A 144,179-nucleotide genomic window follows, 5' to 3' on the forward strand; every position below is an offset into this window, starting at 1 on the left:
CTGAAATAAGTGAGTTAGTCATTTTTAATTTGGCACTTACGTTTGTGCAAAGACATCAGCGCCATTATCAATTAAATCTTGGCCGAAATAGTTAACCCAAAACATATAACCTAAATGAGCACCGATGAACAGACCAAAGTAGAGCGATTGGTTCATGTCGTTTGATTCAATTGCTTTTAAGAACTAAAATAAAATAAAAGGCATTAATTTCGTTAATAAGAAAGTACCTAATTACTGGAGATTATATTAGGCATGTTTTACTTACTTCAAATAAATTAATGCTTAAAGAAGCTATGCCGAATACACACAAAAACAGGTAGGAAACAGAAAAAGTAGAACATAAACATTCGATAAACCTTGAATAAAAAAATCATAAACATTCACGCGCGAATTTTATGAATCTTTTGTTATGTGTATGTTTTATAAAAATTTAATATACAAGATGATCAGTAATGACCGCATAATTTCTCGTGAGCAAGTACAGAGGACTAAATTGAGTCGAAAAATTCTATACCATTTTGCAATTTTCGCAATAATTAACAAAATATTAATTTCTCAAAATCGCTGAATAGCACGGCTTATCGCCAAATACAAACGCGTGATGAAATAGGACCGCCGTTGTAGGTTGCTAGTCACGCGGAAAGTTGTTTATTATAAGCAGCCTTGATAACGCAACGAAAGAAAACATCTCGCGCTGAGCGGTTGTATTATGCCACACGCTTGCATTTGACGGTAAGCCAGACGGAGATACACACACTTATTCGATGATCTTTAGAAATTAATATTTCGTTAACTGTTGCAAAAATTGCAAAATGATACAGAACTTTTCGATTCAGTTTAGTTTGCTCTATCTACCCATGAACGGTGTTACATCTAATATCAAACACTCTATATATGTAATACATATATCCAATTTTTTTTCTTGCGGAACATTAATTTTAATTAATTTATTAATACATTTCAATTATAATTTAGCGTATACACAACACACACAATAATATATTTATTAAACAAACTTTATTTATATAAGTATATATTATTTGCAAGAATATATCTTAAATTAATTATTACTCACTCTAGAGATCGTCTATGAATCTTGATAGCTTTAGACAATTTAATACAAATGGTGCACTTTGATTTTTTAGATATATTCATCAATTGTAACCGATCGTCGAATGCGTTCAAGATACGATAGCTAAAGAAATATCATTCACATAATTAAAAACAATTCAGAAATTGATAATACAGAAGAACATACCTATAGCACAACTGGACGATTCTTTGGGTGATTCTTTGTACAAAAAAAATCAGACGAACGTGCAGAATAATTTTTTTTCGACGGAGGCCTTGTAATCTTTCTTAATAAAATAAATAAAATTTAATTATTTGTCATAATATTTTCTTTAATTCTGTCATTTGTCGTATGGACGTTAAATAAACATTAAATATTAGGTTTACAATGTCTTTCCACAAATCATATCTTCATTAAATGCATGCGTACTCAACGCGATTTTCAAATTTGATTTTCTTGAAAACAAAGCCTCGAACAAAAATGTTTAATTTACACTTTCGACTTATTTTTTGTACAAAGAATCATCCCCGTCCAGTTATACTATAAGTTTTTTTTTATTCTATATAACAACGGAATAGTATACAATAACGAATATTTTACCTAGTAAGTTTCAATAATCCGCAAGCGTGTTGTATGCATATCATATATAATGTTTCAACAGTCAATAATATGGTTAAATTTACAAGAGCGATTATTAAGAAGTTTAGAATAAAAAAAAGAAAATGTTTTTCCAAGTCGAAAAAAGGTTCGATTACGAGCGGCAATTGATGTTGCCGAGGCTTGTTCAATGGTGCCACAATATCAAGGACGTCCGGTATGAAAAATAATACAGTGAAAAATAAGACGCCAAAATATAGAAAGACTAAAACCAGTGAATAATAATATATATATCGATATAATATATATTAAAATAATGAATAAAGAAAAACACTGAATATTAATTGTTTGCTGTTAATAAATATTTAACATAATTTTTATCTAATTTTCATCAAATTTTACAAAAGTAAAATTATAAGCTATTGTGATAATATTGCGAAATATAATAATAGAAAGATATAATATATATTATTTAATTGTAATAAAATAAAAGTAACTAAAACGTGTGAATTTGCGTAATATGAATTTTGTTCTTACGTCCTGCGTAAATAGTATAGAATCTCCCTTTATTCGCATACTTTTGTATTATTTTTATTTCCTCTGCATCAGTTAAAGCATGCCAATCATTCAGAATTTTCTCGAAAAGATATTTTACCTGCCAATTAAGTACCATAATTGCTTGCAATAGTTAATTTTATTGTCAATGCATCATAATATAGTAATTCATTTAAATAAAAATTATATTATGATAACAAAGACATATTATAAATGCAACACTACTGACATCATTATAAATGCAATACTACTGACAATAATTTGTAAGTGCAAGATATTGCAAATGTCAATTAGAATCAATATAAATATTGCATCAATTAAGATTTAAGTATAGCTTATAAGTGGATAGCTTCTGTATTATTTCATTTGTATCATTGAGTAATATGTTTACGCTGTGTTATTATTTTCTTAATTAAACTTACTTGTTCCGATTTAAAATATAACATATTATATTTTACAGTGCAGATAAGAACAATAAAAGAAAAGGAAAATACTTTTGTAAGAAGATCTCTACTGTATTCAATTGTAATAAAGCTCATCAACTGAAAGCAATATTATTTAATACTTATTATATATGTATAATAATTATTTAATATTATCTTGAATCCTTTATACGTATAAACATACATATAAACATTCAATGTATTGTAATAAAATTTTAATTATATTCTTTAATATATTAGTATTATATAAACAATTTTTTAACAAAAGTTCTTAAAGAAAATCAGATACGTGTGACTTAAATAAATTTTAAAGAATAAAACAATACATATGGTTAAGAACAAAATGTATCTATTATATTATACGAAAGATTTACCTGCACTGTTATACCCTCTGCTAAACAAAACGATATAAAAATCATTTTAATCCTTCTGGTTCCTAACGTTTGATAAGGCCATAGACCAATAAACGACATGAGGAGACGATTAAGATTGAAATAACGACTTTCAAACAAATTCATTTTGATTGTACGTTGGAATTACACATAAGAATAGAATAAAAAATTTCTCTTATTTCTTATTTTCTTTAAATGCTATTGAATTTTTTCTTAGTTCGTTGACTTTTGATACACTGTTACTCAAGATGATGCTAGTAATAATCCAATGCTTTTTAAACTGAAAAATGTTCTGTACTTTATAAAAGAAAGTAAATAACGCATAGATCAATTTTGTTAATAGGTCTCTCAACTTTATGCGAAAACATGGTAAATAATAATATAACACTAAGGAAATTACATATAATATGGTTGGAATGAAGAAAATATATTCTCTGGAAGGAAAAAAATAGTTTTCAGCCTTCCTGTTCGCGCAAACGCAGTAACGAGTCATCTTCACAGCTATTGACTAGAGATATTATTCACGGTTGAACTGTCACCCAGTATACATAGTATCGGTTGTTATAGTTTTCGAGGAATTGATTCTTCGAATCGTGTGCCACTATAAGACGTTCATTTGACTCTAATAGGTAAATGATGATTAACATATTGATTAATAAAATATATAAAATAGAATATCACTTTAGCTTACTTTGCCAAGAAAAAAAATATATTGATTAATATATCATCGAATAAACGTGTTATATTACTTATCATCCAAATTGGGTAATCTGTAAGTTTAGAATCTAATATATATTGTGAGATAAATCATAATACGTTTACGTAATTTGTCAGGTACGCATAATCTATGGCTACATCGTGCGCTTAGTCTGCGACTTATACGATAAGTATCTTTGTTTAACCTACAGGATAAACAAGGGCATCTATTGTATAGGCCGCGGCCTAAATGCACGGTGTAAACGTAGCCTATAACAAATTATAGATTATGCGTATCTGACAAATTATTCTTGCTGTTCAAATGTATTTTCTTCGTAATATTTGCAGACATTGTACCATTCTAAAAAAATATATAAAAGTGTAAAACATCCCTTAAACATGAGTTAGCGCACGTATAAAAAAATACGTGTCTCTCTCTCTCTTAGATTTTCGTGTTTAACAACCTATTTCATGGAGAATCAAATCGGTTCCAGACAGTTGTGAAACTTCCCTTGTTAGTAACTGTATTCAGATTTTGCGCTTCTTTATTGTGCAGTAACTGCGAAAAAAGCGTTACATCGTGATTAGTATTCTAAATAGTTTTGCTGTTCAATTACTGGACAAAAGTCAGTACAACTGTCCAATAATCAATCTAAACTGCATTAAATTTCTACCAGGGGTACTACCAAAATGTTTAACAAACCCAAAAATGAGTAGGTTAAATTTTTCGAATCGAAATGAGATATTATATGTAACCTAAAATTACTCTTATTTTCGAAATAAAAGCTGCAACTGCACTTACGAAATAAGTATTAATTTTTTTTTTTAAATATAGGTATAATTCTTAATAATTTATGATAAAATAAATAAAGACCATAAAAAAACTCATATTTAGTTGTGAAACTTCCCTTGTAAGTAGTAAGAGAACAATAAATAGATTAAAGACTATAATATAAATTATATATACGAGTAATAATTGCTTCTTGCACAATGGAAGGAAATAACAATAGCGATAGAAATAATACAGGAGTAACCTATCAGAAACTGTATATACTAGAATGTACGGTTTCTGATAGGTTATTTTTGTGTTACCTCCATTGCTATCGCTATTCTCTCGCATTGTACAAGGGGTATAAGTGTGATCAGGTATAATGAAAAGCTTAGGCAATACCCAGCAAACACAATTACATCTCAAACTCGTAACTCATACATAATCTTAATATTTTGGATCGTAACAGCGATGTCAAAAGTTACGTGAATTTGCGGAGAATGTTCTCAAATTTGTCGTCCCATTTTATCTATAGTAGTTACATAATAAGTGATATGATTTAAATACGAAACGGCGATAAGGTTGACATATAACAATTATGTATTGAGGTGAAATGCACATATAACATTTACGCAATGCAAAATTTGTCACTGTGACATCACAAATGAATGAAATTGTTATTTATTTGTTACTTATTGACATCGACTCAATTTCTTTGATTTGATTGAAGAAGTTTTTTGGTTATTTCTTGTCATTAGAATTAAAAAATAATTTATGTAGTTTTGCAACTCTTTTTTATATGAAAGAAATATATTTTTTATATCTCTAACAAAAAATTTTCTTAAATAAAAACTATTTTTTTATGTAATAAAAAGATTACGGTTATATCTTAACGAAAAAATAATTTTATTATTTACTTTTGTTTTTCCAGTTCAATTTATTATTTACTGTTTCGCATACCTATATTCTTGTCTTATTAATTACAATTAATTATTGAAAAACGCATCGCGTCGCCGCCAAGATTCGATTAGAACCTACGATCTCTAGAACAGTAGCCTAATACACTTACGCTGAGCTAATCGCACGCTTGTGATCGAGTCATTGCCAACGTTACTTATACTTCCTATTGTAACCATTCTTATATTAATTTCATGCCTCTGCTGACAGTTTAATATTATTAATATTTGAAGAGATTACATGGAAACAAAATAATACACTGGTATTTATTCACTTAGAAAATGATAATGATTTCATGTGTGTGTGTGTTAAATACTTATTCTTTATATATTTTTGTATCTATAAAGAAAAAATCTACACAACAATCGTATATATTATTATCTAATTGCATAAAAATAATTAACTAATAGCATAATAGAAGCAAACTATATAAAACCTAACCTATCTTTTGGATAGACTTTATTTGCTAGCGATATTGATTATTTTGATTATTTGTTATATTGACAAATAATGAGAAATAATTTGTAATAGTACTTATTGATCGATCGTTTTCTTATCAATTTATCACATTTGTTGTTTCTTAATATGTTTATATAACAAAGTCACTTCTCTCAATGTGCAAAAACAAATATAATGAAATATGCTCAAACATTGAAAAAGTGACGTATAATTTATGAAATTATGTTACAGCGTAATGATGTCATTTTTTAGGAAAGTACAATCTCATAATTTTAGTGATATAACTGTTACAGAGTACAGTATACATTTTTGCAGATGTAACCAAAACATGTATTATTTACATCTTTTTCCATTATGGCTTAGTGATGTAAATGTATTTTGTATTTGTTATGTCTCATTCATAAAATGGTATATGGATGTAACTTAATTACGTTTAATTTACATAATTATGTGCTAAATATATAACAAAGACATGTAACAAAATTATCATGTTTATATCAGGATATCTCGTTTACGCCATAAAGCTGTCTTGTTGTTATAAAACAGAGACATCTGAATAATAACAAAAAAATTATAACAGTGACAAGTCATGTTTGCTGGGTAGAAACAAGGAATATATAATATAAGGCACATGGCGATATCAATTATTAAATTTCAATCAATCCGAAATCGCTGTACATAGTATACGGTTTCTAGAAGGTTGAAGTCTATTGTCTGTGTTGTTCTCTATTCTTATTATCAATGCTTTTCATTGTGTGTATACCCTAATAAATTTACTAAAATTTCATTCTTCACTACTCTTACATATATTTCATTTCTGTGTAACTGTTGCTCATTCGTTAATACTTCTAATCTTTGATATTTGATGCTTCTAACCTTTGAAATTTTTGTGATAGTACATGCTGTCAAATTCTGTGTAAATTCTTCAAGTTTTTTTTCTTCGCTCTATATTTTTGGACACGTTCATACATATTTATTTATGACTTTCACACATATTTAATTACACAATTTTATATATAACAGAAAAATAAGTATATTCAGTACGAGACGTATCACAATATATATGTTACACATGGACATGAGCACTGCATAACTATTAACTGGTCGAAAAACAATTACTTTTTTAGTATTGATACAAAATCTCTTGTAAAGAATTGACAGATATTGCCTAGTAAAATTGCTTTAATTAATTTTGCCCAGTTGCTAAGCAATATTTTTGTATTATAAAGAGAAATCAATAGTACTATAATAGATAGTAACTGATTGGGTGCTCAGTCAAACTGCACAAATTTTTACCAGGGGGACATTAAGCGTTTTATTAGAGATGTGCAAATAAAGATTTTTTATGCCACATAGATCAAATGAAATTTTATTTCTTAATTTGTTTGAATCCAAATCAAAGTAAATCAAATCAAATCATTGAAACATAACTTTTCATTAATAGCATAATTATTACACTGATTTTAAGAAATATATATTTTTTTTTAATTTTGGATAATATTATTAAATATGTCTATAAAATTTAACACTAAAATATCCGTTCATAACAATAGGTATAACATTTTATAAAACATTTTATGAAACAATTAATTTATAGTTAATATATTAAAATAACGATTTCTATATAAAAAATCCTATTCAAAGCTTCATTCTAACAACGGATATTTACAGGTATCTCAATTTGATGATTTTTTGGGACAATTGTACATCTGTTCGAAACATCATGAAGTGTTGCACACATAATGGAACGCGCATAAGGCGTAATGGAGCTCGACTCATTTTGCGATGTATGAGTCTCTTCGTTGTGCGCTATAGCTGGAGCATAGCGCTGTTAGACGAGGCGGTCTGGCATAATTGTGCAATACGTGTATCTCGCATATCTCAGCGTGCAGCCTTCCTTCCGTTCCGCCCTTCGAGAGCTATGCTGCATACCTACCAAGCGCAACTTACTCAATGTCGACGAATAACGGGGATTGTACGGCGATTTGTGCATAGTTGGCAGACGAAATGTTCATTCTTCCAAACGGCTAAATCGGCATCGATTGGCATTAACAAAAGCACACAAGATTTCTAAATCGATTTTTAAATCGACTTACGGCATGTCATGTCAAAGCGTAAGTACAAAAATTGCGCACAAAATAAAACGTTAGGTATTAAGCTAAATGTACCAGTTAGTGAATATGACTCACAATTATTAGACAAAATAGCAAACATTTTAAATATTAAGCTCTTTTAATGATACGTACGACTCTAAATAAATTCGTTGTTCATAAAAATTTAATAAGACAAATTAATTTAGAGTCGCACATATCGTTAAAAGTTTAATATTTAAAATTTTTGACGCATTATCCAATAATGGGATCATATCCATTAACTAGTACATTTACTTTATATGACAATGATAAAACATTGCTGGTGTATTTGTACTTCATTACGTATTTCATACATATGTATTCCTTAATATTCTTTCGAATATTATTATAAATGATATTAATCCTCTAGTGTGGTTAGTGTTGCACATTTGCAACGTTTGTTTTTTATAAACAAGTATAAGAAATGTAAAAAAAGTCAGAAGCTATACAATTTAATTAAATTTAATATTTGAGGAAGTATATGTAGCATTGAGCACAGAAATACAGTGCTTTTCATCAAAAGGCTATGTGTTAATACATTAACAAATTCGGATATTGATAAATTTGTTTTCAAAATATTTTTGAGTAAAATTAGTAAAATAAAAAACTTTTTTACAATAAGATGATGCTACCGCTAAAAAGTTAATAATATTTCAATAGAAAAATTATTAACACTGCAAGCGTTAATACTAACGGTGAAAAGATATCGTGATTTTTCGTTTTACGTTTTATGAAGTTAACACTCCAAATTTTTAAAAAGTTCACTTTTTTTAAAAGTGAGATTTTAACTTTACAGAAGTGTCGATAAACGGTATCTGGTTTTTACTGCGAACTTAGTCATCTTCAAATTATCATCAGAATACGAAATTCTTAATAAACAGGGATAAATAAAATCCTGTCACATTCATAGACTGTTTGATCATGGCGATGTAGCGATAAAACCGGTTAAACTGGAATAAATTTTAACGATTGTAACAAAAATAGCAAAAGTTAAAATCATAAATTTCTGAAAGAGCAAAAGGAATTGCTAACAAAATGAGCTTATTGAAATCAATATTGTGTATCAATAATTTAAATTATTATTTTGTTACGTAATATTTTAATGTGTGTATATTTTTTCAGATAGAGGTTTTAACAATATACTCGAGAAATTGTTATCATTTAACTTCAAGAATTCGAATTAAGCACCATAATGCAGTTTTGTTTATATTTTTAGACTAATAATATCAAGAAAATATAATAAAGTTTAAAGGAAAAATATAGAAAGATATCAAGTACAAGGTAAGCAATAAACTTTTATATCAAATTTTATATAAATAGATTGCTTATGAAATATTTGTCAAAGTAGACAAACACACATAACTGTAACACTATGTAACAGAAATAAGTACAAACTGTACCGCTTTTACAATTTTAATACTTTCTTTTACATTTTTTCCTCTTTAAGCTTGCTATACTATTATAACAAATCAGCTTAGAACCGGTCAAACAGGCTTCTAAAATAAATGGAATTTATTTAATTTATAAAAATATTTATAAAAATATGTTTAATACATTCATTATTATATTCAATTCTTTCTGAGTTTTAAGAGAAGAATTTTATACATGACTGTTGCTAACAAGCGACTTTTAGTTAAATACTTTTTTTTAAATACTTTAGTTAAATATTTTTTGTTCCTTGTGGAAACTGCGAAATAAAATTGCATAATTCTTTTTGGACAACTGCTCTGATTTCAACTTGATAAAATTAAAAAATATGCAACTTATAGCTGCAGATATACAAGTAAACAGATCTGCAGCTAAAAATATTTTCATATTATCGTGCTTATACTGAAAATAAATATGTGTTTATAAATGTTAACGCAAATGCAAATTATATAAATCTGTACTAATTTATTTAACATCAATACTATACTAAAAACTTAATGTATTGTATCAATAATATCATTCGCATATTTTTTGCTAATAAATTAATATAAAATTTCAATAATTGTTCACAAAGATTACATGTGAAAATTTTTTGCTATTATCCTTTGTTACATAATATTGCTTTTAGTAATCTTGTGATAGTGAATATAGCATTTTAAACTGATAGCAATATAAACATCACTTTGTCGTACATAAAATATGTATATTTCATTGTTCTTTTCTTTAATCTTGTATGGCTGTGCGTATATATTAACGTGAAATGGCGATGTCAGATACTGAACAGCCAGTACCTTGTATTCTCCTCTCCGTACCTGCATCTTCAACACATAATACGCGATGCGAGTCATCGTTTTATACTTGGAGCGGTTAGGCCCCTTCGGATGCAGCTTCCTTACCGAATTTATCGCTCGTCCGAATCACAGACAAGTCCATATAACCCGTTCATGATCTCGCTTCCCACCTAGCTCGTGCAAAACCCTTGCACTCGCCGCGCTGTTTTCATTCTTATATAAATCTCATTGCAGGCAATATATATTGCACGGTATTCCTTTGGTCATCTCACTCATATCGACCATTGAAATTTATCTCACTGACCAAACGCGAATAACTGAAATGAATCGTTGTCGTGCCGCCTTTTAATTTTATCCTTTACCGTTCTTATTAAACGTGTCGTGAAATATAGGATATTTAAGTCATTCTTATTCTTTTCAATTTCAGATACCGATCGTAACAACAATTTTGGGATAATTCTGTATACGTAATAACGGTAATATATTAATATTTAAAGGCTTTTCTTTAATTAATTAATTAATTAATATTTAAATGAAGTTTATGTATTTTCAATTGGCTATCCAACGTTTATAAATATAACTTAATAATTTTATTGTATTGTATGTAATATTTCTAAGATTTAAAAGAGTAAAAAATATTAAAAAATCCTAAAACTATAAATGGATAAAAATTTATAATGTAAATTGTCTTTCTATGTATGCATGTATGTATTATAAATAAACAAATGTAAGTAAATTATGAAAGAATGAGAGGCATAGAATTGTATCTAATGTACATTGATGTAACTTTGCATTTCTTGCAGCTAAAACGATATGAGAGACGAAAGAGTTTCAGAAACAGCTGCAAAACAATAGGCATAACTTCTAACATGGTTGACACGCCGGTTACCGCAAGCCAAAAGCAGCTAATACAGCAAGTTATCCACTTAGAAATCCGACGGAACATTGCGAGAGAAGAGTTTGAGGAGTCGGAAGGTGTAGGAGGCTGTTACCAACTTTGGATAAACCGGGCTAAGTTTCTTGGCTCGGTACTTACGAAACTGCCATGTGAAAACGTTTAAGTTTATTCTTCTCATACGCACCGACAGAGAAATACCGCATCGATTTACATAACGATTATAAGTTAATTAAGCGCTTAAATGTGTTATTTATCAGGACTGCCTTAAATAATATATCTTCAGAATCATTATCGATTTTTATATTCTGATGGCAGGAATGTTTAATAAAATAAATATATCTACAAATCCGATCTCTATTCAAAGTCCGAATCAAAGTCCGATTTCTATTAACTATTTCATTTATATTCGTCGTTGAATATGTAAATTATAATATTATACTATTAGTAAGTTTTATAATACTCAAAAGTTAAATTAAATTCAACAAAGGAGCATAAGAGCCAATTCGCAGAATGTACGTACAAGTGTGTATTAAACAATTTCTTCGTAAATATACATGTAGCATATATATAGTATACATGTAGCATACTACATGTATATTTACGAAGAAATTGTTTAATACACACTTGCACGTACATTCTGCGAATTGGCTTTTATGCTCTTTTATCGAATTTAATTTGACTTTGTTCAGATAGCCAATAATTTGTTTATAATACTCAAAAACTTAACAAAATTCAAAGATAGATTTCGTTCACAAACATTTAATTTACAAAATATTTAGGAAAGATAGTGTTAAATAATTCTTTAAGCTTTATCATTCGTTCCACAAAGAGAATATTAAATTTAATGTGGCAATGATATATTTTACGTAGGAACTTTAAACTGACAATTTGTGCTCTACAAAATGGTCCGTTGTAATATTTTATCGAGAAAATATTGGATCCAGTCAGGGATTTAAGATATTTCAGTGGTCCTGTTCTTTAAAGATAAGATTCTCGTTTTTCAAGGTCACGACGACATATCCACGCAGTGACAAAGTGAACATTTGCGATTTTCAAAAGATTATGTCAAATTTTTATAGAAGTTAATTTAACAAAGTTAAATATTTCTATGGTTTTCTGTCTGCTTTTTCGTTCTCCTTCTCTCTCTTCAATATTATCTGCGGTAAAACTGCATTAGGAATGACTTCACTGATTTGAATAATCTTGACATATATTGTTAAAGTTATTTCTCTGTTAATCAAATGATTTTATATCATTCGTTGTTTATTAAAAAGTTATTAACGAATAAAGTCGACAATATAAAGATGTGTTTAATTCTATTTTAAATTTAACCCATTACGAATTTTATGTAAATATCACATTATGTGCATAATTGAATATTTAAAGAAATAAGTGGCGGAGAAATAGAGCCCCCTAACACTCCCCCCCATACACTCTCACAAAAAAATGTAACTGAAACAAAATTTTGTAGAGTGGATCTCGCTTCGCCTGTTGGAAATCCATATAGAATCGTACAAGGATTTACAAGCTCCACTCCATATTGCCTTCTGCTTACAGTGCGAAACGAGATTGTAATTGTACGATTCTATTATACATAGGTTTCCAATTTCCCAAGCAAGGTCCATCGAATTTGATTTGAGTTAGATTTTTTTCGGGGTAAGAGTACAGTATATGTATATGACAGAGAATACCTCTATTATTCAACTGGAGCCTTTCCCCCACTCACGTATTTATTTAAATACGCAAATATGTGTTATTTTGTTATTTGCGCATAATGTGCTATTTATGCTACACGGAAAAAATTTTATATTTAAAATGATTATAATGTGATAGCAGCTGCGGACATCATGTAATTATAAGTTTAAATGCTATAGCCATTTTTTTAAAAACAATAATACATAATTTTTACACTTTTTCATAGTAAAAATGTATTATTACAAAATCAAAACTTGTTGAATAAAAGTTAGTATTGTAAAGATAAGTAAAAAGTATATACCTAGCAAATTTTTTTTGCGTACCATAGTAAAAATTAACTCTTTCCATGTTAGAAATATGGCTTAAGTACTGGTTTAACAAAAATTACTTCATTTATGTGATAAAATTAGTATTATCATAGTAAAAGTTATGTCGGAACATTGTTGTGAGGGTCCATCCGAAAATACAAGACATAGTAAAATATAATTTAAAATTGTATTAAAACTTAATATAAAATTTTCTCCGTGTATGTAAAAATTCAAACAGAGTTAAACATCTTTATCTTTAGAGAAAGTAATTAAGTTTCATTGTTAATAACTTTTTAATAAACAATAAGCGATGACTAAAACTTTATGATTGTTACTTAGAGAGAAGGATGATGATTTTGACAACATATGCGAATATCATTGAAATCGGTGAAGTCATCCTTAATGTTCAGTTTCACTTTACCTTTCTATCTATTCTTATATCACGATTAAAAAATTGTATAATTATGGATACTTTGAAAAAAAAACTCATTTTAATTTTGAAATCTATTTCGAGATGTAGAAACGGTAATTATATAATTAAATTTCCACCTGAGAATATCTATAAGATAATGTTATTCTATTTCTTTATTAGATTTTATCCGAATAGGTCGCGCGCCAAGAGAAAATTGAAGGGTGTCTTCGACATCTCGTCAGAATGGGACCTTCTCCGAGTAAACACATTTCCGGAATGTTGTATAACGCAAAAGTAAAGGAAAGATGGTACGGAGGAGGAACAGTGTATGCAGACGCGAGCCTATATCAAAAGTTCGCTTCCGTTGGGGTTCGCGAAAAAGGAGACGATGACATGGCTGCGTTAGGTAAGTTGACTCAGGACGAAATTGGTTTCGACGCGTGTCGGCGAATGTCGAACTTTCATCGTGATACCTTCACTTAGATAGACATCACTGTACTTTTGCAGTCATGAAAGGAAAAACTGCAGAAATTCTTCAAAGAAGTAGACGCAGAAAAAACATTTGTGCTTGCAAATTTAAAACAACTCGAAATTTTTGTTTTACTCTTATATTAGAATTATTTTTTACATCGTGTAAAATATTATAATGAGAATGATATAATATCATGTCTATTATTTGAATTTTTGCATTACTTTTGAAAAAAGAATTAAATTAATTTAACTTTATAACAGAAAACTATTTCTAATAAGAAGAATAAATTTAGCATGAAAAAGGTATATGTTTAGCATAGTTAAATTTTTTCGTGATAAATGTCAGCTAAATTCCACGAGACGGTTAAAATGAGCACTTGACAGATAATTTATTAAAAATATGTGTTATAAATTATTTAATATACTAAGTTCGCCATATTATGAGTCTTATAAAAATATATTTATTTCAATATTTAATCTATCGATATATTAAAATAAAGCAGAATATTATTCTTTTGACTTTTAATTAAAGAACACGTCAATCAGTCTTTTACATTTTTCGTTTTAATCATTTGTTTTTACTCATAGAAATGCTGGTTTATGAGATTTATTTAAATTGTGTAAAAAAATTGACTATTTCTAATTTGATTGCTAAAGATTTGACTATTTTTGTATGTTACTTTTAAAAAATATATAATATAATTTGCTAAGATTCGGTGATGATTTCAGCGTAAGTATATCGCTGAAACACATTATTGAGAAATATGCAAATATAAAAACATATAATTGAAAGTGGTACTCACGATGTCGAAGTCCAGATTCTCGGCAATCCAGTCGCGTCCTTGCTTAAATTCATCGTGGAGACCCATGATATAAAGAGTGTCAAGTCCATCGACGATAGTCGCGCCCATATTCGAAGCTCCGAAGATACTGGCACTGTGACCTCTCTTTGAGATTGGTCTTAATTCGTTTTTTCCCCATGCATACCGTACGTAATTATCCCAGCCATGCTTCATCATCTGCGTCAGAAAAATGAAAGAAATTAATACAAACTTTTCATTTAAAAAATAAAAATGTCTACTGTTTTACGATTACATAAAATAGTAGCAATTATACACACAATTGCTTAGGCGAGAATTGCCGAATGCGTATCATTTAAGATATTTTTTATTATTTTTTCTATTTGGTATTGATTTGTACGCAAATGAACATTCTGGAAATTGTAGTTTGATGTTTAGGCCTTTATTACATGTTTAACTTTTTACCAATAACAAATTAATTTGATATAAGTTTTTGTAAACTGCAAAAGATACAATTTCTCGCCTAAATCGTACTTTCTTTAAAAATATCGAATTTATGAATAAAAATAATTAATAAAAATAGGGGTATGCAGAAGTCTTTTCTTTTTAATTTTAATTTACATGTAATATAAGTATTGTTCTTCTATTTTTTGGCCAAGTCATTTAATTAACGACAATAGCGTTTGACATTAACAGGTTCGCCCGATTTAAGGGGCTCTTAATGGAGCACACCTTTTATATCTTATCAGATACACAAAAGGTCCCTCACGTAAAAATTACTGTCTTTAAAAATCATATTGTGAGATACAGTACCCTCATCAAGAATAGAAAATTACTTATGAAAATGTAAAAATTCAAAATAAAATTGTATAATTAATTGCTATACTAAAAATGTAGATATCTCGAATAAAAATCAATGTCTTAGAATTCTAAAATGTCCTTTCTATGACTAATAGTATGTGCAGCTAAAATATCGAGGTATCGAGCTTCTAGGATGTGCGATGTGAACTTTCCGTGAATAACAAATATATCCGTTCATTGACCGTTATTTCCGTTTCTCTTGATTTTTCGAGTTATTTGTCGAGCACCCGTGGTTATGGTCGCTTCATCACGTTTTTATGACGGCATAATTTAGGGGCAATATAATATCGAAAAGACCTGATCAGTGGCATTACCAGAAGGGTCTCCTCTCTGTCTGTCTGTCTCTTTCTTTCTCTCCCCCCTCTCTTTTTCTCTTTCTGGTTGCGGTTGTAACAAAAAAAGGGGAAATTAGAAAGGACGAAGAACCGCGAGATGAGAGTTAAAAAGAAACGCGTGTTATTTTACAATTACCTACATTCACTTTTAAATGTAAATCGGATTTACACTACAGATTATAAATTCGGCGACGCTTGCAATTTTCTTGTATCGCGAAAAGTTAAATATCTCGGTGAAAAAAATCGTAAAGGAGTTTTCAAAAATATATTTTAAAAAACAGATAGAGCTATAAATTGTCGTTTAATTTCTACGATATTTTATATCTAAATTATATATAATAAAATTGAAAATTCATATTTTTTCGATATTTTTGTTTTACTCTGTAGCGCTGTAGCATGTTGAAACATCATCAAACAAAAATTAATAAAAAAGTATTTTAAAGTAAGCTTTCTAAGCTTTAATAAAGTTTACTGAAAAAAGAAAGAAGAAAAGCAATTTTTATTATAATATTCACGATTTGCATTTTTTAATAATATTCTCGATTTGCATGTTTTTTTCCAAAATTTTTGAAACACCTTTTTAAATTTAATTTTTGGAATTGTGAGAAAATCGTAAATGTTGTTCCCGAATTCATAAACGGTAATGTACTTCCTGCGACTTTTCGCAATACATAATCACATTAAATGGAAATAATAATACACTTGCGATATTATTTTAGTAATATAATATGTGAAATTGATTGGTACAACGTCGAAATTCCCAGTCTATATTGAAAGGATGATATAAGCTCGTGATAACTGTGTGAGGGTGAAAACGTTGAGAAGTGGGCTGTCGCAGTAAAGATGCAAAATTCCGTGGAGCTTGAAAAGCAGTGATATCGCATTATTACGTCAGCTTAGAAAGCAGGTTGGCGATGCAGAAAATTGTAGAGGACGATCGTACAGTACGGGTTGACGGCGGCATCACGCGTCGCGTCGTTCAACGCCTTCCGCTATTATCCATGTAATCATGGATAATTTGTTCCGTAGAAACCGCGGCGAATGCACAGCACATGTCGGACCTGTAGCCGGTAATCTGGTTAACATCCATGTTAGGATTAAACCATTAGCCTCGGTGTCGGTCGACGGATCGAAAGGGAATGGTGAGGAGCGACACGGGAGAGGAGAAGATCCGCAAGGCGGACAAGGAGAAGGCAAAACCTCGTGTCGGACGTGTGGCCTCGTTCAATTATTCTCTCTTTGTTACGTCACTTCCGTGGTAACCGGGTTCTCTTCCTGACTCGTCCGGAAGACCACGTTTCTTTTTTCGCTTTCGTAATCCAAGAGTAATCCATTAAAACCATTTAATGTGTTTAAGTAGTAAGCACTGACACGGAAAAAGCAGTGCACCGGTCGCGCGAGATGTCTATTTTAATTAGCAATAAAATTATGCAAGATTTATTTTTACTTAGGTATATTTATGTCTGGGACTAAAACTACCGTTTAAGGCGTCAAACGTATTCGATAATTGAAGATAAAATAAATAAAAGCGGTTATCACGGAATTTGACATCTTTTTTTTTAGTTCGTAATTCTTGTTTCTTCGGACGTGGCGTTTTGATAAAATATGCGAGAATTTATTATGAAACTCGTATGTGGTTTAAATCAGCCTCTAATTAATTCAAGCTTATGGATAAATTCATTATTTTACACGCATTACTCACGCGTAGACAAACACGCGGCAGGTTGGGGCATCGCAGACGATATGAATTCTGCAGAGCACCCGCGGGAGCTCTCTCGCGTTTTGAGAGAGAGAAAATATCCTTTCAAATTGCCTGTGCTCCACGCATTTCCATTAATAAACAAAATGCACGCTGGAAGGGAGGAAAAGCAACAGCGCAGCTTCGGCGAAAAGGGAAAAGAGAGAAGGTGGAGGGAGGAGGATAGAGGAGGAACAGGAGGTGAGGGATTGTGGAGCGATGCTCCGTCAGACGATTGAGTATGCATGGTACACAAACAAAGCAAAAGCTTTGGATACTCTAGGGGCGATGCACACAAATGCGCATCGGTGCTGGGTCTGCGTGTGCGCGGGTGTATTGCCGATACCGGGCACGTATAAGTGTACTTAACCGTGGCGCTTTTATTTCCTCTCTTTATTTCCCGCGGTTTTCAATTTACGTTATTTATTGCCCTCCACGACCGTCCCAGTCGTCCAGCCGCGCGTCGGCGTCCCACCGTGATTTTGTGAAAGTACCCCAAACTCTCTGCCTCCGTCAACATACTCACACATCCGTTCACGCGCATATATGTATGTACATCAAACGCGCGTGCTTTCTAGAACTAACACCATTAAAAATAGCGTGCCCCCGTATACGATATCCTTTTTTATCTGTGATATGGTGAGCCTGTATGATGGTACGATGGAACGTCATGAAGCCTTTTAAAAAATGCTTCGCGCACGTCATAAAAATCTAACCACGCCAGTTGCGCATAAAGAAGCGAACGCATTTTACGCGTTGTACTTTTGAGGAAAAGTCAATCAAGGCAAGAAAGAACTTAATATATAACAGAGATAAAAGATAAATAAATTAATTAATCAATAAAAAAATATAAGGAAAATTAAATATATAAAAAAAGATTAAATAAAAAAGAAAAATTCTGTTCTGAAATCTTTCTCTCTCTGATAGATTTTCAATCATTTATCAACGGCATTTAATTATATAAAAACAGATTTTTCAAATGAAAAAAGTTTAATATCTGATGATTTTCCATTTATTGATCCATACAAAATTTACTATGCATACACTAATATTATGCATAGCGCAGTTCCAAAAACTGAATACAAGTGCATCAACCTTTTTATTTTTTATACCAGTCAATCTGAGTCAGTATTAATCACAGAACACTCAATTATGACGTTCAATCGTTGTCGGATCTCATTTAAATGTAATTAATAAAATTTAGGACGTATCTCCACCCTTTGATTCAAAGAAACCTTTCTCTGGGTGTCTGCGGTTAAATGTTGGTGAAAACGGAAGCTGTAAATTTATAAGGCACTCATTCTTTGTGGATCGTATGGGTTTTTTAAAAACTAATAAATCTATTTAATTCATCAGTGTCGGAAACGTTCTTGACATTCTAAATTTCTTGTTACTTTATTATATGTTTATCAGATATATTTAAAATTTGACGAATAAGTATATACATCTCTTGATGCGCAAAGAGGCTACTGTATAATTGAAACCAAGCGCATAGCAGAAAGAAAAATAAATGCATATTCATGCAACGTGCTACCATATACCTCGAGTTGGAAGTGTGAGAGCAAACGACACCATGAGAACCACTACGTAAAGGACGTTGTAGGAAATTCTACTCATCTCGAGCGTCTCTTGGCACATATACAACTCAGCTCAATGCAACGAGTTTAGGTACAAACGACCCGAGATACACATATATATGTCCGCTTCTAGAAGGATTGACATAGAAGGAAGTAGATACAAAAGTCGCGTGAGAGATAAAGAAAAAGAGAGAAAGATAGAGAAAGAAAAAGAGAAACGAAGACAAAACGAAATGAGATGACAGAAGAGACCCCGAAATCCTACATCCACGGTTGGCTTGTGACCTCTCTACGGGATTTAGAGTAGTTATAGCTTTGTTTATTATTGTTAGGCGAGTTGCGTATTGTATAGGAGCTCTCAAACCAACGCGAATTAATCTTTGCTAAGTGGAGCCAATGTGGAACTGGCATTCCCATTTCTCTTCCCTCGCGCCATTCTGCGAGATCCGCGGATGAAAGGTAGCTTCAGAAGAGCTTGTGCGCCTTCGCTCTCTCGCCTTCTGCTCCCTTTCGCCTCATCCTGCTTCGCGAACTCCATACTTCTATCATTATCCTATCCTGCCTCCCTTAACTAGCATCTTTCATTAAAGGAAGCCGCCACCATTGTGCCCAACTTGTACGACTCGATAGACAATGCGACTTTGTCGGACTGCCGCAGCTGCCGTTTACGCCGTTTGCTCTTGGATCCTCTCCTACGAAATTTCCAGATCTCTAAGTGCTAATTCGCGAGGAAGAGAATATATCCTACAAACGCTATCATAACAAAGCACCTGGAGCTCTGCAGTCAGCGAAAGAATTAGGCCAATAGTGCTACTATAGTTTTGTATTGAACAAATAACCACACAATATGACAAATTAAAAAATCTTATGATCTCTTTCATCATATGTTTTTGTAAATTTATCCATTCATAATAAGATCAAAAATATTCAAATTTTTTTGTACAAAAAGTAAGGAAAGAACAATTTATAAAATAAAGTTAAAAAATGTAGTGACACTATAATAATAGTAGCAAATCGAAATCGCATCTGGAGAAAATATTTCTTTTTTTCTTATAAGCTTAAAGTATACTATATATTTTTTTAAAACCTTGGTATTTTCAATATTCATTCTTTTAATATTCATTTATCCATTTTGTAATTATTATTATAAAAGAATTATTAAAAATCTTTCGATATATACAACATAGAAGTTATAATTTCTAAAAGTAATAAATAAAAGTAATAGATAAATGTGAATGAAGTAAAAGTTAAAGTTTAAAGATGTCTATGCTTGTCATATTTGTCTTTTTACAATATTCTCTAGACAATTGAATTTGTTTTTCTTTAAATATCTCGTAGTTGAGAACGGTGATTATTTCAAGTTTGAGAAGGAGAAAATTTAATATCTGATATGCGCGATTAAATGAAGTGGAGATACGCCTAAAACGTGCGGGCATGAAAAATGTGCGAGCGTTTTAATCAGCGTCGACTCTATGGTATGATAATGGGTGGTCACGCCTACTGCATTAGCTCGACTAAAAACAATTAGCCTGATGGCTACCCACGTTTCTCGGTACAGAATTATTCAAGAACAGCGACGTAGCGATTTCCCTCGTTTCGTCTGAAATCACCGGTCGTGACGCCGTCAACGAGGTTGCGCAATGAGTTTAGTGCCATCGCGTTTCTTGACTATAAAGACAGGGAAACACAAAGCAATGAACTCAAAACGTAAAACTATTGAATTAAATCAATGAGCATTGATGTATCGACACTTATTGATACATCAGTTAATTTTCTCGTTTTACTTCAGGCTTTTAGTTTTATACAACGAATAATTTTAGTACATCGAAAAAAGATGAAATGTAGTTTATCAAAATTTAAAGTTCAAATGAAATTTGTACGGAAAATATTTTTATAATAACGATTTAATTTGAAAATTCAAGAATTTTGAATAATAATATGTCGTATTATCATATTTCCAAGTGTTCTTTGTATTATATAATTAAATATAAATAAATGTTAATTAAAAATATTCTCGCTATAAACATCTTTAAAGTTAACAATTAAATTTATATATTATGAATGTTATGTCGTTATGTAAAATAATTTCACAATTATAAAAATCATTTCGCTTATAAATTATACATAATTATATAATTATTGTCTCCTATCAATATTTTAACGTTATTGATTTTTTATTTACGTTGTTTTGCGAAACAAAAAACAATTTTGATATGAAAACATAATTAAACACATATCATAAGATTAATTGCGAACGCTTAATTAAAATATTATGATTTGTTCGATGAGTTATATCAATTCACCAGTAAATCTCTTTGTGTCGAATGATTGCTTCCACACAATAATCCACGACTAACTTGCAATCAATTGTTATCAAAATATGACCTATTTTGTTATGTAGAAACATTTTTACGGCAGTTGCATAGCAAGACAAATTATTGATTAAATGATTGTATTATTTTTTTTACAATCAGTATTTAACTTCTATTAATAAAATTATTTAATTTCATAAAATGTGCTATATTGTTGGTACTACGTAATTAATTTTGTTCTAAAATCAATATTATAGTATTATTAATTAATTTTAGTTTTAATAATAGAACTACGTTACATTATCTTTTTTTCAAGCAAAAATGGTGTCGCCGATTAAAAATAGGTTATAGCAAGAGAAAATATTTAATTTTTACATTTATCCTCTGTAGTTTTATATTTTCCAAAATAGTAAAAAATCTTGACGAAATATTGGTGAAGTATTACTATTAAAAATATATCAAACGATAAAATACTAATATGTCAAATATTATATAACAGTTTTCTCGTTCATTTTCAGATAAAAAGATAGAATGTCAATTTTACGATGCTGAATACAATCGAATTAATTAACCTGCCTATCGAAGTATGATCGGATCTTCTCTTCGACGAGCACCTGCTCGTCATATGTTACTACGAAGGACAAGAATCGATTAAACTCTAAATTGAGAGGGCTGCATTGAATCAACTTAGTCATACTAGGTACGTCACGGAACATGACACATTCATGCACCGGTCAATCCAGTTTGACACTTTACTGGACAGTTATCGGTCATTCAGATTTTTCTTTTTTTTTTTAGCAACTGTCGGTTACTCGGGAGTTAATTGATTGAGTTCCATTTGTCCATTTCCGGAACAAACTCAGTATGTCGCGATTGATTAATCTCGCTAAGGATTGAAATCTTGCATAGCAAACTATATATGCTTTTTCACCTATTTGTATTTCTTCTATTTCATGAAATTTGTGAAGTTACTTTTCTTTCTTGTAAATATTGTAATTTTATAAAAATACAATGTCGTATAACTTTTAGAAGGCTTTCGAAATTCTATTCTTTAAATCAATTGAGTAAGAAGCGCTAACTAACGGTCACACAAAGTTAGGCGTTGAAATAATAAATTCTATATATGTAATTTATTTTAAATATATTTACTTCAGCATACACACACTGCGCGCATGCACGCACACAGACATATCAATACGCGCCAATTACTTTTGGATTTGCAACAAAATCAAACTAAAATGATATAATAATAATCTCATAAATAAAATTTAATCGTCGATTTAAAGAATTATTGCAAAAAATATTACCTCGGAAATATTATTTCAGTTTTATTGTATTGACATCCAAAAGTAATTGACGTGCAATTATATATATCCGAAATGAATGCATAATTAAACTAAATTATATGTAAAATTATTATTCCAATATCATAACTATAATGACCATAGTTGGTGTTTCTTCTTACTTATTGTTAGTTGATTTATTCAAAAGGTCGGTCTTGTTTCTAACTTATTAATGTCTATTCTTTAATCAAATTTGAAGTAAATATTTTATCCAAAAATAATATTAACACTTAATTACAATGCTGATTTGGTTTAACTTAACGAACTTATTTTGTTGAAATATGAAAATTTAGCTAGATACATCTGAAAATAATTTTGTTAGCTCATCAAAATAATTATATAGGAAGTTCAAGCATGATAAGCAATGCTGTGGAAAGATTTGACACTCTAGCAACTACCTTGTGCCTACATAATTATTTTGATAATTTAAAAAAACTCATTTTCAGATCTGCATCCACCTAAATTTTTAGATACATCAGTAAAACCATAGTTCTTTCCGCATATGACTGAATTTTAAAGTAATTTATTCGAATACTTCATCAATTGTGAGTCGAATTAGATCTTACATAAAATTACGTATTATTTAAAAAAATATCGTTTTATTCATCTTTACATCCTGAATGATTCTCCTTTATTTTTTCTATCTGTGACCTATTAACTAAACACGAATATTGATGTGGCAGAACGAACAAAGAGCTCATCGGTTTTCTTTTACGAATCTCTTTAATTTCCGCCATTTCTGTGATGCCGCTGCAGTGACAAACGATGTGGCAGCGGTAAAAACCGTGAATAAAATGAGTTTTCAAAAAATGTAGGTCTGAATATGCTTTTCAAATGCAGGAAACGGATATTTCATTTTAAATACGTTTATCAAAATAAAACGTAAAAGATTGAATCATTGTTAAACGTTATAACACATGAAAAAATATACGTGTATATCTACACGAACAAATAATCATGATAATAAAAGATAAATATATCTATATTTAATATATAAAACTAATAATAACATGAATATGAAACTTACCTCTTCGAATCTAATCCTTTCCACGTTCTCTTACTCTTTTTTAACTCTAGCATGCAAAACAAAAATCAGATGCGCTCTTACCTCTTTAACTTTTTCACGGCGCTGATTGGTCACATCATCCAAAGGTGGATTAGGCGGTCTAATAACGTAAATGCCAGGAATAGATACGGCTGGCATTTCGACCACCGAAGGCTCGAATTGTTTATGTCTGATATCTACACGTCGATCTTTGTCTTTATTTTTATCTTCAATTTCAGGCTCATCCTGCCCTGGAACCACATTATCTTGTATCCAGGCTGGATTCAACTGTTCGTTGCGTTCTTCCGGCGCGACGCCTCGATCGACGACATTCGCGAGATCGCGTCGTGTTATAAATGTTCCGGTTAGAAGAAGGATCAGGATCACGGACAGCAGTCCGCTGATCGCTAATCTTTGCATAAGCCTCATGTCGTCTAGACACTTGCCGCAGCTTGACCAGCCGCCTGGAGTCTCGGACTGGATTGCGCTCGTATTGGCAGAGCTATGAAGAGAATGTGAAAAATTCATTTTGTCAAATGTATTACTAATAATTAATCTTTATGACAGTGCTTACTAATATAACGGCAATCAGCGATTACATGAAAATCAGTACAACGCATAAGCTTTATTCATTCGTATGTATATACAATGAAATTTAATTATAATTTCTAAATTTTTGAATGTTCAATATTCAATACCTTTTTTTAGATTGAAATTCTTTTATTTAAAGAAAGATTTAAAATATAATTATTTGAAAAATGCAATTAATTTCTATAAATTGACTGATCTTTTACGTTAAAATTTCAACGCTTCATTGAGCAATTTAACGCCAATATCGATCACGAAGACCAATTTAAAAAGAATGTTGATGCCGTACATCAGAAATTACAAGTATGAATCACAGCCGCAGCATCTCATGATACTTACTTGCAAACCACCTGTTAAACGTAATTCGAGCACGGCAGCGAATAAATATGCAACTTTTATTCCAAGTCGTTACAATCAGTAGGCTTTTTTAGTATGTTTCTTGGAAATAACTAATTCGACGAAATTAAGCCGATTAGGTCTCACGATTATCAGCAACTACGAAGAAAAAAACATTGACTATGTTACGCTAATCAAAATCTCGAACAAAAATAAATTATTTTTCAAATAACCGAGCATCTGCAGTTGTTTGAAATCGCGCGAAATTATATATATTGCCGGCAAGTTCGTTGACTCGAATCGCAAGGCTGATCCACTCAAGTGAAGGTAATTTTTCGGGGAGAATGATTACATCAATGCACCGCGAAAAAATATTAAAAGCGATACGTACACCAAGTGCTGCGAGGGATGACGAGCAATATCGCCGATCGAGAAAGGAAGGCGACTGGAGGTACGAAGAGGTGAGAATCAAAGAAGGTGAGATAGTTTGAAGATTCCGAAGTCTCTGCCGAAATGTGATCACTGCATTTTTTATCGAGCCCGAGGGATCGCGAACGGTTTCTTCGGTCCTCCCTGCATCGAGGGCCTGCGTGCATTTTATCGCCCGGTCGCTGCAGGCGTTACACCTGCAGATCTCGATTTTCTTTCCTTTTTGCTACGCAACGTGCCTTTCAGCGCAGCTTAAAATCTTCCGACTCTGCCCGCTCGTTCGTTATCTATTTCCCGGTCAAGAACAATTTAAAATTGAGTTTTAAGAATTTTTAAATTTTAAGGCCGGTATTCACAGTCAGATCTTATATTCAAGATCGTCTTAAGTACAGTCTTAAGAAGTCACGAACCAATCAGAGGACCGTATTAGCGTCTTAAAACATTACTTAAGACAGTCTTGAAATAAGAACGGACTATGAATATCGCCTTAAGAACAATTCTCAATCATATAATCAACGATAAATATAATTGAAAATCATTCACGATTCTTCTCTGTATTTAAAGAGGATTTTTGCAAATCACTTCTAAAAGACAAAAATTCTTTTTTTTTATATAGAACATTCGTTATTTTTATGACACTTGACTATATTAGAATATATTTGTTAAATGTATTAAAATGTTATTGTTTGAAATTATTTTATTGTCTAATTATAATGTAATTGTAAAAGAGATTGTTTATTGCTTCGCAGAAATACATTTTCCTAGCAGAAAGGGCTATTTCACATTCTATAAGAATAAATTTCTAACGGTATTAATACGGTTGTCACGTAACATATTAATAAGGCTAGACGATTGTTTGTCGGACGTAATGTACTGTTAAAATCGAACGATACGATTGATCGCATCACTTCATTACTAAAACAGCAAATTAGGTAAAACGAATTCTACAAAATATTACGTTTTAAATTATTCAGAAGACCGTGAGTTTGTAGCCCGATAACTGTCGATATTGCAAAATATCGAGGCAGAAAGTTTGAGATATCGAAGTTCAGGTACAGCAGAGGTAGCGTTCTAACGTTGATTCAACTCGATCGTAAGCGATGGTCGAGATAGAAAAAGAGAGTGAGAGACGGAAAGAGAAGAAACGGTACAAAAAAAGAATGCAAAGGACAAAAGAGAGAAAAAGCCAAAGGAAAAGAGAGATAAAAAGAGAAAGGAACAAAAGAGAGAAAGAGATAGCGCGTGATCGCGAGAGAAGAAAAGAGGAGCGGAGGGAGAAGATAAATTGTCGAAGCTGCACTCGGTGGCCAATAAATTGTGCGGCATAGCCCCGAGGTTACCAAGATTGCTACGTGTCACATTCTTGCGAAAAATTGGACCGATGGAAGTATCTTAAAGCCAGGCAAATATGCGTCGCAAATGGACACGTACACGAACACATCAGACGATCAGACCACCCACCCAATTGTAAAACTATGGCAAAAAATAATGAATATTGCGTACATTCCTTGAGTCCTCGGTAAGTACAACGCGAATCTATTTCTATCTTCTTCCGTCTTACGTTTAAATACACGTTTAAAAAAATATAAGGTAGGTGCTTTTTCACTGATCGTTCAATAATTTCATAATTTCATTTTGAATTTAATAATGGCATACTTTTATATATATATATATATATATGTATAATTTAATGACAAGAAAATTAAGATATTTTATTTTTGTCATCGTATATTTAAAAAAATTTTAAATATTTATATCGAATCCTTTAACATTTTGATTGCTGTATCACTTATATCTGAATCACGCATAAAATTTATAAGGGTCCTGTTACGCATTTGTAGATGACGATTATATTTATCTGATTAAAAATTATTAAGTATTTGAGATATATTAAAGAAACAATATAAATTATATTAAATATAAAATAAACATAAAGTATAATACTAACACAAAATAATTAAGTGAATATTAAAACAATAGATTTACTAAAAACACTAGATTTACTAAGCTCAATGTCGAAATTAGCTGGCAGTCAAAATGTTAACTGTTCATTATGACTTCATGTTCATATAATTTGTGCTTGAAACGACGTAATCGTCATTCGAGACAGAAGCTTCTTCACTGAGATGCAGAACCGCTCAATTATTCCCGAAGGATAAGCGGTCGCCAATTGTAAAGGTTATATCTCTTGGTACATCGAGTTCAATGAAGCACACGGAGATACGCGACGACGAAGCGAAGGAGAATCGAGCACTACTAAGAAAGAAGTCGAAGAAGAAAAAAGAACAAGTAGGAAAATGAAATAAGAAACGCGAGAGTAAGAGCGAAACGTCGAAAGGTTAGCGGGTGGTTCAACCAATCTTCTACTTCGAGGTTTTAAGGGGGTAACAAATAGGGGTGGCAGATAGGAAGGACGATAGAGCCAAGGAGGCGGCGGGAGCACTCCAGGAGTTTACGACAGGACCGGTGCATGAACACGTCAAGGTGGGGCCTGGGGCACACTGGTGGTTACCGTCCCGAATGTCCAGCACGTGTGTGAATTCGTATGCACGTGTGCGGGTGATATACGTATATACGGAGAGGCGGCAGGGATCTTGGAACCAGCCCAAGTCGGAGCACACTGTACCTCGCTCTGAATACCCAGCATTAAAGCCAACTATAACGCTCTTTGGATCTCGATTATCGGCGATTTCACCTTTGAGGGTAAGATATACGACTCCGGTAAGGAATGCTGTTAAAGATCGTGCGATACTTAAACATTTTTACAATGTAAATTAATATATTTGACAGGTGTATTACCCACGCTAGATATATTTAGATTCGATCATTTATCACTGCTAAATAATACTGTTGCAATTATAAGATTATATTCAGGATTGGAAAACGTTACTTTTCGGTTACTTTTTATAGTAAACAATTTGATGACGATGTTGCGAATTTTTTACGACGGTAACGCTAACTAACTAAACGCTAAGGTACTAAGGTTAGAAAAGTCACTTTGAACAATAACTTGTCACTATTACACGTTACACTGAAAAAGTTATAAGTATAACGAGTAACGCGTAATGTTACGTTATTCGATCATTACTAAAAAGTAACGCGTTACAAATTAGGAGTTATTTTTGTCAGTAACGAATGACTTTTTCAATCCATTACAAGTAACGATTGACTTTTCTAACTCTGATGTTAGCATTACCATCATAAAAAATTCACAATGTTATTACCAAATCGTTATTATAACAAGGTAACGATCAACAAAGTAACGGCGTTACAAGTAACGCGTTACTTACCCCCCAACCCTGATTATATTATTATACAAAGTCAAATTATGATTTTATCGAAATTATTTAATATTTATAGGAAAGCTTAATAAAAGGAGAAGGAGAAAATGGAGGGAATGTTTAAAAAAGATGGAATTAAAAAAGATATGAAGATAGCTTCATATTTAAAAAAGAAATAATAACGCTTCCTTACCTCGAAATTGACACAACTTGAAAAATTAAGTTTCTCAGAAAAGAAGAAAAACTATTTTCCAACTTGATAGAAAATTATTGACTAATCAAATAATATCAGCAAAATGAATATATTCTTAACATGGCCAAATGTTATTTTTGTTTTCTAATAGTTCTTAAAAACCACTCTTTTTGAGTTATGACAATTTCGATAATTATTTTAAACTACCCTTTTTGAATTGTGAAAATTTTAACAACTTTTTAAGTTAAGTTAGTTCACTTTTGACAATTATTAAAAATTATAATTGATAACATGATACTATGTTTAACTTATTTATGATAATAACTCAGAAATTACGTTTTTTTGAGTTGTAAAAGTAGGGGAGCGATATCATTGTAATTTTCATTGTTTGTTTATCTTTTAGTGCAATGTTTATAATATACGTAATTCGTTCGATTAAAAAAAGAAAACACTTTTATACTGAAAGAGATGCGAGTATCATTTATATAAAGATAGTATTATTTCTTAAAATTAGAACAAATATAGAGATTTATATATTTATTGTTAGATTCTTTATTGTGTGTTTGTACATACTTAAGAATCACAGATCTAATTTCCTTTTAATTTATGATTCCAACGTTAGCTAATTTTAAGAAAATAATACAGTCAATTTGTGCTTTAATTGTAGTAAATAAGTCATAGACAGTTTTTTTAACTAATAAAAAACTGAAAAGAAACGAATTGTTATTAATCTACTTCGAGCATTCAGTTTCCAATTGCAAAAAATTATAGATTTTTATGTTACTTTTGTTATAATTTCTTCTTGCGAGCACACTGCTTGCGTAACGTATCCTAGCATTTGTTCTCGGCGTACTTCGTAATTTACTCAATGCGTTTGCATGTTTTATGGACGTTATATAAAACGTCGGAAATATACGGCGTCTCAAATATTTAAAGTTCGCTGGGGAATACGAGGCGAGACCTTCTCGCTCTCCTATCCTAGCTACGTTTGAAATTTCCACAGTCAATCTCTCTTTGCGCCTTCCTCGCCGCTTCGTATTCCATCCCGCTTCGTCCCTCCTCAGAAACCCGTCACGGCGTGCAAGTCTGCAGAAGCTTCGATGGAAGTTTGCTTTCGTAAGCGAACGTACCGCTTCCCTAACTAGTGCAAACGGAAACAGCTGAGAGAGAGAGAGGGGGGGACAAGGGGGGATGACGGGAGGAAGAGAGAAAGGAGGAAGAAGAGAGAGGGAGAGGGAAGGAAGAGAGTCCAGCCGGTGATTCTTGAGTAGGATCGGTAATGCATACTAGCAAATCGTACCTAAACTCCGAGGTTTGATTCCACCTCACTCCCCTGATGCAGCCTGAGACTTTGGCCCGGAGGTATGTCTACTTAGTTTGCCAACTCATTACCCAATTATCGTTATAAGATCAGAAACCAGTCCGACTTCGTAGTAAAGGCGAATCGGAGTGGAAATCTGAAGCAATGCTAATTGCGCCCTTCTGATTCGAGAAACCTCGTTAGATATGCGGCAAAGTGGATATTTAAAAATAAAGTTATAGGTAAAGCTTCCTCGCCATTCATTTTACGTTCGGATAATCGCATCGACCTCGTGTGAAAATTAAAGAGCGAACAAGATAGGATCGCAATTTCTCACTTCTATTTCTTACGACCATCCAAATGTGCAAGCTATTTGGCCACAGGTAAAATTAAGTTCTTATTTATGTAGTTTATTAAGTTTTTATGATGTTAACGATTATGCCTCAGATGAATGCGGAATTGTAATTAACGATCCTCGTCAACAACCATTCTGCTGGCGTTACATATTTATGCTTGTCAGTAAATAGGTATGCGCGCGTGTGTAGATTTGTGTGCACACCGAGAAAGCAGGATGACCGAAGACAATGCGGGCAACGTGTTAATCCCAGGATACTGTGTGTTTATCGTGGTTCATCCAAGCACCTCGAGGCTATAGTTTGGGTTCCTACAGTTTCTTCCTACTTCCGAGGTATCAAGGGCCAGCTTTGTCAGTGGTGATACCGAAGTCACCAACATCCATGGCCACTAACTTACGTCGCGTGATTAAGTCAAGGACTTCCCACTTCGTGCATCGAGTAGCGCCGCGAGACATGCATCTGCCGTTTCAAGCTACGAGGATTTATATCCGTACAACAGAGTCCGTATTATTTTACTCGTTTAAAAATAAATTCGACATATTTGGAATATCATGTTGCCGATAGCATGCACATACTTCATAACAATAACGTTATATTGATATCTCATTATCGGCACTCTAGCGATTTCGTTAAATGCCATTGTTCTGATTGGCGTTAATATCGTTAGTGACAGTTTGTGTGGTTATTACATTGCACAATATTAAACTGGTATCGAAATTACGCAAACAACCGTGTACGCGTCGCTAATTAGCTTATAATCTCCACCGCGTACGAATATCGAATTTTTAACGAAATAATCACACATGATAACGGCGTGAATCGAATATTATCGGTAATCAAGCTTCGATTAATTATTACCGCACTCCACCGAGATTTCAATACAAAGATAACACAAAATACTAACGTTGTATTTTCATATACGTCAAATAGTATTAGTAAAATATACCTCCATATTTTATTATTACATAAAAATATTAAAATTGTATTACACACACAGCTGGAAAATTTCTGTTAAATTTAACACTTTTCATGTATCTTAAATGATTCACTCAAATTTTTGTGTTAATTTAATACGCGATGATAGAAAGTAATACAAATATTATGTAAAGAAGTAACACAAAAGATAATATACCATAATTTCTAAGTAAAGTGTGAAAGCTTATTTTTTCAATAAAATTAACATTTATAATATATTAAATTAACACATATTTTATTCATTTATCCTAGAATTTACGTTTTAAAATACGTTATTTTTAAAACACATTATATTGTTCGTTTATTTATTCATAAATTACGTTGATACTAAGAGATATTAAATATCAATTTAACACAAAATATTTAAATAACAATCACATTACGTTAAACACTTGAATATGTTAAAAGTTCAACAAAATTTTAACAAGAACTTGAGTGGATTGTTTCTAACACAAATACAAAATGTTTTTTTACTGTATATGTATATATACATTTCGTTCTAAAATAAATTATTACTGTATCGAAATTAGATACGTTAAAGGGATCCTAAAGCGAAACTCGAACTCCGACAAAGTCACAAGATGTCGATATTTTTTCAGCGTACTGACATGTCTTTATACTACAACACTAATATCTCACGTAACCTATATGATACATTCAGTCGTACATTCGTGTCAATTTTCGTATAATAAATTCGTCGCGATAAAGTATCTAAGACTGATTCTAAGAACTCGACGTTATTTGTTCGTGCAAACTACGTGTTTGTGGATCACTATTTCGTAAGTATAGATTGCAAAACTTTCGTATCAAACAAATATTGTTACGACTTGACAGCTTCAGACGCCATGTTACACTAAGAAATGTAAAAAATCAATATATCAATTTTGAAATTTTTGGTCGTTCTCGGCATAAACTCCACCTCACAAACATGTATTAATGCGTATACTTTAATCCTGGGAGAGGATTTTCGAATCTGTGAAGGAGAAAAAAGTATTTGTTATACAATTAAAAATTATATGATTTAGTCGGTAATACAGACGGCTTTAGGATCTCCTTAATACCAGGTATCTAGTTAAGGAGGTGAAAAAAGGTGAAGAGATGAAACTTGCAAAAAAAACTTTCTGATATTAACAATCATAGAGCTTGATAATTTCATTACCATCTAACACAAAGATACGATAGATGATTAACAAGATGTCTCGTCGATACGGGGTCGTTGGCTCGTAAAGTTAGTTGATACAATGCGACGTGCGACGCAAGCTGGCCTTGGTTGGCTTCTGTATCTTATATACGGTTTCTGTCGGATGCGAATTCATCTTGAGTCTAGCAGAACGCAGCCGCTACCTCGCCGGTCGTTCCATTAAACGATAATCTTCTCGTTGACCGAGGCGTCTAAAGTCATTAAGTCTCCAAATTCGCACAAATAGCCTTAATTATCACATCGTGAATTACATTTAATTTAATGAGACTGAAAAACAGAGACTGGTAAACAGTACTGTGTACAATTTAATTCCATTTTATTAATGTTGAACATACAAACTTACGTTTGATTTAATTGGAAAATATGTTAATATGTGAATATACAGTAAACATTCGGTGGAATAATTTTATTTCAAGATTTAATTCCCGTATGGTAACAGCGGCACAAATATTCGTTTTTGCGATTACTAAATATATGACATAAAGCAGTACATCTTTGTTATTTGTTTGCAGTACAATATTGTTTCACAGTGCTGTGCATTCGAGATCAGCAGAGCATCACACAATGTTATATATTATAAGTAAAGCAAACCGTTCGACATACATTATTCAATTAGGATGCGATGGGGGAGTCATATGAATGACATTGGGGGAAAGCAGTGGAACAAATCGAGAATCAAATTTAATTTCACATCCGTAGCAGAAGAGAAAAAAAACTCTGAGAAAAAAAAGTCTCTGAGATACGTATGTGATGAAATTGCCTGACTAAAAAAGATTTATTTGCTGCGTTATACCAAAAGACAGTCGTTATTCCAGTCAAATTTCAATTATTGTAACTGCGAGTAGCAATTGAAACAGTTACTTGTCGAAACAAAAACCATCAGTTGTTACAGATTAAAATATAAGGCATAAATAAAATTTATTATATCTTTTTCCTTCAAGAAACAAATACTTTCAGATTGTTATTGCATAATTAAAATGTTATTTTTTTATAATTATCAGCATTCATTATTATATTACTTTACAATGTTCTTACAATTAGACAAGTTAAAATTTAAATATTAAGGAATATATAATATTAAATATTCATATTTTTGTAAATTAATGTAATTAAATGTAAAAATAGAGTTTTTGTCTTACAGAGTGCAATAAGTTTCACGCGACTATATACTGCAAATCATTCAAGATTTATTTCAACTAAGATCTATTCATTGAGAGTCCAATAATACATTCTCAATTAATCTTCATGAGCGCCATCAAGACAAAAATGTTGTCATAAATGTTGAATGAGAAGAAGCATTTTTTCCTTCAGAAAAAAGTTCGATAAATTTTTATTTGCTTTTAGAGTATCACTTGATTATGCTGAATCATTTACTCTGTGTTGTGTAATAATAATTTATACAAAAATAAATTATACGAAAAACTAATAATTTATATTCAAAGAGTCTCTCAAAGAGTTTAATATTTCGAATAAAATCTTAATAAACCACCACAACTTACAACTGACATTTTCAAAATAGAGATATTATACTAAATTTTTAAATACAATTTTTCAAAATTATTCTTAGTGGATTTACTAAACGCGATTACTCAATTAGTCATTGAGCTCACAAGAAAGCTCATGAAGGATTAAAAACGATCAGTAACGGATATCGCGAGAATGCACGCGACGAATTTAAATTTGGCATAGGTCGTTCGCCTGCCTTTATTCTTCACGTTACATGACGGTAAGAGACTGCCCAACTGACCCGTTGACTCGAGATTGCACACCAGAGACATGAAAGCCTTATTCAACTTTTGCATTTCATGTAATAAAAGAAGATTTGACACGTCAACTTACACATGTTACTCTTTATTTTTGTTATTGTTTACTAAATTTACGTTTAAAAATTTTTAGAATTATAAATTAAAATATCATTCATTTGATTAAGTTGAAAATTATTTCTTGTTTGTAAAATTATGCAAATTTTATTGAGGAGTTTGTTAAAAGAAGATGCTTACAACAATGTATAAATTTATTAGAGAAATACGTTTTATATATATGTTTTTATTAGAAATATTAAAATTACTAATTGTTGATATATTATTAAGAAATATTTATTAAGAAATATCTATTAAGAAATAAATTGTTATATTATTATTATCATTATTTTATATATAGGGGCCGTCCATATATTACGTAAGCATAATTGGTGGAGGGGAGAGTCAGACAAATTCTTACGTCGTCTTACGAATGCTTACACGGGGGCGGGGAAGGGGTTACATATATTCTTACGTAAGACTTTTGTCTGAAATTTTTTCAATGCAACTATATCGTTCGTATAATAATATTGAAAGAATCGTGTAACTTGAAAATTTTTTAAATCTTGGACATCGAGCGTGAAAAATCTTACGTAATTATAGGGGGGGGGGTTACCGAAATCCTTACGATTGCTTACATGGGGGAGGAGGAGGATTAAAAATGGTCAAAAATTTGCTTACGTAATATATGGACGGCCCCATATCGACTATATTAAAAATTAAAATGGAAGACAATTATCCCTGCAATCAAAATACAGATTAAAACTATGTTTAAATATTAGTCGTCTTAGAAGTATAGTCGTTCATGAATAAAAAGTAAATTAAAAAAGAAATGCAATTTTAAAGTTTGATGAATAGATTGAAATTTTAATAAGGAAAGAATCACTTTTAGTTTTGATCAATTATAACTTGCATTGAAGCAATTAGGAGACGATGTATATCTGGTTGGTAACTGCAATTGGAGGATCATCAAGATATGAAGCTTTGCACCTCTAGATAATGAAAATCGAAAGATGTGATTCTTGAGCAACAATGAAACTAAGATACCTGAGTTTTTAAAGTCACTTATAAAGTAGATTACATACACATTTATAACAATCTTCCTAATTGACATGTAGTAATATATAAAGATCATCAAATACTTTTTAATATTGCCTGGCAACATGAAAATCTTAATCAACTTAGGCCCGCTTTCACAATATATGGTTACCTAAAGATTAAAGGTTACCAATAGATTCATCAATGAAATTCATTCATGAATTTCTCGGTTACCTTTAACCTTTAGGTAACCATATATTGTGAAATCGGGCCTTACACTCTTTACTATAAATATATAGAACTAATGACCTAATATATAAGTATATAAATAAATTTATATTAATTAATCGCAAACTTTTCTGTTGGAAAAAATTAGATTTTTACACACTTATTTTTATCATGTTTATACTAGATAAAGGAAATTAGTATATCGAAATGTTTTTAGTATCTCTTTTTTGCGAGACATGGAACACAGATATTCCTATACAAAAATGGGGTGTCATTCTTCATTGACATTCTCCGAAACAAGAATAGAAAGATAGGAAATGCATTTCTGTGTTGTCAAATGTCAAAGTATGATAAGCGTAATAGACAAGTTGACGTTCTTCCATACCAGTATTGTAGCATAAATAACGTTACAAGCGCCGACGAGTCATAAATTTGTGCTCGCATGTCCTTTCATTCTGATCTTTCACAATTCTTTTTTTATTCTATTTATAATCACTGCATACGATTTATCAAAAGACTTTTTAATTCCTTAAAAAGATACTTCGAATCTGTTGATATATAAAATGCAGGAAGATTATTAAAAGTAAAAGAAAAAAATTGTGCACAAAGAATTACTTTCTTCATGCTTTAAAACGTAATATATCTATATGATATACGTGATAAAAAACTTATAAAAGTTTCACACAATTAACAGAAACCGAGAGATAGTTTATTGATATGCATAATTGAACAATAACAGAGCTATGTATATTATTAGGTTTTAAAGTATTTCTATAATGAATAAAAATAATCGAGTAATATTTTAAATTTCTTAATTATTATTTGTACCTTTTTAAAATTCTTAGGAGATATGATTTACTGAAATCATTTCGCAGAAATAGAAAGGGTTATCAAGAATTCGCAAGAGAAGAGTTGTACCAGGAGAGGTCGATTACATGAAAGTACAATGAAAAGCTACAATGACTAATTAGACGAGTTCGAAGTCCCAGGTCGACGAGGATCTTAAGGAACTCATCGAGTCACAGAGAAGCATCTCAAGAAGAGCTTTATGTTGGATAAGAGAAGTTTCAAGAGAATACAAGGTACGTACTTCTTTATAAAAATTATTACTAAATGAGATATAATGAGAAAATTATAAATATACTGTGTAACAAAAACCAACTTATTCTTTCTTTTAATAAAATATCAACTAAAACAATATTTTCAATTTCTTTATAAAAATTTAATGTTTGAAACACAACAAAATTAAATGAAGATAATTTTTGAACAGAGATAATTTTTGAGTTTAAAAGTATTAAAAATATTATAATTCATAACTTAAAAAACAATTTAACTTTAAAAGTAATGTCTTATAATAGAGCTAAAAGAATTACAATTTAGGAAAATAAAATATTTAGAAACATTTCTATATTCTTATAACATTAAAAATATTATATATTCATGCATATATATAATATATATATATATATATATTGCAACTGTATTTTTTTAAATTGTGTTAAATTGTGATTTGTGAACGTTTAATAACCATTTTATAAACGCATTTATGTTTATTGAAAAATATGCTTATTGTAACTATGTTGATTACATTCAGGATAATTTAAGAAATTCCGTAAAGCTAATTTTAGTAATAAATTTCGTTCAAGTATCTTAAATTTCGCGAATTTCGTTTCCTTCTTATTACGTTCGCTGCATTTTACTTACTCGCATGTTTAATCGCTTCATAATTAAACAGATTCCGGAGAATAAGTATACTCGCTTTAAAGACATTCCAGAAATTGCAAAGAAAGGAATTTTGCAAGTTTTAAATAAGCTATGCTCTCCAACTTTTATCCATCCTTTGCCCATTCATATAACATTTAATAAGACTGATTTAATTCATGAATCGGGAGCAATTTTAAAGAGGTTCCTGTTAGCGTCGACGACGTTCACATTAAAGCATTCCATTGGAATTTCAAAAGTACAAGGCACAAGAATCTCACGGTATCTCCAAGGGTTTCGTGGTCACGCTCCAAGTGGTGCTTTCGATCCGCGTTTCCTAAACGATAAAGATTCGCCGGAGATTACAAAAATTCCTCAGCGTGTAAGGGTACAAACGATCGGCGGCACATCGAATCCAGGAGCGATGGCATCCTTCGCATCCCACTCGATGTATCCGAATGGCTCGAAGGGACACCGAAGGGACACCGAAGAAACCGCGAAGCGTTCGTTGTACCCACAACTCAACGGACACTCGACTTGCATCAGACGTGCTCTATGACCATGTCGACCCCGGTACCCTCGTAATCGCTATCGAAGCGATTTATCTTGATCCGCGTGCGAAATAAAAGGAGAGTGAGTATGAGGATGAGAAGAGTGAAGAGAAAGAATTTGCGGAACGGTTCTTGAGATCGTTGAACCGTCGCGACGCAGCGTTTCGACTACAATCGATTCAACTCGAATTGGACATAGTAAGTGATCTGCTTATTTCTCGAATTAAATCGAATTTCTGTTTATATAAAAAGTACGATATAGATATATTTCAACAAATAAGGTTGAAAACACAGGGCGTTTAGGAATCGCCACTATAATAAGTGCGCAAGAATTGAAATAATAATATATTTTTCCAATTAATATTCGTTAATTTATTCTTCGAAAGTTTCAGCTAACTTTTAGCCATCTTCAGCGAATAGCGATATACAAATTAAATTTACTAATCATATGTTCACTGAGTTACTTTGTCCCTCATATTTTTGTTATCTGACCGATCACTAGGAATCGAAAATTATAAACAAAATTCAGATTCAGTATGACGACAGACAGCGTAGCATAAACATCATTTTAATTTGTCGTCTAATCTCTAATGTACAAAATCTATCGTTCGCAATTCGTACTGGTGCAATGACTGTATTTGTTTCTGACTCCTGAGGTGATTCTCCACATCAATTTTCTGTAAACCCTCTTTTTTTAATGTCTCGACTCTAATTTTAATTTAATTTTAAGATCAAATATCGTTGACTATTCAGCTTTCAAACTGTTATGGAATTTCGGTGTTGGAGTGTGACCACAAGATGAACATATGATTCGTAAATTTAATTTATATATCGCTATTCGCTGAAGATGGCTAGAAGTTAGCCAAAACGTTCGAAGAATAAATTAATGGATATTAATTGGAAGAATATATTATTATTTCAATTCTTGCGCACTTATTACAGCGCTGATTCCTAAACGCCCTGTTCTCAATTTTATTTGTTTTAATATTAAGGAATCTTATTCAATTTAAGTATAGATATATTTCTATCTCTTTGTCAAAGAGAAAGAGAGAGAAGGAGAGAACTAAATTAGCATAAATAGATATTATTTTATATTCTTTTTAATAATAATTTCAACGATAATATCTTAATTATATTTTCTCATTTATCAGTAATGTTCTGTTTTTATTAAAAGCGTTACAGAATTGAAAACTGATTATTGTTAATAATGAGACTATTCTTCACTTTTTATACTTTTATATGCAATCAAGTATAATCCATCTAGACCATAAATGCAAATAGACGATGAATGTAAATAAATGTGAAAAAAATGTATCAAGTTATATGTTATTGTTAGAGAAAGAATCAAAATGTACAGTCTCTTTGTGTTAAAAAACCGCAATCTTTCATGCGCTTCACAAATTGGAATAAAAGAGTTCCTCTAGAGAGAAATACGGGATGACGCTTGTTTTTGATCACGACGTGGAAGAGAAAGTAGGTCACAAATGATATGATGACATCCGGTTTCATGAAGTCGACCGTAATATTTTCATACTAACATTTTCAAAGATTTATGAAAAGAATTCATTTCACGCGAAACTACGTCATATCGGCTCGATAAGTTGGAATACAGGAGTTGGTTCTAATTTTAAAAATTCTATTAGAGAAGAAAACAAATATTTATAATTAATTATAAATATTAAATGATCTGGTTATATTACTTAAAATTGATGTTTATATAGTAAATATTAAATTTACAATTTATATAAAAAATGTACAAGTATAGTATATCCATTAGCTAATAAGAAGCTAAATAATTCCAATGTTTTTATCATCCTTCCAAATATTGTTTCATTTTATAAATATTAATCAAATAATGTAAAGAAGAACGATTTTTCTATATGCGCATTTTTATGTTTACACATGAAATAAATAATTAAAAATATTTAATTATATATATGATTTGTATTATGTCTTGTGTATATTTTCTATATAATTAAAAATTCATTTAAAAGTCATTCCTGAATACATAATAACTGGTAATTCTACTCATGAAAAAATCTGAGAATGGAATATTGCCAATTATCGATCTGACATCTAATATTAAAAAGGTTTTTCAATCTAAAAACAATTATCTATTGCGATAACATTAAAAAGAGCGAGTCTTCAATTAAAAAATTTAATTAGCGGGAAAATAGAACTAATAAATAGTTCATCATTTAGAATTTACATTTTTACATATTGCGTAAAGATTGGCATATTGTGTAAAGATAAGACATCCATGTAAAGTTTAATGGTCCGATCTAAAATGCTGATTAATGCATGCTAATTGTTCAACAAAACAGATTTTAATGCTTTCACGATACATATGTAAAGATTAATTTTATTTGCAATAATTACATTACATATCAGCTGAAACAGATATCATAAGATATCGATTAAATTTAACAAAATAAAAATTTAAACGCGATTAAGCTAGCATTTACACGGAAAAAAAGATTAGCTGCCGCAGCTAAAAATTAGGTATGGCAGCTAAATTCAGTAGTATTATATGGACACCTAACGTCGTGTCTGCGAGGTCTAATTTCCATTAGCTATGAGACTTCAATATTATCATTGCAACAGATAAGTATTTTGCTATTATATCGATGTATTGATCATTGTAGCAAACGTTTTCTGTAGCAGACAATTTGGTAGCAAGTACAGTTTCAGCAAACCATATTTAGCTGTTGTAAAGACAATTTTCTTTTACTCGGACATATCCGATAACTAACGTCATGTTGCTAAATAAATTGATTGTAACAGTTATGCATATTTTGCTATCACGTCCTTATATTAGCTACAGTAGCAAATCCTTTGTATGTATTAGCAAATTTCATTGCTATAGTAGCTAATGCAATTTCAGCTAATCAGAAATCAGCTGTAATCAGAAACATTTTTTTTCCGTGTAAGACATTGATTTTCTAGATATTGTAATTTTATATTTCTCTTTATATTTAAAAAAAAATATTTTATTTATTTATTTTAAAATTTTAAATAAATGCATAATAATTACCTATATCACTTGAGTACTTTAGAATAAGCTTAGCATCTTGTTTAGTTAATGCCTATCCAATGTAAGATAGACAGCAGCTAAGAGAAAGTTATGTGCAGTTATACGCAAATAACCATTAGTTAGAGGCATTATTAGAATTACGATTAGCTTTCAATACAAGAAATACAGCTAAGGTGATATTTGCCTATATTCCAACACCCAAATTATCTACAGACCATATCGTATTACGTATCCGACGTTTTACGAGCAAACTTGCGACCCCGAGTTTCCAGCAACATGCTGCTTCCATCACATAGTTGTGGTCATGATATCCGAATCGAATGTGGCTTGTATGCGGCTCATGTGTGCGATGCGCACGTTGCATACTTTGAAACTAGAATTCGTGAAACGTTTTCGAACTTACTCTGTAACTGTAAAATTTTTTTCGGCGCAAATATTTCACTTTATTTTTAGTTTATCTCGCGCGATGTTACATTTTTTTCAAAAAGAAACAAACATGTTTGATTACTTCTAAATAAAAGATTTTAATTTGCAATACACTAGAGAGAACTCATTTTTAATTTATCAGAAATTCATTATCAAATATTAGTTTATTAATAGCTTTGATTTATATATTTTCTTTAATATTAATATTAAAGAAAATAAAAAACCTAGAACACTAAGAATACGAATGAGATAAAATGAAAATCAAAAAGTATGTAATGTAGAATAAATTTAATTAATTTTTTTTGTGTATACATAGGGGAGAGTGGGCATGAAAGAACCAGTTTTTTTTTCAAAATATGGAAAAATATTTAATCTGGTGTTGAACAAACAAAATTACTTTTTAACTTAAGTATACACATTTCATATAAGATCCATTAACAGAAAAATAATTTAATCATTAATAGAGATTTAATCACCATTTTTATATAAATTGGAAATTCAGCTCTTTCGAATAACGTGATTATGAAGAAGTCATCACCTTTTGAAAGAACCGGATACTAAATTATATAAACTTTAACACAAATCAAATAAAAATGTCATTCTTTAACAAATATTCTTCTTAGAAAATTAATAAATGTGTGAAAAATAGAAAATACAATATTTCGAATTAAAAACACGTATCGCAAAAAAATGAAAATTTTCTCCCAAAAAAATTTTTAAAAAGTACAGTTATATTAAAAAAAACATTCCTGTGTGTGCAATGAAGGAATCACGCAGAGGCAATAAAGGAACCGGCTTTTTCAATACCGGCTCTTTCATAACACTATCTGTAAAAAATCTAATCACAGAATATCTGATAAACCACAATAAGCAAAAAAATTTGTAACTGCGTTCTTAATTACATTAATGTATATAGTATTCGATAAAAAAATACTTTTTCTAAAAGCTAATCGCAAATAAATGAAAAAGACTTGGAAATTTAACTCAAGAAACTGATTTTTTGTAATGATAATTTTGCATCTCTCATTACGGCCACGCCGTTTTGACGATTACTGTAAAATGTTTATGGATGACGTAGTTTTAGTACTGTTATCAAATGAAAATATTTTTAAATTTTTTAATTTAAATAAAAAATATATTTAATTAGTTGCAATACGAAATGGCTCTTTCAAAACATGTCTTTTTCACGCCCACTCTCCTCTATATTTTTAATATCATTATTAATAGTATTCTGAATTTTATTTATGTGTATATTATACTGTTTATTCACTTTTTTACCACGTAGGAAGATATAAAATTTTTTTTAAATTCAGTGCAGCATGTATATATTTCAACGAATATCATCAAAGAATCTTGCATATCGCGCGCCAGGGATAGCTAGCTGTTATTATTATGTCTGTCATGTCGGCAATTCTCAAAACAAACTCCGAAGAATGTGCAGCATTTTATCTAGTGGTATCTCGTGTTCAAATGGCACGTGCAGAACCATGTTTATATGTACATGCGTATATGTGTAGCATATCCTCCTAGATACCTATATATATTCGAAAGAAATCAATTCATATCACGCTTGTTTCGATACTGGATTATACTTCGATATTTGTGCAAGAAATCGAGGAGTCAACCACTATGGCGATCAGGGTACATTTCTTTAGAAATATATTGCGACAGTACAGTAATAAGACGGGCAGTACTAGCAATACGCTAGCAATATGCTAGCAATACATAGCAATACATAGCAATACATTAACAATACTTGGCAATATTGTGCGCAGTAGGAATACATAGGAAAACAAATACTAATAATACAATAGCAATGCTAATAATAAAGTGTATTGTATTGCCATAATTAGCAATCACTATACATTTTTTTTAATAGTAGTTGATCTCTCGACAAGAAAACATAGTTATCGTGCTTTCAAGTGTCTACTTATTTCATGAGATAACGTGTATCTACGAATTTTTAATTCCCAACATGATATAAAAAAGACTTGCGGTCGACATTCTTACATTCCCCGACATTAAACTTCCGCATAATTAAATGCCTGACCGTGGCATATGTATCAGATCTACATTCTATAATTATGTAATCGTCGCACCGTTTCTACTAACACTCTTTAAAGCGATCTAATTGTAAGTTGGCCTCTGCGGTTCGGCGTGTCGAACGAACGTTGAACGAGCCGTTCGTTATAAATACCTCAGCAAAACGGTGCCATTAATCAACCCCGTTCTTCGTCGTGCACGAGAATGCTAGACGTTCTGGTAGACCGCTTTGCTGGGCGCATTCGCTAATAAATGTTTCACGGTGACATGTACACCGGCGACGTTCTCTGTGGTTCAACGCCACTGTCATTCTACAGTAAGCGGAACGTCCGCCCAAGCTCATCCCGTTTACTCTTGCGTTTACCAATGTATAGCGACTGTCGACTTAGCAATCCATAATGTGAAAAGACAAAAGTCCACGCATAAAGCTAATCATACCTGATGCAGTCCGATACATTATCAACTCGATTGCGTTGATGAACATCTTAAGCTTTCAATAAGAATAACTGATTATTAAAATATCTAAGAATCTTATAAATAAAAAAATTTTAATTTCTCTCTCTTCAATATTTTATTATATGAGGAGCACGCTATCTTACAGTAAGTTTTTCTCTTGAAAACAGATGGTTTTAAAACGAGAAACACTTGTGTGTCTTTAGCTCGGTCTTTATATATATTTTTAAGGTATTCTTGATTTGCAATTACTTATTTTTAAGAATATTATTATATTGAATTTTTTTATTTAATTTGTAGATATTATTTATGTAAAGTCGAAATAATGCATTGGTAGTGCCTGGTGTTACTAGTTCCGCAAATATTCATTAAAAGAAAATTTGTCAAACATCAGACTCCGTATTTTCATCGCCATTTCGAACCTCTATTTCATCCAAATATTACTAACGCGCGAACCTGTTCTCCCGGCAGGATACATAATCTACAATTGTATTATACGACGTACGCGTTTTCCGCCGTATAGCCATACGGATTAAATTAATTTAGTAGCGTGCGACGTTGGAAACTGCGAACGCATCGACCACGTTGCATGGAAGTTGCTGGAAGTTTTCGAGACTGCATTTTCGTCGGCGTTCCCACAAATTCTCTCCTTCTCACTCTCACTTATGTACAACCTTTCTTCATCCTTTCCTCCCTCTCTGTTCTTTATAACTATGCGACATGTTGTGTGCATCTCTTGCTACCGGACGACACGTGGATTAAATTAATTTTCCGGCGAGCGTCCTAGCTACTTGCGCAAAAGCAGCGTTAATGCTGGCGTGGCAGGTGGTTGAGCAAAATGATTTCCTTGTGGAAACTGTAACCAGAGCCGTGGTCTTAAAATTAAGAACTGGGATTAAAAAGTGAGTCATACCGTGTGCACTAGTGAAGTCGTAAGTTAGATCATATTTATGAGTCTCTTAAGTTTAAGTTTTGTTCATTAAATATTTTTTTATTACTAAAGGCGAGCATAAACATAAAATAAGTATTAAATATTGTGCTAGTTTTTAATGGTCCTTAAAATGGTTCGTAATAAGTTGAATAAACTTGACATCTGCGTATAATTATTTTATTGATCTATATTCTATTTGATCTTAACGTTTCTAATGTAAATTACAATAACATGTAAAATGTAATGTAATTTATAATTTAAAGTTGAATTTTATTAAATTGTGGCACTTTAACGATTTTATTGATTAATTGTTCTTGATTCGTCAGTTTTTTAAAATAATCATATTCCGTACGCAAGGTGTGTACTTAATAGTTATATTCACTAATATAATATACTTATGTATATAATTCTGCCTCTCTTATTTATACAGTACATCTTGTTCTTTTTTCAAGTTAAAGTGTATAATAAGTGTACAATATTAATGCAAAATCAAAAATATATCGTAGTATTACGGTAAATTTAATTTTTTCCAGAAAATGGAATGCAACTTATCATTCATCTTTTACTTTAAAGAAAAAAGTTATTCTCACGATTACAAGTATTCACATCAATTAATTACTTCTGTTACTAAATTCCATGTAACAATAAAACAGAGATCAAGCTTTGGCGTTTGATTTCGCGCGTTAGTACGCTAATGTATTCCCTATTAGCGTTCCCGACCAAATTATTACCGGGCATCGATCATAGAAATTTGACACTTATATGCACCGAAATTTCGCTAACACCACCATGGTCCTGTACTCGAGAATGATCGATTGCCCTTTACCGTGATTGATCCAGAGCTACCGTGTAACGTTCGACGCAGGATGAAGGGTCACACCCTTCTCTCGGAGCATAAAGGAACCTTAGTAACATGCGATCGATCGCAGCAATTGGAAAATCATGACTAATCAAGCAGATAAGATCGGTAGAATAATCAATCAAGATCTTATTGGTTTAAATTCGACTAAATCTCCTTTTAGTAATTACGTAAAATAGTAAGACGAATAAATTATAAATAATGGAAGTAGTAAGCCTTCTTCTTTGCTTTTAATGTACTACAGTAATAAACAGAGCGCAATAAATGTTACTCTATAATTCTTCACACAATCTTTCTCTAATGTTTCAATATGATATATAATTATCGTTAGCATGTAATTATATTCCAGTAATTACAATATATTCGAATGTAATTATCAGTCACATGATGTAACAAAAGAATATTGTATCAATCAAGCAATGTTTCGATCATAAAAACTTAAAAAAAGTTTGAACAGATTTCTGATTGATCGGAAAGCCAAAATTCATATTCATGCATATAACGTTGCCGAAAATGTTTTAGGTATTACGTCCTCCATTGACGATTACTGGAATCAACTAGTTGACATATCGTTGTTGGTCGATAAGATACAATATAATTTCACAGTACCAGACGAAGTAAATATAGTTATAATCAACCGCCGTGCTTTTTCGAGGTTGGTAATAAACTAGAATTCTTCGGCGAAGAAAGACCGGGTGGATGAACGCCGTAAGGGAATCTGCGAGAATTCTTTAAGATCGATGTTCGATACCGAAGGGCTTACTTTTCAAGACTTTCGATACTGCATCGTGATTCGTTGTTCAATAAATTTTTAAAAAATTCCAAATTCTATGCAATGTAATTATAAGATTTTTTTGTTCTTAACATAATTCTCACGCGCGTGCGCGAAAGCATATTAAATAAATATTAAACTAATTTATGTGTAATGATATAGTCGATTTTTAGTCATTATTGTTTATAATATAATTAAATTCTTTTCAACGCATATTATTAAGAAAAATTAAAATTATGAAGACTCTGACAATATCTTTGATTAGTTCGGATACACACACATTTATTAAAGCTTGTTATGTATTTGTTGAACCATTATACCTCAGTAATCTGCTCTGGTTCACGCATTGTTGGAAACAGGAGCGAACAGTGCTGTTTAATAGGAAAGATCAAGGCTCTGCGGTCTCCTTAATTTGAATCAACGGTGGTCATATTGCGGTAGGCATCCAGTTTGGCCACTAGACCTCAAGTAGTCAACCCTATCAAAGTACATGCCAACATGCGTTCTCCTAAACCTGTATCAAACCTGTATATCTCAGTATATGCATATCGATGCATACTATCTCGCCTTGTCGCCTTGAATATATCGTGTACATCCCCGCCCAAACTTCGCCGACAGTTTCGCTTATGCGTCTATGCTGCTAATCAAGTTCTACGGTTGCTCGCTTTCTTGTTAGACTCATCTTTCGTCTCTCCTGTTACAACAAGCGCTTAAAGTACTTCAACTAGAGAGAACGGTCACTTACGAAGCAAAATACCTGTACTAACCGCGGACGCTTGAGACTCGCGGGACTTAGGGCTGTTTTTAGCGGCATAAAGTGTCCCTTACAACTTCTTAGCAGTTAAGACTAGCAGTCTCCGGTTACCGAAATATGCATAATGCATGGGAAGGACCTTCTTCGCTCTTCGAGTAGGTTATGAACGTTGTCACGGATTATCGTACGCGGTCACAGGACGCAAGAAAGTGACCTTCGATAATTTTATCGATTTACATATAATTGAGTAGTAAATCCGTGTAACGAAAATAACGCAACAATGAATATAAATTTTATTTTATTTTTCATTTATAATACACTATTAAATCTATAGCGTCAAATTTAACCTAATTTAAGTATCTCCACTCAATGTATCGTTATTTTACTGAAACAATGGATATGATGTATTAAGTAATAGCAACTTAAATTAAGTTAAATTTTGTACTATATATATAGATTTAACAATGTATAATTTAATGTTTAAGATATTGACACAGATTATAAAAATTGATAATTTTTTACAAAAAATATTTCAATAAACATCGGTAATCATTAGTATGAATAAATTTTGAAAAAGATATATACCACGATATTGAACATTTTTAGACAAATGAGTGTTTATTGGAATTTTGCTTGACAAAGTTAGACAACCAATCACTCCGCCGTGCTTGCTTTCAACCAAACTCCTCACATTCATTCCTCTTCTAGGCAGTCCTTTTCCTGCTTATGGCGAGCGCGACTGCCTCGGATATTTCCATTTACCTTTTACTCTGGCAAACAAGAAGGGATCCTCGTGGCTGTTCAAACGAGATCTCCAATAGCTCGTGGAAATTGGGTAGACATTGGAAATGAATCGAAAGAGCAAATAACGCGGAGCAAGGGGTGGCGTGCTCTTCGGTGAAGTGGCGAACCGATGAGTGGCGTCGCGTCGGGACTTGGTCGTAGCCTTTGCGTCAGCGATGGTAGACGGGGGTTTGAAACAGCGAGGAGTTGAAGCGCACTCTGACGCGTACATACGTACGGAACACGATTTTACGGCACTCACGAGGGATGCTCGGGACGCTCTCGATAATCCCATGAGCGCTCTTGATCTGCTTGATCCGTTCCTACTGTCTCTATCCTCTCTCTCTATCGTTACGTGATGTTTAAATGATCCTGACGAATTATACGCGGTAAATTTCGTTTGCGATAGTTCCAATATTTAGCAATACCCTTGAATTCGACGACGAGTCGATTAGCGAACGGAACTTCGAGCTTTCAAAGGTAAACTTCCGATCGATATGCATATTTAACTATCGCACCATGTTATATATTTAACGTGGTAGTAAAGCTCACAAGTTGTAGCAGCGCTTTTTAACATTGCTCACGCGGAAAGGTTACGGAAGTACTTGCTAACAAGTCCAAAGTTTCTACATGGAGAAGAAGGCGTATGCTCGAGCCGGAATATACGTCCAGAATTAATAATGCGCCGCTAAAGCTTTACCCATATAATACGTGGCTAAGTACGGCAGGTGCGCGACTCACCGCGTATATTTAGGTTAGTCGAGCTAGCTCCACTACCTGCATCATCGGTGCACTCGTCGTTGGTATCACTCATATGAAAATTACGCGTTAATACTTTAAATTACGTTATCAGTTATTTATATAAGAGATGCTGCAATAGTTGGTTGTACAGCAATTTTTAATGTGCTGGAAAGAGAGCAGTGCTCGTTTCGCGTTCGCATTACATTCAATAAAAGTATTTTTCCACTATTTGCGTTAGTTCCATTTTCTATTACATTTGTTATACTAACGCATGCTCTTTTTATCTATTTAACAGTAAAATTTCCTTTTCCTTAATAATCAGTTTTCAGTTACATATATCGTAGCGATTTTGTATCCTTTTTTCTTTAAAATGCAGCTAATTTTTTTAAACTGAAACTTTGAAGTATTTAATTATTATCATTTATACTATGTTATTTATATTACATTTTTAACATGTTTTACTTTTCAAAGAATTTCTCACATAACGAATACGAGATAGTACTACTTCCTGCCATAATTACATCGTCATATCATGTTCCTGACCGCAGCAGAGATAGTATGTCATCAGTAAGATAACTATGCAATGTTGGACATAAATTGCTTAATATAGAACATAGAGTAATTCCAACTATTCTATCTCCACCCGTAAAGTAAACCTGTTCAACTCACACAACGAATTGTAAATCTACTATCTGGTGAAATTGAATTTTTCCCATCTGTCGCAAGAGACGAAGACGAAAGTGTAAAGTGGAATATTCGTGCAAGTTATTTTCACATTTTGCATTCAGAAGCGTAAAGCGTTATAGTGCAGAAAAGGCATTATTTTGATACAAATGCTAATCGAACAGAGAATAAAGTTCGTAACTGATGATGGTGATTACTCAGTGCCACATGCAAAATTAGATCAGCCATCATTACCGCGTTGCAAGGGATGAAAGTACATAATTCATATTGACGGATACCACAATAGCAAAATAGTCAATCAATGCTGATATATCTTTTTTTGCTACCTTAAAGAATAATTAGATATTAAATCTTATAAGAATCATTTTTAAACATTAGCTCTTACGATTTTTTTTCAAATATTATATGTATTTTTTATTCAAATATAATATAAAAAGAATTAATTGATTATATACGTGGTTTTGTTCATAGTTGTATTAATAAAAGCAATATTTTGTTTTGGAGCCTATTTCATCATCGTTTCTATAGGGAATAATCGATGGAAACAGCATGCTAATTAATGAAGACATGAAAGACAAATTGCACGTTGGAGAATACAATAACGCATTTACTGTTTTTTTTTCCATTGTATAATAATACATGAAATTGTTACTGCTATTTTTTAATAACGAACTATTATGCAATGATATTATTATGCGATAATAAAATCTGTAAACACAAAATGTGCTGCTGCAGGTAGAATCGTGGTAAGAATTTAACTAATCTTGATTGAAAATAGAACAAGTATTTGAAATATAAAAGAAAAAAATAAGCTATAAATTAATACAATACAGAAGCCATTTAAATAAATAATTGCCATTAGTTAACTTAACGAAAAATAAATAAAATAAAGATAAATTCTGGTAGATAGATAAGACTAAAATCTAGAGAACCTAAAAAATCGACGAGATAGGAAGCAATCTAATGACATAGATACCAAGAACTCCAGGAAACTCAGAACTCATAGAGAGATAGACATCAGCGAAATCGTCTTTCCACGATGTTCTTTTACGTGGTAATTCAAATCGCATAAAATCATTATTGAATTCTCGAGAAGAATCTTCTTAATAATAATTAAAAATCGATAAAATGTAAAATTGTTTTTTCAAAAATCAAATGTATGTGTCGATTTTACTTGATTTTATCTTATTCTAACATTCTACAATTAATTCTTAATTGAAATATTGTTTCAATTTAATTTATCACAATACGTATATGTCAAAGATTTTAAATTTAGTTAAAAGGATTTTGAAACAATTTCAATTGCAAAATTAATGTAATTTCGACAAAAAAATAAATTATATTAACGATTAGTATTAAGATACTTAACTCATGACTATTTCATTTCTCTGTCTACTTTTTAATTAATCGATTTAAATTAATTCAAAAAGATAATACGTTACATGCTTAAAATAATAAATTTAATATTTTTTATCAAAAAATTTAATGAACTCTTTTGCTCTTATTATAACTATAGTTATACATTTAGAATTATGAAATAAAATATTACTGTTATCTATATTTCATTCGTTCCTTTTAGTCTTCTGTAAATATAATTATATAAAGATTTTAATCTTGTTTAGCATATATTTTGACATATACTTAAAAATTTCTCAATAACAATTTGGTGATAATGGTTATTATAAATAATAAAATCTTGCAAATTATAATTTTCATAAAATATTTTAACCGAATTTACTAATTAAAAGTAAAAAAAACAAATTGTCACTATATATATAATATTCTATGTAATTTGTTTACTATGTAATTATGCATACTTTTTTTACTTTCTTTACATTTTTTAAACCAAAATTCGACTTATTTTTCAACATAGTTTCAATTTTATTATCACTGCTATTGCAGTTAACAAAACTCACACTTTCTTGTTCACTTTATAAATAAGGGTTTCCACATTTATTCACAAATATTAACTTCAACTTTTAAAAGAAACTATAGAACATTACGCAGACTCTTAGAAGATCTTTTCGACTTCTATTCACTTTGACTTGCATAAGGAAAAATGTGAAATTGAAGGGGTTAGAGAGAGTTAAGTTTAAGAACTTAATTGGACAAAGTGCAGTGCATTCTGTAAGATTTTGCATAATGTAGGTAGAGTAAAACGCATTTGTTATGAAAATAGGAAAACAAATCGAGGCGCCGGAAACCCTAGTTTTCCTAATATCCCGAGATACCCGTGAATTTTAATATAACCCGTGAGTCTCATCTTTTGTACTTAACAAACTTCGCCATGGAATAATTTCTAAACTACTTCAAGTAGCTTCGCGATTTTTTTTTATTAATATAGCGATTGCAGCGCGATGCATCCTTAAATATTTATTACTCAAATCCAACGTGCGAGCTTAAACACGAGCTATAATGTGAAAGCTCACAGAACGGATACGACATGCGCTAAATAAATTTTTTGCCAGTTTTTATTATTATGTATGCACTCCGGACGGGTGTTTATTCGATGTACAATGTGAACGTGACTATCCATCTCGGGACGCAATTTCTTGCCTAGTGTTCGCTCACTCGCTCACTCACTCGTTCAGTATTTGCTCCCACGGCGAAGAAAAATGCGAGCGTCGCATTTGCACGTTAAATCGGATAAAACGAGCGCTCGATTTACCACGGAAGTAACGCGCCATTTCAGTCATTTTGCGACACATCCTCGTTACACAATATTCCAGTAAAATATAAAACTTGGTTAAATTTTTAAAAAGTTCAAGTAACTTATAAATATTTTTTTATTCAATGTATTGTAAAAACTATTAATTGCTTTTATTTTATTGTAATATGTGTGTGTTGTGTGTGTAAGTAAAGTAAAATTTTATATTAAGCAATATGTTATGACTTTATAAATTTTTCGAAGAATCTAAATATACTAGCAAATTCGCAATTATAATATGAAGATAATTGACGACAAAAATATAAGATGTGTGTGTGTTGTGTGTGTGTGTGTGTGTGTAACTTTACACATCGAAGACTCAACTGTCTTGATAATTCTAACAAGTCAATTTTAAGCCTCTATAATTACGACATCGTCAGTGCTTTCGAAAACTTAGACGGTAAATATAGAGGGCAGGTAAATGACGATGAGTTTGACAGACGAATGGTGTAGCTTAACATTTTCTTTTCGTTACGTAAACTAGTTGGCTCCTCTAGCTCTAGAAACAGAGCGCTGTGTCGTAATGCACCGTATCTCTCGTTAGAAAAGAGAAAATGGAGCAAAGTAAAGGATGGTGCGCGAAAAGAGCAGCTTTTACACCCGTGAGAGTACTTTATTACATAGTGTACACATAGTACATCGTTTTCATGAGAGAATCGTCTTCTTGGAATATATGTACTTACATTCTTGCATGATTAGTTTCTCAATAAAAATCTTCTAAAATATATTCCATATTTCATATTTTTCTTATAAATTATAAATTGTGATAAAAAATGGAAAAAACTACAAAGAGATTTAAAACAATCCAATAAAAGTGTATATTATGCAAAAAACATTCTGTTCTATGTTTCATCATGCTTTTCTTATCAAAATTTTACTAAAAATGTGTCGCTTTTACATTTATTAAAGGATGCAAAGAATTTTAAACATTTTATATATTACATTCTATTATGTTAATCATAATTTTTTACTAAGTGAGCTGCAAATAATATCTGTTCTGCAATGCGCCACGAAAAAATAAGTTTGTAATTATAAAAAAATTATTAATTCAATTTACAAATTATCAATTGTTTATATCAATCTCATATAAAAAATATAAACTCGATATTTACACGCTAGTATAAGCAAAATTTTATTCCGCCATATATAAAAATATAAGGATACATTATCTGATAGCTGTCTATCATTGTTATGTTGTACGATACAAGAAAACCGATATTAAAGAGATAGATGGAGAGTTTAAATAATCTATGTAGCTAAATTGAAATGGTGTACTGTTATGAAACCACAAAATGCAATCCCCTGAGAGATATTGATTGCCATTATTAAAATGGAACATAACACAGTATTTTGCACAGCATTTTATAATTAGTTTTAACGTCGAATACGCAATAAATATGCAAATGTACTCGCATTTTAGACTTACATAACTTTATCTGCACATATGTATAAATAAGATTTTAATATTATTTAATATTTAAAATAATTTCACAAATATCTTTTAATACCAATTATGATATCAATTATAATTTTCTCTCACATCTTATATTTTTATTTTTGCTAAATTGTGAATGTTGTACAAGATAATCTATAAAAAAAAAAATAAAAACTTGACTTAAAAATTTTGTTTTCTGGAATATTGCAAATACACAACAATGAGGATTGCATCACTTTGTATTATTCCAATTGATTAACCATGATATAATTGATATATGTATAATATAATTAACAATTTAACGTCTCGATATTGTTTTCCTATTATTAAATTATTTAACAGGATGAAATATTATATATTATGTTCAATTCAGCAAGTGTTTCATCGGAGTTTGACCCCGTTAGATAATCAAAGAAAACGTAACCTTGCGATCGGTGACCCGATTCACTTGGCAGAAGATATGAAGCTGCGGCGCTTTGGGGGCTTCAATGGCCCACTTCTCGAACTTGGTGAGGCGATAGGGCAGTTTAGTCTACATCGACAATGGACCGACAATGGACCGGTGGAAAAGCAGACATTGTTATGAGGAACAATGAGTTTGAACAATTCTGACCGATAAAAGTTGTGTTTTGATACGCATGTCAAACTATCCAGATATTTCTTATCGACATTTAGTAAAAAAAACATGTTTAATAAGCGGAATATATTCAGAGATCAATTATTTCAAAAAATGATAAAAACTAAAACAAAAAGATCTGTATTCTATATGGTCTTATTCGTTTCTCCTTAGATATATTTTTGTTTGTTTATATGATATATATTAAAATGTTTACTTCTTATTATAAGTGGATTTTGTAATCTGTCGTTCATAAAACGCAATTTGGTTAGTATAATTATATTATGCACTGAAAAAAATGCATGTAATTTTACATAGAAATTACATGTTCATGTAAAATTGCATGCATTTGTTTTCAGTGTATACTGATAACAGGATTATATATGTGAATAATAAGAGCAAATGTAAACACAGAATGTTTTACCTCGTTCGATAAAAATTAAGCACATTTCAGTTAATCGTGACGAAATTGTCATCCGGTCTCATGAAAGTCAGTTTAAATGACGAATCGCTCGTCAAGATACGATGCTGATTGCATGAAGCTGGCTGCACGGGAATGCAGTGCAAGTGATTTGCGGAACAATCGATCGCGGCGCATATATTCTCCTGCCAATACGTCGATAAATCATCCTGACAAGACGAGGGAAAAGTTTTTAGGGAAGATGAAGGAACCACAGTTAGACGAGTAAAAACAGCTTGGATTTGTCGAGCTCGCCGGTATGCAACTTTGTTCCTTTTTTCTAAAATTTTATCTCAAGATGAAAAGAAAGTGTAAATCAAGTATTGTGATCATGAGAATTCTATGCAAACATTTTAGATTACACATTCTAAATATTTTCCATATACGTATATTCATTCAGATACATCATTCGTATACGAAGATATATATATATCGCCAGATTCCGCAAATGTTTGATTAATTTGGAGTTTTGTTAACTATCGCTGTATCGTGCGCATTCTAGCGTAACTTTTATCGCAATACGATATCATTATAGCCTAATTTATCACATAGTATATTCTAATCATGATGACAAGTGGAAATTTTCGGATTAAGAAAAAAACAACATAATGCGCGATTCCACGGTTCGTTAATCGTACAAAGAAGATAAATTGATCAGACTCTCGGACATTCTTTTAGGCTTGAACGATTACCTCGGAAGGGAAGACGTAAAAACACACCCGTCCAGATCAACCCGAAGAAGATTTCAATGAAAGTTCTCTCGGTGAACTTTCATTACGTACGTCGTAACTCCACCCGTCCCTCTATTCTGTCGTCGCGAGAACGTGAAAAGTATGATTGGAAAAGTTCGCAAGATGGAACCGAGTATTCTCATCGATTTTTCAGATAGTATCCCACGCATACGATTAATAGGTGACCTTAAGTACTCGGTAAATCTCCAAAAGAGACAACTCTCTTAATGAGTCGCTGATCGTTCGATTTATCGTAAATGCCGATGAAAGTAACGAGTCCCATAAGTTAAAGAAGTGCTTTTTGCAAAGTTTAATCACTAATTTTAGTCATGATTATCAAAAATTGCTCTACCGATCAGCTCGTCATTTACGAAGCCGTAAATCTTTTGGACATTCGCAAAGTATTGCTTGTGAGACCATTAATCTTTGAATATCTCTTTTATATTTTGCTAACAAATAAAGTAAGAATGATGAATGATAGCATAAAACGAGCTATTCTATTAAAAAGTAATAACAAGAAGAATAATTAAATAGATAATTATGCATTTTCTCTCTCTCTCTCTTATAGATGCAATGGCATAATAAAGTAAGAAAAAGAGAGCATTAAAGGAAACGGGATATTCTATCATTTCTAACAAATAACCATGATTCTTATTGTAAGCTCATTATTATTAAAAACTATCTTTTAATTGGGGTAGAAAAAACATTTTTTCTTGCTTGCGAACGTATAAAGAGCGTGCTGCAGAGGCGCAGGCATCCCGCGTAGTACGGTCAAGGTAAAGACGGAGGTCTATTTACGACCCACCTTTATACATCTCTCAGATAGTACACACGTACAGCTCGCTATACGGCATGAATGGCAATTCGCTTCTGAACGGATCATTCAGGCCGCGCGTCACGGGATTCGCACTCTTCGCTACCGAGCGGTGCACATCCTTGCATCTTGTCGCGTTATAACGTTTCACTACACGCTTGTACTTGGCGCAAGAACAAGTACTGGCTCGTCGTCGACGACAGTCGCGCGATTTCCGACCGTTTGCATTCCGCGTCTCTTACACATGTACTCGGTGAATAGCATTTCGCACGCGCGGATAGAATGCAAAGAGCTCAACCAGTAGTGGAAGATATAGAGAAATTGCAAAATCACACATTGACGTTGGTGTCTCTATGACAACAAACGTGATTCGCCGTAGAATGCATTATACAACGTTGTACTACGTTACTTAAAAATCTCTCGTGGTTATTAAATTTCGCTAAAGGAATCGATGAGAATCACATCGCAAACTGTATTTTTCTTTGCTTTAATAATTTTGACGTATCAATGTGATTATTCTGAAAAATATAGCATATCATTGTCCTTCAACATTGATAAATTTGCAAAATACTTTTTACGATTTACGTCATTCTTTATTCATCGTAAATAACTTTATCCAACTCATGGTCATATGATACAAATACATTGCGTCCATGACATGTGAACCACGTACACCGTAAAGTTTGTAAATGACAGTTGTTGAACGTGAATCGGCTGTGTAAACAGAGATTTGAACGACGCGACGACGGTGGATGTGCAAAATCAACCCACGCTTTTGAGATGTGAGATACTGGAATATATTACGCGATGATCTGCGCTGACCTTTCACGTGCCAGTAGCTCACGCTATCTAGTATGATTGCCAGGAACAATGGTCAAACAGAACAGTAATTCTGTTGATGATTGTACGATAATACGCGGCGACTAAGTGGTATTTGTTAATTATACTTTGCAGTATCGACGAATCAATAGGAGAAATTTAATATAATTATTCAAATCTTGTTGAACGTAAAATAATTAACATGAATTTTTTAAGGAAAAAACACGAATACACCTTCATTGATACGAGTACTTTGAATTAAAATCTACATCAAAATCTACGTTTCAGAAAAAGTCAGCAAATTTTAATCATCACGATAACTCACTGCTGTCATAAACTCTTCGTCGGTTTACGTGCACAAGAGGGACATTGTGAGCATAAAAAGTTGTCACAGCTGAGACATTTTGTTCACTTACACGTTACTTGATAAGCCCAATCCTCAAATGCCTCACGGATTTGGCCATTATTCTTCAAGCGTGCTAATGTTCCGCTTGTGAGACGATCCAATGCAACGTGACATCTCGCTACGACGCCCCGGGCGCAACGTGGATTTTCATCGCTTTATTCTCTTACGCGGCAGTTTACTCGCTTTCCCAAAACGGCCAACCGTCGCGCGGCTCTCTTCCTTGATTGCAGCTATCGAGGTAACTCTTTGCATAATGCATATCGGCCTAACACTGGGGAAATGGAGAGAAAAGAGGAACAATAGAGCGAGAGAGAGAGAGAGCAACAGACGCGATATAAAGGTGCGCCGCGCTGTACAAGAGTGCAATTTAAATTTTTGGACTGACTCACCCTCGGACTCACCGCAGAACGGGAACTTTTTCAATGTATATAGTTTTTAAAAGCACCCGTGTCCTGTTGCCTGCCCTGCATAATGCAAAGTAGCTTCGTATCCGCAACGTTTTACCGACGCGGCGAATCGCCACGTACCGCCCGCTATCTGCCGGTTCGTGAATTTGTACGAACGTGGGATATGCACGGCGAGGTCACGTTGCATTAGGGGTCACCATTTAGCGTGACGTTTTCCTTTTTCTCACCTCCCGTCGCGAGACGCTTTAAAACCGAGCGTTTAGATTTACGACTCCGACTCTCCGACTGTGCCTCTGCAATTTCGTGCTCTTTTTTTTCGCGGGCCGATTCGGTGAAAGGATACGGGATACGTTTTAGATTCACACATTAGACTTTCATATTCGCCAAACGCAAGTGTCCCAGTTCTTCTCCCGTTTTCTGTCGTGAATAGAAACGTTGGCTGGAAAAACAACCGATAAGTGTCGAATTACGACCGCAGGCGCGGAATTTCCAAGCGCACGCGTCACATTTTTCGCGTATTAGAAAAGCCTAGGCACCGAAAACTCGTGCAGCTTAAATATGTCACGAGAGCCAACCAGATTTATCTTTCAAATTACATCATTCGATGTACTTATGGAAAAAATCTTCGAATCGGTCAAAAATATCGTTGCGTCGTAAACAAAATCAATTTTCTAGGGCGTGCCAAAAAAAAAACAGGTCAAAATAAATAAAATCGCGAGAAGATAAACAAATGAGGGAAACGTTTCAATTGATTGTCGCAATTTACCTTCGTTATGATTGGTAATCACAAACGTGCACGAGATGTGAAGAAGTGAGTAGAATGATTCGTTATTGTAAAATTATCAATTATGCCTCGTTTTAATATTAATTACAAATTGCAAATTGTAGATATGAATCAGAAAGAGATCATATAAATGAAATTAAATGAATAAATTAGCATTCCACTTAATTAACACTCATCGAAGCCATTAAAATTCGACGGAATTATGATTCGAATATGTAGCTGGTATCGCAAATACTACAGTACTATCTATTTTTCCTAATAAATAGATAAAGAATATCAACGTGTGATAAAGCAAATATAAAAACTTTTCAAACGTATAAAAATAATTTCTATCGTAGACAGCAAAAAAGGTATATATTTGTTCTATAAATAAACTATTTACTTTTTTACCTTTATCCAAATGTCTAAAGTTAATCAATTAAATTTTACCACATCACGTATAATCACGATAATAATGTAAACACTAAATTATACATTGATGGTAATATTCAAATAAAATTGTATAAATTTTATAAAACAGTTAAAAAGAGAAAGATTCACATTAAATATTAATTTACGAAATTCGTTATACTAATGAGCGTTTGACGCGGTATAATACCATGAGTGCAATTACAAAAACTCGCGTGTACGTTCTGGAGATACGGGAAGGATAATTCACCGAATAGCGCTTTCAGCACGGATTTGACATCTGAAAATACGGTTCTCCACAAATGACTACCTCGTTACTGTCGCGTTATAAATAGACCTCAACGGCCTTGGTCAACATTCTTCGGGGTCGTCGGCTTCAACCGGCACCCTCACGCATCGTGAAGATGTTTTCTCGATTATATTGAAATTCCCTGCAGAAATCACGAACGAGACTCTCGATGAGAATCTCGTGTTAAATGGACAAGCAAATGACATACGCTTCTTCAGAAATAACTTCGCTTATGTAATATTGACCATGAGTTATAGATATCAAAACTCATATACTTCGTTTCGCGATTTTAAAGCGGAACATGGAAAGAAAACGATTTTGCTGAAGTGTCTAAAAGTTTAGTTAGATACACAGATCTGAAAATAATTTTTGCTAGATTATTAAAATAATTACGCAGGAATTTCAAGCATGATGAGCAATGTTACGTAAAGTTTTCACATTCTAGTAATCAGTCTCAGCATCCTACATAATTATTTTGATGTCCAACAAAATTACTTTCAGACCTGTATTTAGTTAAATTTTTAAATATTTCAACAAAACCTTTCTGTGTGAGAAACAAAAAATATTGATGCAAGGACGAAAATTACAGTCGACATTATCTCTAATGTCCATTTCTATCAATTTAAACTAACTTTTAATCTCGGTTTAATTTGTTTTGTATGTTTTCCCGTTGGTTTTCCCACATCTAAGAATTAGAAAACATAAAGAGTAAACAAAACCGAGATTAAAGTTATTCTACATTGGTATAAATGGACGTAAGAGCTTTTTATTCCTAAAATCGATTGATATGTTACTAAAGTTAAAATTTATCAAACGTTAATCAAAGGATTTTCTATTTATGTAAATGCCGTATTAATTTTGATTAGTACTTTTTCTAGTAATAACTTTAACTTTCTAGTAATAACTTTTCTCAACTACATAGACTCAACTATACAGAGTTTTTTTTTAAACTAAAAACTTCTTTGCAGTCTTGACAAAAAAAGCGATTAAAAATTGAATCAAATTGTATACAAAAGAATTAATCGTATTTCATTCGCTGGTTTCTAGTTTCTTTTTGTGAAACATAATTGAATTAAGATTTAATAATCTCACAGAAGATCGCTAAGTGGATAGCTTAGTACGAAAGATTAAATTTTGCTAGCGGTCACAGAGTACGGTCAGAAAATTGCCGTGCTTGTTCCTTTCCGTTCTACATCTTCGTTGAATCGAAAAATCCTGGGATCTCATTCTCTCTCTTCGCTTCCTTTTCGAATCTAACGTGCTCGCGAATCGGTAGTCCGGTAGTGGATCAGCCTCGTAAATTCATCTCTATGCGCGATAGAAAAAATATTTCGCGATCTTCCAACAATTCCGTTAATGACACCTCAATTGCAGGACTGCAGACGCATGTTAAGCTATAAACGCAGTAGCGGATACGAATTCTTTATTCGAACGGCTTTAGCAATAAGTGTTACGTCATTACAATATCGCTTTAATTTATCGGAATTATTGAGCGATATGTTATGTAACGTAAACTATCATTTGAGTTGCAACGTGATAGCAGAAAATCGATTACAGCCTGTAAACTACTGCGTTTTATCTTATCATAAGATACAGTCACAATTATAAAACTTAATTACCCAAACAATGCGTCATTATATCGGCAATTCCTTCATATCATTTTTCAGATAATACTAGGTTCACAATTGTTGTCTAAATGTAAACTATATTAACGCTGTAATGCATACGTAAAACCACAATTTTTAATACTGGAATAATAGTTTTAAAAAAAAAAAAAAAAACACCCACTAATATAATGGCGCGTTATGTCCAGACAATTAGTTTCGTGACTGTATACACACAGAAAAATACACACTGTACGTAAATAATAATTACTTCAAACATTTCAAAAGTTCGTCCACATTCGCAAATCTATTATAAGTTCATCACAAGCATAAAGTCGCTCCTTCGATCAATTCATAATATTCTTTAAAAAAAATTCTTGTTTAGAATACATATGATCATTAATTAATTTTTTAAAAATTTGTAATACATATATTTTTTTTTAAGATTATCATCAGGAAAATATTTTTGTTAGAGACAACTCTGTTACTTAGAAGAAAGAAATTAAATTAAGATAGTCACTTTTCTTATAGCGAATTCGGTCACTTGCATAACACTATTTAATGTATACTAAAAACTGCCGTATATGAAATTAACAGAGTTAAATGTAAAAGCATATAAATTATTTTAAAGGAATAAATACTTAATATAATGATACTATCACATCATTTAACGGAATATACATATATAATTATTTCATTGTCAAAGTTCATTTATTGCATTGTATTTGGATATTTATATGAAACAGCTTTTAATATGCATTAATCGAATGTAATGCGAGAGATCGAATTCATCGTTGACAACAGAATGATATTTTTCTGTGTGTGTAGAGAATCGGTAAATAAAGATTTCAAAATTTTACCGATTTCCGGAGACGAAGAAGAAGGTTCTCTCATCAATCTCGGTGAAATCTCGGTAATATCACAGGTTTTATCACAGAACGATGGGCAGTAGAAGATTCGGTAAGACGTCTAGGTATCTCTCTCAAGGCAAGAGATCGATCGCACGGTGTATCCTTTCCTTAAAATTTGTGAACTCGCGTAAACGATAATCCCGTCCAGTTTGGCTCACTGAAACGGCCAGCGATTACTGGGGGCCTCGCTAATTCTTGCGTTAAAGTACAACGTGACACGAAGGGACAAGGTCGATGATCGGCGTGTCGTTTCGTCACGTGTCAAGAGGTGTTATCTTTGTCGCAGCAACGCCGACTCTTATTGTCTTTCGCCTTCCTTCTTTCGTGACGGCACGTGACGAACGAATCCACGGGGATTTCGCGTGCAGATTCGAAGTTCGATCGTCGATGCAACACAGTCGGTGGACGACCGTTTCCAGCACGATCGCGCTATTCCAGCCGAATGCAGATTGCGTCTTAAAAGGTCACGCGGAGCTGTTGCATGTCCCGACGAGGGCGAGCCGGCGAAAGTCGAGCGTTGGTGGAAAGCCGCGCGTTCCCGATCTACCAACCGATTATCAACGGCGACGATTTCGAGCCGTTTCAACGTCGAAATTGGAGCGCAACGATTAGCGTCCGATTGTACTTTGGACAGGTCCAGCCGGGCGCGGCAATAACAACAGCGATAATTGTCGATTATCGACGATCGGAGTACACCGTGTTGAAATGCACTCCGATGAACGGGAATGAGCTGGACTGACAGACGCACCCTGCGCGGAGGAACAAGCGTGGCGGTTTAATAAAAAACGTAAAAAAAAAAGAATGACTGGCGACAACCGGCTGTGGCACGCGCTGCCACGTCACTCCATTCGCGTGTAATCTCTGGCGTGAATTCACCGACGGACGTATATGTGGATATGTGCGTGCGCGTATGTATGAAGTTAACCGTGAATGGGGCGCGTACGTCACACACGCCGATTCTCTGGTTCTGCAGGCTCCAACGGTTCTTCGGAGCAACGAATGCTAATTGACGAGAGTCACGAGCGCGAGACGTTAAGAGGAACGAGTCACAACAGACACGGAACGCGAAAGGGCTCGCCGCGTGAACGCCGCGTCGAAATCGAAGGAGCAGCCTCTTTATACTCCGGCACACGTTGGGCGCTCGCGCGGAATGTCGGGAACGCTCGGAATGTCGCGTAGCAACTCTTGGATGCGTCGTAGCGATCTCGTCTTTTTCCGCAAACGATTACGGCCACCGCTTTCTCACACCGTCGCGATCTCGCCTTTCCTTTTCTCTCACTCACACGCGCACTTTGCACTCAACGACACTCACGACGCACGGTATCTCGCGGTTACACTCGATCGCTTCTCTCACACGGCGCTCCGCGACGCGACGCGAATGGAAGCCGGGTGACGAATTAAGAACCGAATCGAGTTAAATATACGCGCGCAATCGCGTCCGTTGGAGCACTGACGCGCGGCACCGAACTCCACAAGCAACTGCGGCCGACTTCGGTCGGAGTACTTCGGCGGCTCCGTTCGCCAGCCGAATGGACCCGAGGTGTCACGAAGTACCCGTCCATTCGCCGCAACGTGCGCCCCGACGACCGATGACACTCCGGTCTCGACCTCGGGTCGAGACGGAACACCAGGTGAGAATTCGGTGAGAATTCAGGACCTTGAAGGAAAAACGTCTCGGTTATTGTAAGATAGGATCCACTTAACGCTGTAAATGCTTCGTTGATTAATTAGAAGAAAGAATTTCACGAATTGACCAAAGAATGCTGCAAAGCATTTGCAGCGTGAAGTGGATCGCACCCATAGAGATAATTCGCATTAACTGCGGGTGCTTTTTAATTGTAAAATCACTAGACACTTTCGACGACACCAAGTTGCGTTCCACAATTGCTGTAATCGTCAACACTAACACTATACATCCGTACTCAGCCCGAGGATGACTAGTCGGCTGTGTATTTTCTAGTCACAATGACATGTTACTAATCTCAGCGGTTATAAATGAGATTAGAGAACGTTGAGTGGCTGGAATTTTGCTTTTTTTTTTCGTTTAATACAGACGGAAAAAAAACTACATTTAATCTAACTCTATCCGAAACCGTGGACAGCATACACATGCCGTTCCAATTGAATCTTGCACAATGCTACACTTTTTGTACATTCCCGTGTATGTTTGTGTATTCCTGTGTACGTGTCAAGCAATTGGAAAGCATCCTGCGATATAACTCTCGACTACAGCAACGTCATTTGATAATAACAAAATGATTTTAAAAAATAAGAGAATTTACTGAACTCACAGAACTTGTTGCATAAAAAAAAAACAAAGTAAGGAGTTTAATACGATAAAGCTTCGATTACATAATAATAAATACGTTAAATTTCTCTTTATCTTTATCTTACTCACAATAAATTAAATTATTATCATTATTATTTTAAAAAACGTATACAATACCACAATCATGTAGTTTAACGTATTTATTATTATGTAATTGAAGCTTTATCGTATTAAACTTTTTATTTTATAATTTTTTTACCGAGTTTTTTTAACAAGTTCTGCCAATTAATTCTTATGTCCTTTTTAATTCATTTTGTTATCATTGAATTTCTTCTTTGTTTCTTGCATAACGTAATTTGAATCCAAAGCGAAAAAATTTTTTGCGATTGTACGATTGGTACTGTGAATTTCTAAACTGTAAGTAAAAAAACTTTGATTATTCCTCTAATCAATCGTAAGGCAGAGGTTTATTTGCATCCTGTTGTTTAAACATCCTGTTCTTTAGAAATTGGTGTAGTTTTTATAGCTGCAATTGAGAATTAATCTGTGTGATGTTTCAGAATATCCTCCAGAGCATCGATCCCATCTCGGTCCACTTGATACTTTGAAACATTTCAACGGCAACACATAAAATTATTAATACATCATAAATTTTTCCGATTCGTTCAATATGCTTCAATCAAAGAGTGTAGCTAAAGCGTAAATATTTGAAAATTTATCTTCGTGGTATTGGCAGCGTTGCGCGTCAGTAGACTGCTTTGCTGAAGCTTAAAGAATAAAATCATATGAAGCAATTAAGGACGATCAACCGGACTCCATTAATGCGAATTCTATCGGTCATCTAATATTTACCATAAGTCTCAAATAATAATCCCATAATCCCCTGCATATTACATTCCATAATGCCAACGACGAAACGCGTTATTTATAAACGTTATCGATAAACGTTATTTATTAAAGCGGTAGTTACCCGAGACGTCTATGACGATATTGAAGGAATAAATGTCCGATTTAAATCTGGATCTACGTCGAGAAATTGAAACGATAATAACGCGTACGGCGCGAGATACTCAAATTACTCTGTTCCGAATCCGACTCTCACGTTGCGCAACGTCTTCATACACGATGGTCGTCAATTATCGTCGTTGCATGCGCTTCGCGTTGGATTAAAACGGGCACGGCGATGCCTGGTGCGTGATGGAAATCATTTTCACGCCAAGCCCAAGATTTTCGTGCCTCGCACCCGGGATCCAGTACATGTCGTATAGTCTCGGCCTATAATGCGAGGGGAATACGTGGGCATCGAATTCGCGCTACGGGTTCGTCAGAATTTAGTTAACTCCTCGCGGTTTGCCGAACTTCGTTCTAATAACAAAGCGCACGCGAGCCTATCTAATAACCATCGTGATTACATCTTCATTAAGGACCGTCCGAGCATCAAGATATGTTATATCGTTGCGTTAAGTCGTCTATATAAATATCCATCACAAATGTTTACATATGTACATTAACATTCATTAATAATGATACGGGAAGACTATTGTTAATCAAACACCATTAATTTCTTTTTTCCTTTACAGAAATCAAGATTTCGTTTGATAGCATACGATTGTATGTAGCACGATTAGGAAATATGATATTTTTATCCTCGTAGCGAAATACGGCTTTTTACAATAAACAGATATACTGATTATGCACGCGATTATTATAAGTCCATGTTCGTATCTCACAACATCCAGCAGATATTGCATGTTTGTTGAGATTTTTATTTTAAATAAGTAAGGAAAGGATCAATACGATCGACGTTAGATCTTATTTCCTAATAATAATTCCTAATAATATTTGTGTATGTAAATTCTAAATATAAGTATCTTTCAATTAAAATGGGCGCCGCTTACTGTCGAACTCGAAACATGTCGAACTCAAACATAAGCTGAAATAATAATATCACAATTAAATTGATCGTTGATTTGGTAATGATGGTGAAAACGCGGTACAAACTACATTTGTTCACTTTTAATCTTCTATCGAAATTCGTTCGAAATTCCTGCACATACATACATATATACGAAAAAGACTCAGACAAAATTTCATTACATAAATCCTGCTTCACGTTGGTAATTTCAAACTCGCACGATTTCGTTTTTCTTCGATGCTTATTTTCCGTGACGGAAGAGTTTAATTGCCCGCAACTCGGACTGCATAAGACACACATGATCGTTTCACACAGGGAGAAAAATATTATCAAAAGCCTCCGGATGAGATTACAAAATCCGGATGACCGGATGTACGCTCGCGGATTTACATTTTCATTAAAACCCTGATTGCAACCGCGGGCTTCTTGGGCGTTGTTGAAAGCCTGTCATCGTGTAATAAAGCACTTGGAAAGCCCCTTTTCTTTTTGCAAACCGCCAACACATTTCAACTTTGATCTTCTTTCCAACAACGACCTTATTCTCTATCTTCTTTCTCCGCTTTCCTGACGGTCCATCGACTTCCCTCGCACGAGTTTTCTCCAAACCTGTCTCCCAAACGACCTCCCCCTTCTCCTCATAAAAAATACAATATTTTCCTTTCATTTGATCAGACAACCTTCCCTTCCCTCTCTTATTCGTCGGTCCTCCGTGTCTGTTCACCTCTTTGTGTACCTGGCGGATCTGTAAGTTTAATTCGACGCGGAAGTCCAGGCGAGTCTGCGCCACAACCGCTCGTTCTGAGCGACTTGATTGCTTTGTCCTCTGAGACTCTAATATGAATTACAAACCTGCTCCTTGACTTCTCCACTCTCGTTCCCTCCTCACCCAAACCGTTATCTCATCGTATTTCCCTGCCGACTGCGCATACGCGTAGAGAAATGGGATGATTACAAGGACATTATGTTTTGTTACCAGAAACGTAAATTCAAATGAAAGATAACTTATATATAAATGCTATTTGCGTTGTACTGACATCGTTTGAACATGAAGAATATCACAAAGAACGCATCTGCGTTCGTTTGTCAATGTAAAATTGGATGCATAATAAAAATATATCTTCGTGATCGACACTTATGTTTCTGCAGTACAATCGCAATTTGCAGCGTATACGCTGCACGGAAACGATAAAAAAAGCTCTTGACGCGTTCAGACGTGTCCCTTTTACGAGTTTCGCAATGTCACGGAAACGCATCTCCGGATGCGCGAGCGATAAAAAGAACCTACCATTCATGACGACCGTATTTCTGCAACGCAGACGAAGACGCAGGAGGCAAACAAAAAAACTCATCGCACTTTCGAGCAATAAAATTTCTATGTTCGGTTTTTATAAACTCTACGTTCGCGTCGCACGGATATTACGGAACGCGAGAGCCATAACACTCCAGCAAACGTTTTATAAATTTAAAAAGATTGTTATCATTAGAAAGAAAGTTTGATGGTGAAAATACCGAAATATAAAAGTACAGCGATACGACACAAAAAAAAGAGAATAAGAATTTAAGACAATTAGAACGCTATTTTCGAAATTTCTATTCTTTTCTATACGAAATATTAAGATTTATAAGAATCATAGAAATAGACCCTAAGAAATCTGATATTCTTATATCAAACTTTCATGGAGGATCTGTGGAAATCTATTTAGGATGGAACCCCTTCATAGATATGCGATTACGATGTGAAGGAAACGGATATGCAAAATAGAAGTGACCCGTAAACGAAAATCTATAGAAATATGAAACTGTAAAATCTCGCTATTCTCTATTTTCTGGTATGGCTTCGGTGAATTACTGTAAGGACAAAATTGTATTTGTATCTTAAGAAATTGAAATTCCTGTTTTCCTTATCTCTGTGTTTTAATGGTGTTAAGTAATGCTAAAAAATTAATTATTTTTATACATGTTATATAATTATAGATGTATTATATAAATCTTTAAGAATATAAAGTTATAACTAATGATCTAGTTTTCTTGTATTTTAATAAATATAAAGTACGTTAAATAATATTAGGTATTATAATAATTGTAATATATTACTAGTAAAATACAATAATTTGGGTTTTATCTTATTGTAAATATAATTATGAATTTATTGTACTGTGTTTAAGCAATTTTTATATGGATGACAAATATTAATTGATTAAAAGAATTATACATTAAATTATATATCACACTTATAACATTCCGATGTGAATCGGAGATTCAAATTCACGTGAATCGTCCATCAAATGCAATTTGGAAATTCATCTCTTCATATGCGGAGGATTCATGACGTGAGCAGGATCGTACTTTGAGCGCTTATAGGATCTGTTCAGTAATACGTGGATTCGATAAATCAGTAGCTAATCGCTCTTCTATGCCGTTCCCGAATATTGCAAGAAACAATGGTTGTTATTCTAAATAAATGACATTTAGAATAACAATTACATAGAATTATTACCCTAAACGTCATACCTCTATTAGTTAATAAATTAATCGCGTTATTATATAGACAAATATTTTATAAAATATTTGTTTTACAGGCTTTTACCTCTGCACTGCGTGCGTACATATTGATTTACTGGACTGCACACACTACATACTATGTAACACAACAGGTTTCTAAAGCTTTCCAAAAGTACAACTTTTGGAATAATACAAACTTTACCATTATTTATATAGGATATACAAATACATTTTAAAACAATTAGATTATATTATTAAGCGGCGCAAATAAAATTTTCGATGAATAAATTAGCAAAATCATATTAGAAAAATCATAAAAAGATAAAAATGAAAACGATATGTTTAATAAACTAATGACATGACTGACAAATAGGTATCATGGAATTCGACCGGTATATTTTTAGTATGAAACTTTTTGATTGCTACTAGTGAGTTGTGTCATGTGTGGAAGTCAGATATTCGTATCACGTTCGCGAACCTGACGAGTAAAGTGGTTTATCTAAACGTACAGGTCAAGCGCATCATGAAAATTTTCCGTTTGTTGAAAAACTTGCTGAGCGCACGTTTTCTTCCGTATTTGCGAAATGTGACAATTCAAGTTCGCACATACTGTTCACGATTTGCTCGAGTCGTATTCCAATTAAGTGAATTAGAATTGAGAAGTAAATTAACACTTGGGCAGATATTGGTGCCATAGTTTTAAAACAATTAGCTCAGTTGTCGCGAAGCTGTTAAAAGATCTCAGGTCATAGATAATCGAATGAGCGAACGCGATAATAGGTGCAATAAAGCCGGTAGACGATCTTATGAAAGTTCGAGATAATTGAACAAAATTGCGAAGTTCACAAAGGAGAATGCTATATCCGGTTGTAACGCGTTTCCGCCGCGTGCCGCGAAATTGGTAACAGTTGGCCGGAATATGTATTCTCACGGTATTCCTGGTTCATATGTATCGCAATTATAATCTCATTCACCAAATTTATATTGCAATGACATTGCAATAAAATACAATAGTAATAAAATTCATGTAACATATGAAAATTTTAGAATACACAAATTTAGAATAATATTTGCCAAAGATTTGTCTATCAAAGAGTATCAGCATTGCTATACGCGAGACGACGTGTTAGTCTGCATTAAACTTTCATTTTCCACAGACATCGAGCAACAATGTGAGGAAGAGAGCTCTTTGTAAGATCGTTCACTCACAAAGGCAGTAGAGAATACAATGGACCCTCTAAGTTCTGTGAGATACGTTAGATGGCGGTCCCAAGTACGGGAGGACCACCTTCGATGGGATGTTTGTCATACAAGTATACGTCGTAAACGTTGATAAAGTTCGATATAGCAGAGATCAAACTTACACTCTTTATATGTATAAGTATTGTGCGTGTGTGAAAACGTGAGCACTTTTCTCTTAAGAAAATTTTATATAAATTCTCCCAATATAATTTTATATAAAATATTAAATTAATATCTTATTTCTTTAATCGTTCGTTCCACAATTTTCATAATTGTTTATCAGAAAGCTAGCAATTTTCGATGAAATGTTTCCATAAAATTTATTACTGCGTATTTCTCCCATTTTCATCATTGGATTCAACGTTTAATATAGAATTCCTACCCTTTGCCAAATAGTAAAAAATTGTAAAAATATGCAAATCACGCAGTATTTTTCAAGAGAACGATTGTTTGGAAATTCATGAATGCAGTCCTTGAACAAGAAGATAAATTTTGGTGTATTTTTACCAATATTTTTCTAACAATTTTTAAAAAGTAGACTTCGTAGTAGATATATGTATCTAAACGTGCACTGTGTTCTAAACTGGAGATCAATTTCCAGTCTTTTATCAACAATGAACTTAAAACGGAGATAACTACAGTGTCATTTCATGAGATGAATATCGCCATAATCCATGAAAGTGGATTTTTCGAAGGAAATTCGATCGCGTTGGACTCTATAACGTCCAAATAACCCATGATAGCGGTGGACGCGCAGTGTAAACTCGGAACAGAAATACGACAGCTAAAGGGACGACACCCTGTGCTGAGTCATGGCCACTGGAACTACCAGAGTCCCAGATCGGACCAGCTCAGCAAACCATCGAGAGTCGAAGCGTCTGATTCTAAACTATCGACTTTTCCGAAACTGTATCTAAGATGGAGTTTAGTCTACCAAAGACTGATTGAAACACGAGAAAAATCAATTTCATAACATTCTTAACTGCATATTATCTATATTCTATGTAAAGCGGTATATTGGAAAAACGATTTTTCGATTTTTCTAGAGATTTCATTGTATTCAGAATACTGTAAAATATTACTTATTTAAGTAATAAAGTAGCAATTGCAGAAATAAAGAGGAAAAAAGTAATGTAAATTGCGTTGTATTACGAGGCATTACCAAAGAAAAATTTTACATTCTACTACTGCATGAATTTTTCTCTCTGTCTCTGTTCCTTTCATTATTTCTATAATTCGTGTTCAAATAAAATATTTTATCAAAGATTGTCTGATAAATGGATCCAATGTCTTTAAAAATAAGATATTTATAAAGATATCAGATCTATTTACTAAATAGCTTTTAACAAAAATAAGCTTGACACATTGCCGTTTAAAACAGGGAATATAATAATAACAGCCGTAATTTACAATGTGTTTGCTATTCTCACGTTCTAAGCGGCTGGAATATTTAATAATTATTCTTTCCCCATGAGACAGTAAATGATGCTTCGTTATCGGTTTTCCAAGCAGCGTCGAGAAAAGATGAATCCTCTATGGAGGTCGAAGGAGCGTCTTGTCATTCTGCGGCCGTTAATAAATCATGGTGAAGTCTCGTTTCCGGAGTCGTTTTCCCAATGTGCTGTCGAGAGATAGAGCAAAGGGAAAACGACTCCGGAAGAAGACCCGTACGCTACGTCAAACTAAGGGTGATATAAAAAAGAAACATGCAACGATTGAACCGAAAGATATCTATTCGCATACGCGTTTTCCATCGATATCGCAACGAAAATACGAGCGCGCTTTGTTACACGATTTACATGTTCACCGTACGCGTTCGTCAAGCGAACAGAAAACGTTTTTGATTTTATCCATAACGGACGTTATGCCATCACAGAAGAAATATCGCTTTTTTTATGTGTTTCAAACAAATCCGACTTTTCTATTGATAATAAATCATTTGTGCAAATGCACAGTTCACACGCGCGGCGCAAGTTTCTGTCTGGTGAATATTTTTAAAATAAAATATTTTTTATTTAAGTACTCATATATACATATTAAATCATCAGCCTGTCATTTTTCATTTTCGAAATAGAATTTGAGATAAACACATCAATCATTCAATGATGATGCATGTTTAAAATAACGAGCTATTTATCAAAGATTAACGTCAAAAGCACGAAGTAATTCAGGATACGTATGTCAACGTAACTATGTTAATACGGAATATTTCGAATTTGCTGAATAACGTATGGTAATAAGAATGTAGACCTAACGAGCGAGATAAGTATCGAGCGAGGGTGATTATATCGGGGAAAGACCTTCTTTGTTTGTTGAATGATTGTTTTATTAAATGAGCTGCTCTACGCTCGGACCCTACGCACCGAGATACTTCTTGTCACATATAATCACTCACATATAATCTAACACCTTTGCCTACAAATACTATTCATATATATGTATATGTATGCATGTAATGACGTCCGTCATTATTTCATTCGTTAGCATTAGACGCGTTTGTAAAATGTTAATTGAATGTTTTAAATAATTTAAATTGTCAATCCTCATTTACATTCACACTCCAATGACTAAAATCTAATGCATAGTAATTTACAGTAATATATGCGAAATAGTTATAATTTCAATGACCACTATAATCAGCGCTGCTTGTAGCGTAAATATGGTCACATTCGCTCGAGTATTATAATCCTGAATATCGTAATAAGTGTGGAGATTAATTTAGATTTCCGTTTCTTTATTTTCATGTGAAGTTCGTTGTATTGCACTAATTATTTTGAGCTTAACACGCAGAATGCAAAGCGAAATATATATTTATTGAAAATTCATGGTGAATCGAATAACGAACAATTAATCCGAGTAACGAGAACGTTGGATGACAGCTTGGATGTCACCGAAAGTAAATGACACGTTCCATAACCTAGTTCGTTATGCCATTGCAGTACTGTCAATATAGAGATACATGTGGAACAGAAAAGCGGATCAGGTGTGTAAAAATATTTTTGCGACGTTTTAAATGGATGCACACTTGTTGGACACTTGTCGAAATTATATTTTCACATTCTTTTTCACGATATAATCCTCTTAATGAACAAAGACACGATATTTTTTTAAAACGAAATTAGGCAACGAGTGGCGAGAACAAAAGTCATCGAGTGGGATGAAATACCAACTGACACGAGAGCTCTACATTGGAAAGAAAAAACTGTGTACTTAATCGTTCCATCATATGTACCATTATACCTACTTAGAGAAGAGCTCTTCCGCTAATATGACCGACTTTTTGCTAAATGATGTGTGATTCTATTGATTGCTGAGACAGATTTAATGCGCATTCATTCCGATCAGTGACACGCAACATAATGACTCTTCCCAACATAATGGCTCGCCTAAAATATTCGAAAGCTGCTTGTCCCAAATAGATTTTCTGTGAATAAAAGCGATCAAACGGCGCACCTTTCGTATTTCGTCTGAAAATAGCTTCGGTCGCGTTTGTATAAGCTACAGGTATAGTGGTATACATTATCGATTACTAAAGCACGATGCAATTTAAGGTATTCGCAAAGCTACACTTTTATTGGCAACCGATATGAAGCAATGTAGAAATAAATAAATGAGTAATTCAAAAATCACAAATAAACACGTATTAAATGTTACATTATATTGCAATAAAATTTTCAAACTATAAAAAAATAAACTTCTTACAATTTTATTATAATGTAATAAAAGTCATAAGGAAAATGAGATATTTAAATAAAATTAAAAGGAACATAGAGAACTCAATGATTTAATTAGCAATATCATATTGTTAGAATAGAGTTAGAGTTTTTAATAATAAAACGTCTCTGTGTGTGCAACTAGATTTGTAGACAATATTGATAATGCAATTGTGATGTACATGAAGCTATGAGACCGCCATAAACCGCGAATATAATCAGAGTTATAGATAAATCCGCTTTGCCAGCGACAATAAATTTCCGAAATCCACCTACGGCCGTATTGCACGGATTCTGTGGTAAGATATAGCGAAACGCGTAGGGGAAATTTGGCCTGGGGACGTACCCACTAATCCTTCCGTGGTAATCGACGATTTCCGCCCCTAAATTGTCCCACCGCCGTGGAACTGCATAGTTAAGGGGTCCTACGAAATTAACTTTAGATCAGACCGTACCATGCAGTCGGCGCTTTTGTTCTTCGAAAGCGGTAGCAAAGAAATAATTATTTCGATTATATCAACAAATTGCTGGTTCTTTCGACGAAAGAACATTGTTACGTCCAAAACTATAGATACGTTCGCAAAGCTGATGTTACTCATGAGACTTCTGCACGTCGTGTCGGAAATAAAAGAATTATAAATTCAACTACATATCTTAAAGAATAATGCACTTGAATAAAAAAAATTTCTTTAATAAATACTTATATCTAAATGTTCATAAATATATTACACGTATATATGAGATTTTATATTATATATGCGTTTATAATTAATACAGATCGAACACGCACGTCCGTAATGAAACGCCTTAGGCCGATAGGAAATGGCGTCTTGGTAAACACTAATAACCACTCGCTCATATGTCTGCGTGTCTACGCGATATCAGTATCCCGTACATACAACACACACAACAAAATAGTTTCTATTTTCCATCGAAATATACGATATCCAATTTCAATTATAAGTTTGTTTTGCTAGATCGAGACGCCGCAGTCGACAAAGTATTTAATCGAAGAACGCAACTCAACAAAGAGGATATCTCCATCTCGGATGATTTTATTCAGGAGACAATACTAATTTGTAAATAATAGAACTTGAGATGAGATATAATAGCAGAACAGATATATAATAGTAGAAATTATCTCTTTCATTGCAAATCTGTATTTATGTTACGGTGATTTAACAAAAACGGTACGTTTTGATAATGAATGATTGAGTTTGAATTTCGTTTAGCTCGTGCAATCGCAACAAATGAAGTCTTTAATCAGAAATCCATCATGATAAACTAAAAAGGTAATAACGCGAAATCATTATGAGCTAATATTTTCATGCCAGAACTAACAAAACGTAATTGTCATTAATTGTACCGACACTTTATTGCGCTTTCGAAACGTATGCTTCACTTTCTTTTTGTCAAATTGTCATGTACAGGTAAAATTTCATTTATATAATATTTGATTTAAATTCTAAAATTCGATTTACGAAAATTATACATAAATTAACGTATGAACTGTGTGCGAAAATTATTACTTTCTCTTTGATTATTGTAAAACATTTTTCCATATGTATATCCATATGTATTTTTAAACTTAAATATTTCATTACTATTTACCGTTGCAATTTATTCAATAGAAACGATGAAAAATCGAACAACGTAAACGAATCGCCATTCAAAGATATTCATCTAAAGTTATCAAGTTGGGTGTTGATTTTACGCTACAAATCCTTCAAAATCCTCTTCCTTCGACGATACAATGGATTTATTCAACTATTTTCTTGGTAAAAATTCAGATATCTGTAAAATTGTCTTTCTCTTTCTTTGTGCAATCTACCTTCATTGTATTCGATTGAATTGTTAATAGTCCATACTCACATAGAGAAATGTAAAAAAACCGATAAAATTTCTCTTACGATGTTCTAGATTTCTGAATAAAATATAAATATTTTCTGTATAATATATATTTATCTAATTATTTAATTAATTTATAAATTTGTGAAATTATGAAGTTAATAATTAAATAAATTAATTAATCCAAAAAATAAACTATAAAATAATTGAATTAATTGAATAAACTGAACTAATTAAATTTAAATAAATTTGACAGTGAAGATTAGTTAGTTTAGTTAACCTAATTAAAATGTACAAAGCACAAAGTTTGTAGTAAAGTGGTACCTCGATGATGCCAGTATAGTTTGCGTTTAAAGCATTGGTGCACGATTTGCAATGTCGAGTTTACCTTTAACAATGTGTAAATTTCGTAGGTAGTTAATGCACGTTACATGCAACGTCACCAAGGTATACGAACACAATGGCTGTGCTTCTCGTTGTATACTCGATATTACCGCAGTCCATTATATCGCGTCCGACTTCGCCTAGGCAACCGTGGAGGTTGATGAAACCGTAGAGCGACGTGTTACTTTCGTACCATCAGAAGTGTTTATCTCTTCATCTGGCTTCATCCTAGATCAGAGCTTGCGTACCATGAAAGCTCCTAATCGCGATCGCTACGAGACAAGCGCAATCTCGATTTAATTATCTAGTGACGTGAAGAAAGCGTCAAGGGTAAAGGAGATCATTTCATCTTTGCCATTTCATTTTCAAATCCGTGTAATGCGTCTCTCCTCTCTTTATTCTGCTGATCGTCAAGTTTTCTTCTCACAAAGGAGATATAACCGAAAAACAATATAAAAGAAGTCCAACGCCTTTCTTTTCGTCGGACCTATAAAGTTCCTAGCAGTTTAAAGTTCAAAGTTTGCTTAATTTTATTTATAGATGAAGTAGGAAACTAAAGAAATCCTAAGAATAATGAAACTTTTTTCATTATTTAATTATTATTATAATACATTATTATAATACAAAAAAAATTTATATATACGTCTATCATAAAATGTGGCATGTTAAAAGCTGGTGTCTTAGAAACGGTATTCAGGAAAGAGAACCACAAATTGTTCGTCGACCAAAAGGAAGTTTACGTCCGTTAGTTTGCGCCCGGCTACCAATAAATGATTTTCCGGCACTGGTAACCGCAGGAAGGAAAGCTGCGTTGCGCGGAGACACGTGGCAATTTCGGGAGCGACAACCGCACCATTTTCGCCCCGCGACACCTGTACAAACGGAAGCAGCTTATTCTCCGCGTAGAAGTTTGCGGTTTCCGCGCGCACGAGCCGCTGTTTGCTGGAACAACACGAGTTACAACTATTTAAAGGGACAAAGAGAGAAATCCGATGCATCGCGGGAGTGAATTTTCGTAATACCGGGCCTTTCGACGTTTGCAAAATATTAGTCGAGATTGTTTTCAAACGATTCCCGACTCTTTCACGAAGAAGACACTCGTCGCGCAAGAGTAAACACTCTAACGTCCCGCGAACAAACGTTTCGGAAACAACAAAAGACAAAGGGCCGCGTTGTGCAAACATTCTTGTCCGTTTTCTTCTTTAACTCAGATACTTTCTGCTAGTAAGTCAAAGAAAAATAGATGTTTTTTTAATGATGGTAATGAAACGAAAAAAACTTCTCTAATTGTATTATTAACAACGCGAATAATGGCGATAAACAATAACTTAATTAATACAATTAAAAACATGACGTAGAAAAGAATAATCAGAGCTAATTAATATAAAAATAAGACAATTTAGAAATTAATATTACATCGCTTTACTGACTTTATAGTATGCGTTAATTCGCGTTTGTAATTAAAATACATAATTTGAATAACCGTATTCGCACGTTGTATCATTTAAAATATAAATTAATAAAATGTAATCAGAAATTATATGGCAATCAACTTTACACGCCCGTTTATGAAATATCAAAATGTGTAATTCTTGAAATATTAACGCGAATATTTGCCAAATAAAAGGATATGTAAAAATAATCAATAATTGCATAATACAAAATATAAAATATTATGAGTTAGACACGAGAAAATATGAAAGACAAAAGGAATTATCGGTAACTGTTGATCATAAAGAATCAATTATTATTGTTGACGACATAAGATGTGATCAATTTAAAGTAATTTAGTGTTGCCTACGATACTATCGAATAAGAAGTTCATGCTTATGAAGATTCTCAAAATATATTCAAACATATTTTTTGCAGCTCGAGAAAATTATAGTCGCAATCTAAAATTCTTCGCGGCTAATTAGCTAAATTTATTAAATTCCGATTGTTATCGCACGAGAGTGGAAAATGGAGAATGTCAGGGAGCCGGTATGTAATTTTCATGCATACGGGGAGACGCGAGCGCCGGTTTAATGGACGGCGCAACGTACAACGGTCGTATCCGGTTTCTGCGGTACGCAAGAAGATCAAGGGATAAGGTAGCTCAATAATAAAATAATAGCACTTGCACGCGATCTGCAAGATATACGCGCTTGTTTTACGTTGCATGCACGAACACATTGTGGTTCTGCCATTGTAGGGAGTATTTCTTCGATTCAGATACATGTAGACCCTATTATCGGTTATGATCGCAGTTATTGGACTTCAAGTTCCCTCAACTCATTCGTAAAACTTGCCCGAGGCCGATACAAATCTTGATCTTAACTATTATCAGCAACTGGCAAACTGGCAAGAATATTATCAATTGTATGGACATAATAATGTGTGCGGAAAACCGGAGTAAAAACTTTATAATAATACGCGTGTATCTCGGATAAATTACATAGTCAAACGCATTATCGCGATAAGATAATGTATTTGATATTATAGGAGAGAGAGGATCACAGCTAATCTTCTGTACATAATTAAATTAATCTTCATTGGATAATATTTAGACCTATATTCTTAGAAAATCGCGAACAATCTATATAATTCGATTCCATATATAATAACAAATTAAATATAAAATAATAATTTACTTTTATAGTTACTTCGCTGTCGTTCATTACTTCCCAAGTTTTCCTTTTCCTTTCAAATTCGTTCAATGCACTTGTAACAAAACACTTGTTATAAAAGCACGGTTAATTGCTCACATGAATTACTGGAACAAAGTAATCGCGAAGCACTTTGCATAGTACTTCTAATGCGATACACTTTTTACAGCTATACATATGAAATTGAAAGAAGTATATAATATGAAAGAATATATGAACATTTACGATCCACAAATAATGTGAATCTTCTAAATTAGCACATAAAATAAAACCCACAAAATACTCACTTCAATAATTAACCATTATCTTTTTAATTGTTCATCACATCAATTAAACATGTAGACTGATAGAGTAGAAATAATTCCATAAAGCCAATCGTTAGAAATAATCGCGTTTGGTATCTTCTTGTATTTGATGCGATCGTAAATCATGAAAGCTAATTACTCGCATAAGCTATTCGTTAACATAATTACCACGTTTGAAGTCTTCTGAGTACCTCTCGCGTTTCGATGGTTAATGCGGTGACAAACAGAGCGACTCGTGCCGTTAACTACTCGCTCCAGTTGCATGAATGATAATACGGCGTATGACAGCTTTGCATACGTTATAACGTGCTGTTACTAAATTAAGGCTGGTCGATTTGTTATTGTCTCGAAATATTTATATTTTATAAGTTAGACGCCAAACATATTCTTTACGTGCCAAATAAATTATTGTCAAGTTTCAATACATTGTAGCTTTTTATATCTTAAATTACGTGATATCCGCAATTTATGCGTTATATTGCGTTTTCAATCTCCGAAAACAATAAACAATTATATTTAACTCAATAAAAAATTCAAAATGCATTGTAGGATATATATTCAAAATAATTCCAATAATTATTACCCATAAATATCAATGTGACAGTAATTCGTAATTCTTACCCTCTATCGTTTCGATTAAAATAAATAAATTGCACTAAGCATCCGTTTCGATAAATCACCATTGTATTAATACATGTACAATTCATTCGCGCGGATTAATTAATAAACCGATATTTGTTAAGAGAATTATCGCATTTCGAATAGCAGTACGAACATACACGTGAGTGACTCGACCCGTTATCTTTGCTCGTTCAAGCCTTGCCACGTGAATGACAGCATGGTAGGTGGCGGCCTATTATACACATATCAAGGTCGTACGCCAGCTAATCCAGCTTTCAATGAAGTATTCAATGTATGATGAATCAAATGTAAATATTTTATTTTCTCTCCATTTAAGTATCAATATATAATCGACACAATAATCGTCAAATGTTTCGATGAGATAATTTATATATTATTCCGCATTATTCTCAAAATAATGAACTAATTAGATAAAATCAAAAATTCAAAGTACAATATACACGTATAAGCATATCCAAACATCACAATGGAGGTACTTATCACCCATAAATACTGTAAAAATACAATTTTACAATAATTATCATTGTCTGTCGTTCTAACTGTCAATTGTACACTTACCTAGTCAAACAATAACAAGTTTCCTCGTATATAACAGAAATCGGTCCGAGGAGGCCAGTAATTAACAACAAATGTATTTTTAGGTTCTCATGTGTACGCCGTTGTTTTCGTAAAGCCGATATATTTCGGCATATTGCTCGTGGCTCTGGTTATTACGATAAATTGAATATACAAAGGCACCTGCTGCCATGAGCCACGGTATAACGCCAACTCGGTGCAGCTTTATGCATGATATGCGAGTAGCTCCACGTTTCTCGTAAACGTAACGTATCCGGCAAAGCTTTCGCGTCCCGAAACGGCTCCATTAAACATTCCATTCTTCTTTCCCGTACATTGCGTCCGCCTTTCTCCTTCTCATTTACCAAACTCCTGCTACTCTCTTTCTCTCTATTCCACACAATCGTATCGTTTCCCGTTTCAAAGCGATTGCGACGATCATTCGTGAAATAAAGCTGAGACCGCTGAGACTCAATGGGAAAAACATAATTGGCTCTCTCTACATTAGCTCTATTAGAAACTATGCGAATATAATTTGAGAAATAAATCGCTACGTGATTAATGTTACGTAATTATACAGAACAGTGCCACATTCAATATTGAAGAGTTTATAAAACTTGAAAGAAGAAGTATATATTTATTTTTATAGCCGTACATTCATTTGATTAGTCTTATACGCATTTGGTTCGATCGTGATTGCAGCACATCCGCTGCACGTTGCATCTCAGGAAACATCTTAACCGCATAATTAAGTAATTAACGATCTTGATGTACCAAGTACCGTCTGTAGATAACTAGCGACTAGTTTTACGCTCACCAACTCGTGATTTCTAGCGTGAGCGAGAGTACTATAATTGGAAATTCTACGACACATGCCATTCGGTACATCCGCGGGTATCATTAGGAAAGTGCTGAAGTCAAGTAGTTGCTGTTATCTCTACATTTCTATGTACTTTCCGACCTTATTACTACCGTACCTACTGACTTAATGATTACCCGTGTTACTTTGTTTATTCACACTTGTATATAAATTATTTATATACATAATTTTCGCGAAGCAATGTTTTGAAAAAAGTAATGCGTAAGAAATATTTTTCTCACAAGAAAAATATAAGCAATAGTTTTAATACATCAATTCTTCGATATAAATAAAATAAAAACTATAAATTACGAATTATATTTTTATTAGAAGCTTTGAAAATTGTTTCACATCTTGAGATTTTATTACTTATTAATTTATCCATTATACGCTGTTTGATTTTTAATTTCTTAATAGCTTCTTCTCTTCTTACAATAAATAAATTTCTATTTTTTCATGTAAGAATAAATTATTTTTGATTCAAAAAGATACAAAATACCGTTTCTCTTTTAATCCTTCAATCTTTTTAAACAAAAAATTAACAAAATTATTTCACAAATCATTATTAAAATTGCAGTATACGATGTCATTTGCACGTTAAAAAAAATAAGATGTGTATACATATATCTTTAAGTGAAATAATTTACTGGACTATTTAAAATTCTTTGAAACTGATTTCGTCGTGCTTTGTATTCTTTCTATTGTGTATATATATCTGTCCTACACGGTGTGTCTTCAAACCTTTTTACTTTTGAACATCGTTTTTATCTCAACAATATAATCTTACGTTACAAATATTTAATTAGAAAAATATATTTATATACGCAGATTTCAGTCGCGAAGTGTCTAAGTTATTTTTATTGAATCTTTCGTTATGCCTGCTTTTTCGAACAACATTACAAGCATGCGCGAGAAAAATCTTTCTACAGACACAAATACTCTTACGGTTCAAAGTAAACAGTATATGTGAAAAATAAAATAGTTCATAAGGATTTCTACGAAGGGACTTTTTGCCGCGCATTCTCTCGCTGTTCACATCCCGCTATGCTACGTGGATTTTGCAACGGATTTTCAGTTCGAGCTCTCGCGGAGAGTTGGTTCAAAGGTCCCCGCGTTTGCTCACTCCCATACAATTCTATCGCGCTATTCCTTGTGCTACGATGAAAAGGAGAAAGAGGAGAAGAGAAAGAGAGAGAGAGAGAGATAGATAAGGGGGGAGAGGGAGATAAAGGAGGAAGAGGAACCGTTGAACGTTGAGCGACCACTTGTTGCTACTCTTCGATCCGACTCGGCCGCTTGCATTTACCCTTTTGTCTCCCCTTGCGTTATTCTCGAGAGAGACGAAGCGAAGGAGGAGTAAAGGATAGATGGATGAAGAAAAAGGCGTGAAGAATGAAATGAAAGATTATTAACCTACGCATCCGGGTATCTTATATCATTATAATAGGCGATATCTTATATGCTTAATACTATACTCGATAAACGCAGCGTTTTTTATTGGTACTTTTATGATCTATCATTTGAGATCAGTGAATCAATACGACATTGTTCAAAAAATGATATATAGAAATTTTTAATTAACAACTCCCAATTTTTTATATTTAAATTCAGGAGTTTTTAATTACCTCCAAACTCTGCTTACTCGATATTAATATCACAACGATAATTTAGGTTATGAAAAAGTCATAGGACTTTTATAATCCTATAAGATTATAGAATTCTTATAAGGATATCTATTAGGATTGATAAAAGAAAATATTTTTTTAAAATGTAACATTGTTTTCTTTTTAAATATATTTTCAATGTTTTGAATGTGTTTTAAATAATAGTATTAAAAGATTAAATACTATTAAAAAAAGATAAATACTTAAAACATATTTAAAACATAGATTAAACATGTTTTAAACGTGTTTAAAACATGATTTTTACCAACCCTGGTATCTATAGAATATCTTATAACAGAAGTTCCCAAAAATACGACCAAAGTGTAAGTAGCAAATCGATTTTTGATGAGTTTTTCGTGAAATATTTTAAAATGTTAAATTACATTTCATTATATTAAGAGTGTTGTTCCCTTTCACGACTTCGTACGTGTGAAATTTCTTTTTAGCGATGATAGGAATAGGAAAAACTAAATTGCAAAAAAGTTATAATTATCAAACTCCTTAAGCCTGAAAATGACTCGAAAATGACACATTAAAGCTGTTATTAATGGATATAGGAAACAAGGACTGTTAGATGTAAAAAACATTTTTCGTACATATCGCATTATACATTTGAAAAATATATTAATAAAAATACATTTAATAAAAAATTAAAAAAAGAGCAATAAAATTAAGTATAAATAAATAATCAATTCACACTATCTCTTCGTTTTTTCATATCCACTAAAAATAGGTCGCGGAGTTTGCTATTTTGAAAAGTAGGTCGCAATTCATAAAAGTTTAGGAAATCCTGTCTTATAAAATTATAACAATTTAAATCAAAATAAGAACAATTTATTTAAGAATTTTAATTTCATATAAAAGTTCATATATAAGTTAATTACACATACAAATTTGATATTTTGTTAGAAAGATATGTAATATTATACACTGTAAAGTGTAGTAACATAGTAAAAAATTCATCTGTAACGTATAAATACACTGTAAAAAAATAAAATGTTAATTTTAACTTACAGACGTTTAGTGGACGGTCTGAAACATGCAAAAATGTTAAAATTAACATTTTTGTGTTAATTTTAACATTTTTGCATATCTCAGAAAGTCCATTAAACGTCTGTAAGTTAAAATTAACATTTTATTTTTTACAGTATATATTTTTTTCAATTTCAAGTACTTGATATACGTCAAGAAAACAATGTTTTCGGATGATAATCGCAGCTAAACTGAAGAGACGCATACAATGTGTCCATGCAAGAGCATATTCGTATCTAATAGTGGTGCAGCGGACTGAAATCGATGGTGAAGCAATTTGCCGGGCGTTTACGCGACGTATTAATGCAATTTGCATGGCTATATGGTTCGAACAGCTCGATGGGCTTCATGGTACGAGTCAGTACACCCGATTTCGCGTAGATCGTTTTTATCGAAGTTCCGATATGATTTGACGACATGCACATATGAACTACGACGACATTTATGACTTCCTCGACCCGTCGTAAAGCATCCCATAAGATTTTTTCTATAAATGACTGATAGTAAAGTAGGACATTCTGAAAGACGCATGCATAAACGACAACATAAAATAATTTTATCGTGTTATCTGACAGTTTAGACATTTATGCATTGTATAAATCTAATGATGTTAAAATTAATAGTATGAACATATGTATATACTGTTCACAAACATATTAAATCAAACAATAGTAAATATTTTTTTATATTTCTCTATTGATTGTGCCCCAAAATCCATTAATTTAAAAGAAAAGTATTTAAAAAATGCGTATTCAAAATAGTAAATTATCCCAGCGCGAAATGACCGAACATTGACATTGAAATCATCGATATTGTATCTTATATCCATGTCGACTCGACATAAATTCAATAAGTTATTTCTCGCTGCGATGAGGAAGGAATTCAAATGCTGACAGGTCATAAAACACAGTTTTAATTTTCGCCTTAAGTCACACTCGCTTTCATATGAATCGCTATTAAGAAAACATCTTCATAAACGAGTGCCAACCAAATCACAATTAATAAATTACCAGCTTTTAACGAGTGGTCAACTTTTTAATTACTCGCTCAACTTCACTGAATAATTTACGGATCAGCAAAAACCAGACATAAATCGTATTAATTTCACGAATAAACGTTTGTCATGATACAAATAGATGATCCAAATCATAAAAAAAGCCAGAATTAAATTATAAAGCTAAGAGTATCTTATAATAATAACTATATTAATGACAAAGAAAAGTAAAAGAGAGAAATTAAATTTTTATTATATGTATATTAATAATAAACGCAAAATAAATATTAAATATAAAGTTTATAGTACCTACATCAAAATTACTTTGCTCTAAATTCCTATAAATATAGAAAGATAATTTTCAATTCATATCATGTATGTATTTAATCGCATTCTAAAATAAATTTGTAAAAAATAATTTCATTCTGTTGTTTCTATATTATTGATGCTCTTCACTCTTCCGAAATCAGAGCTTTGATTAACTCTCTTTTATATAGTAAGAAACTTATTTCGCAATATCTGGAAATTTCTTGAAATCCTCGTAAATTGTCATACGAAAGATTTCCTTTGCAAAGCAAATTTAAAGCTTCTTGAAATGCTGAATCGTACTAGAACATAGTAAAAGGGGAAAACTTATTTAAATAATAATCTATTTACAATTTCCTTTTGAAGCCAGTAAATATTATAAATCAAGATTTAATATCAAATTCTAAGATAACTTTGCGAAAAATAATTTTCTTTTGGGAAACAAATTCAATTTATTGATATTTTATAATAACGTAAGAAAACAGATAATCAATGAGGAAGCACTCAGAAAAAAATCCACAATCTTCTAGATTAATATTGTTAATTCAGAATTAATTGAAACAAATTATAAGTTAAAACAAATTTATATAAATTACAAAATCGCAGATAAACGTGAGAATATCTCAATCAGTTCGCTAATTATAAAAGCATCAATAAAATATCAGGAGTAAACTTACGTGTTATTTGTGCGCTACATGTACATGTTAATTGCTTATTTGAAATATTAAATCAAATACAAGTCATATTTTTTTCTTCTATAGCTTGAAAACGTATAATTACTTATAAAATCTTCACGTTTCGTAAAAAAATTTTGTTCGTGCTCTCTATCAAAGTCAGCAATAATCAGAAGTACTCAGTAAACACTGTATAAAATAAAAAAGTAAAAAAAACCGCTGTTCCTTACATAAATTATTCACAATACATTGTAAAGTGTACGTAAATATGCTAAAATTTATGTTAATTTATACGAATTTATGCTGATAAAATCAGTATAAAATTGTTGTACGATTAAACGTATTCATCTTTTTCAAATTTTACAAGATGTGCGAATTTTACAAGATTTAATATCTTTACAGTTTATTAATTCGTTTATTTAATTACATAAAAACAATTTATCTGGATAATAATAAGTGTTATAAATAGAAAACGATTCATATTTGCAATGTAAAAAGCAATGTAAAAAGCATAAAGCCAAAAAACTAGCAAATTATTTATTGACTATTGTTAATTTTTGTTATTTTTAAAAGAAAACACACACCTTAACTCACGTCTAAAACTCTGATCAAGATGAAAGTCAATAGCTCTTGCTTTCTTATCTCTGATTTTTGCGCTCTTATATTAATTTTATATTAATTTTATAAAATCCTGAATTTTAAATGCAGTTTTTTAATATTACGAATTCAACCTGTTATCGTGTGGCATCAAAGAATTAATTATATATCTTCTTTTATCAATACGTTTAATTATGTATACGTATGTTGTGTTTGAACTAACAATAAGCTAGATTATTTATTCATCATATATTATATTTTAAAATTGCGGATATGTAAAACTGTAATGTGAACTTCGAGTTAGTTTTGATATAATCGTTTTTCATATTTTATTTTCATCTAACAATGCGGTTGACCTAAATTATTTATTAATATTATTTTGACGATTGAGAAAGATCAAGTAGGTTGAAATGCCCCGTTTCTCTCAACATTCTTATCAGAATAAAACAATTGTTTTTAAACGTACACTTTAATTTGTTTGACCTTTTTATTTTTATATAATAAATACTTTATTTTTATATAAAAAGTATTCATTTTGCATAAGAACCTTAGGCTCGAAAATGACTGTATTTACAAATAACGCATGGAATAGTCTTTGATACATCTTCTTAAGACGTAGTTATATCACATATACGTTTCAAAAGAACCACAAACCATTACTTATGCTTTTTACCGTAAATAAATCGCCTGGGTAAAACACACCTATCTAAGAACTTTCCTTGCCTGTGCTAGTTGTTATTACAACCACCGTTTGAAGTGACAACTTCTTCAATTTTCAAGGATGCTTACTCTCTGTATCTTTTGCATTACGGAGAAGTACACAGAAAGAAATCATGTGCCTTGTTGAACAAATTTATTAGATCTTTTAAGGAATTTTATATATTTTTATATGTATTATATTATATTAAGTTATTATACTATATACTTTTTATATATCATAATTCGATATATTTAAAGTATTTTAAAAAATATAACGTATTAATTAATTTAGAAAAATGCTTTTGCCTATCAAAATACTATCATCATTTCTATTTTACGTTCCTCTATAATTTTATATTTTTCCTTCTTTATTATTCATTAATTTATTATTATATTAAAAAATAATTGATATAGAAGGAAATTACATTCCTTTAATTTCAAGAGTCAGTATCAGACCCAAAACATTTGTTTATTATTTATTATCTCTTATTTTCTCGATTTGATGTAGTGATTTTGAATCCACGAGTTTGAATGTTTTATATTCATGTCAAGTTGTAATAATTAATTAGTTCTTACAAATTTAGCTTCATTAGTACCTACTAGTACTAGAATAGTAGTTCAATACAACTCGTAAACTAATTTTGTTATCAAACTTAGTTTCCAAATGAGTAAAATTTTCGCAAATAGGACGCACGTACACGATATGTTAAGTTCCAATATGGTGTTCTTAATAAAGATAATACAAACTCCGAGAAGATATGACGACAGCGCTGACAGCATCGTAGCTAACGACTTAATCACGTTTCAACACTATATATTGCCGTTCCCTAAGATATATCAACTGGGTTTACAGTTTCTATCCTCGTTTTTAAAACGTAACCGACCAGTCAGATATTACGCTACGTTCATCGACCCTTCGTTCTTACCGTGAACGTTGGAACGCTCCACGTTACATCGAAATGTGGCGCTAAGGCGTTCTCATATGGTGTATATGTCGCATCCTTGGTAAAATTAATTGCCTATAAAATGAAACGGCTATTTTTACGATTCTCCAATTACGAGAGAGGGAGAAAGCGAGCATATGGCAGAAATATCGCGCAAGAGTAGAAATACGACAATGGACAGTGGACATTCTATATTTCGCAGTTCTATCGTTGTTTTTGACAATTGATTGCTCAATGCTGACAATGACAACAGAATATTCGCGCATTCGTTTTAATGTACCTTTTCCTCAAGAACCACGTACTCTCAGCAACTATTACTTGTACAAAATAAAATTATTTCTTACTATATATATATATATATGTTTCATACACGGAAAAAATGATTTGTTAAAATATCTAAAAACTTAACTAGATACAGATCTAAAAATAATTTTATTTGACTATCAAAATAATTCTGTAGGATGCTCAAATTGCTAGAATGTCAAATCTTTTCGCAACATTACTCATATATGCTTGAGTTTCTTACATAATTATTTTTATAGTCCAAAAAAGTTGTTTTCAGATCTGTATCTTATATATCTAATTTTTTTGATATTTCAGCAAAATCATTCTTTTTGTATATATTACTTATAATATAACGTAAGTGCTTTTATACTTGTGTTTCATATACATTATTGTGAAATTTACGTGTAGTTATTTTTAAATAATAGATGGTATTTGTTGAACAAAATTTTAGAACTCGATCAAAGCGATTTTGGAAAGATATGCGCTAATCAATGACAGTGGAAGCTGAGCGATTTCACATCAGTCAGAGCAAGCCGATTATTGGTGGATAGGTGCTTCGCGGTTTCCGATAAAACTCAATGGTATGTCGCTTCCAGTAATCGACGATGGTAGATTAATATCGCGATCGTTCGCAGATAGTACGCAGAATGCGATATTAATCCAGAATAGTGACACGCGTATTGACGGTGACATACGTATTGCGTTCGATTGCCAGTTCGCCGGCCATTTTTACGCGCGGCGGCTTTCCGCTTCGATCGAAGCGCTCGGGTAGGTAGTACCTCCTTCCCGCGAGGATTTCTCTGTGAGTGTCGATCGCGTTTCCCCGGGGTTCGAGTCGATGTCCGGCAATTATTTATCGCCACCCTATCGTCCGCTCCTCAGTTCGCAAAGCGGTCAGGCGATTCGATCCTTGGTGAAACTTTATAAATCGTTTATAAGCTGACGCGACCTTATTTTCGATTTATTTGTAGAAGTCTGTCTGTTGGCTATCATTTAGAACAATCGATTAATTAAACAATTAATAAATATTTAATTAAATCACTATTAGAATTAAATTAATTTGATGATAATCTATTTGATATAACTCGTAACAAAAAAATGTACATATATTGTTTGATTCTAATTTAAGGAATTATGTGAAAATAAAGACAGATTAGTAAGGAGATAAACTGGCTATAAAGATGATTTCTAGTGTTTCCCTTTATGCATGGCGTTTGGTATATAAACATGACGTATATACTTGACGTCGCTGCGTAATACGTTTCCAGAACCGCATAATATGCAACCTCCTACAGTGAGCTCTCATGGTATGTTTCTCGAAGTCGCCTGACGTACTCGACAAAAGATGAAATATTGGGGACACGCGTGCTCGCAACCCAGCAAGCTGTGTTGTTGAACGTAGAACCATTTGTCGCGCTGGGTGACTCGAGCCGGATATATATCGCTATATACTATCGCTTTTCACCTTAAGACAAAAAAGGATAATTAGGCATTCGCGACACCATCTCGAATGGGGGTTAATCGTGTACATTATACACGTATAAGTGCCGTATCGTGAATGAGAACAACCGAGACGAGGCATCCAGACTTGTTAATTATAACCCAAAATTCCTTATGGATAAACATTTCGACGTGACTTTTTGACAATAATTTTCAATGTTCTAAATTAAATAATATTGAAGAATTCCCTTTTTAAAACGTTCATAGTTTGTAAGAATCACGGCAAATATATCAAAACGCAAGAGCGATTGTACAAAGATCTTATGTCAAGCAGAGTTGGCGAATCATTATGCGAAAAATATTAAGCAATAAAAACATTTCTCATTAACTAAAGTAAATTAATAAAAATAATTTTAAACAGAGAAGAATATTAAAACAGATATTTTGATTTATACATATAATGTATAAGATGATTTAAAATTTATTTATATTAATTTCAACTATATATACTAATTAAATATTGTAGACAATGACAGAGTAGATCAGTAAGTGATATATATATATATAAATAAAGAATATATAATACTTTTAAATATATATAGAAATATCATAAGACATATATAAAGCAAGGATTGAGCAACGATGTACATATGTATTATAAAATGATATAATATTATAATTAGAATCGCGATGGCAATGTCCGTTATGGATAATTATTCGCAATTATTCGTCCCAGCTTTCCTGCAATTATTTGTCCCAAAATGCTGGCTTTAGCTTAAAGTTGTAGATGGATCTCTCAGAATCATATATATAATACTTGGTCGGTAATTTTGAGGGTCTCGGTAAATAGTCTCTGCGCAAAATGGCCGCAAGGGGATAAGGGAAAAGAACGGTAGAAGCGAAGTCGAGATAGATAACGGTAACCGGTGCTAATTTATTTGCCTTATCCTATTTCGCCCACCACCAACGTGCTCACGTTACTGTGAATGTTTCCTGATTACATACCATTGTTTTCATCCTCGACAATGTACGTACTTGGATTAAAAGCATGAAATGGCATCATTGTAATCTTTTATTGTGCGGTAATACACGATTTGTATACTACCGCTGGATTTTAATCTCGCTTTAAATTTCTGTGTTTTAATTGGTAGTAGAACGAGTAAAATGTTCGTCGCGGATTCTTTCAAGATGTGAATATTTTTGCCTTCGCAATAAGATGCGCGATGCAGAATTCTCAAAGCGGATACGGTAAGCCAGTGTTATTACATTAGTCCTTTTCGCGCTCTCATCTAAACATGTAACATACAGAGCTGTCCTCTTAGGTGATTACTCTTCACTTCATATTTCAAACTGGTGTACGAGCTCGTCACCTCACATCAGGTTCACTGAACTTTTCGTGAGAACATGGCACTACGGTACTATTTATACTTACCACATTTCCCTCATTTTGAAGCAGGGAAATTAAAGTAGGTCATCACATCCTTTATTAACAAGGTGTCAACATTACGTTCGCTACTTAATAATCAAAACTTACCAACAAATTTTATCTTCATTATATCGTCCCAATCTCTTACAAAAAATATAACGTGTTGAACCCATTTATTAAAATACATATTTAATATTTTTACATCTTTAATGAATATCGTACTTAAGCGTAACATACATTAATTGTTCTTACTATTCGTAGACATTCAACGTCAAAACAAGAAATTAATATTTAATTTACTGGAAAAGCCATTGGGATAACATATTGTTAATAATTTACATTACTACATGAATTTACGAGAGTACATCGTAATATACTATAATTTCTGCCTTCGACGCGATAGCATAACTCATAATTTACTTATACCGTGTACACGCAACGTTTGACATATTTCCATACGTTTAACGTTGAAGATCTGCAATTTCGTCGCAAGTCGGATTTGTAATAAAATATTAATAGTTCCACTTTCTGTCAAATGGCCGAGCACATGCAATTTTACTTACTATGTAACTGATGATTGGACATCTGCTAATGAAATGCGGTATGTTCTCTTTATGAAAGTCATCCAAAATCTTACCTGAAAAAAGAAAAAATAAATATAGTTATATGTTCAATAATAAAATAACTTAACTATACCTAACGCGCGATTGCAAACAGTCACAGCTGCTATACCTCTCTGATTTTTGCGCTCCAACAGATGGAAAAAATCTCTCGCTGATTACTCTGAATTTTATGGTGATCTTTTTTACAAGGAAAGAATTTTATGAATCTTATTATGCTCAATCAAATGATATGAAAGCCAATTAATTGAATTTTCTTCAATTTTGAAAAAAAATATCCGGCAATAAGCTTAATCTTGATCTTTTTTTAAAGAAAACAATAAAAAGAAAATGACAATTTCGATAACGATACATAAATTATATCGATGAATGTAACAAACTATTAAGTCAAATATCTTTACTGTTTTCTCTTGTCCTTTCAAAAATCCGGCGGAATAGTAAGTGGCAAACAACGCACGCGCTAGTAACTATACTTCAAAACACCATTCATGTGATTTACCATGTAAATTACTTTGTGCTCGATATAAGAGCACAAAGTACTTAACGATACTTCGCAATTAATTAACAAGCTCCGTTAAATTCCATATGGTAAGTAAAAAAAGCAATAACAATGAGAAATAGCATGCAATAAGTGTGTATTACTGCAGCTAGAAGGCGTTTAGGGACAATTAATTCGAGGTTTAATTCAATCAAAGCGACAAGCATGTCCGACATCCACACTGGCTATTATTAATTACTAATTGGCCCTGCCGTACGATACGCCGGTTATAAGATATAGCCAGTGTCTCTTCGGTCGGTATAATTAGTCGCAGAGGGTGAGGTATCTGGGGAGGATCATTAAGGATTTACTTATAACTTGTACAATGGATCCTTGCCGATCTCCATGGCGATACCGCGCGATTCCTTCCGAGTCTCATTCTACTGTCCTCACCATTTCTGCATCGTTAAATCCAGCCAATGTGGCCGATCATCGACTTGTATTTCCGGACTTTAATTAGATGTTCTGAAAAACAGCATTAAGTCCTGATGAATTCTACCAAATCTTTTATTTACACATCGCTGCTTCTAATTAGATTATTAAAAGGAATTAAATGTTTCAAGATTAATATCAAACATAGTGGTTTTAAAATTTATTCAATTTAAATATAATTTATTTTTTTGTAACATAATAAAACTAAAGCAATATGATTAATATGTATCAAATGTCTTTGCGCTGTTTACATTAAAATAATAGAATAAAATACATTGATAATCCCTTCAAGATAAAAGAAATGTACGTTATTAAAACTGTTGTTTTTCGAATGTACGGCAATTAGAGCAGCAACTCATATCCAATTTTTCTCACTAAGCAGGAAAAAGATAAAAAGTTAATTAAGTTTAATAATTAAACAAAGCGGTGCTTTTGTCAACGGTTTGCGGTTGCAACGTCAACGTTTTTAACAAGCTGCATTAACGTTACTATGAAAGTTAATGATATTCAAGTAGCATGTAGTACCTGATTAGAACACAGGGATATTATACAATATAATATATTTATACGTGGATCAAATGTACAGACAATTCGAGAAGTTGTTGATTTGAATCAATTATTATATAAGCACGGAAATTATTGGAGAACCGTCTGGGTGTGCCATTCTCCAGAGTGAAGTACGCAAGATACTTTGCAGTCTTCTGGGTTCTCATCGTCCGTCACGTGTCTGATTCTCGGGCGTCAAGGGTCGACACTGGTCGACGCTGAATGATACTAGAAAAGCAGACAATCAGACACGCTCCGAATGCCAGCCGGAGAGACTTGTAGACTAGTCTCTTTCTCTCTCAACGCTGTATCTTATTTCAGTCACCGTTTCTCCATGTTCTCTTTACGATCCTCGACGAGTCGCTTCGAACGTTCGTGTATTACCTTCCGCTTCCACGTAATGGGAAAATCTGTCAATTAACAAGGACACTGAATCACGATGATAAATGCGTTGTCAAAAAAAGTTATGCAAAATATATAATCGGCTGTGCATTAATATACGACTGAGAGCATATTTAATCCGTTTATTCAGGAATTATAGAAACTGTTCTGTTGACAAAACCGCATGCTGAATTATCATCGGTCATCGTTCATTATCAAGCGCCTCTCGTGTAAGCAGCTATGTAAAACCGCAGACGGGCTTAATGAACGACTTGCTGAAAGTTTCGGGGATCGGCGAAATCCCCGGAGAATCGTGCATCTGCACAGACGGGATTCAGGTTTAGACTATAAGGGTCTACGTAATGTGGTTTAATGCGGTATCCTTGTCCTCATCCTGGTTATACCCTCTCGAGATACGAGCCTAGTTCTGGGTTGTGAAGTGGGTTTACGAGAAATCGATTTGCCGAACAGGATTACGAGACGCATGCAGGGGGCAATGGTCGTCGGTCAAGCCACAGATGATCGATACTCGCGCTTCTGGTATCTCATGACCTTTTCCATCCTTCCAGTATTCATTGTATTACAATAGAAATCTTTGCTTCATCGCCATCCGTCTCGCATCGCGTTACTTCGAAAAAATCCATAATTACTTTTACGACCGTTGTGCAATATTCACGTTGATGAACTGTGCACACGGATGGTGCACAATTAGGTGGGAGTAAAAAATTGGAACGCGCATTAATTACTGTAAAATGTTCGCGGTGCGAGTGCAATCGACACCATCGCGCTGGAAGCACTTGAACTTTTCGATGGCTTGATTTAATTAATTGCCCAGGCGTGTAATAAATTTACACTGACGCAAAGAGATAGGTATAGCTGAATATACCATAATGATATAACTAATCGATCGTCGTGTCCGAAAGCATACAATATCTCGTTGCCGAATGCAAATATTGATTTTCGTAGACAAAAAACTCTGTTCAGTCACTGGAAGTTACTGTTAAAATTATTTTATCACACTTACGATCGATGATTGCTGTCATTATCGTTATGGTTTAGGTCTTTAGTGATAGTATTATCAACGTTCATGTTAATATTGAGGATATTACAATGCAATTACCCATAAACGTGCTAAAATAACGATGACATTTTAGCAGTTACCAATTACCGATATGTGATCGCGTATGCAAATCCCCGCGACGTGACGATCCTTAAAACATTAAACGAGGAGAGTGACGAGGGACCGATATAAAGCTGTTATAAAATCATAATGGTCTGAACTGAATTTGAATTAATTGATCGTTTGCGTAGAAATACATATGATATAGGAATCAAATACTTTTAACGAGATTTAACTAATAATTAATAAAAAATGTGATTTTCTATATTAATAGCACATACATAAATACGTAAAATAAATACTGAGAGTATGACTATACAACATTTTCGAGAAATGCTAGTCATAATAACAATGAATAACAAATTAGCGCTATGATAAAAGCCTTTTATTTGGTTGCCTAGCTTTTGTCGAAATTTCTTGGCAAGGAAACAAAGACAAGAGAAGAAACCAAACTCGTCTAACAGTAGGACCGCGAAGCATAAAACTGAAATAAGAAGGAAAAGAAACAAGATAGAACGAAGAGAAAATGTCAAGAAGAAAAAGCGAGAAAAAGAACGCAAGAAGGAAGGAAAAGAGAAGAGGATAGAAGAAATAAATTCTTTTCTCGGACGCCTCGTGCCATCTCACAAATAGCCCATAGAGTCAAGATGGTTTGTATGGGTGCCGTGGGACTACCTCGCACCTTTCGGCTTCTCCAAATACCCACATAGAAAACCCCACGAACCGCATCGACCAAGACATCCGCGGTTATTTACTCTTACCCAGGATCGATGCCGCCACTCTGCACACAGTCCTTCGCTCTATCTGTGTGAATATCAATGTATTGCCGTAAACTGTTCTCTTTTTCTTTTTTCGGTCTTTGAATCTATTTTTACGGTAATTAATGCAAAGTACTTTAGTCTGTTAAAAAAATAGAAGTGATAATGAGCCGAAGGCAAACAAATGCAATTATGAGCAAATAGCATCACATAATACTATTATTTCTATTACTTTGTCAAAATAAATTATAATTATTATATCGCCATATCGCAATTTCTAAAAAATGCTATTTGAAAATTATTATCAATTTACTTTTGCTCGGTGGTTCACTCAAAAAATAAATAGATATTCTTTGATTAAAGTAATTTATTTATATATCGATATAACTTAACTAATAGATCAATTCTCTTGATTATATTTTCACAAGTTTTCATATTTTTTTAACAGTTAATGCTAAATTCAAGTTTTCGTTTAGATTATTTGTCATAAAGAATTAGTAAAATTTAATAAGTTAAACAATATCTATTTTTCGTTGAAACAATGCAAATATGAATCTCTAACCCATCCTTAAGTCCTGAATAACGGCATATGATAGACAAATGTCATGATTGATAAAAACTTACGTCCATCTTAGTGCCTACGGGAGAGTATCGTTGATGCCTATCACCATCAGGCCGTTCTGTTCACGAGCCCGGTAGTGCCTACTCTTCCTGCACGTGTAGATCATATATATATTGTATCCGGCCTAAGTCTAACTCGACAATATTGCTTCTTGTCGAATAATCAATGGCATCTTCATGTGAGCGTAGTCTTCAAAAACTTATAAGTAATCATATATGATTACTTTACAAAACTAACACGTTTTAAAACGTAAAGTTTGTAAAATAAACAAATTGATAAAATCATTTTTTACATATCAGATTAAATAAACAAATTGATAAAATCATTTTTTACATATCAGATTAAAAGATTTGCATATTTAGCAATTATTGAATTAACGAGATCACAATCTAACAATTAATATAATGACAATTCTTATCTTTGATTTTTACTGATATTTTTAATGCGAATGCTTGGCACGATTTTTCCACTACCTTCGATTCTGTATATCATAAATCACTGTGGATAAGTGGCAGTGCCGCTATCACAATCACCAAATTAAAGTGAGCCTGCGGAGATACCAAAAATTTGACAAGCAGCGGAAATAACGATGGACGTAGTGCTGTTTCACAAGCCACGCGATGGATCTACGTCCGACCTATCGTGCAGCTGTTTCGCAATCGATTATCGTAGCCATAAGGCGAAATCCTGTCACGGTCCGAACCGACAGAATCCCGCATAGCCAAGAGGAGAGAGAGATCGATATATCACGTTGAAGCTTTCGCGCAGGGCGGAGAAAAGATAGGAGCGCGTATGACTCTCGCATACCACAAGAATGACACCACCTGTGACGCCTCCGTAATACCTATCACTTCTTTATCTTTCTAAAGATATAGCCAAACGAATAGCTTACAAGCAATTCAAATGCACGTGAGATATAATTTCGCTGTCTCTGTTACTATCTGTGTCTGTTAATCTGTTAATAATCTGAAAATATCATTTCATGGAGTTTTGTATTGAAATCATATTAAAAAAAGACAATATATGACAATTAGAGTTTTTTGTAAGCAACTCGACCTTACTTGCGTATTAATTGTTGTCAAATTACTAAGAATTAAATTAATATAAAATGAAAGAATACGATTCACTAAATTCTAATAATTGTATTTCCTAAGAAGCTGATCTCGATAATACACCGGGCACAACGTTGCATATTATAATGGCAACATCGATTACAATATGCAAATATTAATAACAAATTCGAATGGCAGAGGTGGCAGCAACCGAACGTTCGAAAAAGCGTCCGGTGTATCGCGTGACGACGTGACATGGGTGAGAAATGATCTCATCTTCGCATGATCCTCACATTATTATCAAAGTGCACCATATGGATAGCACGCTGGAAGAAGTCAATAGTAGGCCGGAAGGTAGACGAAATGATAACATATAAAAAATCGCACTAATATTATAAAAAGATCTTCTCATAGTCTACTAGATGAGAAAAAAAGATAACTACTCTTTCTCAGACTGTAATAATAAGGGACCAACGAGCTAGAGAATCTTCTGCGGAAAAGAAGGTAATGATTGATATAACCTTTCTTTCGTACGTACGTACGTTTGCACTTAATTAAAACGATGTTAACCCAAGACATACAGAAAATCGTTTCGTCACGCTCGGTACGAGCATAAATTGTTGATGAGAAAATTTTCTTCAACTTATACAGCTTAATGACGATCTACCTCGTACCGGTATACGAACTTAATGGTTCCTTAAATAGAGACTAACATCGTATTTACGACACGATATGAGCGCGCCGACAGAAATCGTAAAGTTAAAATATTTCGCGCCGGCTTTTCTGAGTGATGAAACGAGCGCGATTTTTTGACGCGAGACACATCTTAAATACAGTTTGATGGGCATTTCGTTTTTTAAAGCTCGTAAGATGTAAGAACAATGTAATTTTTAATGAAACATATAACACAACTATTATCTTATCTAATCTTCATAAGAAAATTTGTATTAAAACAAGTAAGTATAATGTGAATAGTGAAACTCTATTTGTTGTACATTTTATCTTCTATATGTATAGTAAATAGTAGTTTAATAACTATGTCTGTGAAGAATCATATTAAATTCTTAAGGGGATGCTGGAGTGGATTTGTTGCCGAACTGTCGGGATTTTGCAGATCGATATAAATCTCCGAATTTACTGAACAGAATCAAAAATCCTTTTACAGGATTAAAGTAGACGCAAAATTTGAGAGTGCTGCAATAGATTTTATACTAAAAAAAAGTTAAAAACCTACATTTTTTCAACTCGTAGAGCTGTCACCTGACGTAGATGTTTCTTTAATACAAAAGTTTTATAGCTCATATGGAACAAACAATAGTGCAGCACTCAGCGCATTACGTGCACAAACAATACTGAGTTTATGAAACTATAAGATTAAAAGCTTCAAAAGAAAGATTTATATCGATCTGCAAATTATGTATATATGAACGCTGAGCGAAGACTCGGAATGGTAAATAAAGTAATAATTGTGTCTAGCAGTAGGTGTTCAATCTTCCAAGAAATAGCGTTGCAATATGTTAGATAAGGACAAATGAATGCGTTTGAACGAGACACAACGACATACAATAAGTATAAGAAATGGATGAAAGATGTCACTATTATTGAATTTAAAAGAGTCTGTACTATCGACCTCGATCAAGTTCGGCCGTCGATCCAGCATCCTCTTAAAGGGCTTAAGATATAATTGATTTCTCTTCTGTCACATTTATGTTGAGTTGAACGTATAAATGGGACCGTGTGCAAACGTACCGCCCCGATAATTGACGGCGAATGCGAGTGCAATCCGATGGTTGTAGAATCTCCTTGTCGGAATCATCCTCGATGGAAAACCGGTCGAGCTGGGAGTTAGTTCTTGCCGTGAAGCAAATTCCACTTTGGTTGGGAAGCGACCGGCAGACTCGAGAACGACGAACATTGATCTCACCCGGAAGTAATGATGCAACAAAGAGACTGCGCTAGAGGATTCGCGCTTTCAGATATTGGCGCAGTGAATATTTTATTTATGAAAGGACACGCTGTCTCACGAGGATGGACATTCTTGTGATTTAAATTTTAAGCATATTGTAATGTCCAAGTGTTTCACTGACTAACTTATATAATTTTTAAGATGATTATAATTTTTAAGATGATCACGATGGAAATCGATAGAATGTATAATATGGAAGATATAATGCATGTTTAATAAGACATAATTTCTAAGCATCCTAAATTTTATTTGAAGTGATAATGAAAATAAACATCGAAATTTATTGTAGCTTTTGACTTCTAGTTAATTGTATTTTATATGTTTATTGTTCCATCATATATTATATCTATTGATTCCTAAATTATTTGTTGACTTTGGCATCATTATGCAAATTATTTGTTGATCGAAAAAAAATACTGAAATTAAAGTTGCAAAAAATTCTAGTTAATCCATTATTTTACATTATCTACAAGAATAAAGATGATAGCAGTAAAATGTAGAATGGTTGCGTTCTAGAATTATTATCGATATTTCTTCCATTTCAAGTAATCAGGAACCGAACTCGCGAACAATGTTCGCAAAAACAAAATGTACTTTCCCGTGCGAGGACGACGATTCAGTTCATTCCGGCGCCACAGACTAATCCAGGAAACTGCGCTCGATTGCATGTCGGTGCCGGGATAACCAGCAGGTTTAGACCTATGGCCGTTGCACCAGCCCTGAGAGGTTTGGATAACATATCGATATCGGAGAAAAAGATTAATACCCGTAGGTTGGGCACAGCCGCGCCGTTTGTTTCCGCTTGTTTGTAAGCCAATACAAGGGCTCCGCACTGATGAGAGACACCGGCGCCGCTGTAAACGTAAAGCAGTCGATTACGATTTAATGACGCACAGAATGGACATACCTATTTAGTTGGAAATAATACAACGCGTGTGGCTAATACTGCACAAAAAATATTCCATAACATATCCTGGAAGTGGGATAATCCTTTAATACACGTAAAAGATAAAGATTTAGATAATAAAAAAAACGAGACTCAACCTTCTTGTAAAATTGTGTTTACTTTTAAGTTATCTAAATCTCAATTAACACATTTATAATTAAATAAAATATTAATAAATTTGTAATACAATATTAGTAGGTACTCATAAGCTTTAATACAATTTCCATACCTCGTGCTGTGTCAAATATCAGGATAATATTAGATTACACAGTAGATCATTAATTTTCTAATTCATTGTTGTATCGTGTATCACAAAGCGTATTTACTAATGTATCCACATTCCACGGTACCATATTTGAAATCTAATATCTTTGTTCTCTGACTTTGTTCTTTATCATTTTCCATGATTTTCAATAACGCGCTTACGAAAATTAGGATCCCCTTCGTATCATCTTATTTTCGTTATCTAGCACATCAGCATCGAATTTACAACGACAAATCCTTAAGCTTCATTGAGTCTGCTTTGCTTTAGGATAATGTATAAACAATTGTGATTTTTTTTCATGTTAGTGTATCATCATATAGGCATACTATCGTTTTGCCTCAGTTTCCAAGAAGTATTTTTTTTACCTACATGAGAATTTTTTCACAGAAATTCATTTCGTTTTGCTCACTAGACGATAACGTACAAATCGTATTATGTTCTAACAGAAGTTAAAAAATATTCTAATAGAAGTTAAAAAATATTCTACAGAAGTTAAAAAATATATTTTAGAAATTACATTTTTTCTCCGTAATTGTATAGTAATAATAAATCGCTAAAAGAAATGAATTTCAATTTGCTTCAATCACTTTATCATCAATTTGATTAGATATACGATAGTCGAAGGTTTGCTCAGCAAGTGAACCGATTCTCAAATGATGATCGAATTTGCGCTTTCCGTGTTGCAGCTGCGGCGGACATAAGCGTGATTTATCTCATTTTGCATACCAATTTCGCTCGCCTCCGTTCGTGGGCCGTTGGGACTTCCGATTTTCATTCGGATAAATTACCTCCGCGTTTTATTTGAGTACGTTTCGATTTCAGATAAATTTTTTATCTTCTTATGGAGAATCAAACGATCGTTTTCTTTATTTAAAAAATCATTTACGAAAAATGGAATTAATTTTTTTCTCGTTAAAATATGACCTCCCAGAATTTTAATAATTTCTAGAATATGCCGGCGTTTAAAAAATGATTGAAGAACCATGAATCTCGACGATGTTGAACGAAACACTTAAATGAATATAAATGAAAATTCTCGTTCGCGCGCAACGATTTTACGCACATCAAACACGGCGTGAAACATCACAGTGAAAAAAAGTCAACACAACATAATTTACTGCGGCATAATACTTTATTCACTATTCATGCAAGAACATCCGGACTGGCCGTTTTGTGCATCCTCCTCGTCATTATGTCGCGTCATGTTCAAGAGGAGGACCATGACCCTCGAGTATCGCGTCCGCGCCCGCGGGACAAGTTTTGTTTACGTTAGCTCTTACATCCACTAATGAGGAAGCTATAATATTACGATATGTAAGTAATGGACGGACTCGGTGCACTATTACGACCGAGCTTAATCCCGAGTGCTGGTTAGCGACTAACGATCCACCTTCCTGTTCCTTGCCTTCATAATCGTCCCATACCTTTCGTGTGCCATTCCGCGATATGTAAAAAATAGAATTTTTAAAGTTTACGCGAACAAACTGTCGGTTATGAGAGAGAGAGAGAGAGAGAGAGAGAGAGAAATATAATTCTGACTTCCCAATTGTATCATATACATACATAGATATATTCAGATTTCTCTTGCAGATTTCTCATTTAAAATTTCAACTCAGAATTTTCGAAAATTGAAATCGTTAAAAGCGCTGAGTTTTCGATTAATGGAATGACCACAACAGATTCCTAAATCACAAATATTTAATTCTATAAATCGTTTCAGATTTATTAAGATATATATTTTTTAATTACATCACCTTCATATATCGTTTACACACTAAGTTGGTTTATTTTTAATTTATGATATTAAAATTTTATGAAAAGGATTTAAAGTATTATTTTTCACAAAAAAATTTTACTATAATACTACTCTTCGCATATATAATATTCAAAGCTATTAATAAAAAAGGATTAAATTTACGTCTATATTTTATTCGATTATATTGCAGTAGCTTAATAGATGTGGTACTCCGTTTATTCGAATGTCTATTTGCGACATTTCAGACAGTCGACACTACCTGCAAAGGATTTACCACCTGCACCCTCGTAGATTTCATCTTGACTCCTCTCACCAGAACGCTTTCTCTCTTTCTCCGTCTCTCGCACGAAAAAGATCTCTGGAGAAAAGTTAGGCTATCGTTTCTTACCACGTTTCCCTCTCCCTGTAAATACGTGTCCATCGTAGTTTACGGAACTACATGCGCGTAAAGTTGTCGCATCGGCTGTAAAGAAGTTTAAAGATATCCACCCTCTGAAGATAATGAATGATGCGTGAGATAATAGTCGATGTTATCTCGGCTGCGGTGTCTTCTCTGACGTGAAACATGATAGACGACACCGGGTTACACTTCGAAGAAGAGCATCATCTACTTGTTATTGTAAATTTCTAGTTTCTGAATAGAAACAGGAATCGCAAGTCCGTAATCATCAAACACATGCAATACTGAAAGCTACGCGCTTAATAAAAAGATATGTATTACATATATCGGTTTATCGAATTTATTTTCACATTTAGACCAGAGAATTACAAAACAAATGTAAATTATGACTTGTGTGACTGCAGTAATGGTTAAATGCTACAAGATATAAGCGAGTTGCACAACATTTCTTCCACGTTTGAGTTCCGGCATCAAAATATTTGACCTGTATATTTGATGCACGAGTGTTGCATATAGAATAGTTAAAAATAGAAAATAAAGTCGCATGAGGCCAAGTGTCGGGTCGGCGAGGCCGGAAAATATATCGCATCCTCTAATGGTCGCTTCGGGAGGAGAAAAAGCTATTTATTCTATGGATACGGATGGCCGTTTGCGTGGGGGATAAGACTCGTTTCTCGGTGTGCCTCTGGGCGCCGTAAGCACCTAGCTCTCGCAGTCTTCGTCGAACCGATAAGAAGTTCTCGGGAACTACTACATCTTCTTCGAACTAGCTAGCTGTGAAGCGCGCGAAGATGCGCTAGAAGATGCGTCGGATATACAACGCAACGTCTATGACGTTCTTTCGCATGATATCGATCTCTTCGCTCATTAAATGTAAAGATGCCAAACGGTTACAGTAAAGATGTTAGTAGAGAGACTGTTCGCAAAGAGAAAGAGAAAGAGAGAGAGAGAGAGAGAGAATAAATTCTCCCTTTTTCACAATACGTTACATGAATAAAATAGTAAAGTCATCACTTGTCAAGAACCTGACACAGCATGTCGTATAACAAAGTCATAAATTGTAGCTAATAATTGCATCTTTAGAGATAATTTTTACTTTATTATCGTACTCTCACTGCTTATTCATTTTATTTTGATCTTTTAATCATTATCCATTTTTTAATTACTCTTATGGTTAACGTTACGTCCACGCGTTTGGATAACCGATTAGGATCTGCAGACGCGAGGGTACTTACGAGTTAACTAACACGCCGTATCAGAGGTAACTCAATCACCGTCGAGAGGAAGCAAATCCTCAGCGGTAATGGCGAGGAGCCATCCAGATCGCACATGTGATACATCCAACGAACTTATAACATAATCTAAAAAGCAGCGACGTGTATCAACAGGTAGCGATAACGTCTTTTTCATTCTAATGCTTTATATCGTTTCAATCATTTATCGTTTTATTACTTATATTACAATCAGTCACCTATATCCATATATCCATAAACAAAACAATGAGTCGTATATTTAGCACAAATCTAATGCAAGGTTCGAAAGATATATATATATGTATCAATTATATTTATTGAATATACATATATCGTTGATACACATCGTGATATTAATGTTTTGATACATATTACAATATATATCAGTTTAAAACGATTTAAATTGAATAATTATAACACTGTATATATTACCGCTCTCACGTAGTTTTTTTTCAATTAACAATGAGTTTGAAGGATTCTCACTTCAATTTTTATTGTTTGAATCTTCATAATTTATAATTCCATTGGATTTACATTGCATGAGATTATATTATAATTTTTTTATTAAAATAATGACTGAAACAGTTGCTAAAAAAAAGACTCTTCAGATAAAGATATCTTCTTATCCACGTTAATTGGTTAATTATTTAATTTTTTTTATCTTTTTACATTATATATTATTTTATTGGTTTGTTCCATATGCTTGTATTTATTTTTCTATAGAAAATATGTATTTATAAAAAATTTGTAATAAGTTTTTCGGAAACAATAAAAAGATAGACGATTTAATTTTTAAGACAGAAAAATTTTATAAATATTCACATTTGAATGTGTATATATATATCCGATATACAAATGTATAGAATATTTTTATATTTATATAAGCATATCATATTTTCCTGCATCTTGAATCCTAATCTAATGTGAACATATTGACATATGTCATTCAATTGTGACTACAAGATCTCTTATCATGTCATCTAATTCCATCACTTGCTACATCAATCACATCTTGATTCACTCGTGATCTGTTACAAATAAAGTTAAAATAAAGTTTTATTAAATAATTTTAAATCTAATCTGGTGATAATTTGAAAAAAATTTAAATTCGAATAATCACGTGAATTTATACATCAATAAATAAATTATATTTCGAAAAAGTCTAAAGTTTATATAAAATAGAAAATTTTTATACATTCAAAATTAAAGGAAAGATACATATATTCTGGAGAAATTGTACAAGAAGAATTTTAACTCCAAAATCCACTCGTGTATAAATAGATTCAGACAAGCTAATTTCGTGCGGTTAACAATTACCGTCTGGCATGACGGCGAACTGGCAGCTCTCATCAGCAGTAATTTGGCCAAAGACGAGGAAGTGAAAATCCATGTGGCGTTGATGATGAGAATGGATGCTGAGAAGGTTACGGAGGGAAGGATATCACCATTCTCTCAACGTTTCGACTCGTGCGTAGATATATACCGGCGAGAAATAAATCCACATCTGTTCTCCACGCACCGACACTCCACTACCGTTTCTGTCAACGGCAGCCGGCTCTTCCCGCGATATATCGAACGATATGGTTAGAAGAGTTCCCGTACTATTTCACCTCCATGCATATCTACTAGTATATGCGATGTAGGGACCAAGAGTTTCAAATGGCTACCGTTTCTCTGCTGTCTTCCACGCGTTTTCTGCACGAATGGTTATACACCACAAAGCAGACATATTTTATGTTGTAACGGGAAAGCTTATTAACACTTAATAAGCATTTCGTCTTCGTTTCGACCAGGTCTTTTTTACAAATACTAATTTTCTCTCTCTCTCTCTCTCTCTCTCTCTCTCCTCTCTTTTCTCTTACTTCTCCTTTCCGATAAAACTAATCTAACACATTTTTAAAACTTTAAATAATTTAATAATTCTTATCTTGTTACTAATTATGTTACTATTTAATTAATAGATGATAACAGCAAATGCCTGCTTTAGTGACAATTCACACAATGTGTATAAAGTATTATTAAATAATTTTTCAAGCGATATATGTATATGTAACATCGACTGATTTAATAATAAAGCTGTGATGAAAAACGTTTATCAAATTATCTTGTAACAAATAATTTTTCTCAAGAGTGATAATCAAAACTAAAGAAGGTAAAGAGGAAGAATTAATGATTTATCTTTAAATAAAACGTAAAACAAGCGGACTTATATAATAAAACGCGAACCATCATTAAACTTGCGAGAAAGAAACTTAAAGTTTACTTAACTCTTTCACCACTGGTTTTATATCGCATTCTTTCAACCAGTCTTTTATCTTTCTGTCTTATTTTCTCCTTTCTCTTGGCTGCTCTCGCATGCTTTATATCTTACCATAGAGTTGAGTACATAAGTATATTCATGGCTAAAAAGAACGTTGTGCTCGCCGCAAGGTTTGCATTTTCAAGCACACAGCTGTTGCGTTATTGAAGTTTTCTTACGTATTTCTAGGCATACGGCAAACAGAAGCAAAATATTAAAACAGGTGCACGTAATTTAATAATCTTATGTCAACGTCTCTCTCTTAATTATTATTTATATGTGACTGTATGTCGTTAAAATAACAAGTATTGCAATTAAATTTGCCATTTACACAGATTCGAATCCGCGACAATACGTAGTATTTTTCACATAAAAGCCAAGTCGTTCCTCTTTCTTCGCACGATAAAATGTGCTAAATCATCCAACAGTCCTCCAGCCTTTTCTTTGCTGCAGTAACGAAAACGATCGACCGTATTATTGTATCGCGACGTGGCTCTTCGTGATCCGATCGTCGAATAAAGGATATGTCGATATCTCGCGTTATTAGGTCGGACAAAGGATTCCATTGTAACAGCCACCTTTCTCTTTCTGCTTCATGGTCCGTCTTCGAAAGTAATGTCTCCCACGAGAACCAAAAACGAAGATATGTACGATCACGGAATATCTTCGGCGAAATTCTAAATTAGCGATCACATTTAAGGATACAAATGCCTAGTGCGTATACTCAACAAAAGTAATCACAAATATAAATTGGATAGTACTAGATAGATTAGAAACAACACATACTTAAATATCAAAAATTACTTTTATTTTATGATAACAAAAAGGTAGATACATATCGAGCATAAGAAGTCTAATAAGTATTCTTTTCCTTTTATTTTCACCAGCATCTAACTCTCTCTCTCTCTCTCTCTCTCTCTATTTTTCTGTAATTTTAATAAATTAATTCACTAATAAATGACGTCGTTCGATAAGAAAAATCATAAGAATACTCTCATTACATTAACTAAAAAATATTCATTGAGTAAGAACTTCTCAATCTGTAAACTCCAGAATAACAGATAGCACAAGGCACCCGTGCGATATTCAGCTTCGCACGTACATCGCGCGATGATTGAGCAAATAGCTTCACCGAGGTTCAAACAGAACAGCACGAAACAACAAGGCGATCAAATCCTTGGATTCAAGCGAGCGATTGGTTCATCGAAAGACGCAGTACAGTGCAATTTGAGTTTATTACATCCACGTGCGCAGCGCGATTTGTTGTTATAAGAAGAAACAATCGATAGTTCCGTACGTTTACACTCTCCAATATTTTAACGATATCCTTTATCTAGAAGCATTCAGTTTGAAGATAAACGTCTTTATTCGTTCACAAAATATAAGTTTGTATAAGTAAAGTATACTTTTTCAAAAATGCAAAAATATGCTAGGAAAATACACAAGAAAATAACTTTAATGCTTGGATATACGATGAATGCATGAAGTTGTTAAAATTGTGTGTTACGTTCAAAATTAAAATGGAACATGTGAAATGTTTCGAATGTTCTTATTATTTCTGAATCGACAACTGCGCCCGCTTTTAATCCGCTATGGATATTTTGCAGTTCCATGAACAGCATGCGCAAGCGCACTCGATCGATGTGGCAAATGCCGGTTCGGTTCGTTTCTCTTACGACATGCTACATTTAGAGCAGATAGTGTCTATCTGTGTCTCCGTGTGGGATGAAATGGAGCAATATTCCCGTAGCTTGAAGTAATCGCTTCCAACGCCCCAGGAGACTGTGCTAGAGTACACTGTAGTAAAAATTTTGCGTGCATTTTAATGATATGCGTTTTATTTAAAGTAGTATAAAAAATCGTAAGAACAATTATCTCATTTCATACATTTTCAAACACATATAAATTTTCCGGAAGATACAGTGCTATCAATCATTGGAATTACTTATAATAGAAACTTTATACGTTCTTCGTACACTTCTTATTTTGCTTTATTATTTAAATCATACGAGACTAGAAAAATAATAAATAATGACATTATGTATATGCTACGATCTATTATAAAAATTCATTAAAACAACAAATACTTATTTAAATAGAAGTTATAATATAAATTTTGTACTGAATTCAATGAGTACTGAAATTAATTGAAGAGTAATAGTTTGCCTCATTCGCATCGTGTCAATATATTGGAAAATAGCTTTTACGTGCAATAAGATTGGCAAAGCATCGTAATAAATATGTTTCCAACCCGTTTTAATAAAAAAAGTTTTTTCCATTGAAAATGTTTCACCGTTTAATTAGCTCTAATTCGTTACGCATGATTGGAAAAGTAATTATAACTTTCAAAATGCAAAATATTTCACAGTAAAATTCTCTTCACGCGTATAAAATATTGTGGTTCAATTAAACAAGTTGATGCATTATTTATATTATATCATGTAAAATTTCTTCTTTTAATTAACTTTTTTATTTTTTATAACTCAACTGCGATGTACAAATGCAAAAACTAGACTTTCATATCACAACGTTTAATTGTAAACGGGAAAAGCTGCTTTCCAAATATCATCCGTGAATTTTCTAATGAGAACATACAAAATTTTATCCCAAAAAGATCTAATCGATTATCGATAAACTGATTATCGCTCAGGCGCGATTATCGGATCTTCATTATGTGCTCCAACGATCTGATAAAGTAGAAGTTTCTCGGAAGTTTAATTGAAATCCGTCCGGGATGCGCACGTTGGAACCATTTTTCAGAATCATAAGTTCAATGACTTTTGGTCTTAAATCACTTCAGGACTCTTTTTATTCATGTTATAGTTAATGAGTAAAACGACAGTGAAGATCGTTAGCTTTCTCCTCCTCTACGAACATTAATTTTTAATTAATAATTAGCTTTCTCAGTTTAATTAAATAAATAGAGTAATTAGCCATTATTGTCTAGACAACAATATTGTTATAACTTGATATATACTTTAATTAAGAAAGGATAATAGAAATAAAAAAAGATATTATAATAAAGAACATTTTTTTAAATATGTTAATTATATTAAATTATTATTTATTTCTTACTATATATATTTATTTTAATTAATAAATATATTATTTAAATTTTCTTTATAAAAACAATGTAGTTTTTTAAAAACAGTTAGAAACCAACTATTTTTTTTACGAATCAATAATTTATTGAAAAATTATCTTTACGTGAAACTGAAACAAAAAAAATCTAATAATTTTTCTTTAAGAACAAAAAATAAATTTGAATATACCTAACACAAAATTATTACTTTCATTATTGCTATTCTTTATATTTAATAATAACATGCTATTCCAATAAAATTTATAGATTAATTTACTTATTATTTGTATCTTGAGGTAAAGAGAAATCATGTCCAAAAACCAAAGATATGTAATCCATCGACTTAAACCAATTATACGAAAAAATAAGTTTAAGATAAAAAATAATTTAATTGTATTAATAATTCAATTATATTACAAGAAATTTACAAAAATTCTGATAGATGATTATATATCTCACATTTGAGCATAGGACAATGCAGATACAGTAACGAATGAGTAAATCGCTTAAGTAATCAAGGTACTTCAGCATTCTGTTTTCGAGAAGCTTGGTACCGAGAGAGTACTAATGTACGCCCACGATCTCGTCGCTTGAGAAGGTTCGTCTCGCATGATAAGATGGTTCGCATCGCACAATTGTAGGATTGTATTCTGTAGGAACAATCAAACATTTTTAAGAGGAAAAAACGAGAATGATGTCATCACGCGTTGTGTGGGCAAAAAATTATGGACAAAAAATTACTTCATTCGATTCAACTAGAAATTCCTTTCTTTTATCAACTGGATGTCACTACGACTCGGTTTTCAACTTTCTTTACGATCGAATTTACATGTAATTCCAAATGATAGAAATCCATTACCTATACAAAAACAAAAATAACTAAAACAAGATATAAAAATATAAAAGATAATGTTATTCCAATAAAAATATGTTACCCAAAATTTATTTTAACGTTTTAGTAATCGCAAAGATTGCATTGTCTATAAAAATATTATAAATATCTTCTTATTACAACACATTCCTATTAATAGCAATATTCGAAAAGAAATCAATTCATCATATTATATCGTCCATTCACACAAAAAAATATTTAATTTCTGCAAATGCTATAGAGAGAAGAGGGAATTCTAATTATTATGTTATCATAATATATTTCGATTTACCTGTTTTCAAATTCAATCATACCATAATAAAAAAAATTCAATTAAAAAATTATAAAAAATTACAAATTAATTAAAAGCGATGCGATTTCTGTTGCTTTATTTTTAATTATTAATATTTATTAATTATTGATATGCATCATTAAAATGTAATATAATAACAGGATTCAATCGCGGTAGAAGAGTACACGTATTTTGAATAAAAATTTTTACTATTAGAAGAAGAGATTGGTATAGATAATGATTTTAATTAGATGAAGAGGTAAACTAAAGAGCTTCATACATTGTAAATTAAAATGTTGTTCGTTACACCCCTATGATTTAAAGTAAAAATTTATATTCATATTTTATTTTAAACAGTTATGTTATCGCGCTTTCTTATTCCATACTGAAATAATATTAATTTACATAATAATTTAAAAATATTAATATACTCCCATTACATGCAATATTTAAATATATCAAATATTGTGCGTATGGAAAACTAAACTACGACTATCCGTCAATCAATCTGTATTCTGATGTTTGGACAAAATCTCATTGAACCGAGTCGAGTGCCATTGTTGAATATTCAATACTGCTAAATGGTACGAATAGTATTGGTCAACTCTCCTTTCCATTCTCACCCCTTCCTCTTCAACATAATCCATCTCTCATCGGGAACAGCAATCGGCACTTCTGAAACTGACGCCGCGTTGCAAATATTGAATAGTATCTTTACTAAATGGACAATTCAGAGGAAAGGTAGAACAATTGTCGAACAGATAAAATAGAATTCGTATAATATTAAAGGCAGTGTCGCTGCGCTGGACTTAGCACCGAGACACTACCGCGTGTCTCCAGATATTCCTATCTAATACTACAAAAAATCACAAATAGAAATTCATCACTATTACTTCCAATTAAATTTTCCCCTCTTTTTTAAAAAATTATTAAAATCCGATTCATAAATAACTTAAATCTAAAAAATTAAAATAAAGAATTCATAATTTCTATTTGATATTTCTGTATCACGCAAATTATCTCGTTAAACTATCTCTTAGATTCTTATATTTTTTTCTTCATTCTTTTTTCTCAGTAATTTTTTTACTTCTCTTACTCTATCTTATTTTAGAATCATGAAATAGTAATGGTAAAATATATCGGAAAGATTCAACACCATGCATTAAATAAGAGATGTCTGAAGTGAATTTCGTTGAAATTCTTGTAAAAGAAAATTTGTACGCCAGAAAAAACTGTCAATCAATTATCATTAGAGGATTATGCTACTGGCATTATGTCGACAACCAAAAGTGACCACCCCATTCCATCCTGGACGCTTGCGTTATTTCCATTGCGAGCTATATGTGTGTTTCTCGCTTGAATCAGGAACAACGCAGAGGAATTTCATCTGATAGGTTCGAGAGATTAATTCTATTAATTGACAATCCGACATTGTGCCAATCGTGAATGTGTCGGTTTAACCACAACGTTCTTCATTCCGGTCATTATTGTTGCAATTCCTCGTTGTCTTCCATATGTCTGCGTGTCGCTCTCATAAGAAACATCACATCCCTGGAGAGGCATTCCGTCACATCCCAGATTTGAGTACACCGCAGATTGCAGAGAATGCATGTCGTTCTATAATGTGACAAAAGTCGAACATCGGATTATGCTATCTATTCTAAAAAAAACCGATCTCAATCGAATCGTTCGAACACGGAACATGAAGAAAAGAGACGAACAGAAGAGTAATTCGATATTCGATCACAATAGCCAATCAGAAATGAAACCCTGAATTATCCATGGCTCATCATCCTCATCTTAGACTCCTTGGACTCGCGGATTCGCAAAGCAAACGGTATTATCCCTGATGATCTTCTGACACGCCGATCGAAGAATTTGCATATCGACCCAGCAGTCATTCAGAAAAAGATCGAGAAGGAAAGGGGCTAACGATATGGGTGTTTACATTGATACAATCAGTGAAGATCAACCGGTTTCGTGAAAATAAAGCAAAACACGATGTGTAGGATTGAAATAAGATTAATTTGTGCAAGTCATTGCCATAACTGCATTAACTGCATACCGTATTCTTCACATAACATTATTATTGAATGCTTAATCATGAACCAATTATATGAAATTATAAGAAATTAAATCATTTAAAACGTAGTTTATTAATAATGCCTATTTCTATAAGTGGTAATTTATATTTCATTCAAATTATGTAAAGAAGTTAATAAGATGTTCAATAATATCGGAAATATAAATTTTTCGAACTTTAATAAATGAGAAGTAAGACACAAACGTTTTTACATTTACGTAACACAATAAAGAGGTAAATTAAATTTTATAAATCTTTAAAATTTCCGAAATATAATTCATTTCAAACATTTAATCAAATTTTTCGTAATCCGATTAAGTTTATGAAGCATAAAATTGGAACAAAAATGAACATTTTTACTGCAATAAAATATTTAAAACTACATTAACAATTTAAACAATAAGAGATTTTCTGTATTGTTCTAAAAATGGAATAAAAATTTAAGCGAATGAAATCAACTTAGGTAAGTTATCTCTATTGCGAGTTTAAGGATTATAATGAAAAAGAATTCTTTTTAAACAGCAAGCTCAGTAGATACGAGTCCAACGATATCGCTATGATATTTCGCAAGTATTTCAAATTTTATTCTAACTTGGAATTCAACATTACCTAAACTTTGCTTGACATCAATCTCTTCGAAGATGTCTTGTACAAAACGTCTGAATTTCCGCGCTTTCGCAATAAGATTCTCCTCTGTTCACAAAAACAAATGGCAAGACAAAAGGTCCTTAAGAGTTAAAATTCATAAACCAGTCAACCGTGTATTCTCTCTAGCCCACTCCAATCTTGCCATCATCCGTGATGACATCCCATTTCCAACTTCCACTTCGTCTACCTTACACGCCTGTCTTCAAATCCTCGTTAAGAAGTTAAAGTTAAATGTTTCCTTATGACATTTAGAATAAGACGTGTTCACGAACCGAATGATATAACGCCTACCTAAAAACCAAACCTATTAAAGTTCTATTTTAAATTAATTCACGCTGGAAGTTTTATAAGCAGCTACAAAAGCATAAGTGCATATATATTAAATCAATATTTAATTAAGAAAAGATAATTCAATTAAAATAATGATAAGACATTAATAAAATAGGAGCTTCTCATGTCATAAGTTTACGAAATGCGGCGACATACTTCAGACACTAAGATGTGTAATTTGGTTCGAGCATCGGCATGTAGTTCGCTAACGACGATACTGCAACAGCGACAAGCATCCACTCTCTACCCACATTTCGTTTCTCCCTCGTTTTCGTTTGTGCTTCTCTGTGCACGAGTCGGCGGGCGAGTTCTGCCGTGCTTGTAGGAAAAAATTACTCAGCGAGTATTTGTATTGCGTTTCGATGGTCGTTAGCAGAGAATTTACAGTAATTTAGGTGCAGCGGCGTATAGCTCTCGCCGAGAGATGCATCTATATACACTGACATATATTTTTCTTTTGAACGTCGTTACGCTCCAATTTTACGCTTAGTTTTTTTCAATGTGGCGAGAGCACTTCTAATACAAGTTAATGTACTTATAATTTCGACTATAAATCTCTTTGGACTCTTGAAGAATTAAACGAGTTCTGAGCAAATGTAAACGATAATAATGACTTAAGTATTTAATATAACATGTTTTCGCAAAAAATATCGTCAAATGTTTCCAATTTTCCAAGATCTATAATTTAATGTCCACTATCTAAACACAATGTTTTTATATTTATACTCATTTGCAAAGAAATGGAAAAGAAGAACTTTCTATCTATCTTAAAACATTTTTCGAGTTTTCTATTTCGAGTTTTCATCGCAAAAATTCGTGCGGATGAAATGGCGAAAAGTTATAGCTTTATTTTTAACGCAAAATATACGATAGTGTCAGGACTTTGCCAATCGACGATTCAACTTTCCAACCAAGTGAACATAAAAGCATCTCCACTTTGACTATTCTTTCTGTCTTCGCCTTAACTCTTCGATAAGTTAACATGTACCTACTGTTTTTTGATATACGTGTCGTACTGCCGCTATCTCAAACATGAAACTTTGAGGATCGATACAAAGTATGCCCGATGAATTTTTAACTAGTTTGCACGGCAGTTTCATGATTGACCTATTGTTCTTTTTACTTAATCGATAGATTTAAAATTCCTTTCTGAATTACGTAACATCTTTATACATCTATTTTCGTTACAAATTTTAACCGTAATATAATTATATTTAATAAAAAATGTATTTGTGAAACTCACGCAGTATAATACACGTATGAAATCGCAAAAACAACGCCCTCACAATCACATATAGAACGGCGATCTACGGGTAGCGTGGTTGTTAGCCCCTAGGCCGGTTCTAGCTTTGGTGCACTCTCCGCTAGTAATTAAATACCGGTCGCCAAAGCATTGTCGCTAGCACGCAAGCTGCCGGACGTTCGTTACTCGTTACTGTTTGCCAGGAAACCTCGACTGGCGATGACCTTTTGTTTCGTTCTCATGTGAGATCCTACGGTCCAATCTCTATTTGCATTCGGATCGCCAGTATGCGATTGACTGTAATGATCTTTGAGCCGAGCACTTGGATTTCCATTGTCTCCTGCTTTTCAATTTGGCCGATCGAATGCACGTTTGTGAAATATATTCGTTCGTCTAGTTCATTTCCGTTACAGTAATGAATTCAGTGGATACGGGATGCCGTTGCTCTATAAGCAATACAATTTTCACAAAGCACGCTAAGTCGTGCGCTGGAAAGCGTGATTTTAATATACCAGAAAAATTTTCATTAAGAAAATCGATATGCGATAGACATTTACCTGATCAACCGTGACTTTTCGCCTTCTTGTACGTACGGAATTGCAGCTCTATAAGGAACGACGTTTCGATTATCACGGCTATATCGAGTAGATCTCCACTCGTGGAAATGTCGATACTATATCCCGTTATTTTATTAGGTGTCGATACAGTTCTAATAGCTACTGATATATTTTATAGAAATGTGGAAGACAGGTAATTATGTTCCCATCACTTCTCCTGTTTATTATGATGTACGGAAATCAAAATATCCTTTTCGTGTGTTCGTGTGTAATGTATTTAATTTATATTGTCTTTATAAATAGACGTAAGAATGAGAATAATTTAGAGATAACAGATGTTCAAAATAAATTTTAACAGACATCACAAATTCGATAATTTGAATAAATATAATAGACAATTAAGATAGAAAATTAACGTCATCTCTTTCAGCATACAAATATGCTATAATATAACAGATTAATATTCTTATTCTTATAAAAAAAATTGCCATGGAATTTGTAATTATGATGAGTAAATGAGAAAAGCCGAGCATCTAATTACTTGAAGAAGCCTGGCTCTCAGGTGCAATTATCCAATCGTTCCTGGCACATTGATCTCATTAAAAAGCGTAGTAAATATTCCGCGCCAGATCCGTCTGACAAAACCGGGTAATTTTTTACCCCTCTCGTGTCTTCTACTAGCTCTCGATTTCTCAAGGATCGAAGTAATTACGTTCAAGAATGTACGAGCCACATAAATTGGCGGCAGCCGAATTAGAACTGAAAGAACGTAGAAACATCGGTTTCTTTCCGTCACTTCGTTACCTCGTGTCCATTTACAATTAATCGACACAGAAGCAGTCAGTGCAATTGCATTCGTTTAAAATCGCGAAAAGAGAAAAAGAAAGAAAGAGATCAATTGATATGTGATTATTTGCAGTCATTCAATATTTTGATATTTTACATATTTTTTTATTAAAGAAACGCATCATAACATATTTATAGATAAATCATTTTTAGCAACTTAACTCATATCGATAATCAATCATATCAATGATTTCATTTCGTTTTATGTATTCTTTTTTATGTATACCTAATACTTAATGTTGTGATATCAAATTACGTTATATAACTGCAACTTATTATTACATTATATTGCTATAAGATACATAAACGTACATATCTCTATATTCTTTGCACAAATAAAATTTCATATAATGATTTAATTGTTTATGCATGCGCTCGTAAACAACGATATAATAATTATCTCGCGCATGCAAGATATTTCATTATGTAGATAATGAAAAAATAAAATATACTCACAAATAAATAAATATATATATATATATTGTATGTATTTATAAAAAATGAATGTTTATAAAGATACATGCCTGCATTCTAAATATTCAGACATAAAAAATTTTTTGCATGCATATACCAATAAATGAAAACTAGTTTCTGCGTCACAACAAGATATTCCTCTTTATCTGTCTTCTTTTCCTGTTACTATTTTTCATTATCTTTTACCTCCCGTTTTTTTTTTTCATTTTTTCTCTCTCTCTCTGTGTGTGTGTGTCTATCTATCTCTATCTTTCTCATCTGTAGTATTCTCTTCATCATCGTTCGTCGTTATTCATCGTCTCACTTCATCCTTTCCTGTTGAGAGAGTTTGCTCCCGGTGCTCCTCGTTGTCGAGCCGCTCTCTTTTTGCCGCGGTTGTCTTCATCCTTTCTACGGTTTGCCACTCAATATGCTGGCAGATTCACTTATTTAGGGTCAGCCATAAAAGAACAATGATGTCGTACTTTGTCAGCGTTCAGAGGGCTCGCTTAATTGAACTGAATCTCGAAAGAAGCACGAGCCTTTTTGTCACATCAATGCTTTTTCGAGCCTCTCATCCATTGCTACCACCGCGTTCAAAGAGAGAATTGTTCACCTTTGACATCATAAATTGCGTTAGCTTCCAACATCACCACATATCGATTAATTTTCTCACTATATTGCCTTCGCATACTTTTATCTCTTTTTATATTTTGCAAATATTTCTAAATATTATTTATTTCATACCGTTTTTATATTATCACGTAACATCGCGCGCGCAACAACATATATATGACTTTATACAAATCAATGCTCTATGTCGCAATAAAATATCGATTCTATGCAATACAAATATTCAGCGAGCGAATTTAACCGGTTCACCGTCAAAATATTATGGTGTTTCCCAGGAAACGGAAGGAGCAGCGTATATTTTTCAATGGCTATCATCCGACTATGATTTATGCGAATGCGGAGGAAATACGATATGTGGATACGGGTATAACGTTTGTAGGTCGCTGAGGAAACGAGAACGAATAGATCACGATTATCCGACGACAGACTCCGGGAACTCCAGGCATGCCGAGGCGACACATTTCACTCCGACTCAGGAAGCGAATTGGATAAATAATCCAACAGCCTTGAGTACATGCGAGTCCACTCGAAGTCTCTTTCTAACTTGTGATTTGAAAGAGTTTTCTTTTCAAATTTTTATCTTTTCTGCATCGTGTAAAAGAAGCTTATGATGATTTAAAGAATATGTGTCTACATAAAAATAATATAAAAGACAGAATCGTAAAATAAAAATAGTATTTTATTTAAGTAAAATGTAATAAATCTGATAATGAGATAATATAGAAATACAGAAAATAAGTGCATAATACTCAGAAAAATCTTATATGTTCGAGATATAAGAAATTTTTTGCTTTTTAAACCCCTATAGCAGTCATGTACTATGGAGTTTAAAGAGCAAAAAATTTTGTAAAAGTTTTCTTACAAGAACATAAATAAATCCTAAGCTAGTTCAATACAAATTACGACAATGTCACAAAACAAATAACGCGTAATTTAAAAGTGATTGCGATATTGTGATAAAAAAATGTTAGTTCATAAATTAACCAACTTCCGTTTCTGGTTCTTGTCAGGAATAGAGAAACATTTGTCGCAGCACCGTTTTCCATTTCGATTTAGATTTCTCAATGATACGTCGCAGTAAAGGGAAAGGTCCTATCGTACACGAGGTAAATTTGATCTCATTTTTCATAGACGCACGAACGAGATATGATAATCGAATTTTGGTTTCTCACTTTGTAGCATCATTATCTCAAAGAAAAGTTTCGCTAAATTCCTAGAGACTGATAAGCCCGAGGGAACGCGCATCAGAAGAAATAATCTTTGTCCCCCTTATAATTTTCCGCAAAGTCAAATTATAGTTCGATCAAAATTTACACCAAAAATTCTATGTTATTATTACGTGCGTCAGCAAAACATTTCAAGTATTCTATTGTATAATGTAATATATTATTATTAATGTCAACTTATGTGTTAGTAAAAAATATAAGTATGTATGATTATTAAAGATTATATTCTCTATAATCATGAGCATTGATGAGTCCTTCAGAATTTAATAAAGACTTGAAGATATCGAATAAAATCATGATTGAATATGACTGCCGTTCTGTTGTACTTTCTTATTGAAGAACACGTCAAACGCATTTCGATTTGTATCTAGACAACACATACACAGTTCTTCTGGCAGCCGTACGTTTTCATCTTGCAATGGGATCGTTGCCAGCACCTAGCAATAATGCGAAAGTTACTGCAATCTTCTTGGGGCACGCTCAACGGCTCGATAAATCGTGGACAGCCACTTCGACGTTCAGTTACGAGCAAAAGGGCGAATTGTAAAAGGAAGTCGATTCTCTCCCACAGGACATTTCATTCCTTAGATCAAATAGTTTCAAAGAATAAGAAAAGCATTTTTCGAAGATCATGCAAACAATTTACTCGATAGAAAAGAAATGCGAAATCTCTTTTCACATACATATCCAATGATGTGAAAACACAATTCTCTGTTTGTTGAATGAAACTTTTTATTAAATTCCAACAGCTTATATTTTATTTAACGTACGCCAGACATTCAGTGACACCCAATGAGAAAAATTTCACAATAGGATTTTGAGTTATATGGTAGTAGTTATATGGAAGTAATTTAAATATACAATATACTGCATGAAAACGTACGGCCATTTTAATTGAATTATTAACGTCATATATATTGTCCGAATAGTACTTACAAGTAAAGTAACGTGATATGGACATAAATACGGTGAGAAATTCTCGTAAGATCAGAAAGTTGACGGTACAGGAAGTTCGTGGTCTCTAGTAATCGGTCACGACAGCAATCAGGTATAGACTTCCTGTGGTGTCAGGGACTTCATAGTCCCAAGTTCACTCCAGTTCAAACCAAATCGACCTGACTTTATGAACTCTCGACGAGATTATCCCACGAGAAATTGCCTTATATCATCCATGTGTCTTTGCAATTATTGTGCTGTAAAGGGTCTATCGATGTATCGATCATGCAATAAAACATCAACATTTTACGCTATATATTTTGACAAATATGCTTTTAATATACAATAGTTAACAAAAGAGTTACAATAAAAATGCACTCAAATTATATTGAAATTTAAATGTCCTTTGTAACTTTTCCCAATTTTTATTTTATATATTTACCTTAATCAAAAAGTTTTTATGTTTCAATTTAAACGCGATAAATAATTTTTCATTAATTCTCGCTAATTCTTGGTATCACTTTCTGCCAATTAAAATTTAACCAAATTAAAATTTGACCATGAAATTTTGTTTAAAAGATAATAGTACATTTTCTGATTTATCTTTTTTTAAATTCAAAAATATTCTTTTGCGATCGTTAATTATCTATAATTCCAGTTAAAGTGTATCATTGGAAGTTCGATAAATCGTTTCTTAATCAGGATTAACGTGCACCCTGTATCGATACATGGATGCCGAGGCCTTGGGTTTCGGCCTCGGTGAACTCACGCCATGATACCCTGATGCGAGATTATCTCGCGATCCCGAGTCTCTATTATGATTCAACTGACAAGCTATTTGTAGTCCCTGAGGGAAGAACGAAGGACTACGTCGCCTTCCAGGCGGGATTACGACGAAGGACGGAGGACGAAGGGAGACCCGGGCCGGGACAGACGTTACAAAGAGAGGACACGATCGTGTTCTCTCTCTTTCTCCCCCTCTCCCCCCCCCTCTCTCTTTCTCTCTGCGTCTCTTCTATTCGTTCCATCTCGCGTCGAGTCGGGACTTAACAGCGCGGGACAACGGAGTCACGGCATTTTTACCGCGACCACGAGAGTCACGAGTACCGACTGCATCACCGAGAAGACCTCGAGAGCAGAGATGCCGACCCGATATTCCCTTCGTAACCCAACATCGACCGACATGCGCGGTATTTGTGAATTACAAACGATGTTTGTCCCTTACTACGCGTCTTCGCAAGCTTTCAAGCAGTTATGATAGTTATGTCGCTCATATAAAAAACTACATCTCATGAAAATAGCTAATGGAAGAGTTTACGTCTAAATCCTCAGATAAAATAGGTCAAACATTCCTTTGAGTGAAATGATATATAACGTGAATAGTGATAAGATCTTTCTCGATGCGCTTTCTTTACCGATGTCAGTTATATGTCATTTGACAATGAGTCATAAATATCCAACGGTGAGCTCGGGAACCCGTAGAGATGTCCTCAGATGTCCTCGGGATCTACCGTCGCGAAGATTTCATATTTGACAGCGGAGAATCCGACCGGTAGATCCCGACACCGACACGAGTTCACCTTGGCCCTTATCCTCGTTTACTCGCTAGTTGTATCATTGGACGATGCACTTAGAGCCGAATGGAGATTGTAGTTGTTGCGTGATGTATCGTCGATGTCTCCGAGGCTAGTCGCCCACTGAGTCAACGAAAGAAGACTTGATTTAGCCGAAATATATTGGCAAGAGAACGAGATAAGGAAAATGGCCTCGACGACCACACGGCCAAGGACGGAGCCGGTTTCGTTCTTTATCTCCTAAAGTAGCGCGGACTTCCCAAAGCTCTATGACCGTACCGCAGAACTCAAATCCTTCCTTATTCGGATACGATACATATATATACGAATCAAATACTTTCTTTAACGATAAATCAAATCAGTTTTACGGAATAACTTAAAAAATGCGATTAAGGATGTACTACACGTATCTTTTAACAAAATAAGAAAATGATAAAAAAATTACAGATTTTTCTATATTGTATGTGAAAGTAATACACACATACACACACACACACACACACACACACAAAAGGTTTGGCGGCGATTTAGAATCTGAATCAAAAATTGTTTCAATAAAAAATAGACATATTTTCAAAAAATAATTAAAATAAAATGAGAGAAAATTTTCATTTAAACTACTTGTTGAGATTAATACATCTGACATATCCTTAACCCTTTGTGGCCACACGTCAAAACACGTTTTTTGCGCGAATGGCTGCTAGACGCATACTAACGGTCCGATTAAAAAGCTAAGCATTTCTATCAATAGTTGAAGCTTCAAACCTTCAATCGATGGTAGATATGCGATGCCAAGAAATTCATCTTTCATCTAGCGTGAAAGATGACCCTCGGGTCATTTTGACCCCGAATGACCATGAAGAGTTAAAATAATGAATAGATAATAATATCCGTATATATTATCGCGATTCGTATGTCAATCATAAAAGTGATTTTAAAATACATGTGTGATGTTAAGAGTAATGAGAGTAAATTTACGTGCGCGAAACGGTATTAACGAGATAAATCTGTTGTATACATCTACAGAACTTTCTAAGATTAATGATACAAGGATTTTCACGACGCGGGTTTTGTGCTGCATAATTTATTCCGGCTCGTGATGAACCCATCGCGGAGAGTGTGCTAATTAATTTGTGGGGACTTTATACACAAGGTTCAAAGCAGAACCGCCGTTTACAACGGCGTAAGAATAAAAAAGCCGCAGAGGAGACACGAGAAAAGGAAAAGAAAGAAATTCGTTCACGCGAACTCACTAAGTTCTTGTGCAAGCACTTCGCCTGGTCGACATTGCTGTCGTCTGTGCGAAGCCACGATTGAAAAACATCTTTTTATTTCACTAACATTAGCGAGGTTTTTCTATATCCCGTGAGAAAGAAAAATAACGTGCAGTGAATACAGTTGCATTAATACGAAGAATAAGTATAGTATTGAAACAGATTTAAAAAAAGCACAGTGATATATCAATGTATTATGTATCTATCATACGTCAACGTTAAAAATATTCATTTATTTAATAAATGAAAAGCGATGTGAAAAATACAGTTGTTTACTCACCGTCAATTTCAATACGTAAAATCGTCCATCAAATGATTCTTACCTAAAACAGAAAATAAATAAAAATAAATAAATAAAAACGTAACTAGTTGATCTTTCATCAATTTTACAAAAATTAATTTTTTTTCAAAAAAGCTTAAGAATGTAATTTATCAAAATTTCCAATTTATTTCGATATTTGAGAATTTGATACACAAAGAAAATGCCAAGCTAAATCTTCTTTCTTTATTTTTACTTTAAAACTTTTATATAAAATTATTAAGTAAAATTTCCTCATATATTGGCAAGCTCAGATATACATTACATTCTCATATATATTTCCACTTTTATAACATGGTTCGATAACTTTAAATGCCAAACGCGATTAACAGCTTACGAAAGAAACACGTGCTGATACTGATGTGAAATTTAATGATACAAACATCCTGAAAGAAGTACAGCTCGTTGAATCGATTCGATAAGCCAATCTTAGAAAAATATCGTCGTAAGGATCGATATTCATATATAAATGATCAAAAGCACCGAGTTGCAAAATAACGAGCCCCTAAAATCCTGTTTCGCGGATATGAAACCGAGGAAAACGTGCCTCTACTCATCGCGATGAGGTCGCTGTAAGGAGAGGGCTGATTATTTGAGCTTAATGGGGCAGAGATGAGGATAAGGGGGATGAAGAGTGACTAGAGAAACAGGATGGAGAAGGGCGTAGAACGGTACATTTAATGGCGGCCACGAAACCGCCCGGAACTTCGATCGATAAAAGTGGCCAGTTTATTTTCCAGAGGCAGCACGTTTCCACTCTAAAAAAATAAGAAAATCAAAGATATACACTCAAATCCGTTTCCTTCTCTCTCTCTCTCTCCCCCCCCTCTCCCCCTCTCCCTTCTCTCTCTCGTTAGCACCCAGCGAAGAAACTGCTTACCCTTTTTGCTTAGTCGACTAAATTTTAGCCGCTGTAGAGTTTTGAGCATACTTTAACGTCTATTGCCGGAAGAAAAGAAGATCTAAAGTATATAATTAGTTTTGATGATCCATGATCCCTTCAGGCGAGATAAGCCGCGAGCTGCAAGTCTAGGAAATTTGTAACTAAAGTCTAACCAAATGTGCACCCAGTGCGATTAAAAACTGCCGAGTCTATACGTTTTCATGAATAATTACTTAATAAAATGCTTAATAATTTGGTTACAAATTTTGAAAGAGATTAGCAAATTATTGAAAAGTAAATAACTTCTCAATCTTGTTGAAGTTGCATTAAGTTTTTATCTGTACTTTAAATATTAAGAACATAGACTTAACATAAAACCTGTCATTAAAATTTCGTACAATAGACAATTAATGCAATATTTAATATAAATAAAAATTTTGATTATTTAATTTCTTAAAATGATTACTTTTGCTACTTAAAGATTGAAAGATTATAAGACGTAAAAAAAAATTAATATAGAATTAAAATGAAAAAATTAAAAACGCGGATTTTTAGTGGTAAATCGTCTGATTCCAACTTGGGGATGGACAGAACACGATTTTCACTCGAGCCCATCCATGATGATGATGATATAGTGATACAGATAGCCACCGGATGCGGCGGAAACTAAACGCTAGCGCATTGGAAATGACGTTGACCGCCTCCGCGTACATCCTCTTTCTAATAGGGGAAATTCGATCGCGACCACGCTATGGAATGAAGCCATCGCAAACCAGAATGTAAACGGGCGATTTTACCTGTCGATGAGACAATCACTAAATCGCGCATACCACAGCGAATTTGTCACGGACACGGGGCTCGAGGTTGATCGACGCGCGCCGATGAAGCGAACGCGGCCTTTCAGAAAGGATTTGTGGCGTTTTTAATCGGGCCGAACCGAAAACAGTGCGTAATCGCTAGTGATCTACTTCTCTATTAACCCTGTCATTCCCAAATTATGATTTATCGCCTTTAATGATTTTCCGTTCCTGGCCTGGATTAATATTCAACGAAAATTCATCGTTGGCTCGGTATGAACGTACGATCACATTTGAAAATCTAGCAAAAATGTGTAAATGGAATAGCGAGCATTCCATTTCGTTAAATATCACGTTAAAACTAAATTCTTCGCATTCCTTCTATATTAATTAAGCAGCCTCCTAAATCTGAGGAAAAAAAAAGTGATGACCTTACTACGCCACCGAACATATGTAGGTGTCGATAAAATGATGTCATGCAAATGTCCTTGGCGTAACTTCCCTCGGCTCATAAATTAAATCCACTTTTTTCATGTAATCTTCGTTAACGCGAAATGCAAATCTCGGTAATGCTTCCGGCGGCAAAAAGCTAGCGGATCCGGTTGATAATTGAATTTGCGTTGACACTAATTGTTTCCTCGCGCGGTTCGCACGAGATGCGTGCCGTTTCGACCTGATCGTTCGGCCGTTGTTTCGTCACGGCCGTCAAGTCACGCGACACGCGTACTCCATAACGAGGAACGATGTGGCGACCGCCACCATCGTCGCCAACGGAACGTTCAATGCCGGCACGGAAAGTCCTGATCCGTATTCCCCTCCGTCGATCCGTATCGTTCGTTAACTATTACCCGTCAGATTATTAAATCGGAATATAGCTCACGTAACATGTTGTCCTCGTAACGTAATTAACGTGCACGGTAACATTAAACAGTAATGCTGATTTTACATAAAATTGCGACCTCGTTCTACGCTCTCGTGTGATGGTAAGTGCAACGCAATTATTTTCAAATGTTGACCGTTCGTCATGTTGGTTAAAACGCACATTATCCTTCCTCTTAACGGTATTAAATTACTGAATGAAAAGTACATAAAACGTCATCTTCTTTTTTCTTAAAAAAATCAAAGGATGTCGATATGAAGCTGATATTCAAGTAAAGCTACTTCGTGAAATATTACAATTTACAATTATGTGTATTTTAAAAGTAATTGTTTATAAATATCTTTCATTATTGTTTACAAATAAAATTATTAATCAATAAGATTCAATTTTTTATCTAATCTAGATGATCTAAAAAAATAATCTTTACATAACAATGAGTATCATTGTAAAAATAATTCGATATAATTACGGACATATATTTCCTTGATTACTGTTAAATCTAAAGTGTCATTTAACCTAATTTAAGCCGCCACTATTCCTATTTATAATCCTTATTTCAAATTGGTACTATAATAATATGGTGTCAAGTTTATCCATTGTTTTAGTATGAAATAACGATATATTGAATAGAAGCAGTGGCGACTTAGGTTAAATTTAAAACTATAGATTTAACAGTGAAAGGAATTCGTTTAATATACATTTGCACAGAATCAATATCTTTTATTTAAAGTCATTACTCAAAAATCGTTTTTAATAAATTTAATTTAGCGCAATGAGAGTTAGTCGCGATGATCGCGGTGAAATATATCGGCAATGCGTAGCAGATGGTTGCGAATGTTTATCACGATGACGAACGGTCGTAGTTCTTTCTTACGCCATTTTATTGAATAAGAGCGCGGAATAAGATTTACCGGGAAACCAAGTATTCTTTATGGACTATCCGACCAACTCGTAAACTCAGAATCGGTTCGCACGGTCAACGACTCCTTCCCGATAACCCCTGGAAGACGCCGATCGGTGAACACCGTTCCTCCAGGTTCGCCGTTTCCCCGGCATCTTTTAACGGCGAGCTGTGACCATTCCGGTATTTATAGTCGTGGCGCATAGAGCAGCCTACGAGCGGAAATAAAATTCGATGGGGCGGAACGGCTGATGATGGCGGAACGCCAAAAAAAAAGAATCGCGGTACCAGCTTTGCGTGCATACGATAAATCTCCATAAATATGTATGAACGTGCGGCCGTCCGGTGGGAACTCCTTGTTCATGTAGGTTGGTGGATTCAAAATCTCCTAGATCACCGCATATAGGCGATAACTTACGAGATATTAAGTTCATTGATCCTCATCTACAATTTAACGAATAATCAGATCAAGATTTTCGAACGCGTTGACTCGAATTTTTCAAATAATAATAATTCACCGCGCTTTTAACGGTATTTTACAAAAGAGCTAAATTTCAAATAAAATATATTATTATACATTGCATACCCGCAAGAAAAGTGACAAATTGAAATTTTTCGAATATATATTATGTGCGGATTGTTTCTAAATACATTAGCCTTCAATTAGGAAAAGTGATACCTACAAGTTGAATTCAAAAATTTCCTAAAGAAAAATAACAAATCAAAATAGTTCTTAGGGGTGACGAAATCAGAAGACATGGCATGGCAGTGTCTCGCGCTAAGAGCAAGCGCAGCGATATCGAAGCGCGAAACCGGCCATATATTTTTACGCGAAACGTTCAGTTTTCCAGTATGACGATTATCGGATCTCAATAAGGACAGATTAATATCTATGTTACTTCTAGAAAATTTGAAACAATTTGTGATTAGCTCTAATTGTAAGTTAACTTACTCGTATATTCAATATTGCCGTAATAAATGATTAATTAAAATACGCAATTTTTTTTCTCTCTCCTGAACAATTTTACATTTTTTATTTATGTCACTTTTTTGCGAGAGTGCGATATATATTTCTATTCCCTATTACTATCCTATTCTATCAAGTTTAACGTTATTTCGTCAACTTTTATATGACAAAAATAAATCAACTGGTCTAGATATGATATTGACAGATATTTCAACACTGTCCAATTTATTATCCTCCAATGCAGCACAGATTGTTTACTTTGTACTCCTCGTCGAATAGCTGAGCGACATCGAATTGACGATCATCAAGAGAAACCGGTGTCATCGGTCATCCAAAAATAGCTTCGAGATACGGTCAGGTTCCGGCGACGCAGGTAAGATCATTTTTCAGCAGCGTTATCGACGAATCATCCTGCGCCGGGCTTGTGTAGCAAAGACTACCTTTGTGTGAGATAGTACGGCGAATCCCGTGGCGGTAATAATGTAAAAGGCCATGAGTAATGTCGCACTTGAAACGTCGCCATCGTGGCAATGCATAACATGGTGCTCGCATGACGTTTCACATATTAGCCGACTTTCATTATTAAAAGGTCTCAAAGAATTATCACCATTAACATAATCACTGAGATACGAAAAAAGTTCTTGTAAAGTTCACTACATGACAGAAACAGAATTTTTTAAAAATAAAGCAGAGATATATCGCAACAAGGACAATTTAATTAAAATTAAAATAATAACAAAAGATAATTGTACATATTTTGTAACATATATAAATTGTATATTGCGTAATCAAAATAATGAAATAATAACATCTCAGTATATTACTTTAGATCATCGCTTATAAATAATTACATAAAAATTTTAATTCTATATAATTTTAAGCTCGTATTTTATATAAATATATTGCAAGATATGGGGACGAAAATGGATTTTGCCACGAGCAAATGCACGCGAAATATCTCTACTAAAATGGAATTGCTGAACGGCGGCGAGCCCATTAAAATCGAGGACCGTACTTCAAAACTATTAAACGGTTCGTCGAACTTTGTCCATTTCGTTGGTACCGAATTCAATTTACGACATTAAATTAAGGACTGGAATTATAATTAGACGAGCGTAGATTTGTACCGAATAGAATTGCGTATTGAGAACGTGTGAATAATGTGCAATTCTGATTCTCAAAGTTAACAATGTATTAATTAAATATGTAAATAAAAATAAAAAATATAGAAAATATCACATAAGAATATTTTTAATTTTATTTTTAAAAAATAATTAAAATCATACAAATCAAATTTTTTTTACAATACATAAATGAAAACATTATTTCGTTTTTATATTATTGTAATTTTCCTATTAGTAGTGTGATACTGTTAATAGTTAATTAACAGTTTAGAGTTTAATTAACTAATATAAATAGTGAATGTAATAAAATAGTCTATTCACACATAGATAAACAGAGAATGCTATTTTATCATAATTAACTTAAAAAAATGAAAAGTTTGTTAATAAAAATTAAAGATTTTTTTAATATTGTTCCTTTATAGTTTATGATTCAACACTGCATCGCTGATATTAAGTAAAATGAAATTTCGAACTGAAATTGGTACACAGTACAATATTCTGTTGCATCACGATTTCCTGTTCGTTGGCATACACATGCACCTGCGGCCATCACCTCTACGTCGACGTAGTTAATAGCATTATTTGGGAAAACAAGTACCACATTGCGTGGCCGCGAAAGCGTGCAATTTTCAATTGTTCGGACGTAATGAAGCTCACCGCCCGTCAGCCGCCACATTTATAAATCTCATTTAATCGGTCACGTTTCTGGAAGTAATTCCAGCGGACCGGTATGCGTGCGACACATTTATATAATATCCTCATAGTCTCAAAAAACACTTTTCATTTTACACTAATTAATAGTTTCAAACATTTTTTTCATTAAACAACAAACAGCCTTTAACTATATATTATAAAATACAATAAATGTATATATTAGTTTCAATTGATTTGCATTACAAGAATTTTTTAGTAGGACAGACAATTATCATTGGAATAAATCTTCTCTTAAAACAAAAAAGGCGATGTGCTCTAGCAATTAATTAGCTTAATTAATTCTTATCTGCGACATAATTTATGTCGACGAACAGACGCGAAGCAAAGTACCCATACTAAAAACCTAACTTACACTTCCAAAAACGGAGGCACGCGAGAGTAAACGCTGTTGAAGGGTCGTCCGAACAAAGCATCTTGCAGACGAAGGTCGGTGAAGAACTTAGAAAGGCATTAAGAAAGTAACGAAATAGGGAGATAATTCATAGTGTGGATTAGAACCGTCTTTCTTCGTCCTTTTCTTAAGGAAGCCACGCGCTTTTGCATGAAGGAAAGACAGACAGGTACCTTTGCTTAAATTATCGGCGTAGCGTCTTAATTGGCTAAGAATAAAATGGCATCTGTCCTATTTTCACGAAAAGGGAAAGCTTTAATCCAAAAGACAAATTTAAACAATCTTGTGATTCAACTCTATTCGAATCAGTTGCATGAAATTTTGATAGTTTATCACTGTTAAATCTATAGTGTTAAATTTAATCTAACGTGAATCTAACAGTGATCTATTTTAAGTATTATTCTAAGAATTAGATCGATAAAAATAAATCAATTAAGAGAAATAATTTTATTTTCGGTACTGCAATGCTGGAATAATTATTCGCTTATTGAAAGAAATATTACCTCAGCCATAGTTTGAACCTGCGACTTATCCGACCCTCGACGGGACGAGCGTTATACAATTCGATCATCGAAGCATATAAAGATATTTGTCACAATATCTAGTAACTAGTGAGAAATATGTAATTTTTTAAGGAGATGTATATAATTATAAGTAAGAATTGGCCGATATATGGTATAAAAATAAATAAATTTTTTGTAATAAATTCTTTGAAAATTTTTAAACTGCTTATTAGCGACATTAGCGTTATTATTAAATTAATGATTAATTTAATATTTATAGTATATTATAATTTGAGATATTAATATTTCAGTTTCAGGGTATTATGGAGCAAGTACACTGAAAAAAATGCATGTAATTTTACATGGAAATTACATGTATATGACTGGAAAATTATCTAAATTACATAAATATGCTTGGAAATTTACTGGAAATTGTAAATTTCCAATCATATTTAGACAATTGTCCAGTCATGAATGTAAAATTACATGCATTTTTTTCAGTGTATGATATGAATTCGGACCAATAAGAATAAATATTATATAATTAAATAAGAGAATACCTATATTCAGTCAAAGCGGATCTTTTAGTGCTTAAATATTTCCCTGTGTGAATTTATGTACATATTTGATGTGCAAATTGGGCTATTATGGAATTAGTCGGAATGAATTCCGATCGAAATTATTCCCTAAATTTCTATTGTCAAGAGAAAACGGATTCTAATCGATAATTCTGATCGAAATCCATTACGAATACTTCCCAGTTCACGATTGTGTTTCAAGTTAAATCGAATCGGCGGGCAATTTATAAAAACTGAAAAATGTATTTACAAAAATTTGCATATGAATATTATTAAGCATTAAGATCTGTGTTTTTGATAAAAAAAAAAGATTATTTCTTTTAATAAATTTATTTGTTTTTTTTTTACTTATTAGAAAACGAAAAACAATACATTTATTCCAGTGCGAATATGCTATCATAGAATTTCAGTTCACGAAATTTTAATAATAATCATTATAACATTGCAGTAATCACGTAATTGACATAAACTTGAAGGAATTCATTTTACCGTTCTCCATTAATTTATGCATATACATCGTATACCATAAGTAAGTAAAGTGGATGGATGGATACGCGCGAATCGAACGAAGTGTATTAACGATCATAATACAGGGCCATATTAATAACCGATATAAACGTGAGCGGACTAGATAAATATGTCTAGAGTTAGGTTGGTCCGAGCGCACTTAACGAAATTATGACGGGTTCCCGTGGGATACGCGAACATAATCGAATCTTTCGCACTGTTTCGTCCCTAGTGCGACAGTGGGATTCGACCATCGTTGACGTCATGTTGCGATTACATTCACATTAGTTATCGATACGTTCACGCATGGGACAATATAATTCGCTGTAAGCACGATGTCAAGTGCTGCAGCGTGAAATTGCGTTATATATCCTGAAAGCATGGCTTCGTGGAAAATTGCGACGTTAGATTTTAGTCCAATAGTATCTGTATCTTATGATATATTGTACTATATCATACATGCTACATATCTTGATACAATTCTGTCAAACGTAATTTTGAAAAATTGTACGCGCAAAAATTAATATTTAATGTATAATGTTGCTGAAGAAAAAATCAACTAAAATATAAATTAGTGATACAAGTTATTGGTTAATAGCTAGCTTATAATCATGATTCACGAAAAAATATAATTTTATACAAAAGACATACAATATTATACAGACATACATATACAGACATACATATATAATTCAACGTTAATTGTGCGTTAACGAAACAAAAAAGAAATGTTTTATTTTAAGATATTATTCTCCTGTAAAACACATAAAAATAGTTTCTCTAGCAATTTTGCAGATGATTGTTGTTTGTATTAATGCCAACAAGGCGGATCTTTTCACTTCGTCTCGTAGCGAGAAAAATTCTAGTGCGGTCACGTAGGTAGGTTCTCGCGTGCACGGAAAAATCCACGAACTTAATTCCGTACATGAACAGTCCGAACTGGCTAATTCTGTGGCACGATGCCCGTGGGAAATTAAGTGGGATGATTGATACACATAAAAAAATTAAGGTGCAGCCATTGCTAAGATAAAGCCAGTAACTTCGGGATAACATCTTGCCGTTATTCTCTTCGCTTCATTTTCTTGCGAATTTTCTTGATAAAAAAGTTACACAAATTTTTATCAGTGCTCGTAAAACCGTATTCGGTAGCAGACAATTAACAAAATTAAACAAGCTATCAAATTCTGTTTTTTATAATAATTACAATTAAAATGTGCAATTATGATTAAAAATAATATTCAATTTCTTAATTAAAAAAATTTTAATGCACCTCTAGATATATCGTCAGACTTATTAACCATAATGAAATAATGAAACAATAAAAGCGAAGAGTAAATATTAAGCAAGCTAGTAGAGAAAAATAAAACGTATAATTCAGAGCCTGTTATTTGTAAACCTAATGCACACTTGTAAATGTGAGTACGCTTGGTAATTTCGAGAGTGTTTTACGCGTTTAATAGGTTCCGCGGAAAATTATTCTCGGAGGCGTATCGTGAATGCGAATAATGATGAAAAAGGACGCGTTGTGGGGAATCATGCAAATATTTTATAGTGCATAAATGCGGAAAGCACGCCAGTTGCAAGATACATACTTGAATTCCTATGTTCCAGTTAGGCTATTAAAAAAATTTCACCTACTGATCACACATGTCAAGGTTTTCGGATAAAATCTGTCCTAAACATAAAAGATCTTAACATGATTTTTTTATATTAACAAACAAAATTTCAAAACCTGTAACACATTCTTAACCTTCTGCAATTGGGATCTTTAAAGGCACTTTTGATATTTTGATTGTGAATTCTGGTGGATAAATTTAAATGTGTGAAAAATAAGTAAAAGAGAACCCGAATTCTATAATGTAGATAAAAACTTGTTAAAGCTTTGATAAGTATATCAAAATTTTTTCAGATTTTCATATAATCTGGAACAATAAAAATATTGTTCTATGTCACGAAGACACTTATTGCTGACGAAAGAATTAAAATTCCATATTGTCGACGGTGAGTTAAACGAAAGAGAAAGATTTCATATACAAGTTATATAAAAGATAAAATATGTCGTTTGCACAGTAATCACATTGGAAATTTTGTAAATGACTATATCGGAATTAAATCGAAATAATGTCGTATATGAAAGTACTTAATGCACTTTTATTGTTATATTTAGCCATCAATAATTTAATTTTAACTGACAAGTTAAAAATAATAGAGTTAGTTATTTTCCTGAAGATATTTCTTCATTTTATCGAATTTAGCTGAATAGAACCATCAATTAAATTTTAGAAGAGAAATCTGCAGGCAGAATATGGCTTGACTGAGAAGAATTCTGGCTATATATAGCTAAATCATTTTATATCTGAATCGACCGTAAGAAATGCCACTCAAGAAGAAAGGAACGTAGTGGAAGAGTAACAGTGTGAAAGCAGTCGAGAATGGCACGGGGGTGTTCAATGAAAAAGAAAAGCGCCGTGTAAAATGTTCGAAGATATAAAATTCTTTCGGTGTTGGAAGTTATACCTATTAAAGATTAATAAACCATCAAGGTGGAAAAGAGCCAAGATGATGGCCATCTCCGATGGAGGGTTGTGAGATCGGCGTTATGGTGGGGATGAAAGACGCGAGAAAAAAATACCGAGTAGATAGAGGATGAGCAACTCCGGCCATTTGGCTTGATGCCACCGTCTCTTGAATTATTTACAATTTTCTTGCGAGTTCTTGCAAATTCCGTTTCACCGACAGATTCTTATATAAATATAAAAAATAAATAAAGGCATAACTTGGCTTCTTTAAGGAAATAACAGATGGAAAATTCGGATGATTTAGATGGTTATTTCCGGTGGAGAGACAGATAGCTATTGCAATTATATAAAGATCGTCTTCGAAGCATCCAATCTCGACCAAAAGTTTGTAATTTTGAATGTATATCAATAGATTGATTCAAATATTGAAATAAAAAATTTCATGCAATAGCTTACAAATGACGGTTAGCATTTTCTTTTCATTTAGTAAACTTATATCTTCAATTTTAAAAGTTTTTAGGTTCAAAGGACCGTTTAAAATAGATTTATCTAATATCATTCGAAAGTGAAATATGATTAAGCTGATCAAACTGCACAATTCAAAGTTTATATCGATTATTAAATAATTATTGAATAACTGTAAACGCAAATTAATACAATATTTTACTAAGTACGTAGTTATATTCGATAGAATATAAAAGTTAACAGTGAAAAAAAGATTCTTTCAAAAAAGAAAATCAATAGTAGCAAGCCCTCCGAAAACTTTCATGCCAAAGGTGATTCGTAAAATTTGGCTTAAAGCCACGCTATCTTAAATTATTTACATTTTATTTTTTCGAAGTACCTATTTACCCAAAATTTTTGTAGCTGAATTTTATATCGTAAAATGCAGACAAATTAAGTACATACGAATAAATAGTAATAAATCATAGTTACAAGATAATAATTGTTAGATTAAATTCACAAAATTAATTCCAGTAATTTTCAAAATAAGTAAAATATTAAATTGTTTAAGCGCGCAAATATCAAATTATTTAATGTTATCAAAAATCTTTTTTTTTTTTACCATATATTGTTCTTTATTCTCTAATATTAAGAATTTTTATTTTATTTCACAAATAACGAGCAATATTTATTTTAAAATAACACATTAATTTATATAGTTAAACAAATGATTTACTCTCTCAAGTTTCGGCAAAACTTACAATTGACTAGACCTAATGTCTTTCGATAGTAAAATAGGGGATTCATTGTTATCCTTAGGAAACTCTTAATCCTGTTTTTAATCCTCGACATTATTCTACTACGCATCGGTAGCGAACCGATAGGCGCTCTCTTCCTCATCGGATACCAAATCGATGGATATTTCCGACGTGTTATCCGGCCGCTATGGCGAAGCGGATACCCTATGATAAATAAACGATAAAGTCGGCCAACTGTAAATCCTGCGGGTCGGTCATTATCCCCGTTTAATCGAATAAATCAATTAGCGGATCGACCGATAATGATAATGAATGACTCACGGCGGCGCGGTGTGGTGCGGCGCTTGCTGTGCCGATGCCATGCCGTGGGAGCAACCACGAACCGCCTTTCAGCGTCACCCAGTTTAATGATGTTTTAAACGACGTTCCCTACATCGCCCGGCTGCATTTACTCCGAACGCGTTTGCCCCTGCTGGGGATGCAAAACGAAATTTACCACTCGCCGACAATGGTGCCGCCGGTCGGCGGTAATGGTGACTTGAAGGCACAAGCGTGACTGTAATTGAATAGTCGGAGTTTTACGGCTGTTTGCACCTCACTCGTTTAACGATGAAGGGAGTAATTTGAACGCAAATTTTGTAGATCTTTCTCTTGAAATCTCGCAATGCGCGAATGTAAAAGTTGCGGTCAATGTACGAGATGAGTTCGAAATGAAGAAAATTACATCTCGTTCATAATTTTTAGCGATATTTACTTCACTCTATTCACGTTATGCTCGAAATTCCATCGAAGAAAAACGTCTAATTTTTTTGTAAATTATTAATATATTAATTATACACATTCCTGATGTTGGAATTGCTGGTAATAAAATACACCAAACATCAAACCTAATACTTCAAATTTTTATTGGTACGATGCATCCTGAATAACTTTGGAGCAACTTTTCCAAGTCAAATCCCATCGGACGTCATCCTCAAGAATAATTTTCAAGCGTAGAAATAACAAGATTACAGAAACTGAACATCGTGTGATATATCAAGAACCATAACGACTCTTTTTCCAGTTTGGCAACGGCAGTAAACTGCGGACTCAACAAATAAGTTTGATGTTGTATCCCTGGCGGAAAATATTTTGTGGATTACCTGGTAAAGCGCTGGCCCACGAACGTAACCGAAATTTATAGAGGAACTCCCGCGAAGTGTCATTTCTTGAGGTCGGGATTAAGATAGGTACTTCGCGAAACACAACGTGGAGGAAACAAACTAGCGAAAATCTTACCAGTCGAAACTGTCGACAAAGAAATCACGCCAACGGGGATGTTTGGCGAAACTTCCTCTCAAGCAGCTGCGTATTATTTCTCGTCCGAATTACGTACGCTCTTCTCGTAATTAAAACAGGTGGAATTAAAATGTGCCTTTCGCGCGTTTCGGCATTAATTAATCCGGGGCTGAGCCAACATAGAGAAGAGTTGGAAGGACAATGAGGCTGGTAAAAACATCAAGTAGGCAGAAGTGCGTAAAAATCAAGGTAAGATAATATCACCTGCAATTAGAATAAAAGGAAAGTAAAACGATATTTAATGATTGTGATCTTCTTCACAGATTTTATCAATTAGAGCATTCTTCATTAATGATCCTCGCCAAACACAATGATTAATTTGTGAATGAATAACAGAGAAGTATGGTAAGAGAATAACATAAATTGCAGCGTGAAAATAAGTGCCATAAGAATATCATTCTCGTGAAATGGCGCATAGTTAAGAACGACCTAAGAAAGACTGGCAGTATTTTATGTTTGTGGTTTCCCGGACACACTCAATAGGATGAGAAAACTTTAGTTTCGAGAATCGTTCTTCGACCCCAGACCTCTTTCATGAATTATACTCTCACCTCAGGGACTCATTTTAGATTATGAAATGCTTCTGAGATTACACCTGTGGTATAAACAAATTAGCGACCTTGTATACTTTTAATTAAAACGTGATATATATTTACTCCATTTAGAGTCATTATATACCAAAAACAAGAAAATAATTTATTAGTATTTTATTTAACATTATATACATTTCATAACATTTCAAGTTTATAATAAAAGAAATGTCACTATTAAAAATAGAAAATCATCCCGAGAAGAGTAACGTGGAAGCACAGATAACATGGATGCATTGATTTTAGGTTAAACCATAACAAGGAAGATCGAAAACCATTTCGTGGACATTCATGATCACTTACGGTACTCTCTCGGCTATCCGATTAGGGATTAAATTATGACGTATTTCGGTGCCACATGTACGTCGTGGATAATGCATACTGATGGTGCATATACGCAGCGACACAATACTAATTTATGTCTCTTTGCGTCACATGCTGTGTGGCCAGCGACATTGGTGAGAAATGCGTGACGAATATCGGCGGAATCGTCCGAGGAAATCATAATACATGATGCGACAAATAAATGAAACATAAATGATACAAGTACAATAGAGAAGAATTAGACGCTTCTATCGTGCGATAATAATTGATGCAATAGCCTACAATTAATGAGATTTTATGATTTCAATATTTATATTTTATTTAAATGTCTTATAGCATAAAGTATTAAATAAATATCTTATCACAGAAATATCTTTCACTTCGATCATAATATTAAAACAAATATTTTCTTTCATAAAAAATGCTAAATTCATAAAACACATGTGTATACATATTAGTAATATATTTTCTGAGATATATTTTCTGTTGACGTCGTCAATATGTAGGTATATAAGAATAACAAATGTTTCTCCGCGTCAGATAGCATCGTTTTGTATCGTCGGTCGCTTAGCAATGCTAATAGAATGTAATTTTATGTTTAAGCTTGAGAGACACTCACATTAAAGTGTCCAAGTCCGTCTGTGACGGGACGGAAAGGGTTAAACAATAGCAAGACCAAAACACGATCACGCGAGATGTTCGCGTCGGATATAATTACATAAGACATTATGGGACATCTGAGATTTATGACGCGCATTATGTATTATGTATTGCAATATCACTGTATGTGGTACATAAAGAACCATAGCGACTGAACGTATGACGGGGGTTCGACAAACACATCACGCGAAAGAGATCTATCTTGCCGTGGCCCAGGGCCACCACGTTCATCATCGCAAATAGCCTCTTTATACCGCAAGTGATGTCGGCTGATGTCGGTACCGGCGATGCGGAATGGCATGTATAGTTTAACCCCGGCTCGGTTGCGCGCTTCCGCGCACTCTCGCCGAATAACGGACCACAGCCCCGGGGAAAACGCGAAATTGATTTTACTCTTGATTTATGCAAGGCGATCGTTGAAAAAGTATGCGCCTCCATAAAGGTCCGTATCGACGCGCTGCATCAGACGTTCTATCAGACTCACGCAAATATCGTGCCACGACTCTTGGATACAGATCGGGGTCGTGTCTGTGTCACTTATTCTCATTGCGTGACAAAATCTCATAACATTTAATTTTTAGTGAGAAAACCGCGGATACCTTTTCACAAGCGCTATTACTAGTTGGACGATTCCCACGAAGTACTTGATGATCCTAAAAACGATGTTAAGCAACCGTCACGCTAATGGGACTACATCGATCTACGACGATTGTCGAAACAACATGCTACTACTATATCTATTAAATTCTATGTAGCAAAGCGTAACATGCTGAAATTCAGAACGGGCGATATCACGGTCGAGTAAACGCTTAACGAGCTAGTATCTACATGGTGTAATGTGCATCGAACGTGTCTCACGGTAGATTTTCTCTAATAACCAATCTCCTATCATAACCATCAAGATCTTGCAATACAGCAAATGTTGTAAACAGAATCCTTCTTGTCCCAACGTGTTGCAACGTCGATGGTTGCAGGAAATCTATATAATAATTTCGCTAATTCTAAGATCTCATATCGAAGACAGAAATTTTACGATAAGCAGGATTATATAGCAGGAGTATATGAGCGAATTTACCGTCATTAATCTGTTATCATCTTCGATAATATAATAGTATTAATCTTGCTGACTTGTCAATTTATGTACCACGATATTCAGAAAAGTATAGATGCGTTGCTTCCCTAAAATGCCGATATACCGTACCGATGGCAGCCAATAATACGATCGATTCTTGTACACATGCTGAACCAGCTTGTATCTACAGCGTCCATAGCGTGCATGGTGTAGATCATAAACGAGAGTAGATTTAGCTCAACGCGTTATCAGGAGTAGACTACCTAGCCCGTAAATACGCCGGTGCTTTTAAGATTTTAAATCAAGCTCTATAAAGGTAATGTAGGATGAGTACCTGGCTAATGCAATCAGATAATTCATACGATGGTAGAATATTAAATCTAATAATTATGCGCAAACGCAGTCTAGAAGCAGTCGAAGGACATACTGAAAAATGTTATTCGAAGGTAAAAATCCTTGTTAATGAAAAAAGCTTACCCGGAGAAATATTTTCAATTCGTTGATCTAAATATTACAAGCATTAAAATAAGTATCACTAATGGAAAAGCGATCGAGAAAGCTTGATCGGTAAAATCATCAGGAAGCGTCTCAAGATGTTGAACGACGAAAGGCCATTTCCAAGTAGCGAACTGATGCCCAGAACTGATGCCTACGATGGTAGTCTAGACAAAACCAACATTCAGGACACCCACGTTTACGTACATGGCCAGCTGATGGTGCACAATCTATACGCGATGGTGATAAATCATGATTTATGATAACAGAAGTTCCATTGAAATGAAATAGGGGCGCAGTTTCACCGTCTGCCATAAGACGCTGCCAACACGCCAGTGTCTCCGGAGATTCATCGTTCACGCACATGGAATATTTTATACAATTTATATTAAATTTTTTTCCAAAGTAATTCGCGGATCAAAGTTTAATTTAAATGCTAATTCAAAATAATTATTGTGAATTATTCTATAATATGATTATATTTTTTGATCGGCAAAGATAATCAAAAAATTTATCTGTTTCTTTATTATTATAGCTATTACAAAACAGAGAATTATCGTAAACAAAAAAAGATTTAGAACAAAATACTTAATACAACGTCAAATTTAAAAAACACAAATAATATATAAATAAATATTTTATGTTTAGTATGTTGCAGCTATAAACTCTTCGCACGCTTTTTAAATACGAATAATGTTTATGCTGAAAGTTAATACCTGTGAGAACATTAGGAATATCATAGGAAGAAGTATCGATAGCATTTATATAATAATATTGATCGTATGAGGCTCCCTTTAGACCGTATAAAATTTTCTTCTTGGAGGGGCTCTAACTTTAAACATCGACTCAATGGAATATCGCGCGATTTCTGCGTGTTAGACGTCCTACCACTATCAACGAGATAGCGATCAATTCCGTTTATTTATAAAATAATGCATCAGTAATTCAAAGAAAATTATATTATATTAAACAATATAAAAAATAGATATTATGTAAACACTGCAAATAATTTCAATATTTTCTTTCGACGGATATAATATTACAATGTGATACTTCAAGCATCAATCGAAAGTATTCGCGTGCCGGTTACAAAGTGCCGAACAGAGATGGTCCTCTTTCTTCCACCTCCTCGTCGTGTTCGCCTGGTAAATCCCAAGATCCCATTACCCGTGTCTCATCCATAGTGATGCAGATTACAATAACAAATAGGCGGCAGGGTCGTGGCCCTCTCCGATATCACGGAACAAGAATCTCTTCTTCCTTCTTCTCGCCTCACCTCGCCTCTCTTTCTTTCGCATCTTGTTCTTTCCCTTTAAATTCTGTAGCCCCACGAATCCGAGGACACTCGGAATCGGCTCGCTGAAGAAAGAAGGCCCAGGTAGCACGAAGTGGAAACGAAATCGTGACTTCGACCACGACTCAATTTTCAGGTGTAATGTAAATGCTCCCGCAGGACAATGGGCATCCACCAAACGACATCATCCCCCCTTCTCCTCCCTCTCTTTTCCTTCACCCCACTGTGAAATGCTGACTCCTGCAAGGAAGAGTGTAAAAACTCGGCGAGAACATTGCTTCTCGTGTCGATCGATTCGGTTGATTTAGTTGGTTCTCCAGTGGGTAATGTGAATTCAGCGATCTCTCAATTAGCAGAACGGTCGCTTTCAGGCCGTATTCTCCGGTTACTTTATTGGAAGCAACGTATGGGATAACTGAATCTTGTTATCAAATACACGAAATACTGAAATCCGATATTAAAAACCAACAAACAAAAAAAAGATTTTACATGTAATTTTTCATAATTTAATATAGTTTTGAGAAACACAGATACTGGCTCATTTTGAAGCAAATAAGTCTGAATAACTAGCAATATACAATAAATAGTCATGTGTTAGAGATCATATGTCTATTATTGTAATTGATAGCATAACTAATTACTCTACTATAGCATGAAAAAATTCAAACTATGTGTCATACCTTTCATTTCAAGCTTGCAAAAGATTAATGATGTTCGTTTGGACAGCGTGATGAAACGCGCTTCCACGGCTTTCACAGTTTTATCATGATATAAAAACTAAAAGCGAGGACATCGAGTATCTAAAGTGCCACGGCGGATGAATCACGATATATAATGGTATAGTAAGAATCTCTTTGGTCGCGCAAAACTTCGTCTGAAAGGAATCTATGAAAAGGCAGAAGGCATTAAAACGGATTTCCTATTATCACGACGCGATTGAAAACTCTATGAATAATAATGTCTTTATTTATGTACTCGTTCAAGAGAAAGATAAATTTCCACGCTGCAAAGATCTCTTTAAAACGGAGATTTTCACTCCTATCTGTCTCACGAAACCCTCTTCCTCTGATCACCTCGAAGCGCTGATTCCAATTAAGCGTCTTGAATCTTCCCGGAGGAACAGAATCGATCGCAAGACGACATTAACTCGTCAGAGTCGGTTCACGTACACGAATTGACGATTCTACCGTGACACGGAATTAAACGTCTCGATTAGATTCTTTTCCTCTACGATCATTGCGTTCTGGATCTCAATTGATCGATCGAAGAGCGAAGTGTCAAGAAGAGATTGATATTTTAACATTAACAGTTTAAGAGAAGCTGTATTTTTTCTACCATTAATTTTCAGCAATGACATTGCACGTAATATTTTTTGCTCGAGAGATAAATCGAGAGATAATTCATCTAGACGATCATAACGTGATAAGTGATGTCCATAGCCAGTTGTAAGCAAGATCATAAACGTTTTTCTTCAACGATTTACTTGATCACAGTCTGCTGATAAGATCATCTGCTGTTATTACTCCGCCATATAGAATGCTCATAAACTTCCTCATGTGAGAAATAAATCGTATAAAATGAAACTGTATGTAGTATTAGTTTCATGATAAAATAAATTTTTCAAACAAATTATGACTGATCCAAATTGTTCTTTTATTAAAAGTTCTGTGTATTATACGCGTATGTTCCTTGCTTGTATGTCTTTTTGTTAAAAAAAATTATCATTATTATACGTATATTATTCTAACAGATATTATGGCTCCAAATATAAAAAAAATAACAAGAAAAAAGCTGTCATAAAAAAAGAAAAATTAAATAGAAAAGATATAAGAGAAAAAATAAGAAAGAAAATTATATAAAAAATTGATTAAAAGATCGGTGGATAAAATTTAAAAATATCATTAAAAAAGTAACTAAACACAAATGAGTGAAGAAGGCCATATTCGGTCAAAGTGAGCCTTTGGTACTTAATAATATTTTTATATAAATTGTTACGATTTTATTTGTGATATTACGTAATTTTTATCAGCTTCAGTCTACGACTATGTCAAAAAAAATAATCGGCGCACAGTTTGCTTGAATTAGAAATTATAAAAGTTCATATAAAAGTAGATATTATTAAGCATCAAGATTCGTCTTGATCGTCTTCATTCATTTATGTTGAACATTCCTCGATACATTTTTGCTTAATATTAAAAAAATACAATGCGGCGATAGCTGTTTCAGGTTAAAAAAATCTTTCGTCCATGAATTTTTTATATGCGGTTCGAATTGCAGTTAGACAAAAAAAGCACGTAAAAAAAGGAATGTTGAAATACACCCTAACTCGGAGGGATGATGAAACTTACATTTGTGGTAAAAATATAGTGCTATCAAAATGATTGACGATCATAAAAAATATTGTAATATATTATAAGTAGAATACTTTTTTTTTACTTTACCGTTTCATATTTTATAATCACATGCATACATACGTGTATACATAAACACAGATGTGTAATTTTCTTTCAAACCAGGGCAAGTATTATGGAACTGTTCGAAATAGATTCTGAACAGAATTATTCTGCTTTTCCCCAAAAAATACAATAAAAATCTAAGGAACATTTCGATTGGAATCCATTCCGAATAGCTAAATATATAATATTATACATACTCAAGTACGAGTTACTATTATATTGTTTACCACAAGTATTTTCAAGCTTTAATTTTCTCTATTCTATTTGCATTATCAACGCTTTGTAAACAAAGAAATATTTCAATTACATTCTCTGTTTTAAATTTCTTTTAAAATACCTATTCTTTGTTCATTTTAAAGATTCAAAGCAGTACATATATAATAATAAAATAATAATAACAAAATAACCTTTAACGTGACATTATTGTGACAATTTTCCACAGGTACAAAGCAGCTTGTAAAGGAGAGGCCAAAGGCGATGAATAGAAGAGACGCAAGGTGTATCCCGTAGGGCGTAGGAGTAAATGTTTGTGGTTTCCAATAGGATGATGTTTACTCTAGAGCAACGCCTAAGGCGCGAAGGGTAGACTGGGAATCAGGACAACGATGCAGGACACGTCGAGCAATTGCAAACCAACTAATTTCCTGCGATTCTTGAGAATCTCCGTTTATTATTATAACAAGAATTATTTTTTCGAAACAAAAAATAAAAAAGAAACAGATGCATTAAGACCTTTATAAATAATATTTTCGTGGAAAAAAATATAATCGATAGTCTCTTCAGTCTCTTGTCTAAAAATTTACCGAGATAAAATTAGACCAAGATCTAATTTGACTGAATATAACCTTTTTCACTCTTTTGTGCTAAAAATTTCTATATACCGTAAGAGTTCAAATGTGATATTCATTCGCAAAGTACTCTTCCATATTTCGCTACAAAATGTACACGATGATGGACAATATGTTAAATAACTCTGACGAAATGATCGAGAGAATGCGATTTCGCAGTCTGATTCTGGATTGCATACATGCACAGCACATTTGCCTCTTACTTGTCGACGAAATTGTTCAGAGACCGCGATATCGCTCTCAAGCGGTTCCGAACCGGATAAGGAGCTTCGGTTTTCCGCAACATTTACATTCGATTAGAGTAACTCGCCCTAGAGGACTCGTGGTCCCTCCCAGGCATCCTGCATTTTCCCGTATGTCTTTCGCCAGTCTCGTGCTCTAGTAAAAGCACGGTCGCGACGACTTGCTTACCCGAAGAAGCAGCGAGGGTGACTCCTCTTATTGCAATCCCTCGATTGGAAACGAAATGGAAGATATCGGAATACCTGCCTGCTTCCCCATCCCTCTTTTCCTCCATGCCTGTTGGCGAACGTATAGCTGGGAAAAATGCAAATCGACCGACCCAAGGGACGTATTGCCCGCAGATCGTATTCCGCCCTTCTCAAATTTCAAATGTTGGGGTGGACTTGGTCCCTGCGATAAAGTGGAACCTCTCTATTTAAACTCATGGTTGAGGAAAAATCGGAAGCGTGACAGATAATACTTAATGTCCTCTCTAAGAAAGTAATTCGGTAAAGGATTAATCATGATTCGGAGATACATTACGACGTATCGAAGAGTAGATTCCTTTCTAGATCGGCATAGTTATATCGTTGTACCACTTTGACGTAGCAGCCATATCGGGTTTCGCGCTTCGAGAATTAGCCCAATTCCCGAGCGAGTCGCATTCCTTTGGATTTCTAACTCCAGCATCAGCGAAATTTCATTGTTACGCCGCGCCGA

General features: G+C 33.2%; 1 protein-coding gene across 2 annotated transcripts; it reads right to left on the reverse strand.

Moving 5' to 3' along the window:
• Positions 1–14,070: 14,070 nt before the first annotated feature.
• On the reverse strand, positions 14,071–63,407 carry LOC108729568 (mannosyl-oligosaccharide 1,2-alpha-mannosidase IB). Of its 2 annotated transcripts, XM_018458741.1 has the most exons (5): positions 61,883–63,407; positions 25,014–25,169; positions 24,150–24,588; positions 14,879–15,094; positions 14,071–14,126 (listed from the first exon to the last, which is right to left on the reverse strand). In XM_018458741.1, the coding sequence occupies exons 3-5, from the start codon at positions 24,513–24,515 to the stop codon at positions 14,112–14,114; spliced, it is 597 nt and encodes a 198-aa protein (XP_018314243.1). In that variant the 5' UTR covers positions 24,516–24,588; positions 25,014–25,169; positions 61,883–63,407; the 3' UTR covers positions 14,071–14,111. The 2 variants fall into 2 exon arrangements, with proteins under 2 accessions (XP_018314243.1, XP_018314242.1); XM_018458740.1 differs by lacking the exons at positions 25,014–25,169; positions 61,883–63,407 and having other exon boundaries at positions 24,150–24,614.
• Between the last annotated feature and the right edge of the window lie 80,772 nt (positions 63,408–144,179).

This window comes from Mycetomoellerius zeteki, unplaced genomic scaffold, assembly GCF_001594055.1.
Source record: "Mycetomoellerius zeteki isolate Tzet28-1 unplaced genomic scaffold, Tzet1.0 scaffold766, whole genome shotgun sequence".
In the NCBI taxonomy this organism is placed as follows: domain Eukaryota; kingdom Metazoa; phylum Arthropoda; class Insecta; order Hymenoptera; family Formicidae; genus Mycetomoellerius; species Mycetomoellerius zeteki.

Coding starts and splice junctions, on each gene's coding strand:
- LOC108729568 (XM_018458740.1), bottom strand. CDS start 24,614: ATGAATTTTTCACATTCTCTTCATAGCTCTGCCAATACGAGCGCAATC. Junction 15,095..24,149: donor GCCGTGAAAAAGTTAAAGAG/GTAAGAGCGCAT, acceptor TTTCTGACGCAG/ATGATGAAGCATGGCTGGGA.